The sequence below is a fragment of the Schistocerca piceifrons genome, chromosome 2 (genome assembly GCF_021461385.2).
Source record: "Schistocerca piceifrons isolate TAMUIC-IGC-003096 chromosome 2, iqSchPice1.1, whole genome shotgun sequence".
NCBI lineage: Eukaryota > Metazoa > Arthropoda > Insecta > Orthoptera > Acrididae > Schistocerca > Schistocerca piceifrons.
In genome coordinates, this window is record NC_060139.1 from 712,144,458 (window position 1) to 712,288,636 (window position 144,179).

Here is a 144,179-nt window from a genome sequence, read left to right on the forward strand (position 1 = left end):
GACTAGTTAGGAAGAATCAATGTACAAAGAGGGAGGCGGAGGAGATTAGTGTTTAACGTCCAATCAGTGATGAGGTCATTACAGATGGAGCACAAGCTCGGATTAGGGAAGGATGGACAAGGAAATCAGCCATGCCCTTTCAACGGAACCATCTCAGCATTTGCCTCATTCGATTTAGAGAAATCACAGAAAACTAAAATCAGAATGGCCACATATGGGTTTAAGCCGTTGTCGTCCGAAATGCGAGTCCGTTGTGCTAACCACTGCGGCACCTCACTTGTGATGCACAGAGAACTGCATATGAAAATACTAAGGAATGAAGAGACACACATTAAGTTCTCTGAAGTTACAAACACTGTTAAGTTGAAGTACTTAATAGACAGTTCAGACTGTGAGAGATGATGATATTATGAGAAGGATAGATTGCTACTCACCATATAGTGGAGATGTTGAATCACAGAGAGGCACAACAAGAAGATTGCTAAAACAAGTAAGCATTTGGCTAAAAGGCCTCCTTCTGAATAAGACAACACACAGACACACAATCACAGTAACATAACTCACACACACATGACCTTTGTCTCTGGCTGCCAAGGCTGGGTGATTGACTTTACATATCTGAGAACATCAATTTCACCAAAGTATACAGTCATTTGGCTTTCCCAGCAGTGGCTAAAATCTTGCTCTACAAGAAGCTCCCTTCCCTACAATGTACAGTCTCTGGAGTACTGCACTGTTATGGCACCAATCTTTCCTCAACCTGTATCTGAAAATAAACAACGACAGAAACTGTATCAGAAATATATGGAGTATAGTTGTATGCAGGAGCATATCATCACACCTGTCCACACAGCAGTCCAATTATAAAGGGCAAAGAGGCACAAACACTGTAAAGTACATACTTGACTGTACATGGAGGATTAATTATATTAATGTTTCACTTGCCAGGACAAAAAATAACTTTTTTCCAACATGATAAATCAAACTACAGGAAGTAGGAAAACCAACAGGTGCTTTACAAATCCGATATTTTTCTTTTCTTTTTGCATCTGTACAAGTTTATTATGAACAAAAGATAAAATATCACAGGCCATAACACGGGGAATAAACAGTGCATGTTTTTTAGAAACCACATAGAAGCATACAAAAGAATTATGTGCCATCCATACAATATTAAAAATTGAGGCTTCCAACACACAAAATTTAACATGTAGTAACTTTCTTAAAGTAACAACAATTGCAATGTGCTCTTACATAGCAGATTTAACAGTGAAATTGTCTATTCCTGAGATACAGAGCAAGAAAGAGATGTTCATAGCATGTTACTGACACTTCAAATGTATCTTTGTGCGGCATTGAAACCAGCATTGACAACAATAAATAATCTCAACCTCATGAAAATAAATAATTACTATAGTGAAGTTATGCATCCACACACATTCAAATAGAGAGATCATCACAAAGTATAACATGGCCAGTAAACCTACTGAATAATAATTTAACTGAAATTAACTAACAATATAAAACTGTCACAGTATTTCACACAGCAAGATGCTAAACAAATGCTGCTTATATTTGCTGTGCGAACAATAACATTCTCAGTACCTGACAACTGTATTTCTACAAAAACTGAATCACCAATGTATAACAAAACATAAAATTTTATATAAGTACTGTATTTTGTATCAAACATTTATGTCTCATCAACTACAAAGGCAACCTGAATAGAAATCATACTATGATGTAGAAGATGATGAAGGAGATAATGATGGTGAGGCTGATCTCGATGCCTTGTCAAACAACTGCTGGATACGCTGCACACACAACATTGATCCACTATGAGCCTCTTTACTCAGCTGCAACAGAAATTCCAAGAATACATAATATTCAGTAAGTTGGTTTACATAGCATATTATAGTAACACAACAAAATTTGAGGAAAATGTGCATCTTACAACAAATAAGACAAGTTTACTATTAACATTACTATGAGTTAGCACACCTTTCACCACTAATTTTAGATCATAATCAATAACAATAAATGACAACAACTTGTCCTGGTGCTTAAGCATCAGTATATGAAATCATCTTGAAAGATTCAGTTTGGTGTTAGCAGTTTACATATATTGAAATTACATAGACAGGTGAATCAACACTTACACTGAACTGATTTCAGAAGACAGAGTGTTTGACAAAACAAAACATTCACTGATATTACACCTCTCTCGCTATTTTCAACAAATGTAGAATTTCTCACATTGGAGGGCAAGTTCCCCCTGGCCTATTCATGGAATTCTGGTGAGAGGGGAGGGCGTATAACCATCTGTGCACAACTGATGTAATGGTCAGACTGGGGGGCTTTCTTCAGAGGTCCAAACATCTTAGTGCGAACACAAGGTGCAGTATAAGGCTGTGTATTGTCAAGTAAGAGTTGAACATTTGCAGCCTCTTTGTTTGGGCACTTCACATGTACAACATTAAGCAGGTCGACCATTGTCACACTTTGACAAAAGTGTACTAACAGCACAACTTTTCGTACCCCTCACGTCTCAAGTAATTTATTTGTTGATTGTGTCACTTAGAATTTCTTCAGAAGCAGAGAAAAAGAACTCTTCTACACTGTTGAGTTCTGGTTTGATTCAATTGTATAGTGGTACAGCCAGGAGAATCATTAGTCACTATTCTTTCAAAAAATTCAAGGCCAGTTGCTGTGAGACACCAGATCAGGCTCATCCAAGAAATGCGCCCGGCGGGCACGGCCGCGCCCCACGGGCACAAGGCAGTGTAGTTCAGCGCCCCGTCCGCGACCGTGTGTTGCTAGTGTCGGCATAGGAGTGAGAGAGACAGCTGTGGAGAGAGTGAGAAAGCTGCGGAGAGAGTGAGACTGCACAGCACTGCTCTGCGCTGCATTGGACTGTCCCACGGTCAGATCAAATGTAAATAAAATAACAGAAGGAGCGCACCTCTGTAAAAGAGGTCGATGAGTGGTAGCAAACCATTTACGGTTTAGGCAACAAATAGCGTTCGTGTGGCAGAATTACTGCGCAAAGCTTTAGAAAACAATATCCACAACAAGAATTGAAGAACAACTTAGTAGTTTTCTGACCCACAGGTTGATTCTATTACTACTGCACATGCACACTCATCATACGTACAATAGGCGTCTTCTGAAAAATATATCAGTTTCTTAAATGAACTAGAGTCATAAATAACCTATTTTAGAAATAATTTTATGTAAGGGAGTCTCATTCCTGCTGTTAGAAGTTACAAGTAAATTTTTTTTGTCATCCTTCATGCTACGGCTTTTTTAATCCCTTTTCAGAGTTTAGAAATCGGATCCTTAGTTTGCTGTTTTGTACGTAATAATTTTAACTGACAAAGTTTGAAAACTTATTAAAAAATTGAATTAAGGTTATAACACTCTTTAATTCTTACAGTCCACATTCTTAAAGAAGACAATTAATATTTTACAAGTTTTTCTTTTTCAAGGAAACGATTTTGTTTGGGTTTGGTACAATATTCCATGAGACTGCTAACCCCAAAGAATTAGTGAAATTTTTATCGCCAAGTAATAAACATTTCTTAGTTTTAGCAAGCTTTAAAAGAGAGAAAAAGCACTCACAAATATATGTGGAACCAAACATTGAGAGAACTTCGGCCACGTGCTTGTGCAAAAGAGGATATTTCTCTCATGGAAGACAGCTGTAAAAGTCATCAAAGTTTTACAGATAAGAAAGTGGTCCTTCAGGCGGATATCGTACTGCAGGTCAATCAGCTCTAGTTGAAGCACTTAGGAGATGTCCTCTGCCTGAAGGGAAAACGGGCGAACAAATATACCTAAGGCTGGTTGAAGCTCACTTATCTCCAAAAATCTGTTTTCAAACTGTTCTTGTAATTCAAAAATGATCTGAACATAATATGAAAAGTCCACATCTTCTTTAACACTGTCTAGTGGAGGAAAGTGTCCACAATTCTTCCAGCACAACTGTTTTTCCCACAAAATAAGTTTTTTAATGCTTGAATCGTCTGCACTAAATCAACAACAGGGTGATTTTCGCCTTGGAGTAAAATGTTCAAAGTATTTAAATGACCAATAAGGTCACTCAAAAAAGCCAAATTCGCCACACACTTAGGATCACAAAGTAATTCTTGTGTACGTCCTTTTATTTCCAAAAAGGTATTTACTTCACCCCTCAAGGAGAAAAACTCATGAAGCACCTTTCCTCTGCTCAGCCATCTTACTTCGGCGTGGTACGGGATGTCCGGGTATTCCGCTTCGATATCAGCCAGAAATTCTTTATACTGGTGATGTGTGAGTCCATGCGAGAGAAGATAATTAACCGTTTGAAGAACTGTGTCCATAACATTTTTTATGTTGACAATCTTCACATGAAGTGCCTCCTGGTGTATCAGACAATGGACTGCCGCGACTAAGGAACAGCCAACTTCCGCCATTTTTGACCTGACAAAACCCAGGAATCCAGTGCGTATCCCTCATAGCACAGGGGCTCCATCCATTGTTACACTGGTCAGGCGTTCCCATTTTAAAACCATTGACTCTAACATGTTTTCCACAGCTAGAAAAGTATCCAAACCCATGGTTGTGTCTTTTAATGGTATAATGTCAAGAAATTCTTCGGTGACATGCAGATTGTTCTCGACACCCCGAATGAATATGATGAGCTGAGAAATGTCCGCAACGTCTGCAGACTCGGCAAGAGCGATAGAAAATGAAGTTTGCCGTTCTCTCCATTACTTGCAGTGCCATATCTGAGGCCATATCTTCGACTTGGCGAGCAAACAGTTTGAGGCAAGAGAGCTATTTTTTCAAATTTTTCTGTGAGATCTGCTGGACAAATACAAGCCGCCGAGTCGACCAGGCAATCCTTGATGAGATTCCCAGCTGCAAAGAGTTTCCCTGCTTTCACAATTCTCATCGAGTATTTGTAACTTGTGCACAAACTTTGCCCACCTGTTTCCTGCTCTTATCATGGCAAAAAAAGAACATACAATTAATTTCGTACAATCCTCTTTTTAAACCACTTATCACTTTAACAATTAATTGTTTCATTCATTGAAACTCAAATAAGAAACTAACAAAAAAAGATTGATTTTAGGTGTGTGTTCCCCAGTTCCTCTGAAAAGGTCAGCGAAATGTGGTCGCAAAATAAATTTTTATTTATTGGAATATCTGCATTTTATTTAATTGAAAACATAGATCAAAATACAACATATGTTTTCCCATCCATAAAAATTGCATTTTAATTAACTGAAAACATAGATCGAACTACAACATATGTCTTTCCATCCATAAAAACACAAAAACAAAGAATGACTCTTAATGACACTTTGCTGCTGAGAGAGCGTTTGTGACGGCTTTTCAGAAAGTGGCAAAAAATAATGTACCTGAAACTTTTTCTTATATCTGTGCAACGCAATTTAATGCGACCCAAATATAAAAACTAACTGAAAAGAAATGTTCCTTGTTGCTGACAATCTGATATTCGATAACTGGCACATTGCTAAGTGACATATCAGATTATAAAATGTAGTTTTATTTATCATCTTTATTATTTATAAAGAGTCATACAATAGGAAACACTTACTTCACTGTAATGCTGCTTGAAATTTTCTTTCAGTTCTTCAAGCTTTGATTGGTGTTCCTCTTGCGACAAATTTTCGAACTGATCTTTGTGACAAGTATTAAACTGCCGTACAATCGAGTACCGTTTTAAATACATGAGGTTCCAATGACATTTGGCATGATTTTCGACAGCAGTACAAAGTAAATTAATTTCCCACTGGGGTTTAAATAGTGCGGACGCGCTGCTTCCCTTTCTTTTTGTTTGCTGCTGTTGACCATCCATCTCGATCCACTGTAGCCTTGCGTCTGTTGACTAACAGTTTTGTGTTGCTTTTGACCACTGCTGGCGCGGCGGTCTGTCATCCAAACAAAGTGCGTGTACAGCGGCATGGCGAGGCTCGGCGGGCCCCATGGCCAGCTGAGCGACACGGCTCGGCCACTGCGACAACATATGAATTCACCCGGGGCGCTGGCCATGGGCGATCGTGGGTGCTAGCACCCCAGGGGCACAGTTTGGGTGAGCCTGCACTAAATGATCAAGAGTTTTCACAATTCTCTGACCCTTCTGTCTGGTTCTTTGGACTCCAACCAGATGACATCGTTGACAGCCACTGGCATCTCTACATGTGCACAACCTGTCATTTTCAAGGTAAAAGTGCACCTAGTACGCACTGTGCAAGGGAATTTAAAACCTCAATTTGCAGACACACACACACACACACAAAGTGAATGTTGGCATCATAACACGACCAAAGATGACCGACATTAGAAGTAATAGATAGTGAAAATTAATAACAAACATATGAGATAGCGTTAACTCTGCCCCTCTGTGTTTTGGAGAGAGAGAGAGAGAGAGAGAGAGAGAGAGAGAGAGAGAGAGAACAGGATTTCCACACAGAATTTAAATAAAAACCTCAGTCTCTATTTACAAGGTAACCAGCTAATTTAATTTCAACTGCTACCTTAATAACACTATCCCAATAGCAGGAAGTGCATGCCAGAATCTCTGTGTTGTTATCCTATATATATTATAAACAAGAAAGTTTGTCACTACTCCATGCTGAAATAGCTGGATAGATTTGGTAGAAATCTGGTATGGAATGATGGAATTACCTTATACCCTGAATAAACACACAGACCACTTTTAAAAGTAGTGTAGTGTTGTTGTTGTTGTTGTGGTCTTCAGTCCTGAGACTGGTTTGATGCAGCTCTCCATGCTACTCTATCCTGTGCAAGCTTTTTCATCTCCCAGTACCTACTGCAACCTACATCCTTCTGAATCTGCTTAGTGTATTCATCTCTTGGTCTCCCTCTACGATTTTTACCCTCCACGCTGCCCTCCAATACTAAATTGGTGATCCCTTGATGCCTCAGAACATGTCCTGCCAACCGATCCCTTCTTCTGGTCAAGTTGTGCCACAAACTTCTCTTCTCCCCAATCCTATTCAATACTTCCTCATTAGTTATGTGATCTACCCATCTAATCTTCAGCATTCTTCTGTAGCACCACATTTCGAAAGCTTCTATTCTCTTCTTGTCCAAACTATTTATCGTCCATGTTTCACTTCCATACATGGCTACGCTCCATACGAATACTTTCAGAAATGACTTCCTCACACTTAAATCTATACTCGATGTTAACAAATTTCTCTTCTTCAGAAACGCTTTCCTTGCCATTGCCAGCCTACATTTTATATCCTCTCTACTTCGACCATCATCAGTTATTTTGTTCCCCAAATAGCAAAACTCCTTTACTACTTTAAGTGCCTCATTTCCTAATCTAATTCCCTCAGCATCACCCGACTTGATTAGACTACATTCCATTATCCTTGTTTTGCTTTTGTTGATGTTCATCTTATATCCTCCTTTCAAGACACTGTCCATTCCATTCAACTGCTCTTCCAAGTCCTTTGCTGTCTCTGACAGAATTACAATGTCATCGGCGAACCTCAAAGTTTTTATTTCTTCTCCATGAATTTTAATACCTACTCCGAATTTTTCTTTTGTTTCCTTTACTGCTTGCTCAATATACAGATTGAACAACATCGGGGAGAGGCTACAACCCTGTCTTACTCCCTTCCCAACCACTGCTTCCCTTTCATGTCCCTCGACTCTTATAACTGCCATCTGGTTTCTGTACAAATTGTAAATAGCCTTTCGCTCCCTGTATTTTACCCCTGCCACCTTTAGAATTTGAAAGAGAGTATTCCAGTCAACATTGTCAAAAGCTTTCTCTAAGTCTACAAATGCTAGAAACGTAGGTTTGCCTTTCCTTAATCTTTCTTCTAAGATAAGTCGTAAGGTCAGTATTGCCTCACGTGTTCCAGTGTTTCTACGGAATCCAAACTGATCTTCCCCGAGGTTGGCTTCTACTAGTTTTTCCATTCGTCTGTAAAGAATTCGTGTTAGTATTTTGCAGCTGTGACTTATTAAGCTGATAGTTCGGTAATTTTCACATCTGTCAACACCTGCTTTCTTTGGGATTGGAATTATTATATTCTTCTTGAAGTCTGAGGGTATTTCGCCTGTTTCATACATCTTGCTCACCAGATGGTAGAGTTTTGTCAGGACTGGCTCTCCCACGGCCGTCAGTAGTTCCAATGGAATATTGTCTACTCCGGGGGCCTTGTTTCGACTCAGGTCTTTCAGTGCTCTGTCAAACTCTTCACGCAGTATCATATCTCCCATTTCATCTTCATCTACATCCTCTTCCATTTCCATAATATTGTCCTCAAGTACATCGCCCTTGTATAAACCCTCTATATACTCCTTCCACCTTTCTGCTTTCCCTTCTTTGCTTAGAACTGGGTTTCCATCTGAGCTCTTGATATTCATACAAGTCGTTCTCTTATCTCCAAAGGTCTCTTTAATTTTCCTGTAGGCGGTATCTATCTTACCCCTAGTGAGATAGGCCTCTACATCCTTACATTTGTCCTCTAGCCATCCCTGCTTAGCCATTTTGCACTTCCTGTCGATCTCATTTTTGAGACGTTTGTATTCCTTTTTGCCTGTTTCACTTACTGCATTTTTATATTTTCTCCTTTCATCAATTAAATTCAATATTTCTTCTGTTACCCAAGGATTTCTACTAGCCCTAGTCTTTTTACCTACTTGATCCTCTGCTGCCTTCACTACTTCATCCCTCAAAGCTACCCATTCTTCTTCTACTGTATTTATTTCCCCCATTCCTGTCAATTGCTCCCTTATGCTCTCCCTGAATCTCTGTACAACCTCTGGTTCTTTTAGTTTATCCAGGTCCCATCTCCTTAAATTCCCACCTTTTTGCAGTTTCTTCAGTTTTAATCTACAGGTCATAACCAATAGATTGTGGTCAGAGTCCACATCTGCCCCTGGAAATGTCTTACAATTTAAAACCTGGTTCCTAAATCTCTGTCTTACCATTATATAATCTATCTGATACCTTTTAGTATCTCCAGGGTTCTTCCATGTATACAACCTTCTTTCATGATTCTTAAACCAAGTGTTAGTTATGATTATGTTGTGCTCTGTGCAAAATTCGACCAGGCGGCTTCCTCTTTCATTTCTGTCCCCCAATCCATATTCACCTACTATGTTTCCTTCTCTCCCTTTTCCTACTGACGAATTCCAGTCACCCATGACTATTAAATTTTCGTCTCCCTTCACTACCTGAATAATTTCTTTTATTTCATCATACATTTCTTCAATTTCTTCGTCATCTGCAGAGCTAGGTGGCATATAAACTTGTACTACTGTAGTAGGCATGGGCTTCGTATCTATCTTGGCCACAATAATGCGTTCACTATGCTGTTTGTAGTAGCTTACCCGCATTCCTATTTTCCTATTCATTATTAAATCTACTCCTGCATTACCCCTATTTGATTTTGTGTTTATAACCCTGTAGTCACCTGACCAGAAGTCTTGTTCCTCCTGCCACCGAACTTCACTAATTCCCACTATATCTAACTTCAACCTATCCATTTCCCTTTTTAAATTTTCTAACCTACCTGCCCGATTAAGGGATCTGACATTCCACGCTCCGATCCGTAGAACGCCAGTTTTCTTTCTCCTGATAACGACATCCTCTTGAGTAGTCCCCGCCCGGAGATCCGAATGGGGGACTATTTTACCTCCGGAATATTTTACCCAAGAGGACGCCATCATCATGTAATCATACAGTAAAGCTGCATGCCCTCGGGAAAAATTACGGCTGTAGTTTCCCCTTGCTTTCAGCCGTTCGCAGTACCAGCACAGCAAGGCCGTTTTGGTTATTGTTACAAGGCCAGATCAGTCAATCATCCAGACTGTTGCCCTTGCAACTACTGAAAAGGCTGCTGCCCCTCTTCAGGAACCACACGTTTGTCTGGCCTCTCAACAGATACCCCTCCGTTGTGGTTGCACCTACGGTATGGCTATCTGTATCGCTGAGGCACGCAAGCCTCCCCACCAACGGCAAGGTCCATGGTTCATGGGGAGGGAGTAGTGTAGTATAAGATATTTATTGATTTGAAGAATATAATGTAAAATGTGGAACAACAATTACTCTTAGAAAGAGATATTTACTGTTTACCTTTCAATCTGTTATTGCATTTTTGAAAATCTTTTATTATTATTATTATTATTATCATTATTTACCACCATCTAAGACAGGGATCCTTTTATATTCTCTAAAGGGTGATCTTTGTTTTGGGGGGAAGAGACCAAACAGCGAGGTCATTGGTCTCATTGGATTAGGTAAGGATGGGGAAGGAAGTCAGCCATGCCCTTTCAAAGGAACCATCCCGGCATTTGCCTGGAGCGATTTAGGGAAATCACGGAAAACCAAAATCAGGATGGCCGGACGCGGGATTGAACTGTCAGCCTCCTGAGTCCAGTGTGCCAACCACTGCGCCACCTCACTCGGTTGCCCTACGACAGCCTATGGGACTACCCTAATTTTAATGACTAAAATCAAATAAGAAACATGTAACAAACCAAATACAAAAATTTAAAAATACTCGAATGTGTCTATTGTACCACCTACCTTACCAGCAAATATCAGTATTGATTCAATCAATGGCAGAAGGTTAACACAGTGAAATGGAAAAGTATGCACACTTGAAAAGGGCAACTTGTGGACATGCTGCATCATTTTTGGTTTACCTGCAGGATATAGTCCTGTAGCAAAAACCACAGTGATCACATTATCAATATCTTTCCCACGAGTTGTTCCCCTCCACTTTGTATTAATCACTTCATTGAAATTCCACATTTGCTCATTGATAAAAAAATAAAGGAAGTACGCATCAGAATACACCAGCTTCCATATGACTAAGTACTGTATGTGTTAACAGAGTTTTCCAAGTAAATGTTGAGCTTTTTGCCAAGTAATACCTCCCATTTGACTCTTATCAATCTACTGGTCATAACTGTTTGTTACATGAAACTGTTTCTTATGCGGATTTTATTTCTGTAGTCTTCAGATCCATTAAGCTTCAATGCTTCAAACATCAGCTGTACACAAATGCATAGTTTTACAGATAAATGACACTGATGGGTGATACAACAGACATCTCCATGTTTTGGAAGCATTTTTACTCAGCATTAGCCATTCAAATTGGGGGTACTTCCCTTGTAAGTGACTGGCAATTCAAAATGAATTACAAGTAAGTCATTTAAGCACATCTTAAACAAAACAGACCAATGTGTTATATGATGAACACACTTTTTTTTTTACCCGGTAGTAACACTATAAACATTGTAATCATTGGTTTAAAATAGTCATATAAATGCATCCATGTAGTCTTTCTCAGATAAATACATTTGCTGTTACTGCTTCATTCGTGTATCAGGTTATAATCATCTTACCTATTTCTCAGTGTTTCATTTGTGGCCACTACTTTTAATTTTTCTTTTCTTTTATTTTTTTATGGCTTTCATAGTCCTAAATGCGTACGTCCAGATAACTTCCTTAGCCATGCACACTTTCTTTTCTCATTGGACTGAATACAATACATTTCATGTAGTTTACGTCTGTGTTGATATACCATATCACACATTACACTTTTTATGTGCACTGTAATGGGCAATCCTTTAAAAATAAATTACTTTTTGTTGAAATAGGGTTATGCTAGCTACTTCAAGTATTTACAGCATTTTAGGATTACTTACAACACAAAGCAATTTACTCCTGGTAATAACAGTTTCTTATTACTTTCTTATTATTCTAAACACATAATCTTACTACCAACATTCATCTTACATACCGGTGAAAAATTCAGGAATCCATGAGGAAGTCCAGGTAGGACATCCAGGGTGACAGGAACATCAAGGTTACGCAGTTTCCGTGCAAACATTACACAATCATCCAGACAGGGATCCATTTCTACTGACTAAAATATAAAATGCAGACTTTAAACATTGAATAGAAACACTAATTTTTAGCAAGCTAATTTCCACTATGAATAACACTGAGCTCATAATGTAGAAAGCTGTATTAGTGTTTGTTATAGACTGGTTACTTTTTGTAAGACTAGATAAGTATGTCAGATTAATGCAAAAATAAAAAACAACCATGCAGTATATTCAGTGATACATTGTCCAATGACAAATCATGACCGAAAAATTCTCCGTTTAATAATTAGAGATTTTTTTTTCAAAAAAAACAAAAAGACAGACAAAGAAATTAGCTATTGGAACCAGTGGGTTCACCATGCATGAAGCACTTCATTTTCTTAGATGATAAACAAAGGATTTCGTCACAGTCTTGTTTAAAGAAACACTCTAGCATTGGAACAGAATAACTTATGAAAAGAGTGGAAAACTCTAATCAGAACATATCAGAGCTGGCAACATTGCTGTGGAACAGATATCGTAACAAAATCCAAGTGTTGGTTAATCAACATACTTAAGTCACAGTTGCTTGGTTTCTCTTATTTCAGTACACAAAATAGGATAATATGACTGAACTTCATTTATTTCCATGAACCATTCTGTACAATGGTACTGAACAAGTTTACATGATGAGTGAAAAAATTACAAATTTCAAAAATTGATAACTACAAGCCCATATCAGTAAAATGACTGATTTTTTCAAAAACAGCCTCTAAAATACACGCATCTAAAAAACCATTGATATACATACATAATTACCAATGATTAAAATCACTACATTTCCTGAAAGATGTTTCATATATCTGCAGAGTTACATATGAAACAAGTTTTTGATTCAAGTTATTCTTTAAGACCATATGGACAAGTTTCAATTAAGTCATTTTAATTTATTTTTGAATATCTTTATATAATTTGGCACAGTGTTGTACAGGAAGCATCCAGCTTTTACATGCTCTTTGTCAGTTAATTTGAGCTCGTTGCCTTCAACATGATAATCATTTTTATTTCTTGTGTTACAGTTATGGATATCCCTGTTTAATGAAGCAATATAGTTACTGTTTACTTAAATAATTGTTTCATATATGTGCAGTGACTCTAAATCATATTACAAAATGTCTCAAATGTTAAGTGTCAGAATTAAACTGAATATTTTGCAATATAGAATTAGTGGCCAGATATGAATATTTCAGGAAGTATGAGGTCTTTAATGAGAAATTAGTCTGAGGTTTGTTTTTTAAACTGCTTCTGATTCATAACAAATATCAGCCTTCTGCCTCAACATTTGGGGCTATACTTTGAAAAGCAATGTACAACTGTTTGTGATTTGTCCATGACTGAACTGATCACTGTTAACATTTCATTAATGGTGATTGCAGATGGGGCATTAATCATTACAGCAACTTTTAAGGCATGCACTCAATATACGTTGCAGCAAGATGTAGTGCTTGGAAAGCTGGATGAAAATTGTGGTCTCTCATTATTGTTTAGCAATGCAAGTTTATAGTCACAAACTGTAAAATTTGTTTGGGTATTCTAATTATGTTCAGCAACAACAAATGCAATACTATCAGATTTCTGATTTGCCATATGCACATTTATTTTCTCCAAGAGACACAACTGAGTTATGATCAGTCTCTAACAACAGGCATTACTTTACATATTATTTCACTAGCAGATCACTTAATAACTGTCCTGTCAGCTCTTAACCCAAATATCATCAACCAACCATGTAAAGCACCCTCATCTCTCACCACTATAAACAAAAGTAATACTCACTTGTAGCTCATTTGCACAATATGTTACTGTTGTCTATACTTGGTTCATTTCCACATAACATAACTTTATAACCCATTGAATTCACCCTCTACGCGTTACTAGTGAGAGTCCACCAAAAGGTCAATTCATTTAGTGACAGTGAACCTAATTGTCCTCCAAATCATGAGCCTAATTGTCCTTCAAATCAGTCACCAAAAATAACACATCATCATCTTTTGCACATACATGCCCCATTATTCACAGTAGAAAAGTTAGTAAGACACTAGTATCATGCAGGTTGTAATAAACTCTGCTCTACAAAGTGAGCTGCTGACTTCCACTTACGCAAATGTCACAGAACTGTTAACATAATCAGAACTGGGACTGCACTTTCAGCAAGATGTTAACTCGAAGTCTGATAGGGGTGAAATTTCACATGCTCTTTTACAAAGAGGTTTTAATAGTGTATTAAATAGACACAGCATCTCAATCAGGGATGTGAAGACACAAACTGGTTGACTACCTTGCATGGACTTTTGAACACAATGGTGTTGATCATACAAATTCTGGTGGCAAACAGAAGATCTTTTCTTGGGGCTGGTACTAGATAATGGCATAATATTATTTTGTAATCTTGATAGATAATTATAAAACTGCAGGATAAAAATACAGTGGAGTAAATAATCTATAAATTCCAATAATAATTTGATTTGACTAAAACCTACCTGGATAGAAAAGTACAAAAGCTCACAGTACTATTTAGACTGGCACACTACTTACAAGTAAAGTTGCCATGTTTTAATATTTAATTTATGCAATTTTTTAATTAAAGGCTTAACTGAATAATGAAGATTTATCTGGTTAGGAAAAATTAGAGCTACAAAACTATAATATGAAATCATGGAATTAAACAAGTAAGACTGTTCAATGGCAAAAGTAACTTTGGGTGTGTTTAATCTGTATCTTTTACGTAAATAAGTGTTCAGAAAACAAACACATTACTAGAAAGAATGGTCTCAAGGCTTCCTCATTAGTTGTGACAGTAATCCTCCAACCACTGATTAGCTCACTCTGATTTCACCATTACACCTTTTAACAATTTGTTATCAATTTTCTTTAGTTAATAAAGTTTTCAACACTACTAAATATACCACTATCATCATGGTAAATTCTGGCACAAGATACGAAATTGCATGAAGTACTATGTAAATAAAAAATTTATCATTATGAGTATGTACATTTCATATACCATACTTGTAGAAGTACAGTTAGCTGAAAGAAAGGGAAAAAATGCTGTCAAAAGGAGCAGAGCAATACCGAAGGGAATAGTTCCAACTTGCCGTGTTTCATATCCAACATGTATCTCCCTAAGTGCTACAAATTTATTGCTCCAGATAGAAACTCACATGAAATTGGGTTATTCAAGCCACAGATATGGGTGAGGTTCTTTACAAATAATTATTTGTACAGAAGAATTTAAAAAGATGGTGTTCGATTGTAAACAATATCCATCAACTTTGCCATGAAAGTACTCTACAAAAAGTACCGTGAGGTGGAGGTGGAGCAACAATTAGACCACTATTATAAACAATGTGTGTGAACAATGGTGTCAAATAATTCAACCTAAAGTTCAATTCTATCAATGAATTACCCAGTTCAGTACTGGTGCCACAGCACCAAACTTCCTACAATTTGTAGCTTTCACAGATGAGGCCTCTTTAAACTATGATTCTGTTTTTAACTGCCACAGTTATGTCAAAATCCAGATGCTACACATCTTAGATCACTACCAATAATTTTCTTTCAATTTGTGGGCTGGAATTGTACAAAATCAGTTAATGACAACCTTATGAAGGTCTGCAAGTAACTGACTGCTGTATTTGTAAAATGATTTTTATTTTCTGGTACAATCACAATTAAATTTTCAGATAATTAATTCAATATTTGTTGGTAGAATTCTATCTCTTGTTGTCCATGAGAGAATGTGGTTTTCACAAGACACTGTACCATCTCACTTCAATAGTATTATACAAATTGTTGAATTGGAAAGTGAGATACTCTTCCAACTGTCTGCAAGGTTCCTGGATCTCCCGCGATTTCTTTTCCTATGAGATTATACAACACTGTTGGTGTACAAAACCCCAGTAGAAACTGTAGACTAATTAATTAATAGGTTCCTTGCTACCAATCTCTTTGTGCAACAGTGCAGCAAAATTCAGTGAGCTGTTCTGAGCTTAAATTGTTGCTATAAAGAGTAAGTAATTTATGTCAGTGAGAAACTCATCCATTTCCAACCATTAGCTCATCATCTCAACGTTTAAGACCCTGCACTGCCTTTGCGATTTTAACTTTAAACGTTTCGGACACCTTTTACATCAACGGAACAAAATAAGCATTATTACTTCACTGGAAAAAAAACACACACTTCTTCCTTTAAATACACTTTGCCTTTCCAACATGCCCTCAGGAATACTTCCACATTTTTGTGTTCTTAGAAAGCACTTGAAAATTTAATTTTGCATTTTTCCCTTCTGGTGCTGTTTATTATTTCCCAAAGAAACAATAATGCCCAAAAAATTAGCAGTTTCCACAACACTATACATTAACTTACATTAAATCTTAATAATTAGAGGTGCCAGAGAAATGTGTATGCACAATAGTTTAATCCTGTAACTCCCTCGCTTCTCAGAAATAGTAATTCTTGCAGCAAGTAGATGGAGGCATTATTTTTCTTGTGAATCTGGGAGCCTACCATAGGAGCAAAACATTACACATACATGTGCAATTATTATTAAGCATTTGCCTTGCAGAATTGTAAATATACACCGTTTATAAAAAGGTGATACAATTGTGCTGTTAAAAGCTTTCCCACTGTACAAATGTAGCTGATTCTTTGTGGTATTGTGTTCTTTGGTGTGTCTGAAGCTTCACAGTATTTCAATGGAGCACGTGCTTGTCACCTTCAGAATATACTCAATGCTAACATTGGGATCCACTTCTGATTACCACATTCCTGTCAGATGCAGAGGATAATCCTACAAGGGAGTGTCCATTGCTTTGCACCTTCAGAGTAAGTGCACCCAGTAACCTGCTTCATTGTCTTTCAATGGAGCACAGTGATACTCAGGAGCTATTGTTCTCGGCTTCTGCTTAGCACTGGCACACTACATTTTCCTGCGAGGAGTTTGTTACCAACATCATTGGTTGTATATTACGAACAAGTTTCTCACTGAAATATTGTGAAGTTTCTTTCACATCATTTGATGCAACATCAGAAAGTTTTTGCAGTACAAGGCTTTTTTTTCTTTTGTTTACTTACACTGGTGATTCATCTTTCTCAAAATCAAAACACTTATGACCTGGCTCCCGTTGCAGGATAATCAAAGATCTATGTTTTGTCCCCCAAACAAACAAACAAAAATGCATATATCACCTTCATATGAACCTCTGTTACCTGAATTAGCAGTGCTGAACCACTCATATTTTTAATGTGGGATTAAATGAATTTTTTTTTTGTGGGATGTAAAGATTCATTTACGTTTGCTTATATTACGCTCAAATATATGTTAGGTGTTATTTATATTATACATATGGTATTTAAGTAAGTACTATTTTTGTATTAGATGCCAGTGTATTTTAAAACAATTTTAATTTTATTTTAAACTATATACTTTAAACCACTTTTCAACATAATAATTCCATTCTCATCAAAATCTGTCACCCAAATTGTCAACCATTATTGAACAGATGTTTTCATGCTGTCATAATTTGACTAACCATCTAGCAGTTGCACACCTGTTGCCACTCCCTCTCTATCCAAGTCCAAGGACACACTTGGTGCTATATGGTGATCATGTCATTCCAAGTCGTATACCATATTTACTCGAATCTAAGCCGCACCTGAAAAATGAGACTCGAAATAAAGCGAAAAAAAAATTCCCGAATCTAAGCCGCACGTGAAATTTGAGACTCAAAATTCAAGCAGAGAGAAAAGTTTTAGGCCGCACCTCCAAATCGAAACAAAGTTGGTCCATTGTAATATGAGACACAATTTAGGTCGAATGAATGACGATACAGCTACAGTAGTTTGGTTCGAGTCGTAAGCTTAGCAGTTGAGCTTTACCAGGTAGCCATTGCTATGCGTCAGGCACTCCATCCGTATTTATACGAGTACCCTTCCTTTTTCACGTGCTTCGTCTGGTTTGAATCAATTGCTTATTTTGCTTTGATCTGATAAGTGCCGTTTTCTTTATTATAGGTGTTTACGTCACTCTAAGCTGAAAATGCATTACTGTACTGTGTCATGCATTGTTTGTCACATTCTGACAGTGCGTGTTTACGGCCTGTCGCCGCTCGCGGCATGGCTTGCTTATGTGCGCGCTACCGCCGCTTACAATAAAAAAAAAAAGAGGGATCGTCTTATTAGGGAAACAATGGCAAGAGACTGCTATTTGTTGTTACTTACACTGCTGCTTTCTTTGATAATGATCAACAAGAACCAAATAATAGACTGCGTATGATAGAACATGTTCTGAACGAGAGTTAGACGAAAATTTTTCTCCATTTGAAAATCTTTGCGGCCACTGATTACCACAATCCTGTCAGATGCAGAGGATAATCCTACAAGGGAGTGTCCGTTGCTTTGCACCTTCAGAGTAAGTGCACCCAGTAACCTGCTTTCTGACTGTATCACTATTAGGCATAAGAATAATACGAATATAAACATGACACGATACGTATATTCTTCCGCGTTTGCTGTTGTCTCACTCTAGTTTCGTAGTTTATTAGGCAGACAGGATTTAAATGAGATAGCAGCAAACACGAAAGAATACATGGCAAAATGTTTATATTCACATTATTCTTATGGTGAAGCGAATACTGCATGTGATTCACATTTCAACAGGTTCCTATTAGCAACCAGCTCTTCTCACAGGTAGGAAAAAATTCAGAATGTAGAGTTGGCCATATTGACAAACATCCCAAACAGTCTTGCCAGTCGGATTTTCATAGTACACTGAAATTCAGCTACATTCGAAGATAACAATACGGAATTTGTATTTACTTCGTTGGATAATGTATGAAAATGCAGTGGTCGAAACTCGAGGTGGAGAAAAAAAGCTAGTCTTGCACGTTTCTTTTTATCTATTTATTTATTTACTGACGCAGAGGTTTTGGTGCCAGTATTTATCTTTGTGCCTAAAAAGCATGCCTGTGTAGCGCTACATATATTCGACAGCACAAGTTAGTTGTGGCGGTACCTACCAACATTTTTCAGAACTTCCGCTTGATTTGCGCCCGATTCTAAGCCGCGCGGTTTCTTGGATTACAAAAAACCGGAAGAAAAGTGCGGCTTAGATTCGAGTAAATACGGTAATAGTTGCAGGGAAGTCCTGGCAGAATATAAATACTTTAGGATTAAAGGAGATCACTCTCGGAAAACTAGAATATAAGTCATCAAGAAGCACACACAAAAGAAGGAAAACTTGCTAGCTTTCAGAGTAATCCTTTTTCAACCTTGAAATAGATTTACTCAGAAAGCTAGCAAGTTTTATTTCTTTCAATAACAACAACTCAATCTTCTGCTTTTTGGTGAATGGTCTCCTTCAATCCTAAACTATCTACTGGCCGTATATAATGATCTTGCATTAGTTGAGCTACATGTAGGTAGACATTGCCATGCTAAAGAAGCCCTTTGTTGAGCTTGACACAACTTTTTGTATTGCTCAGTGCAATGAATTAAGGTCTCACTAGTGGATTGTTTTATTCTCAGGGGAAAAAATCCATACTAGAACCTCAAGCCCATATGTTAACACAATGGATGTGATTTTTCTGGATGAAATTGTTTGCCTGAATGGCATTTTCTTTAATGATGTTCAATGCCTCCATTCTACAGATTCTTGAGCTTCTGCATTAACTTTCTACACCAAGTCTTCAGTGGTGACCGATGATCAACAACATTGCACAACTTGATTGTGAACACTAATATGACCATCTTTAAATGCTCTAACCTTTATTCGTAACATTCTGTAGCTCAAAGTGTTTTTTCTCTATAATCTTCCCTTGTCTGCTGATGAATTTTGACCAATTTCATATTTTTGGATGTGTGAAACTAATCATTTCAGAATGGTTTTCAAATAAGTGCTGTTTTAAATAAGTAAAGAAAAACATATTCATAGTTGAATGTTTTGCTGCGGCTTGTATGTGTAAATCGCTGACTGCAATGGCCATATTTACAAATTGCACTTAACTTTTAAAAAAGCATGCCTTGTATTTCTGCAATGGAGAAAACACCTTTCATAGTTCATTTTAGGCATCAGTGTTCTCATGCCTTGCTGCAGTGTAAAACTGATCAGGGTGATTAACCTCTTAAAGATGCATGCCTCTGCATGGATCCACTACACAAATTTTAACCTGTGGTTTGTACCAAGACTACGGTGCTCAAAATAGTGCACTGTCACCATAGTAACTAAAAAAAAAACCACAGCTTAAAATTTGTATAGTGGTATAGTGGATCCATGCAGAGGCATGCATCTTTAAGAGGTGAATCACCCTGGTCAGTTTTACACTGATACAAGGCATGAGAACACTGATGCCTGAAACAAATTTATATATATATAGGATTCTATTGTTTGTATTTTATGCAGGATTTCCCAATATAAATCTTACTTTTGGAAATTTTAATATACTGACAGTTTTTCTACATTCTGAAAGTTACATGCTTTTCTGTAACAGTAAATGAATGATGTTGAAGCTTAGCCACTCACCATAATACCAACTGGAGGGAACTTTTGTAGGGTAGAGTCACTTGTTAAGTATGGTGACAGCAGAGGATCAGGAGGAACAGTAAAACACAATTCCGCTGACGGACTTCGCTGCATCATGGAATCCAGAGACATGTTTATAGGGGTCACATCAGCTGGAGATCTTGAATGGTTGGTGGTCCTGCACAAACAAGAACTATTTACTATTATATGCAAATAACTGGGTAAAGTGTGGTACCCTTTGCAGGAATCAGCACAACCTATGGAACAACGTAAAATGCATCAGCATACAGTACACGGGCAATAATAAATAATAATAATAAGAAGAAGAAGAAGAAGAAGAAGAAACCAGCACAGAATAAGCTACAGAACAGGTCCAGCTTGTATCTGTATACATAAAAAGAAACAGTACAGCAAGAAAGAACAACACTATCAACATAAAATTGCCACTTAAACATCAGACAAAAACTTACAATCCATTCCCTTAAGTAACATGCAATTACACACGCGCACGCGCGCTCACGCACACACGCGCACACACGCATGCGCGCGCGAGAAACTGTTAATAAGCCTATAAAACAATTAAAAATGTCAATGTTGCACAATTAATCACAGTAAGCATTACACATGCAACAGTTGCTTGCCAAAAGCTGTGAAAAACAATCACTCACCTCTGTTATACAGTTAGTCATTTATTTTATTATATTTATGGAAAGACCTGAAATAGCATTATTATTATTTCTTTCCTTTCACAGACGTTATGTCTGGTTAAAAATCGAAAGTGACGCGGACCTTGATCAAGCATGACTTCCTGTTAACTGTACGGTATATGTTACATTGCATTTAGGAACTTTCGGGTATCTGAACATGTATCAATAATTACAGATTTCTGTAGTTGTATATATACGTTTGGATGTAGCTGTATTGCATTGATGTACTGGTGGATATTGTGTGGTATGACTCCTGTAGTTGATAGTATAATTGGTATAATGTCAACTTTATCCTGATGCCACATGCCCTCAACCAGTTGGATGTATTTTTCAATTTTTTCTCCTGTTTTTTTCTGTATATTTGTTGTATTGGGTATGGATATTTCAATTAGTTGTGTTAATTTCTTCTTTTTATTGGTGAGTATGATGTCATGTTTGTTATGTGGTGGTGTTTTATCTGTTATAATGGCTCTGTTCTAGTATAATTTGTATTCATCATTCTCCAGTACATTTCATGGTGCGTACTTGTATGTGGGAACATGTTGTTTTATTAGTTTATGTTGTATGGCAAGTTGTTGATGTATTATTTTTGCTACATTGTCATGTCTTCTGGTGTAGTCTGTATTTGCTAGTATTGTATCATATCATCATCATCATCATTACTATTTCTATCACCATCACCACCATTTCTTACAAATCTATCCTTTTTAAATGATGATTTATATACCAGTTTAAAAATCAGTAATAACACAATTAAACAAAATTCCTACACTGTTATAAGTATCAATGACTGGTTATTTATAATGAATAACATTAAATATTCTCATTTACATTGCTGTTATTTTATGGTGAATACAGACAACAGTTACATTCAAGTGAAAACTATTACATGAATTGAGTGATACTAGCTACTGGTACTAAAATAATTGCTACAAAGGGCAATGAAAAGGCATTTCATCCAAATTAAGACCCAATTGTACCTGTTCTGTGACAGACAGTGTCCTGTCATTGTCTGCTGTTGTTGTTGTTGTTGATTCTGATGCTGCTGCATTATAGGCTGTTCAGATATGGCAACAGCTTCACCACCCAAATAACGCTCCAAGAACTCAGACACGTATCTGGAACTGGCGAGGAATAACCGACTCCCTCACTACTGCTTAGTGCCAGACATCTCAGGTGATAAAAAAATTACCAAATGATAAACACTCATGGTCCCAGTTAGTATGGAATTTACATTTCAGCCTTCATACCTAAACATCTGTTAGCATAAACAATGCTGTGACATTTATTTGCAAGTTAACTCTAATGCGGTATGTTGATGCGAACAAATATCTTACTGAAAAAGGGCAAGAGATAAAGTGATATTAAACATTCACTGTATCAGTGAGGAATGATGCAATATAAGCTAGAAATAAAAGCAAGCGAATTACAATACAAATGGATATTATAAATGACCAATATAAATAAAAAAAAGGATCAGTGTTTTGAAATGGCCATTATGAGGCTGGCTTTGAAATAACAGTATGATGCTAACTGTCACAGGCCACAACTGGTTAGCACTCCACTGTTGTTTTGGCTGTCCTAGATTCTGGTAGGCACAACAAGGGTTGAAGCCAATTAGATCTCTATCTCATAGCTAAATTTGTGACACTAATTTCTTCTCTTCATTATTTATACTTTCTAGGATCAAAAACCAAAATAATCTTTTGTACATTGCAGAATATTCATGCAAACAGCCTCTCTGCAGATTCAAACTGTGTGCAAGACTCAAAATTGGACCTCTACCATTTGGGGACAAGTGCTCTACTGACTGAGCTACCCATGTGTGACTCATGACCCATTCTCACAGCTTGACTTCCACACTGTGGAGTGAAAATATCATTCTGGAGTCTCTCTGCATCTTATCCAGACTAGTGTTTGAATCAGTTTTCACTTCTGTAGAATAGTAACTGTACTACATTTACTTTAAACCATTTAAATAATTTTGGTCTTATTCTGTATTCCAAATTTCAATGTACAAAGCATCCTTTTTTCAGTTTTATGTAAGGTGTGATGTTTCTGGTCACATGATCACACTGATCACAATATTTTGAATGATTGAATGGAGAGAGTAAATTATGTTGCATAAGGTTTTCATTACGAGTTCGTGAGTATATGACAGGATGTAGTTGCTGCAGCAAACATTCTTACACGGGTGAGCACAGCTGCCAGTTTGAGAAATAACACTTAATGTGGCAAGCAGAAATCATGATCAAGGGTAGTAGTCTAGACATGAGAATGGAAGATTGGTGTCTTAATACCATCTATCAAGAACCTGAAGCTTACATTCCAAACTACTGAACTATTTTAATTAGATATTAATTAAAATGGGCAACACAGATCAGCAAATAAAACAAATGCCTATAAATGGTTGATATTGATGTAATTTGTGTATAAATTAAACAACACTTTTAACAAACAGCCCAAATTAGGTCACCGTATGAGGTGAGGTGAATGGTTCCCAAATCATTACCTTGCTGATTCCCACTGTGCCAACAGTCAGTTGGTACTCAAACTAGTAGGACATGAAGAGTGAGAGACCGTATGAGAGTAGAGAGGTGAGGTCACTGCAAAGAATATGAAACAAGATGCTATTTGCCAAGAAAATTTTAGTTAACTTTCGCATGATGTGTCAGTGCTAAGTAAAATATAGAAAGAACTGCTGAAGTATAGTGCAGAATGAAACAAGGAAATATGCATTATGAGACAAGCAGAAATGAAACTTATTCAAAGACAATAATTAAAAAAAAAAAATCACTGGAATTCACGATGGTCCCCTGGAAATCACAAAAGGTGGGACATGGTTCTTAACAGAGCATGTGATCACCAAGGATGACAATGCATGCTCTGCAATGTGTTCCAATGCTGGCCACATGGTTGGTACGGAATAGTTGTGGTAGGGCATTGCATTCCTCCACCAGCACAGTTGACAACTGTTGGATGCTCATAGGTGCATGTGGACATGCTTCAATACATTTAAGTCAGGTGAATGTGCAGGGTAGGCCCAACAAAGAATATCCTCACATTCCAAGATCTACTCCACCTGGACAGTTAACTGCAGTCACAAATGTCCTGCATAAAAATGATCTCAGGGCTGAATGCACCATCGAAAAGATGTACATGGAGAAAGAGTACAGTGTGACAATAATGTTGACTGGTGAGCGTATCGTGTTTGAAGATCTGGGGGGTCAGGAAGCCATGCAATACTGTTACTCCACACACAATAACACCTGCACTACCAAACCAATCACATACAACAGTGTTCCTAGGTACATTACATTTTCCCACCTCTCGCCATATTAAGATAATCAAGCACCATAAAACATTATCAATTTGGTGGTCCAAGTGTTATGGCATAGGAAGGCATAATGTTGCATTGACATACTGACCTCTAAATCTTTGAACATGGTACACTCACCAGTCAATATTATTGTGACACTGTATTTCTCCATGTGCATCTTTCCAAGGGTGCATTTGGCCATGAACTCATTTTTACGGATGACAATGTGTAACTGCACTGAACATTGCAAGTGGAGCAGGACTTCCAACAAGAGAATACTTGGTAAATGGCCTGACCTGCTTGTTCTGACAAATCCCATGAAGCACAGGTGAAATGCATTGGGCATTTTAAATACTAATGCTCTCCACAAGTCAGTTACAGAGCAAACAATGTCACTCGCAGCATTTCACCTATCTCTCATGAGGCAAATTTTAGAAAAATGTGCAATAGAATAGAGAAAAGCTGGCAGAGGAAAGCACTCCTATAATGAGAATCCCCTACCATTTACAGGGACACATTTTTCAGATGTTATTGTGAGTAAATATTCCAATAAACATTTTCTAATGCGCAGATGTGCAGTTTCCGCAAAACAGGAAGTGTGCCAGGATACCAGAGACTAATGCAAAACTTGCAATGCACCATTATGTGTTGTATCCGGTTTCAAGACTTATCACACAAGCAGTTATTAATAACCACTTTAACTAAAACTGCTAGTTCAAATTATTTAACACTTCTGGATAAATTATTTAAAAAAGAAAGAGAAAAGAAATACAAAAATGTAAAAAACAGGCAATATAAAAAGCGGTTTTTAACTGTTTGTGCCAGTCCAAAGCCCAGATCAAAAAGAAGCGTGGAAAATATATAAAATGAATGTAAGAAGTATTCAGACAGTTCCTTCACATGAAGTAGTCTGCTGGCTAATGAACTAACTTGGTGTTTCAGATGCTACCCATCTATCCACGGCTGATGTAAATACACAGGATACATTTCACAAGTAAATGAAAAACTATACATATTCATCACTTTACTATGTGGTGAAATTATTCCAATGTGGCAGAAATAATTATATTCAGGCACCCCGATTTTTGGCCTAAGGACACAAGGAAAAATGGCAAATATATACTGAGTATTTAAAAAAGTATTTGAACAGTTAAGTTTCCCCACTATGGTGCATCTTTCCAAATGAAGTATGCTGGCACCAAACAGACTTTGTGCTTAAGTTGATGCTATATCTACACTGCAGAACAGAATTGAAGAATTACTTTTTCAAAACCTCATAACTGTCTCCCATTGCAGCGCAGAAGTTTTAAATTTGGCTCACGGTGTCTACAACCTTCCTTTGTAATGGTGCAAAAGTACGGTGACCCTTGGTGGCACTCTTAGGCTCAATAACCCTTCAAACAAGAAGGTTCGACACATGCGGGGAGGGGGAAAAAACAGAGCTCAGAAGTTCATGTGAGGTGTAGTAGCATGTGTTAATAATGTCACATTGGCACCAAATTTCATCACTATTCTGACCAAAGCCACAGTAGATGTGTCACACAACGGGAAAATTGTCACATCCCATCTTACCCATATTTCACCCCTTCTTTTGACTCTTCTGTGATAGAGTTCAGAACGGCGGCAATCATAGTTGAAATCACACAGTTTTCTTATGGGTGGCCAAGGAAAAGATTTGAGGTACACCACGACTAAGAACTGGCATGAATAGGCCTCAGTGGGTGACAAAGTGCGTCAATCAGACTGCCCCTTTCCAGGGGGCATTTTTGGTTTAAAACAACAGTTCTTGGTACAATGAGTGCCAGTACAACTTTCTCAACAACCTTTGACACTGCTGGACACACCTGGGAATTTCAACTCGTCTCTAGTGAGATTATTGGGCTCTAACCCCACTGAACATGATTGAACCACTTTTAGGAGCAGCACGACTGCAATTTTTGTTCTCGTATACAGGTTGTAGTAACTATGGATTGTCCTAAAACCATATGATGAAATTTGAACATGATAATAACCAGCAAAGCATGCTTATGCTTTTTCAGTCTTCCGGTTTCAAGCTCTCCTGTGGCATGATTACAGAGCGGGTGCGACATTGGCACATGCATGAATACAATGGCAAATGTCCCTCAAGACCCCTCAGTTCGGCAGTACCCTCAGTGGCACCCACCCACATTTATTGAGAATTTTTAACCTATGAAGTAGCCTTATGTACCTGCATGCAGACAACTAGGAACAGAGGGGTGTCAAGTGGTCGCCTGCTTGCAGGTGCCTAGGGCTACTTCGCAGGTTTTCTCTGTGAAGAAACATTTTTACAATTCTCAGTAAATGTGGGTAGGTGTCACCAAGAGTACTGCTGAGGTGGGAGTGTTATTAGATGGGCATTTTGCCACTGTATTCATGCATGTGTCAATGACGCACCCTTCAATGATCACAATGCAGGAGGGCACAAACCTGGAGGGCTGAAAAGTATATGCACCATTTCAAAATGTGTGTGAATCAACACCTCAGTGAAAGGGGTTGTTTCATTGACTCTCTTTATACCTCCCTTTGAAGCTTTTTGTGACAGTTCTGAGTGGTGGTATGTCTGAGATGTTTTTCCAAGCTACCCATAAGGAAACAGTGTGATTTCAGTACTGGGTGCCACTATTCTGACCTTCATAGCAGAAATGTCAAAACAAGGGGCGAAATGTTGGTAAGAAGATGTATAATGACCTTCCCATCAAGTGATATGTCTACGGTGGTGGTAGGCAGAATTGTGATGCAATTTGGTGCCAATGTGACATCATCAGCCCATCTTACACATCACCTGAACCTCACAGCTCTGATCTTTTTTCCTCTCATGTCAAAACTTTGCTGTTTAAAGCGTTGTCGAACCCAAGGCTGATGTCACAGGATGCCACATTTTTGCACCATTACAGACACCCTTTGAGTACCTTTGAGTCAAACTTCAAACTTCTGTGTCACAAAGGAAAACAATTATGGGTTTTCAAAAAAGTTATTCTTTAGTTCAGTTGCACAGTGAATTTTGCACGTGATGTAATTACATAGCATACATTATGCCAGTAAAAGAAAAATTGTACATTTTCATCTGCTTATGACATGCTAAAATTATTAGCATGCTAACTCAGACAATTTTATTTGGGTATAGCGATTTTTGGCTGTGAAAGTTGTCTAGGGATGTGTGAAAGGATTGAAAATAAGTAATGCACATTGGAAAAAGAATTCAAGAGCTTCAAGGTTTCGAGTTTAAAGTTACTCCTAGATGAAATAGTGTGCTGGCAAAAAATGGACCAGATTCTTCATATGAAGCAGTATCTGTCCCAAGCATGAAATAAATACACAGCACACATAGTATAAGCTAATTAAAAATTATGAAGATTCATCTCTTTATGATGTGATCAATTTTTTCTGACATAAAGGAAAGATTTTGTATTCTAGCACATTCATTTCTAGCACATTTAATTTTGTGTATATACTCTAAACATATCCAGATGCATCAAAATGTTTTTTTCAGCAAGCACTTAATTTCCCTTGTGAATTGTCTGTGAATAATTTATTGTGCTAGCATGCACCAAGAGCAAAGACAAAATGGAGAATGGAGGGAGTGAATGCACAGATTCTACAGCTTTTTGTTGCAAGCTACCTGTGAAATATTAGGCACAGCAGCAGGAGGTTGGCACTGGTAATACAGCAGGGAGGAAGCAATCATGGATACAAAGGGTCCCGGCACAGACTGTTGGCTTAGTCCATAAAAACACTGCACACTTCAAGGCCTATGTCAAGCACATCTGTAGGAGCAAAAGGGTTATGAACCATGCCCTACCTTATATTGTGTTCATGAGATCACCATGAATCATGTTGACTTCAGTTTAATTATTGGCTACAAATGAAAGTGTCATTCTGTTCATCCCATACAGTTATAATCTATACTATACTGTAACAATTCTCTCTATGTTTGGACAAAGTTTCATTGAGCTATGTTACTTGGCAGCAACATACCACATGAAAGTCACATTCACTCTTAAGTTTTGGACACCAGTGGTGTTGTATTAATCTATTTGACCAAATGCCACTTTGTTGAAGAGAAGGAACACTAAAATCTGATTCATAATTCAGAAGCTTGTTTAAGAAGTGTTTTATTGAAGCAAAACATTAGGAGTTGTTGGAGATGCTGCTGCAATGGGCAGTTAAAAGATAAATTTTTCAACCCTTCATGCTTGGGCATAAAATGATCTGCTGCCAAAACCCAGTTGTTCACCCTTTGCATATGAACGTGTGCTTATGCTAAGTCTGGTCCACAATGATGAGTAAGAGGAGTATTGGAAGACATCTTCAACATTTTGTCGTAGATGTTAACAGCACCCCAAAAATTGTTTCACATTGTCAAGCTGGGTGTAACAAATGATAATTAATTGAAACCTTCAGCTGCCGACAGGTGGTGTTGATACCTCGATGGGGACAGTTGAAAATGTGCCACCTGACCGGGACTCAAACCCAGGATCTCCTGCTTACATGGCAGGCACACTATCCATCTGAGCCACCGAGGACACAGACGAATAGGGCGACTGCAGGGACTTATCCCTTGCGCGCTTCCCATGTATCGATTGTGGACAGTTGGGAATGTGGGTCTCATGGGAAGCGTGCAAGGGATAAGTCCCTGCAGTCGGCCTATTCATCTGTGTCCTCGGCGGCTTAAATGGATAGAGCATTTGCCATATAAGCAGGAGATCCCAGGTTCGAGTCCCTGTCGGGACACTCATTTTTAACTGTCCCCATTGAGGTATATGGACAACACCTGTCGGCAGCTGAGGGTTTCAATTAATTATCATTTATTCTAGAGTAGCTGCACGGTCATCAATGGTATCTGTTCTTTCGAGAACAGTTACCATCTTCAAATATAGGTGTAACAACATTGTGTGCTATGTTTATTTTGGATATTTTGTTCCAGTCATTAGGTATAGCATAACTTTCAGAGATAACTAATCTACTCAAAACTTTCAGACTACAGAAAAAGGTTATTTAAGCGTTTGTGGGAATAAAAAACAAAACACTGCAAACCTTTATTTGAAAAGCTAAATCTAATGTCCATTCCTAGCATATATAAACTCATTTTCACAAAAATAACCATACAACTTTTTGAGAGCAATTGCTTCTTGTGCCAATATGAGATCAGACAGAGGACGCTACACGTTACCTATCCACAGACAAATTATATGAAAAATATTCGCATTGTATGGGCACAAAATTTATGAAGTGAGGGGAGGGAGAAACAGGGTGAGAGAATGCCCACATGGAGAGGTAGGCAGATGGAGGAAGAGTTGTGGGAGAAGGCAATACATAATCTGGACAGGAAAGGAATGGTGCAGAGAGAAGAAAGATGGGAAAAGGTAAGGTTAGGTAAGGTAAGGTCGTGGGTAATAGGTAAGCAGAGGATTCGACCAGAGGAACTGCAAGAAAACAGTTCAGAGAAACTTGTACTGGGAGGGTGTACCCAAATGGCCCATTAATGAAGTAGTTGAAGTCATGTGAGTAGACAGTTTGTTACTTGTCATGCTCAGGCATGAGGTGTTTTTCCGTGCGTGTGCGCGTGTGTGTGTGTGTGTGTGTGTGTGTGTGTGTGTGTGTGTGTGTGTGTGTGCGCGCGCGCGCCTCCTTTATGATGAGGCAGACTTTGAATGAAAGCTCAGTGTCTAACAGTTTTTGCTGTGCACATCTGCAACGGAACATGTCATCTTTACAGGGAGGAGCAATCTATCATTTTCATAATATTGTTGATATATAACATGAAACAATATAAAATTGGGGATGGAATGTAACAATATTATGGAAAGGGTAGTTGCTACTCACCATATAGCCCCACCCTCCCCCTGCCCTCTGTCTACCCTCTCTTCACTACTTCTCTGTACACTCCCACAAGCAGCACTTTCCTGACCCCACACTTACCTTGCTATCGTTCCCCCTTGCTGCTCCGCTCCACCTTCCTCTTTACCTCCACCACCCAGTTGCCTCTCCCATCATGCACTGCTGCTTGCAGTCTGGCTTCAACTGGCAGAGACTGTGGTCATGTTTGTGCAAGTTGCATTTGCGCATGCGTGTCTGTGTGTCTTGTCTATTTTTGATGAAGCCTTGTTGGCTGAAAGCCCACTTTCTGTCAGTCTTTTTGTTGTGCCTATCTGTGACTCACCATCTACACTATATGGTGAATAGAAACTATCCTTTTCATAACACTGATATATTACAAAGCTACTTTCACATATGGCCCTGTCTTTTATTGAGTAAGAAATTCTTTTGAGTGGACTGTGGTAGGAGGTGGTTGGTAGGTGTATAGGGATAGATTGGGTGGGCACCAAAAAGGGAATCTGTTTGTGGATGAGCTGGACGGGATATTGTTTGTCAATCAAATCTCTGGTAAGGTTCTTGGTATAATTCAGCAACTTCTGCTACCCACTGCAGATGCACTGTTTACAGGTGGTGTGTAGTAAGGAAGATACTTTCACATGAAACAAGTGACAGCTATCAAGTTGGAGATACTGTTGGTGGTTGGTATGCTTGATGCGAACAAATATTTATGGAGCCATGTGAGATGAGTATCGACGTCTAGGAAGGTGGCTTGTTAACTTGAGGAAGAGCAGGTGAAACAGATTTGGGAGTAGACATTGACAAAAGAGCAAAGGTTGTCCCTGCCATGGGACTATATCATGAAAATGTCATCATGAATCTGAACTAGACAGGGTTTCAGGTACTGAGTTGGTAAGAAGGACTCCTCCTCCTCCTCCTCCTTCTCCTCCAGATGGCCCATAAATAAGTTGACTTAAGATGGTGCAAGGAGTATAGATGGCAGTATAACAAGTTGTTTATAAATTTGACTTTTGAAAGTTAAATTAATGGGGGGAACTGGGAGAATTTTAGGAAAGTGTGGTTCATCTGTAAAGGAGACAGCATATAGGACACTAGTGTAACCCATTCTTGAGTACTCCTCGAGTGTTTGGGATCTGCACCAATTTGGATTAATGGAAGACATCGAACAAATTTGGAGGGGGACAGCTAGATTTGTTACCAGTAGGTCTGAACAACACTCAAATATAATGGAGCTGCTTCAGGAAGGGAAGGGACCTTCTTTTTGATTACGCTATTGAGAAAATTCAGAGAACTGGCATTTGAAGCTGATGGTAGAATGATTCTACTGTTACCAACATAGATTTCACATAAGCAATATGGAGATGAGAGAAATTAGGGCTTGTATGGAGACATACAGACAGATGCTTTCCCCCTCATTCTATTTACAAGTGGAATAGCAAATGAAGTGACAGGTATTGAGACAGGATACCCTCTGCCATGCTTCAAACAGGGGCTTGCAGAGTATATATGTAGATGTAGATGGTGGTAACGGGACAGGAGTCTGGTGGTAAAAGGACAGGAACTGTGGAAATGCAGTGAATAAACTGAGCTGTGTGTTGAATGTCAGATGGGAGGTAACAGACAATAGTTTGGAGTGTCAGTGGGAGCACTGTACCCAGCCACAACAGGATAACCAGTAGGGACACCTGGGGGGAGGGGGGGGGGAGGGGGGGGGGAGCAGGGGGGGGGGGGAGGTGGTGGATGGGAGGTTCTGGTGTAGAGTAAAAGGTAGAAGTGGGTGAGGGGGTAGCTGGTCTGAAGAGGGATATGGACTCAAGTGTCATGTTTAGGGATAGATCTAAGGTTCAAATGGCTCTGAGCACTATGGGACTTAACATCTGAGGTCATCTGTCCCCTAGAACTTAGAACTATTTAAACTTAACTAACCTAAGGACATCACACATATCCATGCCCGAAGCAGGATTTGAACTTGCAACCATAGCAGTCGCACGGTTCCAGACTAAAGCACCTAGAACCGCTCGGTCACAGTGGCTGGCTAGATCTAAGGCCTCATGGAGCTGCAGGAGGTCATGTTGGACTGCAGAGATGGGATTATGGTTATAAGGTTTGTATGCGAAGGTGTCAGAGTTGGTAGAGACCCTCAGCCACATAGTCACAACAATTTATGACCATTGTAACCTGAAAACCGATCTAGACCTTACCATCATTCCCACAGATAAAGACTCCACCACAAATAGTTGGTTGTTCTGTAGAAGTGATGTTGAATTCACTAGGGAGGGATTTAGGAAAGGAAAGTGAGGCCAGGTTAGAAATGAAGAATTCCTAAAAGGTCACCTGAGGATGATTTGTTGGACAGGGAGGAGGATCATGGTTGGAAGGAGGTTAGAACTGTTTTAAACAAGGTTCTATCATGGGGTTCTGGTTGGCTATTGTCAGTGGGGTGCACTGTGAAGAAATGTTTCCATAGCAGAATATGAGTGAAGAAAACAAGGTCCTTTAAAAGTCCAATATGGCTGAATTTAGGTTTTGGGCTAAAAGTGGGGTCTTTATAAAGTACTGATACTTCTGCAGGGTCAGAGATTTGGCAGAAAGATTGATAACAGTGTTATAAGATTGTTATTTCTAAATGCACTATCATTCCTTTACTCACCTTAACACTGATTACTAGCCTTGATATTCATTAGTAAATAAGGAACCTTGACTTCTAACAATGAATGAAATGTCCACATGAGGATGTTTGTTGTTAGCAAAATATTAATTTATTCTACTGACGATGCAGATCATTCCCTTTCAACCACATTTCAGTATTTGAATTAACATGTACACTATATGAGGGGTGTTCGATAAGTAATGCAACACAATTTTTTTCCTGAGTCAGTTTCAGTTAATAAAATGTGAAATTTGTTGTGGGATATCTTGGCATATTCCCACTTCAGCCCCCTGTAGTTTCATGAAGTTCCAATAGCTGGCAGTGCTATACATAGCCTTCAAAATGGCTTCTTTAACAGAGATGTGTTCCAAGCAGAGATCTGTCATTGAGTTTCTTTTGGCAGAAAATCAGAGCACTGCAGACACTCTTAGGTGCTTGCAGAATGTTAATGGAGACCTGGCAGTGAATGAAAGCATGGTGAGTCGGTGGGCAAGGTGTCTCATTGCAGCAAGGTTGTGCAACCCTATCTGACCCCCGTGTTTCAGGCGGCCACATGCAGCTGTGACTCCTGCAATGTGGGAACATACAGATACTTTCATGTGATGTGATAAGCAGATAACAATCAAACACCTTGCTGCACAATTGGACATCTCTGTTGGTAGTGCTGACACACTCACCCATCAGTTGGGGTACTAAAAGCTGTTTGCCCCGCTAGGTTCCTCACAGCCTAATAGAAGACTATACAAAGCAACGAAGGACCATCTGTGTAGAACGGCTTGCACATTACAAGGCTGATCATGACAATTTCTTGTTGAATATCATTAAAACGGAATCATCACTTTGAACCAGAAATAAAAGAGCACTCCATGGAGTGGCGTCACACCATCTGTCCTCTGAAGAAAAAGTTCAAAGCCACACCCTCAGCTAGTAAAGTCTTTAGGGACTCTGAAAGGGTTATTCTGTTTGGTGTCCTCCCTCATTGTGCATCAGCCAACTCTGAAGTATATTGTGCTACACTGAGGAAATTGATAAATGACTTCAGTGTATTTGTCACCACAAAAATGCAAATGAACTTCTGCTTATGACAACACAAGGCCTCACAAGTCAGCACGCCAAAGAGGAGCTCACAAAACTTTGTTGGCCTGTTTTTCCTCATCCACCCTACAGCTCATATCTCGCACCTTCAGACTTCCATCTGTCTGGCTCAATGAAGGATGCACTATGGAGGAAGCAGTAAATGGGTGATGGGGGAGGTTATTGATAAATCAAGATGTTGGCTCTGACATTGATCAGTAGAGTGGTAACACGTGTGCCTACAGGCCCTCCCAGTAAGGTGGCACAAGGCCGTCACATTGAACAGAGATTTTGTTGAAAAATAAATTTTTGTTGCCAGAAGAGTGGGGAATGATATGTTATATTGGAATCCTGATTAAAATCAACTAGCTTTCAGCAAAAAATGTGTTGCATTACTTATTGGTTGCTTGTGTATACATCAGCATCTTCCCTGTTTGGCTGTGGTAATTTTTTCTGTTCACCAAAAATTCTGAAATGTGTTTCCATTCCCAATCACAACTCCGGATATAGCATCTTTCACAGTACTTTAATTGACCCAAATCAATTTTCTGATTTATTTTACATAAAACGGAATTGAAAATAAAACAATGGAAAAACCAGGATGGAATGTAACAATATTATGAAAAGGATAGCTGCTACTCACCATATAGTGGAGATGCTGAGCTGCAACTCAGCATCTCTGCTATGTAGGGCATTGAAAATAAATTATTTGTCAATGCAGGAAGCATACTCAAAGCAGCAGCAAAAGTAGTAACATTCGGCATGAAAAAGCAATCTGACCAACTCTCTCTCTCTCTCTCTCTCTCTCTCTCTCTCTCTCTCTCTCTCTCTCTCTCACACACACACACACACACACACACACACACACACACACAACAACAACAGCAACAGCAACACACAAAGTTGTATTTAAGTGTTTACAGTTTTTTTTGTAACAAACAGGGATATTGTGTGTGGGCAAACACACATTAAACAATGAATGCAATTGGCTGTGGAATTTATCACATTCAGTTTCTTATTTAGCATAACTGTATACCCAAGAAATGAGTCGCTGAATATCTACAGATGTATGCAGACATTATTACCACAGTTACGGGAGGGAAACAGAAGTAAGTCATCCATTGACTGCTGAAAGCAAATGAAATTACATTGATCTGAGTTAAAAACAGGCAAATCATGTGTACAGAAAAGTCTTAAAATAGAGATATAAAAATATAGGCAATTCAAAAAGGAGTGCAAATTCAAAATATATCTACAAATGTGCCAGTGAAATAAAAAGACAAGTAGTGAGACGTTAAAAAACTTCAACAGAAAAAAAACCGTAATATCTGACGCAACTGTTATGATGTTACATCTTTTCTAGGGATTTTTCTTTTTCCAAGAGAGACATTAGACATTATTTACAATGAAAGAGAGAGGTGTGTAGATGGGGGGGGGGGGCAAGAGGCTACATCTACTATGGCATGTTACTTCAGTCAGTTCACAGTTCCAGTTCTACCAGTTTTATTTGCAGGTGTTAGAATAGTATGTACACTTTCTGAAATCTGACATACTTATTATATCACACCATCTTACTGCCTTAAAACTAATTTAAAAATCAAATCCATACAATGCTTTGCAAAAAGAAAAGTCATTCACTGTACACTATAAGCACTGGATTGCAGATGGATACACAAACAAGGAGTAGAATACTGTGGCTACAGCTGATGTACTGCTTCAGAATTTCACAATATGGTGTGTGTGCCTTCACATATCACTGTTCGCCTTAAAACTTCTAATATTGATTACATCAAATACTGTTCTGAATACTGCTGAGTAACAAAATGTATATATTATCACTGCAATAAAGCAACTTAACAATTTTATTCAATATTTGCCTTCATATAGTAGCCACTGCAACTAATCAGTGTCCTGCTAGGAGGGTTGCATGACAAAACTATGCTCTTGGATACTGCAAGAATAGTTAAGTGTTTTCTCAAATGTGAGAGTGTTGCTAAATGGCTTATACAAATGCCGACAGTGAAATCTGTTCTTTTTAGATGTACAAAGCCAGTTATCATAACTAGATTTCACTTCTAATAGTAATGGATATTAGAAGATGTTTAAAATGTAGTGCAACTATGTACAACAGGTTTTAAAATCCAAACATGTTAACAAAAGCAAGTTGTCAGGCATCGTGGCATGCATCTACTGACCCGAACAAAATGTTTTCAACTTTGAGAAATCAGTGAGGCATAGCTGTCCTTAACTCTATTATCAGTGTAAACAGCACATTATGTAACAAGTTGCAAAGGCAGTATATGCCATTGCCTTCCTTTAACCTCTGAACTGACTTACCCAGCCAGGTATAAGGGGCCTACAGTTTAATATTGACTCATCCCCCCCCCCCTCTTTCTTTTCAAAAATGTAAATGATAGTGACTAGAGATGAAAGAGGAACTAAATAACACAGCCCCCCCCTCCCCCCTCCCCACACATTTGGGATTTATTCTCTAGGCCAATGGAAAGCATAAACTGAAAAACCAAGTTAAAAGTAAGTATGTAAAATATTTTAATTCCATTGTATTCTTACATAAACTCTAGTAAAAATCACGGCATGCCCCAAGAAAGTTACTCATATTACAATAGGTTGAAATTATTTCAATCTAGTAATTAGTGGTACCTGCTAAGTAGATAAGAACCACTACAAATCTAAAACAGAGTACACAAATCTAAGGACAAAAGTATGGGCTCCACATACTTATCAAAGCAGAAATGCCATTAAGCGTGATACTAATTTCCAGTTAATAGCAAGGGAAATAAGATACTGATATTTAACAATGACTGACGGGCAGAACAGGAGCACAGGCATGACTAGATGTTCCAGCCAATTACTTGGGTGATTTTAATTTTATGTTTAACACTGGTTAGCATTTCTTTTGTACATAAGATGTTTTCAGAGTTGATACCTTCAATAAATTACCATAAAAATTCTGGAACCCATAAAGATACCATTCTGTGTCTCCATGTCTTGTCTCAATATTTAATTAAATAAGTCTCAAACCAAAAAATATCAAATAATATGAAGTTGATGTATAAGTTTGTAGAGGTTTTGATTTACCTGCTGGTATTCTGATTGCTACAGATTTATTTACCAATTGTCTTTATTTATTTGTAGTTAATTGTTGCTGTTTGAGTTTACTTGTCATTTTGTCATTTGCAGATAGTGAGTGCACCTGTGGATGTTAGAAAATGGAATGCTGAGTGGAGGAATCAGAACATTTCCAACATACTCTTCAATAGAGGGGTGACAGCAGTGGAGGTAGACAGAAACAGTTGTGCCATGTATAGGTATAACGCCATTGGATAGAGCATGGCAAGGAAATGATTTTCTGATAGTAAGGGGGATTGTTTTGATATTAGTGACTTTCCATGAGCAGGAGAATCTTCGGGATTTTATGAAATGTTTAAATGCATTAATCCACAATGATTCATGTCAGTGTACTTGAGAACTGGCAAATGTGATGTACTGTGATCATTCCACCACCATGAGAAATTTTCATGCAATTGGGAGGTTTATAATTCAGGTGTTTGCGTACCACTGTTCAAAAAAAAAATTTATATATATATATATATATATATATATATATATATATATATATATATATATATATGTTTGTGTTTGTTTGTGTGTCTATCGACCTGCCAGCGCTTTTGTTCGGTAAGTCACCTCATCTTTGTTTTTATATATATATATACACACACACACACATCAGCAGGTGGTCATACATGCATCTCTGTCTGCTTGTCATCAATTGGATCATGAACAACACTGACCGTTCCTATCCTGTATCATTACTGGTGACAAGAAATGGTGTCTTTCTGCTGACATAAGGTAAAGAAAGGAATAGTTGAGCCCAAATAAAGCAGCAACTCCCCATACAAAGACCTGCATACATCCACAGAATATAATGTTATGCATCTGGAGGAACAGTGACTGAGTGGTGTACTACAAGTTGCTTCCCAGAGGTGTAACCACCTGACCTTTATTGTAAACAACTAAGATATTCTGTAGACCCAATCCAGGAACAACAACCAAGAAGACTGCATGAAGTGATGCTACTCCATGATAACACCCACCCACATTCTGGTGGACTGACAAAAGACACTGTACAGGAGCTGTGTTGGGACATCCCTCTGCACCCACCATTTACACTTTTTCTGCTCTCTGTCGAACAACCTTCAATATATTTCCTTTCTGGATGAAAACACACTATAAACATGAGGTGATGAGTTCTTTGCCTCAAAACCATGTGATTTCTACAGTCTCAGAATCGAAAAGATATCTAGTGTTAGCAGACTGTAGTAAAGAAAAGTCTGTTGTGTTTATTAAACTTACGGAAAACTGTTACAAATTTATGTACCAACCCAATAAGTATGGCAACTTCAGACTTTCATATTTTGACAACAAAAGGCTGAAGAGGAAAAGCTTCAAATTTAGTGTCACTGTTCCTCAAATGCTAGTGATATTAGTTTCTAATAGGCCCTCATGGCATTGTGAAAGATGACGTAGTACTTAAATACAGCTCTCATTTCAGGTTTGCATTAATAATTACATATGTAGAGAGTACTCTTCCCCACGAGGTACTGTCAATTCAAACAGTCAAAGCCATCTCTTAGTTGCACACCATTAAAAGATAACATGACAGTCTAAAACAAATAAAGAGAATTTAACAATCACATACCTTTCATTTGCATTATTTTGTTGTTGTTGTGGAGGGGATGGTAGGGGTGGTGATGGTAAATGCTGCTGCTGCTGCTGCTGCTGCTGCTGCTGGCCCTGCTGTTCACACTCTGGCTGTAATGAAGTGAGTGACCCTGCAGTGAGTGTGTCAGTGTCATTTCCCGACAGAGAAGCCGCAGACTCGCGAGCAGCATGATCAGTTGCATCATCGCACATTGACTCCGTGTCACCCAAATCTGACTCCATAGCACCAGATTCTGCATCGGCTCGACCGCATGTATATGCTGTCAGCCAGAGAAAAGAGTTAATGCACGAAGTATGACAAAACTGCAAGTATAATCCATAAAAGTACTGTAAAAACAGTGATTATGTAAAATTCTGCAATGATGATCCTTGACTGTCCCCTATCACTTGAACTATTTACAGCAGAAATTACTATATAAAAGATTTTGTGGCTGGTTTAACTGACTGCATCATCATCACTATCACACCATAAGCATTTAGCACATAAACATATATGGGCATTCTGGTTAAATTCTAAATGAGTATCCTACTGCAATTTAATATAGTTTTAATGTAATGTAATGTCATATGATGATACAAACTAATACAATCCAAGCTCTGCTTGAAGTAATAAGTACTATGTATCATCAATGAAACGAATCTGTTTCAAGAGAACAGGTAAGCACCCATTCCCAATGACTCTTCATGCATTTACCAGTAAGCACCTAAGGATTCCAATTTATTTACATTCTTTATTCTTCAATGATCTTGGAAATTTTAGGAAACCATAGAAAGTTTATAGCCAATGACATAATTAAATCCCATAGCATACACTGAAGTTAATACTCACAGATCAGGGTTCATTGGTTCCAAGTCCTGGTAACCATGTACCCAATGAAGTTTTAAGACTTGTATCAGTGAAGTGCAGTCATTTATTAAAAGAACCAGTCTGCACCTTTGAATTGAACAAAACTCTCCGAGTCACACAAAATGCTGAAGGCTTATTGCATCATAAAGCACACTTACTTATTTTCAACCTGAGTTGTCAGAGAGATACAACTGCCTCATGTTCACATAATTTTGGAGGAATACTGACAAATCATGTCATCACTCTATGCACTTAATTATTACCATGTGTGTACCAAGTCACAGACTCATGAGCAGCCATACTGTCTACCAATTCTTGTTCACGGGTATGAATGACCACATTGTTCTGTACCTTTAGACATAATAAAAAGATTTATTTTTATGTTTATTTAATTGTCCTTTACTTATGTCTTACCTTCCTTTTTTAATTTATTTGCTGCATTTTTGCCGGTGAACTACAAATTCAGGAAATGAGGAGAAATGTGTATAATGATTAGGATTTGGTGAATATTTAACTGTTATGACAGCTTAATAAGGCAAAAATAATGACATCAATATCTTTTGGCATACAATAAGCGACTATTGCATCTGATTCACAACCGCTACTGTTTTACATCCACTGGAAGCACTGAAATGAAACAGCAGTGACACTTGAGCCTGTGTTCAGTGGAATTTGATTGTAAATAAAAAAAAAGTGTGCTGTGCATGATCTATGGAAGCCAATGAGTTGGCAGACTACTAAACATATTTTTGTGTGCTAAAATAAATAGTCAATTTTGTGTGTTTTGCTCTCACTTATCATGGACTATTAATAAAGATGTGTTGTAGGACAGGAAAAGGAAGAGAAGGAAATGTAGCAGGTGAATATGGATTGGGGCTAAGAAATGAAAGAGGAAGCCGCCTGGTAGAATTTTGCACAGAGCATAACTTAATCATAGCTAACACTTGGTGCAAGAATCATGAAAGAAGGTTGGATACATGGAAGAACCATAGAGATACTAAAAGGTTTCGTATAGATTATACAATGGTAAGAGAGAGATTTAGGAATCAGATTTTAAATTGCAAGACATTTCCTGGGGGAGATGTGGATTCTGACCACAATCTACTGGTTATGAACTGTAGATTAAAACTGAAGAACTGCAAAAAGGTGGGAATTTAAGGAGATGGGACCTGGATAAACTGAAAGAACCAGAGGTTGTACAGAGTTTCAGGGAGACCATAAGGGAACAATTGACAGGAATGGGGGAAAGAAATACAGTAGAAGAAGAATGGGTAGCTTTGAGGAATGAAGTAGTGAAGGCAGCAGAGGATCAAGTAGGTAAAAAGACGAGCGCTAGTAGAAATCCTTGGGTAACAGAAGAGATACTGAATTTAATTGATGAAAGGAGAAAATACAAAAATGCAGTAAGTGAAGCAGGCAAAAAGGAATACAAATGTCTCAAAAATGAGATCGACAGGAAGTGCAAAATGGCTAAGCAGGGGCAGTTGTAAGAGTCTAGGGGTATGAAAGGGAAGCAGTGGTTGGGAAGGGAGTGAGACAGGGTTGTAGCCTCTCCCCGATGTTATTCAATCTGTATATTGAGCAAGCAATAAAGGAAACAAAAGAAAAGTTCGGAGTAGGAATTAAAATACATGGAGAAGAAATAAAAATTTTGACGTTCGCCGATGACACTGTAATTCTGTCAGAGACAGCAAAGGACTTGGAAGAGCAGTTGAACGGAATGGACAGTGTCTAGAAAGGAGGGTATAAGATGAACACCAACAAAAGCAGAACGAGGATAATGGAATGTAGTCGAATTAAGTCAGGTCATGCTGAGGGAATTAGATTAGGAAATGAGAGTCTTAAAGTAGTAAATGAGTTTTGCTATTTGGGGAGCAAAATAACTGATGATGGTCGAAGTAGAGAGGATATAAAAGGTAGACTGGCAATGGAAAGGAAAGCGTTTCTGAAGAAGAAAAATTTGTTAACATCGAGTATAGATTTAAGTGTCAGGAAGTTGTTTCTGAAAGTATTTGTGTGGAGTGTAGCCATGTATGGAAGTGAAACATGGACAATAAATAGTTTGGACAAGAAGAGAATAGAAGCTTTCGAAATGTGGTGCTACAGAAGAATGCTGAAGATTAGATGGGTAGATCGCATAACTAATGAGGAGGTATTGAATAGAATTGGGGAGAAGAGGAGCTTGTGGCACAACTCGACTAGAAGAAGGGATCGGTTGGTAGGACATGTTCTGAGACATCGAGGGATCATCAATTTAGTATTGGAGGGCAGCGTGGAGGGTAAAAATCGAAGAGGGAGACCAAGAGATGAATACACTAAGCAGATTCAGAAGGATGTAGGCTGCAGTAGGTACTGGGAGATGAAGAAGCTTGCACAGGATAGAGTAGCATGGAGAGCTGCATCAAACCAGTCTCAGGACTGAAGACCGCAATAACAACAACTTTGTCATAGACAATTGCATCCTCTGTGAACAGCCTTAAGAGCTTCTGACACTGCCCACTAGCTCATTTATATACATTGTAAACAGTAATGGACCTATCACACTTCCATGAGATACTCTGGAAATTACCTTTACATCAATCAATTTTGTTCTGTGAAGAGCGGCGAGTTATATCTGTAAGGATGATTTGAATCCACTAGTAAATCGGGTCTGATACTCAGTAAGCTGATATTTTATTCACTAAAGGCAGTGTGACAGTGTCAGATGCTTTCCTGGAGTCATGGAAGATGACGTCAACCTGAGTGCCATTGTCCACAGCACTATGGATCTCATGGAGAAACAAAGTGAGCCGAGTTTCGCAAGATCTCTGTCTGCGAATCTGTGTTGATTTCTGATACGAGCCTCACTGGTGCACTCCTGTCATTGTGAGAAGCTTCACTGACTACACACTATTAATGTCCCAGACAGCAAAAGCAAAGAATATCATCACTGATCTGCTGAGAAGTGTTTAAGGTATGGGGTGTACTTCACCAAATCCTGGAGTTGTGGCCAAATGCATTAGACCAGGCTGTTCCAACACTGCCTCATAGCACACTGCTACTGTGGGCACCCCTCGGTTCATCTGTGGACAAGCATGTAGTGCAGACTACTCTCCAGGTAAATCTATTGAACACATTCTGCAAATGCATTAGTCACTTGGTCACCCCAGCCAGTGGGTTCTCTGCCAGGGCAGTATGATGGTGTAGGCTATAGCCTGGCTGAATGCTTGCCTATGCCCCAGCCATTTATCCACCTATGCCTGTAGGTACATGGCTGCCTGCAGGTAGGTACACAATCTGGAATAGCCTACAACAGGCTCCACCACTGCAGCAGAGACTGGCAGCCTGCATTCTTGAGCAATGTGGTGGACAAATGTCATATGTGATGGTTTGTGACACCATTGGATGCAACGTGCATCTACATTTGCCTACGATGCCAATGTCAAGAGTAACAAAATCACTCATATTATCAAGAAACCCGTCTGAGGTATAAAGTTCATTTCAGCCATATTTATCATTACTGACTGGTTATTCACAAGAAAATATTTGTCCTCATTTTTCTCTCTGACTGGAACTATTCTCGACAGTTTAATGTGTCCCTATAGCCAGTGTGAACACTAAAAAGCACTCTCTCTCAATTTTGTGAGAAAACATATTTTCTTAACTACATATTTATCAATCTCACCCTCTTTATGATATATGAAAAAAGTTGCATTAGTTGTGCAAGCTTGAAATTTTTATGCTGTTCTACTGCTTTCTCCTGTTCTACTTTTTTTTTTTCCTCCTTTCTTTCTTTTGGTAAGGCCTTGTCTTGTTGAGTGTAGCTCTGAGAAATAGACAAGCCATATATTAGAATATATTCTGAAATGGTTTACAGTTAAAATGTTCAAAGATGAAAGAATGGTATTTCAGTTCTGACTAACTATGACTGCTGATGTGTCAACTAATACAACATTCATGTTTTTAATGCAACTTTTTTCTTCAAACTATTGCAAACTCCTTCACAAGCACAAACATATTTACCCATTTATAGGACCAAGTGTGTGTGTGTGTGTGTGTGTGTGTGTGTGTGTGTGTGTGTGTGTGTGTGTGTGTGTACATATATATTAGGCTCACCTTTGAGGCAACGCATCATGAACCCAAATGGCAGCAGCGGATCGAAAAGGCAGAGAAGGCGCGATGGAGATGGCACAAAAGATAACAGTACAGGTACGTAAGCCAGGAAGAGACCTGACGGTGGAGGAATACCAAGTTCCAAGCATTTCAGAGTCACACCAAGGCACAAGTTTCCTCCTGCAGAATCACCTGGGACACAGAACACAAATTTTGCATCAGAAGTAGTGCATACAACTAACTTATAAAATTGTGAGATGAAGTTAATGTTTTTTCAGTTACTTTCTTCAGTATAACACAATGAACAGTTACCACAGACACTGTGCCTAAATGAGTTGGTATCTTGCCTAAGCTCTAAGCAAAGAAGTTAAATCTTTCATCATCATGAAATTCATTTTTAGAGTGATGAGTTTGAAATTTAAAAGTATGAACTTTTATAGTCAAATTAGATATAATAACAAAGCAGACTGAAATCAACTTTGAAGTATCATCATCTTTAAAATGATGCTGTGAGATGAAACATGTAACAAACACGATAGGCTGTAATTTTCATTTACTTACAAATATTTCAATTTCTCAGATCACAGCCACCACCGTGTCTAACACATATAATGTGAATAATTTAGGAGCAAAGGAGACTATATACCGAATAGCAGAATCTTTGAGTCATCAGCAGACACATGCAAATGAGAAAGAAGACCTGTTAGCTTTCAGAAGCAATCCTTCCTTGAGCTAGAGTAAAAATGCCTGCACAAACTTTTGTGCATGTCCTCTAGTTCGAAAATGGATAGATTCCAAAAGCTAGCATGTTTTCTTTCCCTTTTGTGTATGCCTGCTGGCAAATCTATGTTCCTTCTAACTGGGGAGTGGTCTCTTCTACTTCTAAATTATTTACACTCCAGAACTTTCCTAATGTTGTTGTTGTTGTTGTTGTTGTTGTTGTTGTTGTCTTCAGTCCTGAGACTGATTTGATGCAGCTCTCCATGCTAATCTATCTTGTGTAAGCTTCTTCATCTCCCAGTACCAACTGCAACCTACATCCTTCTGAATCTGCTTAGTGTATTCATCTCTTGGTCTCCCTCTACGATTTTTACCCTCCACGCTGCCCTCCAATGCTAAATTTGTGATCCCTTGATGCCTCAGAACATGTCCTACCAACCGGTCCCTTCTTCTAGTCAAGTTGTGCCACAAACTTCTCTTCTCCCCAATCCTACCCAATACCTCCTCATTAGTTACGTGATCTACCCACCTAATCTTCAACATTCTTCTGTAGCACCACATTTCGAAAGCTTCTATTCTCTTCTTGTCCAAACTATTTATTGTCCATGTTTCACTTCCATACATGGCTACACTCCACACAAATACTTTCAGAAACAACTTCCTGACACTTAAATCTATACTCGATGTTAACAAATTTCTCTTCTTCAGAAACGCTTTCCTTGCCATTGCCAGTCTATCTTTTATATCCTCTCTACTTTGACCATCATCAGTTATTTTGCTCCCCAAATAGCAGAACTCCTTTACTACTTTAAGTGTCTCATTTCCTAATCTAATTCCCTCAGCATCACCCGACTTAATTCGACTACATTCTATTATCCTTGTTTTGATTTTGTTGATGTTCGTCTTAAATCCTCCTTTCAAGACACTGTCCATTCCGTTCAACTGCTCTTCCAAGTCCTTTGCTGTCTCTGACAGAATTACAATGTCATCGGCGAACCTCAAAGTTTTTATTTCTTCTCCATGGATTTTAATACCTACTCCAAATTTTCCTTTTGTTTCCATTACTGCTTGCTCAATATACAGATTGAATAACATCGGGGAGAGGCTACAACCCTGTCTCACTCCCTTCACAACCGTTGCTTCCCTTTCATGTCCCTCGACTCTTATAACTGCCATCTGGTTTCTGTACAAATTATAAATAGCCTTTTGCTCCCTGTATTTTACCCCTGCCACCTTTAGAATTTGAAAGAGAGTATTCCAGTCAACATTGTCAAAAGCTTTCTCTAAGTCTACAAATGCTAGAAACGTAGGTTTGCCTTTCCTTAATCTTTCTTCTAAGATAAGTCGTAAGGTCAGTATTGCCTCACATGTTCCAACATTTCTACAGAATCCAAACTGATCTTCCCCAGGGTCGGCTTCTACCAGTTTTTCCATTCGTCTGTAAATAATTCGTGTTAGTATTTTGCAGTTGTGACTTATTAAACAGATAGTTCGGTAATTTTCACATCTGTCAACATCTGTTTTCTTTGGGATTGGAATTATTATATTCTTCTTGAAGTCTGAGGGTATTTCGCCTGTCTCGTACATCTTGCTCACCAGATGGTAGAGTTTTGTCAGGACTGGCTCTCCCAAGGCTGTCAGTAGTTCTAATGGAATGTTGTCTACTCCCGGGGCCTTGTTTTGACTCAGGTCTTTCAGTGCTCTGTCAGACTCTTCACGCAGTATTGTATCTCCCATTTCATCTTCATCTACATCCTCTTCCATTTCCAGAATATTGTCCTCAAGTACATCGCCCTTGTATAGACCCTCTATATACTCCTTCCACCTTTCTGCTTTCCCTTCTTTGCTTAGAACTGGGTTTCCATCTGAGCTCTTGATATTCATACAAGTGGTTCTGTTTTCTCCAAAGGTCTCTAATTTTCCTGTAGGCAGTATCTATCTTACCCCTAGTGATATAAGCTTCTACATCCTTACATTTGTCCTCTAGCCATGCCTGCTTAGCCATTTTGCACTTTGTCGATCTCATTTTTGAGACATTTGTATTCCAGTTACAGGAGTAACCTGTCCAAATCCAGCAACTTTCACATGTGACGTAGCATGTAAAACATTTGTATTCCTTTTTGTGTGCTTCATTTACTGCATTTTCCTAATATATACATACAATGTGAACATTCTTTTGAAATGTACAATGTAACATGCTGAACATATGTAATAACCAGTGTAGCTGAATTAATTTACATGACATTTAAATTTAGCTTACCTATGGAGTGATGACTCGCATTCTGTTGGAACTTAGAATCTATTCCTCACTGTTTTCATTTGCCTAGTTACGTATGTTGTTATTTATCCTCCACCTGTATTACATTCTCTGTGATGAATGTTCATGTTGTATTTGTTTTACTGCATACAGCATTAATAAGATATTTATTATACTGAAATATGGCTCATTGCCCAGCAATAATGGAATGTAATACAGTTTATTATATTATGTTCAGTTTTCATCGTTCAACACGGCACTCTGTTTATTGCATATTATTTCATTTCCTTGTTTCCTGTCATCCTTGTGTTCTAGTTTATTACCCCTCCTCCACATGCAGGTTGATTTCTTTTGCTCCTCTTTTACTGCTTCTACCTGATTTAAGCATATGAACCTCTACCTATTGCCACCAAAACCAAGCACCACTCTTCTTGTGTTTGTGAGTAATAATCCAATTTCAAAACTCCAATTTATTCATAAAAGCAAACTAATACCAAGGGTTGAATTGAAAAATACACACAAAATCTATAACCTATAAGTTTTAGCTATGCTATTGCAAATGCAGTGTGTGTACACCAACAGCAGCATGAAAAACATCTAGAGGATAGCAAAATTCATCGTAAACTTTACACACTGCATCTGCTTTTACACACATTACGATGGCTGTTATTCTGTTCCCCACTTTTTTCCCCTCATATATCCCGGAAGAAAAAAATCACAAGGGGGTCATGTTTGGCAATCCTGCAGGCCAAGAACACAGGGCAGTGTCTCAGGGTCCCATGCGCCCTATCCAGTGTTGAGACACTGTGTCACTGAGAAACTGATGTAGGGCGTCATGTCAGTGTGCTGGAACTCCAACATGCTGGAAAATGGAAGTCATTGGAGTTGTTTTGAAATTTTGAAAAAAGCCAATTCTGCGGCATTTGAAGATATCTCATTCCAGTCACTGCATTTTCCTCAGAAAAGAAGGGCCCGTACACTTTTTCACAAGAAGTGGCATAAACATCCTGTCTTTTCAATTTGGCAATACCAATGATGAATGTTTTTGTGTGCAGGCGGATCAATGTCAAAAGTACACTAGACCAAAATAACTGGCTCTCTCCTTGCAAACTGCAGCACACAAAACACCACCTGCTGAGCAGATGCCATCTTACTTCTTAATGACTGCAAACTGAGAAGATGCACTCACTGACATTTAATGGCATTTTCTGAAACTCTAGGCCATGCCCGTTGACACAACACACATTTTCTTGCCAACACGTCCCACATTTGTAATTATTACTGTTCAAGATCAGGGAGGGTTTTTTTCCCCAGCACTACTGCAACATAATTTAATAAACCAGTTTCACAACTTGTGCCTGAAAAAGACACTATATGATATAAGTTGTCATTTTGCTCTTTGTAATACTGAATTACACATCCGAATACAGGTTCCATTTTCTCAATGATAAAAAAAAGTTGATCTCTCTGCTCTTACTGATTTAAAACAATTATAATAAACTAAAATGTATGTATCACCTGCCATGATGATTCGTGCATCATCTGCTGCCCCTAGCATGCGGGCATGCGTCCGGGCCCAGCAGTACGCATACAATGCTTCTTCTAAGGCACGAGGAAATGGTGCATCAGGTGCAAGGGAATAGTCAACAGAAAGAAATGGCACATCCAATCGTGCAACCCACTCCCTCAAGTAACTTGCATGGGAGCGGGAACTCTGAGCCACAAACCCCCCGCCATGTAAATGCACAACCAGTTGTGAGCTGGGCTGGCTACCAGTTGCACCACTTCCAACCTGCAACAAAAGAGATTGTACTTCATGTGTAGAAATTCTCCACAACATATTGTCGAATACTACATCACCACTTTAAATAAAAATCAAAGGCGTACTAGAGGACTAATGAAAATATTGCGAGGTGCCATGCTCAACATACAATGACATTTTTAGTAGTATTTTCACGATTTCTTCTAATTTACATTCTACACCAGTCCCCATATTGATGACAGCATGGCCATTTATCTGCAAGTGTAGAATAGAAAATAAACAACACAAGAAATGTAAACGTAGGCTCCCGTGGCTGTTCTCACAGTCAATAAAATTCTTCTGGGTTTATGACAGCATTGTCAACTATAAAATTCCGTCATTTTGGTGACTATTGCAAGACGTCTTCCTCAGGGTGTATTGCTAATACACCCTGAGGAAGGCGCCTTACAATAGTCGCCAAAATGTCGATACTTTATAGTTGACAATTCGGTCACAAACCCAGAAGAATTTTACTGACCAACACAAAAAATGTCCGCCTACTGTTTGTTGAAACAGGAACATAATACTAATGATAGGCACACAATATATTGTAAATGTCCAATTTCTCTTTCTCAACCCATACCCACCCCTCTCCCACACACTCACTGACCACCCACGCAACACTGACAGATTGTAGCACAGAGAGAGAGATCCAGCCTGGATGTTTTGTGATTTCAGCAAGCAAGCAAGAAAGCAAGATTTGTAGGAGCAGGTTATTCCCGAAACAGGAAATATTGCTTTTTTTAAAAAAAAAAAAAAAAAAAAAAAAAAAAAAAAAAAAAAAAAAAAAAAAAAAAAAAAAAATGCTGAAAATTATTTTCCTCATATTATTTTCTTTTATGAACAGATACTGAACTAAAAATAAAACAGTTTTAATGATTATCCACTGACACCCCCTCACTTAGTAACTATCAGATAGCAGTTCAACTTTTCCCTCTTTATGGTGTCAATTTTCCAGTGACTTCTTTCTTCACTTATTCTTTTCAAGAATTCTTTAGATTTAATTTTATATGTCCAATCAATTTTTGAGATTATCCCACAGAAACAAATCCACAAATATATAATTTTTCTTTTCAAGTTTCATCACAATCCATTTTTCATGTTCATATGGTGCTGCACTATTAACATGTACTTTCAAAAATTATCATCGCACACTCTTTTAGGCCAGAAAATTTCTTTTGTACAATACTGCTTGCTCTGCCTGAGCTAGTGTCACTTACAGTAAGTAGCTTGCGTTCTTTTGTTCCACAGTTGAAAATCTTCCTTTAAACTTCTACCTGTTTTATAGTTCTGACTTCTAGGAATTTATTATTCTGCACCATCTATTTCCACGACTAAGTACACTGCTATCTTCACTCCCAGAAACACCAGAATCTCTTCAAATGTCTGAGAATACCACAGTGGATTCTGGTGAGGACTTTCAAGACACTGCAAACAGCAATGAGCATAGGACACTCACACCGGCTGAACTGAATGATACAAACTTTATCTTCCTACAGTTTTATCACAACAGCCAAGTTAATGGAAAAGGTAGTTTTGCCCCATAGATCCTCTTCTTGTGGTGCAAAAGGGAGAAATCAGATTCCATCCCACATTTTTCTACAGAACAGAATCTAGTTTACTGCAACAACATTCCTGAATTTCTGGATAAAAGTGTATGTGACCCCACCACCCTTATGGCTGCCTGAAACAGTAGCCAAAATCTGAATAGTTTATCACATCACGATGTTGCCAAACACCTAGAAGAATTTTACTGAAATGGACTGACCATAAAATCTTACACTCTCATATAACTTAGCCTTTGTTCTTTCAGTACTAAAACCCAGTGATCCCAGATGGATCATATGTTGTAATTTGAAAATTATCTCTGTTCCTCTTGGACAACAGGGATATTGCATGAAATATCCTAACTTTCTATGTGAAGTCCACAATGGAGCAACAAGAATATGGAAGGGAGAGATTGCTACTGACCACACAGAGGCGGCACTGCATTGCAGACAGGCACAATGAAAAAGAGTGCAAAAAATGTCCAGCTTTCAGACTACATGCTCCATCAGAAGTAGAAAAAAACACACACATGGCTACTGCCTTCTCCAGGTGCCAAGGCTCAACTGCAACTGCATCTGAGGTGAACAGCAATCTGGCCGGGAAATGTAGTCTGCACCAAAAATGTTCAAATGTGTGTGAAATCTTATGGGAGTTAACTGCTAAGGTCATCAGGCCCTAAGCTTACACACTACTTAACCTAAATTATCCTAAGGACAAACACACACACCCATGCCCGAGGGCATGACTCTAACCTCTGCCGGGACCAGCCGCACGATCCATGACTGCAGTGCCTTAGACCGCTCAGCTAATCCCGCGTGGCGTAGCCTGCACCCTATTGTTCCTGGTTACTGTGCCACTAGAGACAGAATCTCTGCTCTTTTGCACCAACAGCATCAGCCTATTATCAATAACCTACCTACCTACAAAAAACACACCAACCATTTGTTACAGCTCTCCACAGTCCCTGTTTCTTTACCACCAAGCATCCTGCTTATCACTGTCAATACCAACTCCCAACACACCAACATCCCCAATGCCCTTGGCCTTGCAGTTATTGAACATTATCTTTCCCAACATCCAACGGATTCTAAACCTACAACCTTCTTCCTGGTCACCACGACCAACTATATGCTCACATACAACTACTTCTTTTTTCAAAGAATCACCTACAAACAAATCCATAATATAGCAATAAGGACCCACATGGCACCATCCTATACTACCCATTAACGAGTCATCTAGAGGAATCCTTCCTAACCACCCAGAATTCCAAACCTATCATCTGGTTCAGGTTCACTGATGATGTCATAATGATCTGGACTGAGAGTGATGACACACTATCCACATTCCCACAGAACCTCTGTAGCTTCTCCCCATTTGCTTCACCTGGTCTTCCTCAGCCCAACAAGCCACCTTCCTCAAAATCAACCTGCACATTATGGATGGCTACATCAGTATCTCCAGCCACATCAAACCCACCAACCACCAACAATACTTCCACTTCAACAGCTGCCACTCGTTCCACATGAAGTCCCTTCCATACAGCCTAACCACACATGGTCAACGTACTTGTAATGAGAAGCAGTCTCTTTCCGAAGTGTCACACTGTGGCCTTTACAAACCAAAATTACCCATCCAACCTTGTCCAGAACTAATCTCCCATGACTTGTGTCACCTACCGTTCCCAAATAGCCACTGTCTGGCCTCTTGTGACTCTCTACCACCCAGGACTGCAGCAACTATCATTTTGTCCATCAGGATTTCAACTATGTCTGATTAGGTCCTGAAATGACGAATATACAACCCAGCACTCTCCCAGTGGTCATCTACGCAATATCCTTGTCCATCCCTACTCAACAACTCCTCCCAATCCATTGTCTCATGGCTCAAATTCCTCCAATAGACTGCAAGACCTGTCCCATACATCCTCCCATAACCATCTACTCCAGTTCTGTCACAAGTATCTCCTACCACATCATAGGCACAGACACCTGCGAAAGCAGTCATATGACCTACAAAAACTTATTCACAACTTCTGTGCCACATTCTATGAGGTCATGACTACTTACAAGCTGGCTGGCTGGCTGGCTGGCTGGCTGGCTGGCTGTACAAATGGCCACCACCTAACATTGGCCATGAGCCACTGAACTACCATGAGCCACTGAACTATTCAGCTGCTCAACATGCCACACAACATGATGTGCTTCACTTCAACATCTGCTTCACAGCCTGTGCCATCTGACTTGCACAACTGTAAATCTCCATGCAACATACCATGCCCCCCACCCCCACCACCCCCATTTGTCTCAACATTCATTAGCACCTATCTTCTACCTCTCAGTCCCCTTCCCTGCCCCCACTCCAGCCCTAAACATTCATGTATCCCACAACCACACCTGCATAGTCATTTCCCCTCCTCTCAGTTTCTCCTGTTCCCTTTGTGTTCTATCACCACCACCACCACCACCACCCAGTATAGCCTTTCGATGTGGTGTCTAGAACCACTATCCTGTCTCCACCATGTCCATGTACACTCTCACAGGCAGCACTAGCTTCTCCCCCTCCCTTCTCTCTCTCTCTCTCTCTCTCTCTCTCTCTCTCTCTCTCTCTCTTTCCCCCCACTCCCTCCAATGATGTTTATCCCATATCTCATCTACCTCGAGTAGGTGGCTGCTGATCTCAGATGAAGTTGTAGATGTAGTTAGGCCTTAGCATTCAGAGACGACAGTGGCCATGTTTGTGTCAGTTGTTTCTTCTTCTTTGATGGACATAGTACAAAAGCTGAATATTTCTATCATTCTTTTTCTTTGTGCCAATCTGCAACTCAGTGCCTCCCGTACATTGTGACTAGCAGTCTATCCTTTTTCCATATTATCATTGTTCCATCCTCAACTTCCCAATTTGCTTGTTTAGCTTTTATTCTCACAAACCTAAAATATAATGAGCCCAGATGGATAATATGTTACGATTTGATCATTATTTTCATTCTTCTCAAGTTTTCCTGTCTCTACTTCACATTAAGCTGGTATCAATCTTGTAGTCTGGGAAACATATGCCAGAAAAAAAGAGAATGTGATAACTGTATTTGGGAAGAATTTCCAGCACTATCAGAAATAAAAATGATTGATGCAAACATTCTGACACTTTTGAGCTGAAGTATTTCCAATAAAAGTAAAAACAGTTAAGAGCCACAGAATGCCAAAAATGGAGTTGTAAATAAATTTGTTGAAAACTGTAAGGGCCACAATATTCCGAGAGGATAAAGGGAAATGCATTAACCAAATTTTTAAAAAAATAGGTTCTTAAAAGAGCCGGAACATTTAGAAACTGACATTCCAACTACTCTCTCAGAAACCTTGAAGATGTCAGTGAGGAACAGGGGAAAAGGATGCATCAGGATGCCGAGGGAACGTAATGATGATGCTACATCAGATGAGATTCCAGCACGACTGAGAGTACAGAGTACAAGGGGACTAACAAATGAGAAAAAAAATGCATATCTTGAAAACTGTAGAATTAACATTGGGATTTATATGGCCAAGCAAGAAGAATACACAGTTTTAGTACATCATGCACTACTGATAGCACAGGCTATGTCAAGCAACGCTATCTCCTGACATATATTTGCAAACAACAGCAATTTGACCAGCCCTATCACTGCTGTAATCTGGCCTTGCAGACATCTAACATCAGCCACACAAGTATCATGCACTTTGTCTTTCACAATCATCCTCAGAGAGACGTTCACAAGGTACACAAATGCAAGTTTATGGTGTTATGAAGTGCAACTGCCGCTTAGTCTGTAACTAGATGATCCACGGAACTAGGAAGTTCGCCGAGCTGATCATGTAATGTGGCAATGATGGTGCCTATCTGCAAATGATACCCCTTTTGGTGTCAGGTGACATGTCTACAGAAAACTGAATAAGCAAAACTGCAAGGTTTTAGGAACAGAACACCCACATGCCATGGCTGACAATAGGGGTGACAGCTTAAAGGTGACAGGATGGTACTACCTTCTACAGACTGGCATCAATGGACCATTGTTATTTTATGAATTCACAGCAACTAGGAGATGCTGGAAAACTATGTTGTTCCACAACTGTCATACAGGTATCATTTTTTCCAATACAATGGTGAATGGCACCCCTTCCCCTACATCATCACATAATCCTTTCTCAGTGTGATACAACTGTATTCAGCTCACGTGGCTCACACTGCAAATCTACACCAATCATCCAGAACATTGTGACTACCTACCTAATAGCTGGTGTGTCCACCTTTGGCACAGATAGAAGTGCAGACGCATCATGGGATGGAAGTAATAAGGCCTCAGTAGGTCGTTTGAGGGTGTTGGCACCACATCTGCACACACGTCACCTAATTCCCATAAATTCCAGGGCGGGGAGGGATGAGCTCTGACACCACATTCAATCGCATACCAGATGTGTTTGATTAGGCTCACATATTGAGTGTTTGGGGACCAGCACATCAGTTGGAACTCACCACTGTGCTCCTCCAACCACTCCATCACATTTGTGGCCTTGTGACATGGCAGATTATCTTGCTGGAAAATGCCACTGCCATTGGGTAACATGATCGTTAAGAAGTAGTGTATGCGTCCTGCAATCAGTATATGATACTCCTTGGCAAAGATCACCTGGATCCATGGATGCCCACGAGAATGTTCCATAGAGCATAATGAAGCCACTGCCAACTTGTCTCCATCCCACAGTACATGTTAAGGAGCAGATCTCCCGAAACACGATGGATTCGCAACCCTCCCATCGACACAATGGAGAAGGTTCGGCTCTCTTCAGACCATGCAATGCTCTGCCACTGCATCAACGTCCAGTGCCAATGGTCACATTTCCATTTCACTCACAGTTGCTGATGCCATGGAGTGTTCAGCACACTCTGCATTAATACACATACACTTGTACTCTACCCAACATTAAAGTCTGATGTTAGCTCTACCACAGTTCGCCGCCTGGCCTATTTTACCAGTCTGCCCAGCCTATGATGTCCGACATCTATAATGAGGGGTGGCCACCCAATGCCACAGTGTCTGCATGTGGTTTCATCTTGGTTTCACAAGATGTTGAATATACTTACCACAGCACTCCTTGAAAACCCAACAAGATGTGCATTTACTGAAATGTTTATGCTGAGCCACTGGGCCTTACAGATGGAGTTGGGATGGGGCTGGGAAGTGGTTGCTAACCACCAACATCTTGGCATACTATACACAGCAGCAGTGTTGCAGGGTTAGCATCAGAATGTGTTAGATGTTGTGTATATGCACATAGAAGTGAGAGACGGGCAGATGGAGCAAATGGCCAAGCAGGCAGGCGGACAGCAGGCAGAGAGGGAGTGGAAGGAGGAAGCAAGCAGGAGGAAGGGGGCCGGTGGGGGGGAGGGGGCGGCAACCAGACTGGCTGAGAGGCAAGGAGGTAAAGGGGGCGGCACCCAGACTGGCAGTGAGGGAGGGGAGGGAGAGGTGGGCTGGGCAACCAGACTGGCCAGGACGGAGAGACAGGGTCAGGGTGGGGAGAACGGCAAACAGGAGGGGGGGGGGGGGGGGGCAGGAGACAGACAGGGAGGGCAGTAGGAAGTTGTGCAGTAATAGATGATTAAAAATTATGTAGTAAACGGAGTACAAGTGGGTACAAATTCTTAGATATCTGAAGATGTCTATGTTGTAAGATGCACATTTATAAAGTGCTCTTACTGTTCACTTTTGCTGAATGAATACTTTATTTACTTTAGTTCCATCACCACAGAATATAGTTCTGACAGACAATGTGGAGTGAAAGTATGCAAAATAAGTCAAAACCCTGTTCTTAAGACCAACACAATGAGTTACTCTTTTATGATAAATTTCCCAAAGATATCTTCATGGCCCACACAATCAAAGGCCTTAGCAAGTTCACAGCAGATATCAAAACAATGATTTTTATTGTTTAGTTTCACCAGGAATTCATTTATGAGATGACTGAAGTATACCTTTGTAGCCAGTCCTGTGCAACAACCAAATTGGAAAAAAAAGGGAAGAAAAGCAGATTACATTTTAACATCCCTTTCACAACAAGCTCATTAGAGACAGAACGCAAACTTGGATTGGGGAAGGATGGAGGATGGAAATCAACCATGCCTTTCAAGAGACACTATCCTGGTATTTGCCTCAAGAAATGTAAGGAAACCATGGAAAATGTTAATCTGAATGGCCAGATCTAAAATTGAACCCTCATCATCACAAATACTACTCTAGTGTCTTACCACTACATCTCATCACATTTTACAGCCAAACAGAGTCAGTTCATGAGATATGCAATGAAAACACTAAAGGAACTGAAACATGTGTGCATGTTTAAGTATTTCAAGAGGGTATCTCTTGAGTGATTTGGTGATTACTATAATAGCTTTAAGGCTGTCACATCCAGTCAGTATATAATTTTAATCCTGCCCTATGAACACCACCACACCCAAAAAAATTATTATTGTTTGGTAATATAATTATTTTTATAATCTCCTTGGGTTTTTATTTCTGAAATTAATAAAACAGCGGTAAAAAAGTATTGTCCAGTGAACATGAAATTCATCTGCATTTGACTATTTATAGGAACACATGTTCCTTGCTTTAGTGTTACTGAAATTGATGGACAATGATTTCCATGTGTAACTAGCTGACAACACAACTCCATTTGCCTCACTGTTTTCATTTGCTTGTTTAACTGTGCATGTACACTCCAAAATCTTCATCCATAACTAATTTACCAAGAAACTTATAAATATGTTACTACTACAGCTGTAATTAGATCAACGCCCATACTCTGCAAACCACTGAAGTGCACTGTGAAGTTTTCATCAATTATCACCCACCAGGACTAGCAACTATGAACAGTGTTTTGTCAATTTATATTTCCAATGTACATACTGTACTTGTTCTTAAAATGAAAGTAGTGTCAGAATGCTGAATGAAACATTTACTTGGGTAAATATGCATTATAAGCACATGGACAGGTAAACTTCAACAAAAAATTTTCATTAAAGGTATTTGGATCACGTAGCCATATCTAAAAGATATATCACAGAAATTATGAATGTTAAAATAGAAATGGGGAATTCAACTCAGACCATTATCTCTTATTATCTCTCTAAGATTAAAATAAAATTTCTCTCATCTAAAACAAAACAGGTGACCAAGAAAGTGACCAGATACACCACCACTTCAGCTAATATTACAAAAGAAAACACAGAAAAATTTAGAGAAGAAATTGAGACAAGTAAAGAAGGTGATCGGTGTGAACTCCAGATGCAAATGACTCAAGCAGCAGAGAAAACTTTAGGATTGGCCAAGAATAAAAAGAAGACATGGTGGAATGAGGAGTTTGAAGAAGCACTTAATACAAAGAGCTCAAAAATGGGGAAAATGGAGATGTTCAAAAAAAGAGGAAGACCATGAACAATTCAGACAACAAAGAAAAGAAACATCAAAAATAATACAGAAAATCAAAAGAAACTTTGAAAATTCTCAGCTTATTGAAATAGAAGAAAATTTCACCAAAAATAATACTAGAAATTTTTACCAAACTTTTAAACACATACTTAAAGGATATCAGCCACCAAGTATTTGTTTCAAAGATGAAAAATGGCAAAACGGGATTAAATAACAAAGAAAATTGTGAAATTTTAGCAAAATTTTTTGAAAAGTTGTTAAACTGTCCAGTTTCAACAAATAAATTAGAATTTCCACTGACATGTCAAAATCTAGAGGAAGATTTCCCACCAACAGAGTTAGAAATTCATGAAGCCATAAAAACACAATAAAGCAAGTGGTTAAGACTCCATTAAAGCAGAATGATTGAAGTGGTTACAGCCAAAAATGATAAAAGACCTACAACTGCTTCTTGAAAACATTTGGAAAACTGAAGAGATTTCACCTGAATGGAAAACAGCATTAATCCACCCACTACATAAAAAACTGAGACAAACAAAATGTCAATAATTACAGAGGAGTGTCACTTTTGCCATTGGCATACAAAATATTATCAAAAATTCTCCTGAATAGAGTGGTAGATACTTTAAACAAACAACTGGGAGAATATCAGGGTAGTTTTCAAAAGGGAAGATCCTGTGCAGAACAAATTTTTCACTTAAAGTCAATAATTCACCATAGAATGTTAACCAGCAAACCAATAATAGTGTCATTTATTGATTTCAAGAAAGCATTTGATTGTATAGACAGAGAAACGATAGATAAGGCCATTAGAGAATTTGGTGTTAAATCAAAATAAGCAAATATAATTCGTGAAACACTAACAGGTACAATATCTAAAGTCAAATTTATGGGAGATGTATCTTAGCCATTTGAAATAAAAACTAGTTTTAGGCAAAGTGATGGTTTATCACCTTTCATGTTTAACTGTGTTCTAGAAAAAAATTGTAAGGATCTGGAATTCAGAGCTAAATAAATCACAAAATTGAACCAATAACTCTGGGAAGGAAAACAAATGGAATCAAGGTAAACTGCTTGGCTTTTGCAGATGATTTTGCAATACTTTCAGAAAACCTGACAGAAGCAGTTATTTATATAAACCTTCTGGAAAAAATAGCAAACAAAACTGGTCTCAAAATTTCAGCTGAAAAACCGAAATTCATGACAGATATAAAAAATGCACCAAAATTCATAAAAACACAAACAGGTAAAATAGAGCTAGTGCATAAATTTAAATATCTTTGAGAGACTATACAACAGAATGAACCAGAAAAATCTGCAATACATGTAAGAATTAACAAAATGGAAAGAGCGCATGGTTCGACCAAAAATATTTCCAAGAAATGTTTATCTAGAAAAACAAAACTAAAACACTACACCACAATGGTACGACCAGAATGTTTATATGGATCTGAATGCCTAACGATGAACTGTAAGATGGACAGACTAGAGGTACTGGAAAGAAGGATTATTAGAAAAATAATGAGTGCAATAAAAACTGCAGATGGTTGGAAAACAAGAAGTAATGAGGAGATCTTCAAAAATATAGAGAAATATCTGAAGTAATGGCCAAACGAAGATTAACCTTTTTTGGACACATCTACTGAATGGATTGAAATAGACTAACAAAACAAATCTCCTCTATTTCTGGAAGAAGAAATCGACAATAGCATGGATTACAGAAGTAACGAAAGATCTAGAAAGAAACATCAAAAGAATCAGAAATAGCAGCAAGAAACCGTTTTACAAAGCAAGAAGAGGAACTGAAGTTGTTAAAATGATCCTAGTTGGTCAATACAATTGTAAAAAAATTAATGTAGTAATATAAGTACTGCTAGGACCTAGCAACAAGTATGAACATTACTCTTTTGAATTTACGCCACTACCTACTGTTCATATGACTGAGAACAGAAAGCGTGTATTTACTACCATTCAATTACAATCACATATCTAGAGGAGACTGCTGTTAAATCCTGTCAATTATTGCTAATTAAAAATGAGTAACTACTTATGGCTACCTCACCATGCCAGCTCGTTTCCGTGCCAGCAGAAGTCTGACTGGCAAAGGCCGTGGTCCAAAATGAGCTGTTGGAACAGGTACTGCAACACCACTCACATTCAAAGGTTCGGGTGGAAGCAGCATCACTTGATTAACTGCCATACTGGGCCCCACAACTCCTTGCATCCGTGCCATAATTTCTGAAGGATTATATAACACAAAAAATCCAGTAACAATATTCATTCAACAATTTTACAATGACAATCACAACAATCAATAGTGAACCTTCAGAAGCAGTTTACAAATGAGCATACATGCACTCAACTTCTGCATTATTTTCCCACCACAAAATTTCACTAATGAACTCTAAGCATGAAACAAAAAAATTTCAGAACTGATGTAAGCACACAGAGTAATTACTTAATATTTCCACTAGATTCCAAATATCTATCAGTCTCCTTCATATTACACAATTTCATTCAAGTAAGACCAACACCGAAAAAAAAATTAGATTCTTATATCTGGATCATACACTTGACAGTTCAAATGAGACCAGAAGCCAAAGTTAAAACTGGCTGCCAAGTAACACACTAGTCAATCACATTACACAAAACATTTAATTGTGATTGAAGGAGTAACACTTTCAATATTCATCATTAAGATGCACCAAATAGAAACATACAAGGAAACACGTACTGACTTATACCTAGTATAGCAGAGGTTGCAACAGCACTTTTAAATGGGAGGTGGTAGAGTCAAAGCCCAATCCACACTAACAAGTACCGCTACTCAGGTGAAATTAATGTAATGTGTACATAGATCAGTGGGTTTATTGAAAGGTTGAAACATGGTCAAGCACTTTGCTTGTGGTTCAAATTCCATTTTGGACAGCTTTAATACATCCTGTATGTGGATAATATAGAGTTTAAGTAGTGAAGAGATTGAAGTTATTATTAATATTTTTAGCTCTCAAAACAGGACTGCAAGTGGTTTCTTTAGTTTTAATATACAATTCAAAGAGTTTCAATGACTACCTGCAACCACGAGGAAGTAGCCTGAGACTGGCAAGAAGTTTACCATTTTCTGCAACCTTCACACAGTGAAAGTGAAGTTCCTAATATCATCTTGGGTCTGTCTGATATCGAGGCAGTTTTCTCAGAACATGCATTTTGTGACTTCCCATTAAAGTCACAAATGAGATGATAAATTTGACAGAATTCTGGATCTAATAATCCACACAAGCTGCCAACATTGTAGAATGCAGCAGTTTAGGAACAGAGGAATCCATTAACCATTTTATTAGGATATTCCATCTGCCATTAGCCTAGTGGTGAACTGAATGTAGCATGAATGTCCACTGCTCCAGGTAATTTCCTCACAATAGGTATGTTCAGAATGCACAACCAAAGGAAGTAAAATAGTAATTTTAATGCATTTTCAAATTCAAGACATCAATTCATCTAATAATACTTTCACAATAGTGCTCTTGGCTGGTTGTGCACCTCTGAACATTCTGCAACTCTACATTTAATATTCTCCAAGATCTCCATTGCCATCTTGGTGAACAGCTCTGCTATGGAAACTTGTTCTTTCCAGCATTACTTAGTAATTGTGTGGTAAGTGTTTGGTAACTGTCGTCAGTCAGAGATTTCCAGATATGACATTGAATTAACTGGCTAAATCCACTCGATATTCATTTGAAGCCTATGTTACAAGTGTTCTTATCTCTCTTATTATGAGCTATAAACTATGCCATCATAAGTTGATGCTTGTACTCATCCTGATTTAAAAGTAGACTGCGTAATCTGTCTTTCACATAAAAGAAATATGGTCACTTGTATAGGAGGGAAAGGATAGACTTCTGATTAACCATCACATCTGAGCAAGTTAGATTACAGTACAATGTGAAACAGTGTTTATTATCTTGTTTGAAATGTTAAGATTTACGAAGCTGATGCTGTTACATAATATATAGAGCAGAGTACAGACCTCAGTTTGATTTATAATTTATGTTCTAGTATTTTACTTCCACTTTTTTCTTCCTTTCTGTAAAGAGCATCCGAGAAGAACTTACTAGGAAGTTTAAACTAGTCATTATGCTATTTTTGTGACCTGGGGTTGACATATAAAATAAAAGAATTAAGAACAAGCACCTATATTTTCATACAGCTTCTCTCTTTTCCATTAATCCAGCCACAAATGGCTAGAATGACATGCAGTTACAAATTGAGGTGAAAATCTCTGAATTCCTATTGCTTCTGTTGATGCATCATCTAACTTAGGTTAGACTATTTCAATCCACAGTCATTTTTGTCAATCCACAGTCAGTCAAAGCAAGTTTCAGACCTGCAACCATCTCCATGTAATGTTTTGTTATTAATCTTTTATCTATAGAGATCTCAACCAAACGTTTCCCTAGTCATATACTATACAGTAGATCTTCCAATAATGACAACTCATTCTGTTGGCAGGAAAGTTTCTGTACCTGCTTAGAACAGATTAGGTTACATTGCACATTATTTTTGTGCATTATTTAATGTAGTATTTCTTCTTCATAGATTCTTAAATGTAGACTGGAAAACTGAAATGTTGCATTTCATCCACATTAGTGCTGCACAAAATCTAAAAACTGATTGACTAGTTCCCCTTATTTTTGCACAGTTACATGAACCAGGACAATGTAAGTACTCTTTTTAAGCACAAAGACACACAGAGTACACACTGGTCTGACATTACAAATCAGCACATCAGCACTAACTGCTAACTCCCATGTGTGTGTGTGTATATATATATATATCTAAAAACAAAGATGATGTGACTTACCAAACGAAAGCGCTGGCACGTCGATAGACACACAAACATACACACAAAATTCAAGCTTTCGCAACAAACTGTTGCCTCATCAGGAAAGAGGAAAGAGGGAAAATAAAACCCACATCCTTTCGTCTTTCCCTCTCCTTCCCTCTTTCCTGATGAGGCAACAGTTTGTTGCGAAAGCTTGAATTTTGTGTGTATGTTTGTGTGTCTATCGACGTGCCAGCGCTTTCGTTTGGTAAGTCACATCATCTTTGTTTTTTATTACAAATGATTGAAGCATTTTCACAGCTCTACAATAACTTTATTATTTGAGATATTTTCACAATGCTTTGCGCACACATACAAAAACTCAAAAAGTTTTTTTAGGCATTCACAAATGTTCGATACGTGCCCCTTTAGTGATTCGGCAGACATCAAGCCGATAATCAAGTTCCTCCCACACTCGGCGCAGCATGTCCCCATCAATGAGTTCGAAAGCATCGTTGATGCGAGCTCGCAGTTCTGGCACGTTTCTTGGTAGAGGTGGTTTAAACACTGAATCTTTCACATAACCCCACAGAAAGAAATCGCATGGGGTTAAGTCGGGAGAGTGTGGACGCCATGACATTAATTGCTGATCATGATCTCCACCACGACCGATCAATCGGTTTTCCAATCTCCTGTTTAAGAAATGCCGAACATCATGATGGAAGTGCGGTGGAGCACCATCCTGTTGAAAGATGAAGTCGGCGCTGTCGGTCTCCAGTTGTGGCATGAGGCAATTTTCCAGCATGTCCAGATACACGTGTCCTGTAACATTTTTTTCGCAGAAGAAAAAGGGGCCGTAAACTTTAAACTGTGAGCTTGCACAAAACACGTTAACTTTTGGTGAATTGCGAATTTGCTGCACAAATGCATGAGGATTCTCTACCGCCCAGATTCGCACATTGTGTCTGTTCACTTCACCATTAAGAACAAATGTTGCTTCATCACTGAAAACAAGTTTCGCACTGAACGCATCCTCTTCCATGAGCTGTTGCAACCGCGCCGAAAATTCAAAGCGTTTGACTTTGTCATCGGGTGTCAGGGCTTGTAGCAATTGTAAATGGTAAGGCTTCTGCTTTAGCCTTTTCCGTAAGATATAATTTGAAATGACCGAGTGTGGTAAAAGACCACTAGTAACAGACCATATAATAGTAAACAACTGAAAAGCAAAAATAGTGAAACAGCTTAAATATCTGGGAGAAATTATAGCAAAACTTGATCAAATAGCTGCTTGGCAGGAAAGTAGTAATAAAATGTTAAAGGCTCAGAAACTACCATGGTCTACATACAACAAAAAATGTCTGCCAATCAAATCGAAATATACACACTAGAAGGCTGTAGTTCAGCCTGGGGTACCATTTGCAATTGAAACTAGTTTTGAAGGCATCCAGAGAAATGTAATAAACAAAATTCTTTAATCAGACAGAAGAACAGCTAGAACATGTATAAATAAAAATTATCAAAAACAGATATAACAGAAAGTAGTGCCAAATGAAGAGGCGTACAAGGAACTAGAACCTACTACATTGTTATATGTAAGAAGCGTGTTTCTTCCTTTCGCCATATCATTAGTACACCAGAATCCATATTAACAACAAGAATCACAGAGAAACTCTGGAAACTGAAACAATATGTACGATGGACCAACGAAATTAGATAGGATATGGAAGAACTAGAAATAACCCTGGCCGATCTGCAAAACCAAACAGAAAATCTCAAGAAACAGAAAAATAAGATGACATTAAATCAAAAATAAACAAACAATGTGCAATGAAGAGTATTTACAGATGAAAAAGATCAGAATGAATGAAAAGATATTGGGAAGTCCAGAAGGAATGAAAGATAGTTATTGAAGACGATCAGTGAATGACTAACTAAAGTGGGGGAGCGAGGTAATTCAAGTAAAGTAAAATAAAATAATAGGGCATCAAAAAGAAACTGCACAGTTTAACAATGAAATAACAGGACTATTTGATGACTTTTTATATTTAGGGCAGTCAGACAAATACCGAATAGGCAGAAATAAAATAATTGCCATTAACAGAAAAACAAAAATGGCCTAGAATGCTTTTTGTAAACTAAGGAGTTTTGAAAACCAGTTTGTACATGTGTCTGAAATGGAAAGTTTACAATCAGAGTGTGTGGTCAGTTTTGAGCTATGGCAGTGAGAAGGATTTTTAATGCAAAAACCATAACAAAACAGTGTTTCCCAGCTAGAGATGAATTTATTTCCATTTTCTCTGCATGTCACCAGCACAATTATGGCTTTTGCAAACATCAGAGAGAGAGAGAGAGAGAGAGAGAGAGAGAGAGAGAGAGAAGAGAGAGAGGAGAGAGATTTATAAAATCACTGAGTGAGACAGGAAAACAAATGATTCACAGAACAGACTGGAATGGAGGGTATGATCAGGACTTAACAAAAATGAAACAAAGGTACGCAGAAGATTCCAAAACATAAGAAAAGACTGATATAATAACCTTTCGGTTTGTGGGTAGATGACACTAACATACAAAGGAGAAACATCGATTAAACCATACTGCATGTAAAAGCATGCAGGACACCTTCAATCAGGAAATGATTTGAAATGGCTGAGGAAACCTTCTCCAAATAATTTATTACACCTTACTTACAATGTGGCTCAAATTCTGGAGCACAGTACAAGACTTTCAACAAAACAACACTTCAGCAATTTGAGTGTGCAGCACAATACTTGTAATTTAAGTATCACTGAGTGTGAGACAGTTTGTGAAGTGCAAGGCAATGTCTTTGTCGATAAATGGAACAAAGAAGGTTATACTCTGACATTATTGGCACACTGTGCTGGTCCCAAGCAGCACAGAGCACTCAATCCACAATGACTTATCACATGTCATCATCTTATGCATAAGTTTGAGAGTATGGTGTTTAGGACAGGACATTCACTCTCAGTCTGATGATCAGGAACTTTATCTGGAACTACTTGTCACAAACTGTGAACATTCCCACATCCACAATCGTGGCCACAACAGTTCCTTCCATCACTAGAGCACAAAACAGCAATTCCTGGGTTTGGTATTTGCATACTTCCAAAAATTAGATACCTCAATGACACAGATACATAAAATGTAATGACTAACAGGTAAAATTAAAGTGTTTGATACACTCAAATACAGCAATGCTTCTTCCAATATTCCCTTATGAGACTCCCACTTATCAGTTTTAAGTGAAGCACTTTATAAAGTGCCAAATATTAAAACCATATAGAACAGATTTGTAGTAGATGTTTTGTGTTTTACGAATATTCATAGCAATTACACTGTTTGGTAAGAATTTTGTGTCTATAGAGACTTACAGATACTAGTGCCACCAGCATGAAACTGGGATCTGGACTGAAAAAATAAAATGACTAAATGGTACTGACATGTATAAAGAGGCAGATAAACCAATACTTTTACAACTTTGACATTGGCTTCACCACTAATTATATCTGTAAGAAACATTCTTATAATTCAATGTTTTGATAAGTGTTGGCACAATACTCGCAGAGGTTAGCTATCTTACCACATAAACGTGACACTTTTCCACTTTTATTTAGCTTCTGAATTTGCTTATGAGCAGTTATATTCCATTACATGGGCTAAAAGTTTATTTTATCTTACCTGTCTCAGCCAGCAACCAAAATGATTTACAAAAATCCACTGAGGCATGTTGTGAGATGTTAACAATTCTCCTGGCTCTCAATTCTGGGTCCACAGCAAATTTTCCACCTTCATGAGAAACATCATTATAACGATTTACATATAGAACATGCAAAAAAACATCATTAACAACAATGGATAGATTTGAGAATCTATCCATACTAATCAAGAGAAAAAAGAATCAATAATGTAAAAAGGAGAGACTTTACAGAGACCAGTTACCAAAAAACACAAGCATTGAGTCATCGACAGGCACACACAAGAAAGAAAGAAAACTTGCAAGCTATCAGAGTAATTCTTTCTCGAGCCAGAGTATAAATATACATAGAAAAAACACATGCCTATACCCCCACAAAGTGCCAGCTGGAAGCACAATGCCATTGCTGCAGTTCAGCAGCTGGACTAGGTCAGGGTGGGGGTTGTATTGTATAGGGTGGATAGAAGGAGAGAGAGAGACAGGAGGTAGGAGGAGGGGTTGGGAGGGATGGATAGCGGCCCAGAGGGAGGGAGCCAATCTGCTGGCCAGGAATGTGGGTGAAGGGGAGTGGTGGCAGGTGCATGAGCTTGGCATGTGATGCACGAGTGTCTGAACTGGTGTTGAGTAATGCACTCTGAAGGTGATGTGATGGTGTGGATCTGGAGGGGGTGGTTGGGCAGAGGAAGGGGAAACCATTGGATGGAGTGGGAATGGCATAGTGATGGACTACAATGTTGTGTAGGTTGGGTGGGCAACAAAACACCCATTTAGGAGGGGTGGGAAGGATCTTTGGTAGAATGTTCCTGATTTCAGGGCATGATGGGAGATGAAAACCTGATAAAGAACATGGTTCACTTGACACAGTCCACAGTGGAAATAGGTGACAAGAGGTATGCTTCTTTATAGCTGATTATTCGGGTGGTGGGGAGGATCGGGGGTGTGTGGACTCAGGAAATTTGTTTGCGGACTAGGTTTAGGAGTAGTGCTTGTCAGTGAAGACCTTCCTTAAACCTTCAGTATACTGGGCAAAGTGTTTATCTTCACTACAGATATGCCATCATTGGGTGGCCAGAATGAAGGGAAGGAGTTTGTGCAGAAGAGATGATAGTTGTTGAAATGCAGATACTGTAGGTGGTTAGTGGGTTTAATGTGGGCAGATAGTGGACAGAGCTACCAGAGAGGTGGAGATCAACATCCAGAAAGGTAGCATGTTGGGTTGAGGAGGATCAAGTGGGTGAGTAGGTGTTGAGGCTGTGAAAGAATGAGGATACGGTATCCTGCCCCTAAGTCCAGATCATCAAGGTACCATCAATGAACTTCAATCAGACAAGAAGTTAGTTTGTAGTTTGGAGTTTTGGGAGTCTACGAAGGTTTAATCCAAATGGGCGATAAACAGGTTGGCATCGAAGGGTGCCATTCAAGTGCCCTCGGCTGTGCCACAAATTTATTTGTATATCTTCAAAGTAGAAGTAGTTGTGTGTCAGGATGTAGATTAGAAGGTGTATGAGGAACAAGGCAGTGGATTGAGAGACTGAAGGACGTCAAGAGAGGTAGAGTTTGATAGCACCAAAGTCATGGGTATGAGGGACGATGGTGTATAGGGAGATGGCACCAACAGTAAAAGAGTTGGTGAAGAAAGTGGTTAGTACCTTTGATGTGGGAAGCTAGATTTTGGGCAAAAGATTGGAAGTGTTGGTCAACAAAAGCGGGAATTCTTTCGGGGTGGGGGGCACACAAAAGCCAGCTACAGTAGAACACCTGGGATTGATGGGTTTGTGGATTTCAGGGAGCATGTAGCAGGTGAATTTGTAGGCTGTAGTAGGGATGAGGAAGGGGATGGAATCAGGAAAGATGTTCTGGGAATGGCCTTATGATTTCGTATGGATTGGAGGTTATGTTTGACTTCTGGGATGAGGTCACTATGGCAGAGCTTGTAGGTGGAGAAGTCAGAAAACTGGCAAACAATTTCTGCCTGGTAGTCTCTGCAATTCATCACAACCACGGTGAAGCCTTTATCTGCAGAGAGAATGGTTAGGTCAAGATCTGTTTTGAGGTTGTGCACTGCTGCCCTTTCATCTGCAGAAAGGTTTGTGTTCTTAGGAGGGGACTTGGGGTAAAGAGGCCAAGCTGGAGGTAAGGAATTCCTGGTAGGTGGCCAGCGGGTGGTTAGGTGGAAGGGAGGTGGGGAGAGTCACAGTTTGATGGTGGTATGAACACGAAGTGGAAAGGTTCAATGTTGGGATTATGATGGCTTTGGTTGGAGGTATTGGAGGCAAAAAAAAGAGTTTCCACTGGTAGGGATCAGGAAAAGGAGAGTAGGTCTTTGAGAAGTCCAACATGGTTAAACCTGAATGTGAGGCTGGAAGTTAGGTCTTTGGACAGGAAAAAACTTCTGTGGGATTGCGGTTTGATAGGTGTTGACAAATAGTGGTGCCCTAAGGCTGAAGTGAGATGTCAACACTTTAAGGAAATGATGCCTGGAAGCTCTTCTAAGTGTGGAAAGGGTTTCAATTTTGGAGGTGTGGTGTATGTAGTAGGGATTACTCAGTAACAGTATCTTGTGGAGACAGCAGAGGTGGTTCTGGCATGCCTATACCTATGCAGTATTCCTGCAGTACCAGTTTTGTGAGAGATAGGGACTGGAAAAGAACAAAGTTGATAACTCAGTGGTAGAACTGGCAGCTGAGTATAACACTCTAAATTTCAATCGTTGTTTCACAACCAATGCTATCTGGAATCTTGTCTTTATCACCACGTTTTCTGAACTACATACATGTGAGCTAACCTTGCAACAAATTCTTCACTCCCATAATCATCCTGACCTCAATCTCTTGTGACCCTATGTCCCTACATCCTCCACCCAACAATATCCCCTTCCTCCCTCCAAACACCCTCTCCATATTCATGTCCCCATGTCACCTTCAGGATGTGCACTCCCCTCCTGCTCTGACAACTGTGCATTACATGCCTAGCCCAAACTTCTGCCATCCCTTCCTCCCGCATTACTGGGTGGAAAAATGGCTGCTTTCCTCTGAGCGGATAGTCATCCACCCCAACCCCCTTCCTGGCTCCTGCCTTTCTCCCCCTATATTCATCCACCTGACAACCCCTACCCTGACCTAGTTCACCTGCCAAGTGTGTGTGTCAAGGAAAGCTTTACTTTGAAAGGTAGCAAGTTTTCTTCCTTTGTGTGTGTGCCCCAGTCAACAGCTCTACCCTTCTACTTTTCGGTGGGTGGTCTCCCTTGCTGCTGAAGTATTTATATTTTATGAACCATATATACAATGTGTTTTACAATTCATGGTTAACACTTCTAAAGGTTGTAGAGGGGACTTAATACATCAACTTTTACATAGGAACTCATGTCCGGAAAAGTAATCCAACGATATTACAGAGTGTCAAAACTTATAGGCTCCGGCGCCTGTAAATGTATGTATATGCAGGGTGATTCTGTGATGTTACAATCTTTGAAGGGTGATGGAGAAGGATAAATGTATAAATTTGAGCGAAGGGTTCCTGTACCAGAAACACATGAGTTAAAAGTACTGGTACTGTTGTTGCTATGATTGTAGGCAACTTTCAGAGGTGACAGTATGGACCAAAACTAGGAAAAATGTCCAGTAAACATGGGCTCTAAAATGCATATAAGCACTAGTTCATCTTTGCTACTGTGAAACATCTCCTCTACTGAATGTTTTACTATTTGCCTTCGAGTATTGACAACTCATAGGTGTGTGCAACTTTCACCAATGAGCTGCTGTGGTATAAATTTTGACACAGACGTAACATGGATTCATGATGCACATTGTACAGATGGCCAGCTTCAAATGCAGTATATATTTGTAGCAAGGAATACAAAATAAAAGTAAGTCTGTTGTAGTACAATGCAAAGAGTAGAAAAAAAAGACATTCAAAACATTAGTAAATATTTGTGATTGTGTCTTACATTGCATAATGCCCTTTAATGTAAGTAAATTTACTGTGAGGCCTGATATGGTCAGGGTGGGAGAGATGGTGGTCTTAAAGCAGTTTATTAAAGAATTCTTTTTTTTAAGAAAAGACTGCAGTTTTCCTATCACAATTAAAGTTCGATAACTAGTTTTGGTTGCAATTTGCAATCATCTTCATGACTGCAATACATGTGGGGAACATAGCCTAAGAAAATTATGCACAATCAAGCAGAACACAAAAACACTGTACAACACCAAGCAACAATAATGGGGTTGGTTGGTTGGTTTGGGGGATTAAAAGGACCAGACTGCGACGGTCATCGGCCCCCAACAATAATGGGGAGTCAATTCTTCATGTAAAAGTGAACATTTGACACAGCCATTGAACAGTGTGGTATAAACTATGTTAATGCTTATCGGTAACATACCATTCAAAATATTGAAGGGCACTGAATAAGCATTGGGAAGCATCATTAGCTGTCTTCATGCAACAACAATAAGTCGTAAGTACCAAAACAATATCAGTATGTAGTTGAAAATGTCACCATGAACAAGCCAGACTGTAGATCTGTAGAAAGGATTGTAGACCAGAAATCTCAAAAAGTTTACATCCAAATGGATTTTGAAATATACAGGTAATAATGGCATAACATTAAGATTACAAGGCAGAGTTCTGTGTTATGTCCTGAACTGGCAACATGCCATTTATAGGAAGCAAATCCTATGTAACTTGCATTAATTCTTGAATAAAAACCAGGAAGTTTGTGCCTAAGTCCAACTAACTTTATAACCATAAAAGTAATAGGGGAGCAAAATTAAAAATTAAAAGACAGGGAAGCTGCCTTCTACAGTTAACTGGCAATGTGCCTAACATACAAATCATTTAAGAAAGTCGGTTGATAAAAACATCAAAGTACAGAGTAGTTAATCCATTACTTTTGTTGGTGCTACTCTGTATTTTGAGGTTTTTATCAATTGACTCTCGCACATGATCTATTTTTACATAAAGCACATCGCCAGCTAGCTATAGAAGGCAGCTTCTCTGTCTTGTAGTTTTTAACTTCATTCCCCAATTACTTTTATGGTTTTAAAATTAGATGGACTTAGGCACAAGTTTCCCAGATTTTATTCATGAATTAATGCTAGTTACATAGGATCTGCTTCCTACCAATGGCATGTCACCAGTTCACGACATACCACAGATCTCTGCCTTGTAATCTTAACTTTATGCCATTATTACCTTTACATTTTAAAATCCATTTGGATGTAGATAAAACTTCGAGATTTCTGGTATACAATTCTTTCTACAGCTCTACAGTCTGGCTTGCTCATGGTGATGTTTTCAACTAAATACTGATATTGTTTTGGTACTTATGAATGCACGTTGTTGCATGACAACAGCTAATGATGCTTCCCAATGCTTATTCACCACCCTTTGATATTTTGAATGGTATGTTACCTGATAAGCATTAACATAGTTTATACTACACGGTTCAATGGCTGTGTCAAATGTTCACTTTTACATAAAGAATTGACTCCCCATTATTTTTGCTCAGGTGTTGTAAGGTGATTTTATATTCTACTTGATTGCACATAATTTTCCTAGGCTATATTTTCTACGTGTTACAGATATGAAAATGGTTGCAGATTGCAAGTGAAACTAGTTATTGAACTTTAATTATGATAGTAAAACTATGGTCTAGGCATTAAAAGTATTTACTTAAGAAATATTTAGTAAACAACATTTACTGATATTGACATTGAATGATCTGCTCGCAAAGGCAGCACACCACCACTTCATCAGGCAATGAAAGTGATTTTACATTCTTGGACTTATACTATTTGGATTGGGGAGGAAGGCAGTAATCTAAAACAGGCAACATGAAGTGTTCTGAATGGTGTCAACTTAATGATTGGTACTTTGAGGCAGCAGCAAACTTATCTGTCCCTTACTATAGCTAATCTACTAGGGGACTCATAACATTCTAATTTATGTAGGTTAAGTATTAATCATGAGGTTGGTACATCTGTGGTACGAGGTGCCACCCCACAATGTCAGTTTGGTTGGTTGATTTAAAAGAAGGGGTGGGGGGTGGGGGGCAACTCAATAGCTGGGTCATCGATCCCTTATTCCGATTAAAATAATTCCACAAGGTTGGGAGTAAAATAATCGAGACATAAAAAACACAGCCGGAAGAAAGGAGAAAACCACAAGAATGACAGAAGGGCAACAAACACTAAATTGGACAAAATCAGACAAGAAAACCACAGAGAGATGTAAGAAACATGTAGAAGAGAGCAAAACAAGAGTGCAGATTACAATGGCTGGCTGACCATGAGAATAAAAAGGAGACGCCAGCCACTCTGCAACACACTAAAATCTCCACCCTAAAAGCACTAAGATGGAGGACACACAAGGACAACGGACATGCATTGAAACTTAGATCAAATGATAAAACCCACGCTCATGAATGAAACGTAAAACTAAAGCTGCTGTTGAGGCACTGTCATCCAACACCGAAGATAGGGTGCTGGGAAAGTTAAAAGTCCGCCACAGAGTGGCTAAAAGTGGGCAGTCCATCAAGAGGTGGACAACCGTCATTTGTGAACCACAGCAACACCAAGTTGGGTCCTCACGACGGAGGAGGTAACCATGCGTTAGCCAGGTATGGCCAATGCAGAGTCATCAAGGACATCTGATTCCCTGTGAGAGGCCCGCATGGAAGACTTCACCATATTCATAGTCTCCTTAATGACATGCAGTTTGATTTGCGTACTTTTATGCCATTCCGTCTCCGAAAGCCAAAAAACCCTGCAGCGTTAAGGCAGAACGCAAGTCAGTTTCGGAGATGCCCATCTCCAGAAGTGGTTTCCGCATAGCCTGTTTGGCCAGCCTGTCAGCAAGTGCATTACCTGGGATTCCGACATGTCCTGAGGTCCACACAAACACCATTGAAAGGCAGGACAGTTTCAGGGCATAGTTGGACTCCTGAACAGACGCTACCAAAGGATGGTGATGGTAGCACTCACCGATAGCTTGTAGGCTGCTCAAGGAGTCAGTACACAGGAAAAATGACTTGCCAGGGCATGAGTGGATGTGCTCAAGAGCACGAGATCTGGCCGCCATCTCTGCAGTGAAAACACCGCAGCCATCTGGCAAGGAGTGCTGCTCAATATGTCCTCCATGAACATACGCAAAGCATACGTGACTATCAGCCATTGAGCCATTGGTGTAAACTGCTTCATGGCCCTGGTACATGTCGAGAATCGAGAAGAAGTGACAGCAGAGACCCGCAGGGTTAACAGAGTCCTTAGGGCCATGCAAAAGGGCATCAAAAACCAGTCCCAAGAATTGATATGTCTCCAATACATTGAGTCTATCGCCATTAAGGCAAAGTTCTGGGTCCGGATGAACAGTACGACGCCGACAGAAGTGCATGACAAACTACTTTGTAGCTGAAAACTGGAAGCCTGGGGTGGGGGTGGGGTGGGGGGGGGGGTCTCCCTGTAGGTGACACTCAGCAACTCCAGTACTGGTGCAGCAGTACGAAATGCAGAAGTCATCTGCATACAGAGAAGGTGAGACAAAGTGTCCGACAGCTGCTGCTAGACTGTTAATGGCCACTAAAAACAGAGAGACACTCAATACAACCCAACCGCCGACATACCATACATTCCAGCAGCTTACAAACAACGTTGGTGAGGCTGATGGGCCAATAGCTATCCACAGCAAAAGGGTTTTTATCGGGTTTGAGCACTGGAATGATGGTGCTTCCCGCCATTGGGATGGAAAGATGCCATCACACCAGATCCAGTTGAAGATGACGAGGAGATGTCACTTGTAATCAGATGAGAGATGTTTATTCATCTGGCTGTGGATCCGATCAGGCCCAGGAGCTGAGTCGGGGAAATGTGAAAGGGCACTGAGGGCTCCAACTGTGTAAATGGGGCATTATAGGATTCACTGTGGCGTGTAGTGAATGAGAAGACGTTCCATTTCAATGCCGTTTGAGAGTTGAAAGGTTGGGGGGTAATTCTCCGACACAGAGGCCGAGCGCTGTGCGCTGGCTGGGCAGAAGATGCTGTTTTGATCAAGACTGACCAGGATCTCATTTTGGACAAGCCCTCCACTTCCTCAAACTTGTCCTCTAAATCTCCACAAAAAAACTGAGGCTTCATTGTCACGAAAGATTCCCCCATCAGCTCTCGAACATACAAGGTATCAGCGTGAATAAGATCCGCTGTCATCCTTAGCCTGACGTTCCTTCCATGGTGTGGCCAGGGAGGGGAATGATTTTTGAGCTCGTGAACGCTTAGAGACTGCTGGGGTTTCACCACCAGCAAAGACGATTGACTATGCTTCATCGCGTGTCACCCCCAGTGATACCACCCACTCCGACCAGGGCCCCTCCCCACAGGTGCCACCCAGCAGCAGCAAAGGCCACCTGGCAGGATGGCCATTGCCGGGAGTCCCAATGCCCCAGGGTGATGGGCATCTACTCCTTGGCATACACAGGGAGTTAACAGTGTAGGTATCAGAAGAGCGATCCCTGTGTGGTCAGGGGGCTACAACCAACAGTTCACAGGGCAGCCCCATCACAATGGACTGGCTACCGTGCTGGATATCAGGTGCAAAGTAGTCCACGGCCATCGCTGATTCAGAAAGCGACACTGCATAGTGAATGGTGGAAAACACACCCAGGAAGGTTTCCTTGCCTAAGAGATGGAGAATGGGTGGGACTGCAATGCGATGACAAGAAAGGGGGCTAAAGGTCTCAATGCACGATGGACACAATGCACCATGTAAGGCACCCTTCCCCAATTGGCTCGCTCTTTGGAAACATTTTGAAGAATGGAGGTCAAACCCTACAGGTGACCATCACATAAATGCTGAAACGCGTGAAACTCCTTTTAGTTGCCTCTTAAGATAGTCAGGAATACCTCGGGCCTATTCTTACCCCCAGACCTGCAGAGGATACAGAAATGCGCGACACATAACTTTGCAGCTGAAAACTGGAATCTATGGGCTAGAGCCCATGACTGTACCTTGTGAATGGCTCCCTGTAGGTGCCGCTCAACAACACCAGTACTGGATAAGCAGTACAAAATGCAGAAGTCACCTGCATACAGAGAAGGTGAGACCGACGGCCCTACAGCTGTTGCTAGACCATTAATAGCCACAAAAAAAATAGAGAAACACTCAATACGGAAAGTTGCGGAATGTCATTTTCCTGAATACGGGTGTAACTATAGGAGGCACAGACACCTGGACACGGAAAGGACAGAGCAACAGGAAGTTTTCTATAAAAATTGGGAGCAGGCCCTAGAGACCCCACTCATAAAATGTGGCAAGGATATGACGTAGCCAGTTCATGTCGTATGATTTTTGTAAGTCAAAAGAAGGCAATCAGATGATGGCATCTGTAAAAGGCTGTTTGGATGGCAGATTCAAAGGACACAAGATTATCAGTAGTAGAGCGACCCTGGTGGAAGCGGCTTTGACATGGAGCCAGTAGCCCATGTGACTCCAGGACCCGACCCAACCCAACTGCCGACACACCTTATGTTCCAGCAGCTTACAAAGAAAGTTGGTGAGGCTGGTGGGCTGGTAGTTATCCACGTCAAGCGGGTTTCGACCAGGTTTGAGCACCGAAATGATGGTGCTCTCCCACTATTGTGATGGAAAGATGCCATCACACCAGATCTGGTTGAAGATGACGAGGAGATGTCACTTGCAGTCAAATGAGAGATGTTTACTCATCCGACTGTGGATCCAGTCTGGCCCAGGAGCTGTCTCAGGGCAATGTGCAAGGGCGCTGAGGAGCTCCCACTCTGCAAATGAGGCGTTATAGGGTTCACTGTGACGTGTAATGAACGAGAGGACTTTCCCTTCCAGCCGCCGTTTGAGAGTGTGAAAGGCTGGGGGGGGGGGGGGGGGGAGGGGGTAATTCCCCAATCCAATGCAGAGGCTCGAGCATAATGCTCAGCAATGTGCTCAGTAGATAACACGCCACTGATGTTAATGCCAGGGACACCTGTTGCGGTATGGTACCCAAAGAGACACCTGGTCTTTGTCCAGACATGGGAAGCTGATGTATGGCACCCAATGGTCAACATTGACCTCTCCCAACACTGCTGTTTCCGCTGTTTTATAAGCTGGTGAATGTGGGCACGGAGCCACTTAAGGACTATTAGGTACTCTACGGTAGGGTGCCGCTTACGTCACTGTGGAGCTCACCAACACTCTTTAATTGCCTCAGTGACTTCCGGCAACCACCAAGGGATTGTCTTTCGCTGGGGACACCCTAAAGAAAGAGGGCTCGCATTTTCTGCTGCAGAAATGATTGCAGTAGGGACCTGCTAAACGAAAAAAATCGATGGCACCATGTGGGGGAGATTCAGTGGTGACAGCAGAGAGACAGAAAGATGGGGAAGTGGTCACTACCACACATGTTATAATGTGCTCTCCAGTAGATAGATGGGAGAAGGCCAGAACTGCAAACCAAGAGATCAATGGCCAAATATGTGCCACATGCCACACTGAAAATTGTGGGGGCACCTGTATTTAAGAGGCAGAGGTCGAGTTGCGACGGTAAATTTTCGACCTCCCTACTTCGGCCAGTAAGCACGGCACCCCCTCGTAAGGGGTTATGCGCGTTAAAATCTCCCAAAAGGAGGAAAGGTTTAGGGAGCTGATCAATCAGTGCAGTCAATATATTCAGGGGTACTGCACCATATGGAGGAAGATTTACATTGCAGACAGTTATTCCCTGTGTCGTCCTTATCCTGACAGCCACAGCTTGAAGAGGGGTTCAAAACGGCAAAGGTTCACTACGTACTGAGTTCAGGATATATATGCAAACTCCACCTGAAACTATTATATTCACTACGGTTCTTGTAATATACCCTGCAGCAGCGAAGGGCAGGGGTCTGCATTGCTGAGAACCAGGTTTCCTGGAGGGCAATGCAGAAAGCAGGTGTAAAGCTTAACAGTTGCCATAACTCAGCCAGATGGCGGAAAAGACACCGCAATTCCTCTGGAGGATTACGTAATCATGAGACTGGGAAGGCATGAAACACTCAAGGTGGCAGTCTATACCTCCACAGGGTCACCTGCTGCCACCAAATGAGTATCTGTGCGATTGACATCCATTGTGTCTGAAGGCCCAGCGAGATCTAGGTCCTCAGCGGACACCAGAATCTCCACCTAATTCTCAGGCACAGAGCTTGTAGATATTGGTGGTGCGGGTGCCACTGCAGTGCCTTGGTTCATGGGGGGCTCTCGCTGCTCCTTAGTTTTGTCCGGATGGAAGGACTTCACTGATTCTGTCTCAGGGACTGAGGAGGACCATGAAGCCCTACAACCAGCCACCAGTGGTTGCTTAAGACACAGGCAAGTGTCAGCTTTGCCACTGGTAGGAACCTGGGAAGGGAATGACCCAACAGAGCCCTTCCTGGCAAGAGGAGATGAAGAAGACATACGCTTCTCCGGCTGAGAAGTGGGGACTGACGCCCCCGATGGGGGGGGGGGGGGGGGGGGGAGAAAGGGGAGAGGGGAGGTGCTGCTCCTGACGTAGGTTATGCAAGAGCAACAGAGAGGGAATTGCCCCTTACCAGTAAGGGTGGGCAGGTGGAGTCTGATGGCTCTGAGAGCCAACTGTATGCAGCGGAAGAGAAGATGGTAGAACCACTGTCATAGCGGAGGCGTGGGTTGACGTCCTATGCACAGCATGTAGCCTCTCATATTTTCTCTTAGCCTCAATGTAGGTCAGTTGGTCCAGGGTCTCGTATGCCATTATTTTTCTTTCTTTCTGGAGAATCCTGCATTCTGGTGAGCAAGGTAAATGGTGCTCTCCGCAGTTGACACAGATGGGAGATGGGACACAGGGAGTATTGGGATGTGATTGGTGTCCACAATCCCAACAGGTGACACTGGAAGTACAGCAAGAAGACATATGGCCGAACTTCCAGCACTTAAAGCACCACATTACAGGAGGGATGTATGGCTTTACGTCACAGTGATAGACCATCACCTCGACCTTCTCGGGTAATGTGTCACCCTCGAAGGCCAAGATGACGACACCAGTAGCAACCTGATACTCACTCGGACCCTAGTGGACATGCCAGATAAAACAGACACCTTGTTGCTCTGAACTGGTGCAGAGCTCATCATCAGACTGCAAAAGAAGGTCCTTGTGAAATATGATACCCTGGACTGTATTTAAGCTCTTGCTGGCAACAGAAACATCCCCCGCCTTGTCACAGGTGATTAGTGCCCCTGACTGGGCAGAGGATGCTGTTTTGATAAAGACTGACCCTGGTCACATTTTGCACAAGCCCTCCACCTCCCCAAATTTGTCCTCTAATTCCTCCACAAAAAACTGAGGTTTCATTGACAAGAAAGATTCCCCATCAACTCTCGTTCATACAAGGTACCGGGCTGAATAAGTTTTGCTGCCATCCTTAGCCTGGCATTCCTCCCATGGTCTGGCCAGGGGGTGACGTACTACGCTTCATGGCGTGTCATCCACCCTGATGCCACCCAGCTGCAGCAAAGGCCACCTGGCAGGATGTCCATTCCCAGGAGTCCCGATACCCCAGGGTGACTGGCATCTACTCCTTGGCATACGTGGGGAGTTAACAGTGCAGGCATCAGCAGAGTGATCCCTATGTGGTCAGGGGGCTACAACCAGCAGGGTACAAGGTGGCCCACCACAATGGACTGGCTACCGTCCCGGATATCAGGCACAAACAAGCTCAGTGGTCCATTATCGTTGACAGTGCAGAAAGCGATACTGCACAGAGGATGGAGGAAGAAGCACCCAGGAGGGTGACCTCGTCCAACAGCTGGAGAATGAGCTGAAGTGCAGATCCACATCGACGAAGGATGCGAGAGGTCTCAGTGCATGATGGACACTATGCACCATGTAAGGCACCCTTCCCCAATTGGCTCGTTCTTCGAGAAAATTTTGAAAAATGGAGAGGTCAAACCCTACAGGGGACCATCACATAAAGGTCAAAACAAGTGAGACTCCTTTTAGTCGCCTCTTACAACAGGCAGGAATACCTCAAGCCTATTCTAACTAGAGATGGGGAAACTCAATCCTTGGGCACTAGTTCACTGGGGATCGCTCTTTTCTGGAAACTGTTCATTTTTACATGTTCACCGTTCATTTGTGCATGGTATATGGGTCTTATTAAAAACTGAAAATCAGTAGTGTATGCAACTGAAGATGGAAGGCGTGGAGTGGGTTCACTTGCCTCTCCCCTGCAGTACAAAATTTTTATTCATTACAGAATTCTCACGCACTTTACGTAATTTTCATGATTCTGCAAAACCTTTTGTTTAGCCAACTGTAGCATTATGTAGCTGATCACAGTGAAATAATATAACGTGACGCACGAAGAACTGGTATCTAATAAAGACTGCTCGCCAATTACCCACGATTTTTTGACCTCTACGAGCAGGATAGATAAACATGTAATAATTAGGTGGTAAGGAAATAACAAAAAAGATAACGCAAACAACAACTTTGAAACAACAGATGACGATCGGTGGGCGACAATGAGCAGTCTAGTACTCGGGGCCAATTTTTCGTGGGCCACCCTGTACCACTGAAATAATATAGTAGGAGTTATCATGGAGCACGGGCTTCATTCAATTGTAATTTGGTCTGCCTTCCATAAAAATGAACATGCTGTTTTAACTCAGATCAAAAACGACGGAAGATGGCCACTCTTGTGTGCCGTGCTCACTTGCTTTGCATGTGTAATAACAAAAAACCTGCCTTTCTACAAGTATGTCTTCTGCTGTTTACCAAAGTAGTGAAGTAAGCTGACATGCCCTTTTGTTACCTGAAGAGATGTACGTATCACATACCAATAATTTTTATACAATTTATGTAATTATAAAACACTTTTTAATTACCGGTCATGGACACTGAATAGAATATGAAAAGAACCAGAAGTCCTGAGTTCATAAAAAGGTTTGCAACAAATCTAGAATGGGCGCATGCATCGAACGAAACTAGCAACTCGATACTGAACTAACTATGAGCAGTCGGCAGTGGAAGTGTGAGTGGCCATGCGAAGAAGGACGAGTCCAGCCAAGGGAGACTGAGACTAAGACCGAGACTGAGACAGCTGGGAATAGGACCAAGATTGGAACGAGACCGGACGATGTGCCGTTGCAGGAACGAGACTGGCCATTTCCCATTCCTGGGAACTATAAGTAGAAAGCCGCGACCAAATTGAACTATGAATGACTGTTACTTAGAATTTGTTCCTCGCTCCTTCCGTTCATCTTGGTGAACCGTTCCTTCGGACCTGTTAGTTCGCGAACAACCCATCTTTAATTCTAACCCCCGGACCCACACGGGGGGGTCACACTGTCAGTATTGGCTCTTGAGCAAAAAAGTTTGATGACCACTGCCTTAGACCGTTTTGATCTCCAGGAAAAAATGCTACTACATTAAACACACCTTTACTCCAAACCAGATTATATAATGCATTACAGATGAATTTATTCTGCAAAAGGAGGGAAAATAAACTCAAAATTATATTGTTACATCCTGGGTAGAATATAAATAATGAAAGACATGATGGTCACAGTATATTGATAATTTTTACTTACGGACCGTCAGACGGTCCATAAGTAAAAATTATCAATATACTGTGATATTACATGCAACTGAGGAAGACAGGACTACAAAAGTTGAAGATGATGTTATCACTTTCCATAGAGACAAGGCACTTAGTAGTGTACATACAAAATCATAAGAAGAAGAGTGCTGAACTTCCAGGCAATGACATCCTTTAGAGTTAAGGAAAAATGAAATATCATGTAGACTTGATAACTCTTCCTCATGGACACTTACATTCACATTCCATTATATTACTTTTCATTTATGCATGCCAAGTAATAAAAATTTCACATTTTATTGTGATATACAATATGCAATATTAATTTTTAAATGGACAGTGGCTCACAGCATACAATACAGAGCCAAGGCTAGTATTCTGAGAAATAATGTTGAACAAAAGGAGTGGAAAATTAGAGTTTAACATGACTAGGTCATCAGATATGGCACACTTTCCTAGATTTCTACTGTCATACAAAGTATGATATCTGCTCAGAAAGTTGTTTCTTATATTTACCATTTTGTCAATTTTTTTAAAGAAATGTGTTTTACAGTATTCACTGTCCAAAAGCAAGTCAGAGGTACTAAACAGTAATTTACTAGTATACAAATTCAAGAAAATGAAACATCTTTCATTAAACAGAAAAACAAAGTTCCTTTCTAGAAAAGAAATTGCTGCGCGTGTTTAATTATCCTCATGGGTTCAATGCCCACTGTTCCACAGTGGGCATTAATTAGTTTTATCAGACTGCTCAAAAGCAAACAAGCAGATAAGAAACATGGCAGAAAGCCAAGAGGTGAGAGTAACACCAGACTTTGGCCAGCACAAAATAGATTGACCATGACTAAGAAGACTTAACAAAAGCACTACATAAATTGTTAATATAGCTCATTAACCAAATTTCACGAAGTTGCTATTCCTCCGAATAACTTGCCCCAAACTCAATATTCTCCATTACAGAATTCTGCAGAACATGTACACTTAGTTTCCAAAACTTCATTTGTATTTTGCAAGTTTACTCACCTGTCCACAATGAACTAGCAGCCTTAAACCATGAACCATCATTCCCATAATAAATTTCACTGAAGGATGCCATACAAATTGAGATGAACTTCAGACAGGAACGCATGGACTCACAGAACTGCAATGTAATACACGTTTTGTAATATTTATCAACAGCTAAATAATCATGAAACATTTGTTAGTTATCAGTACTTTTATTAGGATTATCATACACTGAATACTCTAAGAAAGGTCACTTTGGAGAAGAGTATTTCTTCGGTTATGAACTCTTAGTGAGGATCAGGATGTCTGGTTTTACCTCAGACACACACAATCTGAAAACATCAAAGACAAAAATCATGAACTAGACAAAGCAAAATAGCTGCATCTACACTTATCATAACAAGAATCACATTAATAACCTGTAATCATCTTTGTACCCCTCTCTATCAGTTCTTTACAACTTACACACTCATAGAAGCTTTCTAAAATTTCTGTGTGTCTTCCCTTCACTGTTTCTCAATTCTGTTGTAGCCAAACTTCCTAGTCACTGGACTAGACACTTATCTTTTCTGTGAAGATACATACTTTACCTCTTTCCTCATTCTTGTAGGTTTAATTTTAACAATCAATGAAATTATGACATTAGCCTGTAGATGATGTAGACTTCCTCACAGTATTGTGTATGGGATAGTACTCAGGTTGAGCTGAAATAACATATTTTGATTAAATGAAGCTGACAACAATAAACCAGTGTCAACTTGGCAAAACCAAAAATTTCCACAATGCATAAATTAATATCTCTTCCAAAGCAATGTTCATTCTAAGATTACTGACATGTGCAATTTGTACTAAACATCTTTCATGTTAACACAACCAAGCAATAATTTTGCACACATTCAGAAGAAAAGATGGAAACCCAACATACAATGACTTAAATTTTTCTTATTCATTTTAGAAGAGGAAAAACTGAGATATACAAATTCTGAAAAAGACCACAGAGTGCATAATGAAAAAACAAATACAAATCTGTAAACAACAAACAACTTGATTAAACCTTTGAGTTATAAGCATAGTCAGGACATCATGTTGCAACAATCTGATGAATTTACTATTAGTCATCTTTAGGTAAAGACTTATCCTGAAGAGGACAAGTAGGAAACTCATCGAAACATTGCAACAACATGATGCCATGACTCAGATGATAACTCGAAAAGATTTCATAAATGAAATTTCCCAAGAAAGCCTGCATTCCCATATGATAAACTAAAGAGGAGGACATCAAACAGGCCACTCTTAGCAGGAGTGGCACCACAGGACATTTTAATTTCTACTGTCTACACTGTTACAAATAAATTCATAAAACTTTGTCAGCATGACCAGAAAAGAAAGGATTCAGGATTCACATTGTTAGGAGTGGAAACATAACAATTTTTTTTTACTTGTGAAATTCCATTATTTTTTCACTTACTACTGGCTGCATTTGTTGCTGTAGGTACACTTTTCATGAAAAGTAAGAGATTCTTTGATGAATTTTCCACAGCATACAAGCCATACTTACAGGTGTACGAAACTCTAGAATTTTCCAAATCTTTTAAAAACTGTAGTAAAAATTGAGATAATTAACTATAAAATTTGAGTTTTCTCTAAACATAAAGTTTAAAATGTAACAGCTAATTCATTTTTTCATAAACTAAATAAATTCTAGGGTTTCATACACCTGTAAGTATAGTTTGTAAGCAGTGCAAACTTCATCGAAGAATCTTTCTTACTTATGAAGAATAGTGAACCTATAGCAACAAATGCAGCCAATAGTAAATGAAAACATGATGAAATTTCACATGTAAAAAAATTATTTTATTACATTTTTGAACTTCCACCACTATGTGTGTGAATCCTGAGTCCTTCCTCGTCAGGCTGACAAATTTTTATGAATTTATTTATAAAAGTAAAGACAGCGGAAATTAAAATGTCCTGTAGTGCCTCTCCTGCTCGAAGTTGACCTGTTTGATGTCCTACCCCCCCTTAAGGGGGGATGTAATAGATTTTGGCCCAAAAAATCGACTTTCCAAAAATATTATTTTATGTTAACAGAATCTTCCATCAGTTCTTGGTAGAACAACATTATAATAAATGAAAAGCACCAGTTTGCTTTTGTTCTACAATATTACTTTTATTGTTAACCGGTTTTCAGTTTACAAAGCCATCTTCAGACATTTACAGAGTATTATCACCAAAGAAGTTAAATGTTTGCAAATGACATTGGAAGAGAAGTAACACATCTAGACTGAAATATAAACATACAGTAAGTAATATCTTTGCAATGAAAAAGTAAAAGTTGAACAGTACATAAATAACAATGGAGAAGACAGGAAAAGCTTTAGCACAAAATAGGAATAGCATGCCTACATAACAGTTTCTATTAATAAACGAAACTAATAAAATAAAATAAAATTAGTACTAGACAAGGCTACATCAGGAGGTATGAAACATGGAGAGTGATACACAAACCAATTAAAGGAAGAGACAATTATCAACATAACTACAGCATACATAAGGAACTTAGGCAATATCAATAAGGTAAACCAAAATAAATAAATGCAGGAAAATTGAGGTGTTTGAGGGAACCTACAGTTTGAGAGTGTGGTGGTACTGCATTTTAACAATAACATTATAATCAAAGCAGTGGCTATGTAACAGTTTTCATTAAATACATGAGCAAAGTAAAATATGAACAGTATTTGATGAGATAACTACAAGGGGTTGTTAAACATGGACAGTAATACAAGTACCAGTTAAAAGAAAGCCTTAACTATTGAAACTACAGTCTATGTGGAATACAAAGACAACAAAACAAAAGAACTTAATGAATACAGGAAAATTGGAATATGTAGGAAGAGAGAGTGTGGGATGTAACTGGTACTTTTATTACTGTCCATGTTTAACACCCCTTGTAGTTGTCTCATCAAATACTGTTCATATTTTACTTTGCTCATTTATTTAATGAGAACTGTTACACATCCACTACTTTGATTATAATGTTAATGTTAAAATGCAGTACCACCACACTCTCAAACTGTAGGTTCCCTCAAACACCTGCATTTATTTATTTCTGTTTATCTTATTGATGTTCCTTATGTATTCTGTAGTTACATTGATAATTGTCCCTTCTTTTAATTGGTTTGTGTATCACTCTCCATGTTTCATACCTCCGGATGTAGCCTTGTCTAGTACTAATTTTATTTTATTTTATTAGTTTTGTTTATTAATAGAAACTGTTATGTAGGCATGCTATTCCTTTTTTGTGCTAAAAGTTTTCCTGTCTACTCCATTGCTATTTATGTACTGTTAAATTTTTATTTTTTCATTGCAAAGATGTTACTTACTGTATGTTTCGACTTCAGTCTAGATGTGTTACTTCTATTCCAATGTTGTTTGCAAAAATTTAACTTCCTTGGTGATAATACTCAGTAAATGTCTGAAGATGGCTTTGTAAACCGAAAACCGGTTAACAATAAAAGTAATATTGTAGAACAAAAGCAAACTGGTGCTTTTCATTTATTAAATATTATTTTCTTGATCTACACTGTTTAATCTATATTGTGTGTGAATTTCATCATGAAAGCAGCTTCAGAAATGCCTTTAAATAGTTAAACTGATTATCTCTGCACTGGTGGCCACACTCACCTTTTCCAACATTTGGGAAACTGCTTGCGTCTGCGGAATTTTTGTCGGTATGAAGCCTGTTTTCTTTCGATATCTTTGGCTGACATCTCTATCTTTGGCTGAAAACTTTCTTGCATGTGGTTTATTTACAGTTTGACAATACTAACCATACATTAGTAGGTGGAAGGTTTTATTTGCAAACCTTTACATGGAAGTCAAGATTTACGCATAATGGGTGGTGGAAAAACTATGTTTAGGCTCTGGAGGTTTCATGGAAATCAGTTTACCAACAGAAAAGAGGAAGCAGCTCGACATGAAGAACAAAAGCTCTAAGCTACATCATCGAAACTTGGGACAGGAGAATTGTACAGGTGCGTGAATGATGTTGATATGGATTCCACTGGATTCAGACTTACTGATTTAGAGCTTCTCTTCCAGGCTATGAAGTTTTCATGTTAATGTGTTAGCTGTAAAAATACAGAATGCATGATTGTTGTTGAAGAAAGAAGAATGGGAATAGCTTGTGATTTTAAATTAATTTGTAATTTGTGTGGCTATGATTTTAATTTTCCTCCTCCAAAAAAACTGACACTGGTAGCAATGAAAGCAATTTTAGGTTAGCACATGCTCTTAGATACCTTGGACATGGCAGGTTCAAATGGCTCTGAGCACTATGGGACTCAACTGCTGAGGTCATTAGTCCCCTAGAACTTAGAACTAGTTAAACCTAACTAACCTAAGGACATCACAAACATCCATCCCCGAGGCAGGATTCGAACTCGCGACCGTAGCGGTCTTGCGGTTCCAGACTGCAGCGCCTTTAACCGCACGGCCACTTCGGCCGGCGACATGGCAGGGAAGGGGGTAATTGTATGGTTTTCTGAACAAGCCTCCACCTTGTGCAAGGTATGAAAAAATAAATAAAGAAACGTCTGATGCTGTATGCGATACTGCCAAACTTTCTGTGAAGAAAGCAGTGGAGGAATTGGTGGAAATAAAGCAAAAAAGAAATAGGTCCTGGGGTAGATATTCATGACAGTGAATCTCCTACAAATGTTACTGACATTTGTGTCTCTGTAGATGGGACCTGGATGAAAAGCGGACATGTCTCTGTATGGAGTAGCATCTGTTATTGGTACTGACTCAGGTAAAGTTTTAGATGTGAAAATTATGTCTGAATACTACCACCAGTGTGCAACAAGGAAAATGTCCAACAATGAAGACAGTGAGAAATTGTGGCAAGAAAAGCATGCACTAGCATGCTCTAAAAATTATAATGGCTCAAGTGGGGGGATAGAGGCTACTGCAGTTGTGAGGATGTTCTCCAGATCTGAGGACCAATATGGTGTTAGACATACTAAATACCTTGGTGATGGGGACTCTTCATTCAAAGCTGTAACAGATAAAAATCCGCACAATACAACAATAGAAAAGTTGGAATGTGTTGACCACATCCAACAGAGGCTTGGTGGTAGGCTTCGTTGCTTGCTGAAAGAGAAGAAAGATGAAGTACTTGAGGATGGAAAACCACTAGGAGGAAAAGACAGGCTTACTCAAAGAAATTGATTCTCTTCAGTTATTTTATGGGAGAGTTATTAGGAAAAACACATTCAATTTAGAGGCAATGATGCGTGCAGTGGGCAAATTTTTTCCCACAAACTATCCACTGAACAAACACCAATGTACAATCTGTGTCTGAAAGACGATCGGCGTAAGTTCAACAACAGAAATGATATATATTCACATGAACACTCATTACCAGAACCTGTTATGCATGCGATTAAGCCCACATTCAGGTGTCTTGAAATCCCTGATTTACTGAGGAAGTGTCTTCACGGAAAGACACAAAATGCAAATGAAAGCCTCAATAGCTTAATTTTGATTAGATGCTCAAAAAGGACAGTCTGTGGACTTTAAGTACTCAAAATAGGTGTCTATGATGCAGTTTTATAACAGAACAGCAGAAATAATAGAGTGCTGAAGAAAGATGGTATAGATCCTAGTGTGTTTACGACAAAAGCATTTAACACCATTGATGAGAGCAGGGTCAAGAAAGCCACCAGGTCAATGTCTTACTTGCAAATACAGGCCAGGCAGATTCGAAGAGGAGAGAAGAGAAACCTGGAGGATGAGGAGTATCAGTATGGAGGATTTTAAAATTGAGGTAAGCTTATTACTTGAAGTATGAGAAGAAAATCTTTGAACCTAATTTTCTCTGTTTTACATTTTTTACATTATTAGAAGCCTTTTCTCAAAAAGTATATGCACTAATGCTATGAAATTTTCAGGAACTGTTTGCAACATGTTGCTCTCTCCCTGGAACTACAATTACATTCTGATTTTTACATGATTGTATGTAGAAAAAAAGTTAATTTTGGATGTGCAAAATTAAAAACTCTGTTAATGATACAATTTGTACCATTAATTAATAACTGTAGTTCAGTGGTCTTATAACCTTCTCATGACAATACAATAAAATTTTCAGATTAATTGCATGATTAGAATTTGAGTGACACACACACACACACACACACACACACACACACACACACACACACACACGAGGGAGGACTCGAACCTCTGCCGGGACCAGCCGCACAGTCCATGACTGCAGCGCCTTACACCGCTCGGCTAATCCCATGCGGCAAAGACAACAAAAAATTCAGATTTCTGGCAACATATTAATCCTGCATGTTTTATTATATTTTTCCATTAAAAACAGCTCTTTTGCTTCACACATGCAAATTTTAGATTTGTACACTAATAAATATGGCTGTAATGATTTTTTAAAATAAATGTTTACATTTTCCATTACATCCCCCCTTAAGTCTCTTCACAAATTCTCCTATTTTTTTGTACACAAGGAAACAAATCTTTAGGTTGCAACAAGAATGATAAATTTACCTACTGATAGCAGATGTCATCTTTGACACCTGCTTTTTTATTCAAAAAGTAAGAAATCTGAACATTTTTGTGACAGATTCATCTCTACAATAGCCCAAGGTCTAGGTAAGATTGAAGATGCCTGTTTGGCTGAGAGTTGGCAAGCCAGAAAATGTGATGTCATGAGAATAATTGTTGTTGTGGTGCATCTGCTACACATACTGGATTCTGATGAATCATTTATGTCCACCATTTAAATGAGTTTCTTGGTGAAAAATGACAGGCAGTATCTAAGACATTAACACAACAACAACACAACAGTTCTCTTATGATAAACTCTGAAAATACGAATGGGCAAGCAAACTACCATAAATCAATAAAATGCATTTCCGTCAGGCAACTGAAGATAGAAGCAAAGTAACTATGTAAGTAGGTAAAAATTAAGGGATTAGGGGGAGATTAAATAAATTTAAGTGATAAGAAGCACTTCTTAATTTCAGAAATCCATCAACCTTTAAAGATCCACAAGCAAAATAAAACATTTAATGTAGTGAAAGAAAGGTTAGGAAGAATTTTTAAGATCTTCAGGGAAGAAGGCAGAGAAGATTTACAAGCATAAACATGAAACTTAGCATTCCATTTCAGCAATCTTCCTAATTAGCACAGAAATAAAGCATTATGGTGAAAAAAATCAACAGTTTTAGTATCAGAGTTACCTGCAGCCCAAGACAGTACCCATAGAAGCAATACATGTTGACATTTTCTGCTTGCCTCAATAGTTCTTCTGGTGAATGTTTGTCAGCCGGGAAGAGCTCTCCAGGGGGTGACCATGATAGGAGGGTATGTATATGTCTGGCAACAGTTCCAAGTGATGCCAGCACTTGCCCACATGATTCTACCTTGCTAACAATGACAAAAAAATTACATAAATGAAATGGTTGATCGTCGAATCGTGTAATTGTGTGTGTGCTTAACACAATGGAGAACAAATCAAGAGATGCCAAGTACAAACACTTAATGTAAAAATCATGTGAATGTAGTTAAATTCCTGAAAATATATGAGAAATATGTGCCAATTTTGATAAATTTGTGTAATATAGAAAATTACAATAATGAGAGAGCATGGGAAGCAACTACTTTATACTGTGATAAGCTAAAAATTGTGATAAACTACTGCTACTGCAGAAAGCAAGTCGCAAAAGGTGTGAAGTGTATAAAATGTAAAGTGGTACACCATTAGTTGTGCTTAAGCTAGCCCAAGCCAAAAAATTCGCTATGTCAAAATTCTATGAGGAAGAATTAAGTAAAAATGACTGGAAGGGCCAGGTAAACAAACTAATTATTTCGGACATTTTTACAAGATAAGACTGCTTGTTTTACCATGCGTATATGCAGAAATAAAGAAAGCAAATAATTTATGCTGGAACTCTACCAAGGCTTCCCCATGCACACTTCCTCGCAGTGGATGATATGGCCAGAGAAGATTATACAAGACATGGCTTGCACTTAAACTGAACGGGAAAGTATTTCACAAGTAAAAAAATTGCATATTTAATAAACAGTTACTATTCGGTGTCCAAGTATACAGATACAAAGACTTGACTACAGCTCTTCATTGAATGTCTCCCTTCCCTGCACAGAAGAGCAGACAGACTATTCGCTGGTGCCAAAAGTAAACACAGAAGGATCAGTAGCTACAGCAACAACCAATCAAGGACAGCCATTGAGACAAAAACTGGGTCTATTGGCAGCAGCAACCCACACAGTGGAGGTTCCTGAGACCTGCAGCAGCAGCATTCAGTCAGTGTAAGTGACAGAGACCTAGGAGGCTTGCTACATTGATGATCCTTTATGGTGTTTTGTCAGCAGAGTAAGATCCCAGGAACATACGCAACTGAAAGCACTTATCTCAGTTACCAGTGCAAAGATATTGCCAGGTATTTAGACACAATACAAAGAGGTTAGCCAGTTTTACTGACACAACTTGAAAAGAATCAATCCAATGTAACAGCAGCATGAGGAGCTAGTGAAATGCTTAGTGCATCATAGGAAATGGAATTATTAAAATTAAAGACAACTGAATAATTCACCACAATGTTCAGCATGTAAACAAAGCAGATGAGTTTAGAGGTAACATTGCAGAAATATAAGCCAAACATTCTAGAAGTCACAGAACATGGGCTAAAAGAAAATCAGATGGAGGTCTACAACTTTAAAAATTATTTTTGTAGAACATTGCGTAAAGGTCGAGGTTTTGCCATTTTCTCCAGCTGCAAATCAACTAACGTCATGTCATCCAAAATAGCATAAAATATGCTAGAGTAGTGATATTTGAAGCTACAGCAGTGGAAATTAAAACTGCAGGGAAACTGTAATGTATCTTACCACCATAGTGAACACCACATGGTACAATGAAAACATTGCAATGGAATTTGAGGGTAATGCTATGTCCAGTCAAATCAGACATCATGAGTATGAAACAGTGGACAGAAATCAGACATACAAGAGTAGGGGGAGTAGTATAATGGCTTAAATATCAGAATTACTAACTGTCACACATGGTGTGTCCCAAGGCTCCATGCTCATACCAATTCTGTTTATACTCTACATAAAGGATCTCTCACAATATATAAAACAAAATTACTATGTATGCTGATGACACTTCAATTATACATGCAGCTAAGATAGAGGAGGTGCCTTGAAAGGAAGCACTCCAAACCAAGTACACTGAAATGTGTAAGAGGAACAATGATCAATTAAAGAAGTAACCAGAACCAAAATTTTAGAAACTGTTTTAGATACGCATTTGACATGGAGGGGTGGGAGCATACAGATGTACTACGTAACAAGATAAACACACACATTTTCCTCACATGCAGAACAGCAAATGTTCTAGATGATGAAGTTCTCAGGACAAGGTGTTCCCACATCTGTCCTACTCCATTCATATATGACAATGATGATGATGATGATTGGTTTGGGGGGCGTTCAACTGCAGACATCAGTGCCCATACAAAGTCCCAATTTTTATACAGACCAATTTTTTTACACAGTCCAGTCTAGTCACAGTCACAAATGATGATGAATGATGAGAACAACACAAACACCCAGTCCGCGGGCAGAGAAAATCCCCAACCCAGCTGAGAATCGAACCTGGGGGCCCATGATCCAGAGGTAGCAACTCCAGCCACTAGGCCATGAGCTGCAGAGACAATTCATACATGGGGATGTGCACAAGATAGTTAATAATACTTTAAGTGTAGAAAAAAAGCAGAGAGATTTATAGCATAAATACCACCCAGACAAACTTTTAGACAAGCTTTTGTACACTATAACATGACAGTGTACTCACTATATATGTACATACATCAGAATATTATGGCAATGAGGGTTAACTTACAGTTGTCAAACTCGATAGCTAAAATATAGCAAATAGATGCCGTAGAAAACTGCATATAAGAGGTGGTGGAGCAATCTATATTAACCAGTCTCTCAGTTGCTCCATTAATAGGTCGGATCTAGGGAAATACGGAAGCGTCCGATCCAACCCGTCTGCTTTGACCCATGATGTCACAAATATGGGGGAAACAAACACAAACACACACACTTTCCACAAGAAGCCTAATGACACTAACGGGACAAGCGCAGGAAATGGGGTGTTTTGGGTGAGGGCAAACTAAATATAAACAAATTTAGACGCCTTGCGTAGCTACAACGTGTAAGTGAAGACAGCCATGCATGAATACCCACCCACCTCCCCAGGGGTCGTAACCCCTGCAACCCATAGAAGATAAAGATGCTTCAGTAGCTGATCAGTGTTTTTTGTCTTTTTTACAAAAAAATCTCACGGGATAGAACGAACAGATCAGAAAGATAAATATAATAAACTAAAACAGAAATTCGAGGAAACAGATAATTAAAATAAGTAATAAGTGTTTTTAAATTTAAAAAAAAAAATCTCACGAGATAGAGCGAACAGATCAGAAAAGTAAATAAAATAAGATAAAACAGAACTGGAGACAGCCACACTCAAACTAAACTCCGCGCCGTCATGACGTCACACACAACACCCTTACGTCACGGGTCAAAGCCGACGCGTTGCATCGGACGCTTCTGTCGACCCGGATCTAGAGTACTTGAGTGACTAACAGAATTTTTAAGTACTGGTATAGTTATTGATAGTCTTAAATTAGTAATAATATCCCCGTACTGGCCACCTATGGGTATCACCACTGCATTTCTAGAAAACTGGACATGCTGTTAGACGTCCGCCCGTCTGCTTTGACCCATGACGTCACAAATATGGTGGAAATGACCATAAACCACGATTCCAATATGGCGCATATAAAGTCGTTACGTACACATTATAAAGACGAAAATACATCGAAAAACAAACACATACATGTTCCACAAAAAGCCTAATGACACTAACTGGAAAATTGTGGGAAACTGGGGGTTTTTTGGTGGGGACAAACTAAATATAAACAAATTTAGACACCCACCCCCATGCCACAAAAAAAAAAAAGAAAAAAAGAAAATCACAAAACTCCCCAAATTCCAACGAACACAATATCACCTGGAATCAGACACTTCCCTTGACCTATATAGCTCAACAGCAGCTCTCGATCCCATAAATTGGGATTGAACACTTCCCTTGACCAATATAGCTCAAAAACATCTCCCGATACCACACACACACACACACACACACACACACACACACACACACACACACACCAATGAAAAAATAACTGTGTTTCCCATCATTTCCCGCAGACGCGCGCTATTAATTTTATCCTTCATATCTATTCCTGAACAAAAACAACAACCGATTAATTTACTAAAATTGCCACACAACCTACAGCGAACAACACTAAATTAACCTTCACACAAAACCACTACATCATTAACTCACTGAAACAAATTGCACTACAAAGACAGCCAACACTCAAACAATTCTGTATAACGAGCAAGACCAAACTGAGCCCATTACACCACACAAACGAAAGCCCTAAACATACCACCAGAGGGCACAACAAACCACAACACGACGACATCTACAAACACGCCGCAAACACAAACCAAACTCTGCGCCGTCGTGACGTCACACACAACAACACCCTTACGTTACGGGTCTAAGCCGATGCATGGGATCGGACACTTCTGTCGACCCGTTGTAATCACCAGACCTGTCACAAATGATAAAATTTTCAGGTTTTGTAAATCCCTTGTTGACAGGGACTAGTTTGGTCAAAGTTACAGTGACACATATTACAGTTTATATAATGATTTGTCAGCAAAGCTAATATTTGAAAGGTCTTTTAAAGCAGTTTTGACAATTTAATAACAACATTCCCATACAGAAATGAAAAACAACTGACAAAGGCTTCAAAAGCAAGGACACAAATAAACAAAACCCATGGCATACTGAAGAACTAACAAATCAGAAAAACTAAGTTATCCTGTTGTACAGTGTATGTAAAAGCCAGAAAACTGACGATTGTGGAGGTCAAACAAAGAACACAGTTTCAGCCGTGTTGAGAATTCCACTAGTAAATGGAAAGGCACATGGAAACTAATAAACAGTGTTGTAAAAAATGAAAGAAACAAGACAATTAACATATCTCCTCAAAAATTCAATGACTATGTTATTAAATCAGTTGAGGAATGGAATGCTATTGTCAAACCTGATACTAGTTCACCATAAATTCTTTTAAAAATGTTTGTACACCACTGGCTAATACAAGTACATCTGTCTTCTCAGAAGTCTCACCCTAAGAATAGTAAAACAGCTAAAACCATCAGACAGTGTAGATATATATGACATATCTTGCAACATATTAAAGAAAGTAATAGAGTGTATTACCTTGGGGTGGTCATGTGCAATATATTAGTAGTAAGCTGTCAAGAGTAATCTATATGTGAAGGTGACTTATGGATTGCATACTCAAAAAGTATGTCAGAACAGCCTAATTTCTCTCTTCCAAAGCATACTAACAAACAGTACTATTTTATGGGGGAATGGGGAACTCTAGCTGTGAGCACAAATCTTAATAGTGCAGAAGAAAGCGATAAGAGTAGTTACTGGTTCTTCTTATAAGGCACACTGAAAACGATCATGACTGTAATAAACTTAGACATATACTACGCTTTAATTTACACAAAAAAAGTTATTACCAAAAACAAAACATAGAGAAAATGTTCACTCTTAGAATACAAGCATTTATACTCCATACCATAGTGTCCAAATCACTGAACAGCTATGAACTCATGTGGCACAAATTATTTAATATGATGCCACAATCTGCACAAGAATTATCTGAACAAGCATTCAAACAAATACTGTATGACTGGTTAGTTACCCCATCCATTCTACGAAGTAAATTAATATTTCAACTGTTATATAGTACTGTGAACTTGTAACAAGCCTGTTGTTTCTTTAAAATTATCAATTGTATTGTGTTACATGTGTGCTATTGTCTATTGCTGTAATCGCTGAATGGCAATAAAATAATGCAACAACAGGAAAGGAAAATTATTACACAAGCCAGCAAAATATCAAACAGACAAGAGTGTCCCTGATGTAGCATGCAAAAGGCTTTAACAAGGTACCGAAATCAATTAGGGGAGTAACGGATCAAATATATTTAAAAATTGTTTAAAAGTGTGTCCTACAGAGAGATGTATATACAGCATGAATGAGCATTTAATATCAAATTAAATATTAGCTGTTATTTTGTAAAAAGAAACTGTGCAATAACCTCACATGTGCCTGTAAAATATAATCCACTCCTTTTTCCATTGCTGTTTATTTATTGTAATATAAAACTGTATGATGCACCCTACACTCTCAGCTAGAAAGTGTCACTAGCGTCAAAGGCAAATAAATAAATAAAGAGTGTGTGCGTGTGTGTGTGTGTGTGTGTGTGTGTGTGTGTGTGTGTGTGTGTGTGTGTGTGTGTCATTAATACATTTAGGCTCAGGACGATTGTATGTAGTACAAAATAATTTAACATGGAAGAGGTTTAATTCATAGGCTAGCTACTAACTGAAAAACCTGAAAGCTGTACCACACATCGACACAAAGTGCAGTCAATAAAATTACAAGTTTGTAACAAAAGTAGTATGTGACAGTGGAATTGGGATGTAGATCTGAAACCCAGGATGTTAAATATCATGTACCCCTAAGATGTATTTGGTTCACTTCTGTTCAACCTATTTAGAAACAAAGAGACAGCAAGCAATGCGGATCAAAAAATACTGTATGGTGGTGACATGACTTTTGTAAATGTAGAAGAAAATCTGAAAACTGGAAACAAGCACATTTTTGTCAAATAGAAGTACAGTGGCTCATACACAATGATTTTATTGGAGCTCAAAACAATAATGTCCATATTGTTCATGAAGAGAGAAAAAGAAGGTCAAATACATATATTTATAAATTAAGCAAGATTGGGAGAAGATACCTCAATAAAGCTTTTGGGAGTTACAGTTGACAGTAAGCTCCAATGCAGAGAACATATAGAATGTCTGCTGCAAAACAAAGTATTGTAACATTTATTATGGAACACCTCGCACAGCACGCTAACAAATTCTGTGTACTATCTACAACATGCCATTTGAACTATACTTACAAAATGGAATTAGGTCTATTGTTTGAAATACCAGCAGCAATAATATAAAATTTTTTTTCATTAAAAGAAAATCATGGTCTTCTTGAATATAAAACAAATAGACTTGTGCAAAACTGCCTAAAGCTACTGACAGTTCCAGGCACATACATAGAAAGTAATAACTTCACTAATCAGATCACTAGAAAAAATTTAGATGTTCATCCATATGACAAGAAATGAAAGCCAACTGAGAAGTATACCACACAGACAATTGCTGAAGGAGGTCACCAATACTCAAGTGTACAACTCAATAGTCTTCCTTCTACATCTACATACATACTGCACAAGTCATCGTAGGTTACGTGGCAGACGGTACCTCACACCACTACTAGTTACTTCCCTTCATGCTCCACTCACAAATACTGTGTGGGAAAATTGCTATCTATATGCTCAGTACAAGCCCAAATTTGTCTAATCTTTGCGGCCCTTTTGTGAAATGTACATTGGCAGCAGTAGAACTGTTATGCAGTCCACTCTAAATTTTCTCAATAGTGTTCCTTGGAAAGATCATCATCATCCCTTCAGGGAGTCTCATTTTGAGTTCCTAATGCATCTCCGTAATTCTTACATGCTGACTGAACCCATCGGTAAGAAATCTAGCAGTCCCACCTCTTAACTTCTTTGACACCTTTCATTAATCCCACCTGGTGAGATCCCAAACAATCAAGTAACACTAAAGAATAGGTTGCACTGGAGTTCTAAACACCATCTCCATTACAGATGACCCAAAATTTCCCCAATAAACCAATGTCGATCATTTGTCTTCCCTACTAAAACATTCCAGAAGCTTCTAAAGGGTTATTTAATAGAAAATTAATTTTATAGTGTGGAAGAATGTATGTTTAAGGAATGCTGTTATTAGTTTATGTATGTACTGTGATCACTTTAATATATTATTGTGTGTAGTAAGTATTAATCTAGGGAAAAATGTGTGCGACATTGTCATTGCAATATGATGTTTTATATTGTTTTTTGTAGGATGAATATTTTAACACATTTTGTTTTACGTTGGCTTAACCCATATTACAAGTTAATGCACTATACACAAACTAGGTTAAAAAAACAAAAAGTGCCAATCAATCAACTACGCCGCAAGTATAAATATGGAATTTTAAGAGACATAACAGAACTAAACGATCATTACAAAAAGAAAAATATTTTTAGCGACGTGTTTTTTCCCACACAATCTCTCTCTCTCTCTCTCTTTCTCCCTCCCCCCCTTTCTCCACAGCAAGAAAAGTTAAGTGACATTACTACTCTCCTTCATACAAATTTTGTTCTACATCTTTATCTTTAACATAATCTGAGACTCACCGGACGTAGGCACTCTTCCGAAAGAGAATAGAGTCACGAGATGAGCAAATCTCTTTATTTAGTTTCATACAGTGGGTAACACAGGAGTCAACCATCACCACGAAACTGCGATATCCGTTACCAGGTGTCCGCACATCCAAGTCATACTGAGGAGCCACTTTCCTTACTTTTTCCACTAATGGGCCGACAACTTCAACGTGATCCATGACGGCAAGGAAACCAGCATACAGGCGTTGTCCACTTTCAGTATCATCATGCTGGAAAAACGCTGCATTGTTCTTGCAGAGATCGCTGAGGGCTTGATACATCACATTTGCAGAAGACTCAAGACATTCCGTTTCAGTTTTCGTTGATGACATTTCTTTCTATGATTCTACTTTACATAATTATCACTCTTCAATGGTGACTTAACAGGCACTTCCTACTCTTAATAAAATGGACGGAATTCTACGCTAGGCTCTATCATTGGGACCGAGCAACACCACAACACTCCTACATCTCACGTCACTAGTCACTACTGTCAAACTTCAGATAAACATGTGTATACGGGACAGATGTACTCTGCAAACATCTTACATGGCACAGATATTACAATAATAATACCAAAGGCAATCATAACACAAATAAGCATCGGTAAAACGAATTGTAGACAATATAAAATGAAATAAATTATAAATAATTGTTGTTAACAGAAAATCAAACTTTTGCGATTTATTTTAAGTTACCTGGAACTGTAATTTTTATTCTATGACGTGATAATTGTTTCCATCTAGAAATTACTTTTAAATATAGTTCTGGATGGAACTAAGCAGTTTCTTTGTAATCTGGCGAAGAAATAGATAGGTGTATGTTTAAGGAAGTTTGGGAAGGTCCATGGAGTGAGCTCGAATAGCCTAAGTGATAAGGCGACTGCTAGAGATAAGTGGGAAATTTGCTTTCTAATCACGGTCCGGTACAAATATTCACAAGTCGCTTTACTATATCTATTACAGTTACATTCAATTTCAGGAATAACTTTCAATATCTCATGTTTCAAAACAAAGACGTAAGATATTATTATGAGGCTCTCAATTTTGACTCGTAAATCACACTTGCCAGTCTGTTTTACGGTTCGGCTTTCTTTAAAAAGTTTGGAAGTATGTATCAGTATCTTAACATACAGTATTATGATTAAGAACACAGTTTATGCAATTATTGATCTTAAGTTTGCCTAGAAACAAATTACAATCCAGTTACAAAATACGAGGTGTGATTGGAGAGTTTTAAGAATGGGTCCGCTACTGCTTTCTGGTTTGGCGGGCAGGTACACGGAGGGTAGGGAGCGAGTCATTGCCTTGTCCTTGAACGCCCTCTGACAGGAAACTGCGTTTCCTTTATAGTTTATTCAGTTCGTTGTGGCAGCTGGTTGAGTGCGGGTCTGTTAGGGCTTGTTTGCCGGATTCTGTCTCCGTGAAAGTGGACGTAAAAACGGAGCAACGAATTTGCGTGAAATTTTGTTTTAAAACCGGGAAATCAGCTTCTGAGACTTACGAACTATTCAAAACAGCTTTTGGAGATAACTGTATGAGCCAGTCAAATGTTTTTGTCTGGTTCACAGATTTAAAAATGGCCGCGAATCATTTGAATTTGAACCACGGTTCCGTCGTCCTTCCATCTCAAAAACGAATGAAAATTTTGTGAAAGTTCGCGACTTAGTGCGCTCCGATCGTACACTTACAATCGGGGAGATGGCCACTGAACTTAATTTAAGTTTTTATTCAGTTCAGTCAATTTTTACTAAAGAGTGACATGCGTCGAGTGTCCACAGAATTCATTCCAAAGGTGTTGTAAAGTGACCAGAGACAATACCGACTTGAAGTGTGTCAAGAACTGATTAATCGGACTAAAAATGACCCAGATTTGTTAGACAGGGTAATTACAGTTGACGAATTGTAGGTATTTGGATATGATCCTGAAACCAAAGTGCAGTCTTCGCAGTGGGAGGACTCCAAGTTCACCACGGCCAATAATAGCACGTCAGAGTCGGTCGAAGGTGAAGACAATGTTGGTGACTTTTTTCGATTCTACTGGTATTGTACATCATGAATTTACCCCTGGAGGACAGACAATTAACCAGGAATATTACAAATGTGTCCTTGAGCGTTTGCGCCAAAAGATGCGAAAGAAAAGAACTGCATTCTGTCAGAGACAGCAAAGGACTTGGGAGAGCAGTTGAACGGAGTGGACAGTGTCTTGAAAGGAGGTTATAAGATGAACATCAACAAAAGCAAAACGAGGAAAATGGAATGTAGTCGAATTAAATTGGGGGTGCTGAGAGAATTAGATTAGGAAATGAGACACTTAAAGCAGTAAAGGAGTTTTGCTATTTGGGGAGCAAAATAACTGATGATGGTCGAAGTAGAGAAGATATAAAATGTAGACTGGCAATGGCAAGGAAAGCGTTTCTGAAGAAGAGAAATTTGTTAACATCGAGTACAGATTTAAGTGTCAAGAAGTCGTTTCTGAATGTATTTGTATGGAGTGTAGCCATGTATGGAAGTGAAACGTGGACGATAAATAGTTTAGACAAGAAGAGAATAGAAGCTTTCGAAATGTGGTGCTACAGAAGAATGCTGAAGATTAGATGGGTAGATCACATAACTAATGAGGAGGTATTGAATAGAATTGGGGAGAAGAGGTTTTTGTGGCACAACTTGACTAGAAGAAGGGACCAGTTGGTAGGACATGATCTGAGGCATCAAGGGATCAGAAATTTAGCATTGGAGGGCAGTGTGGAGGATAAAAATCGTAGAGGGAGACCAAGAGATGAATACACTAAGCAGATTCAGAAGGATGTAGGTTGCAGTAAGTACCGGGAGCTGAAGAAGCTTGCACAGGATAGAGTAGCATGCAGAGCTGCATCAAACCAGTCTCAGGACTGAAGACCACAACAACAACAACAAGAAGCAACATGACAGTGTTCAAAGAAACAATACCAGCCAGTCGAAGGCAATAACCAACTCATCACCAGCAGCCTGTCCTACATCATCACTAATAAAAAGCAACAAGGGTGGAAGAGCTGATACTCACAGTGACAATTTTTTATGGGATCAGCACAACAAGATACATGGCTAGTCTTCAGTCAATTTCTAAGTAGTGAGTGCACAAACATAGCCTAAAAGAGGGATCCCATCAGTAAATCAAGTACCAATCCTTATGTATTTAGAGACATTAATTTAACCCCTAAACAGTGTAACTTAAAATCTGTCATGAATGATAAATTACGTATATTCCACAAAAATATCAGGAGCCTTAGAGAGAAAGAGTAGTTTTTGGCTCTCAGCATAAATGAAAATTACTCAGTAGCCCAAGCCCATTTATTGTGTTTTACACAGCACCATGCAAAGTCTGCCATGTAGATGCCTCAGTTGAAGGATTATGTCCTAGCTGATAGTTACTTAGAGCAAATAGAGAGAAAGGTCGCGCTGCTATGTATGTAAAAGTGGGTATAGCTCATATATCACTTAACTTAAATACATATTGTGAAAATTTTCATTTTTGGTTTGACTGACCATAGTGGGCACTCACTTATTCTTAATAACCTACATCTACATCAATACTCCGCAAGCCACCTGGCGGTGTGTGGTGGAGGGCACTTTACCTGCCACGGTCATTACCTGCTTTTTCTGTTCCGGTCGCGTATGGTTCGCGGGAAGAACGACTATCTGAAAGCCACAATACACGCTCTAATCTCTCTACTTTTACATTCGTGATCTCGGGAGGTATAAGTAGGGGGAAGCAATATATTCGATACCTCATCCAGCAACGCACCCTTTCGAAACCTGGCGAGCAAGCTACACCGCGATGCAGAGCGCCTCTCTTGCAGAGTCTGCCACTTGAGTTTGCTAAACATCTCCGTAACGCTATTACGGTTACCAAATAACCCTGTGACGAAACGCTCCGCTCTTCTTTGGATCTTCTCTATCTCCTCCGTCAACCCGATCTGGTCCGGATCCCACACTGATGAGCAATACATAAGTATAGGGTGAACGAGTGTTTTGTAAGCCACCTCCTTTGTTGATGGACTACATTTTCTAAGGACTCTCCCAATGAATCTCAACCTGGCACCTGCCTTACCAACAATTAATTTTATATGATCATTTCACTTCAAATCGTTCCGCACGCATACTCCCAGATATTTTACAGAAGTAACTGCTACCAGTGTTTGTTCCGCTATCATATAATCATACAATAAAGGATCCTTCTTTCTATGTATTCGCAATACATTACATTTGTCTATGTTAAGGGTTAGTTGCCACTCCCTGCACCAAGTGCCTATCCGCTGCAGATCTTCCGCATTTCGCTACAATTTTCTAATGCTGCAACTTCTCTGTATACTACAGCATCATCCGCGAAAAGCCGCATGGAACTTCCGACACTATTTACTATCTCATTTATATATATTGTGAAAAGCAATGGTCCCATAACATTCCCCTGTGGCACGCCAGAGGTTACTTTAACGTCTGTAGACGTCTCCCCATTGATAACAACATGCTGTGTTCTGTTTGCTAAAAACTCTTCAATCCAGCCACACAGGTGGTCTGATATTCCGTAGGCTCTTACTTTGTTTATCAGGCGACAGTGCGGAACTGTATCGAACGCCTTCCGGAAGTCAAGAAAAATAGCATCTACCTGGGAGCCTATATCTAATATTTTCTGGGTCTCATGAACAAATAACGCGAGTTGGGTCTCACACGATCGCTGTTACCGGAATCCATGTTGATTCCTACAGAGTAGATTCTGGGTTTCCAAAAACGACATGATTCACGAGCAAAAAACATGTTCTAAAATTGTACAACAGATCGACGTCAGATATATAGGTCTATAGTTTTGCTCATCTGCTCGACGACCCTTCTTGAATACTGGGACTACCTGTGTTCTTTTCCAATCATTTGGAACCTTCCATTCCTCTAGAGACTTGCGGTTCACGGCTTTTAGAAGGGGGGCAAGTTCTTTAGCATACTCTGTGTAGAATCGAATTGGTATCCCGTCAGGTCCAGTGGACTTTCCTCTGTTGAGTGATTTCAGTTGCTTTTCTATTCCTTGGACACTTATTTCGATATCAGCCATTTTTTCGTTTGTGTGAGGATTTAGATAAGGAACTGCAGTGCAGTCTTCCTCTGTGAAACAGCTTTGGAAAAAGGTGTTTAGTATTTCAGCTTCCCGGAGTGTCTGGATATGCTGTTTCGAGCCACTTACTGATTTAACGTAAGACCAGAACTTCCTAGGATTTTCTGTCAAGTCGGTACATAGAATTTTACTTTCGAATTCACTGAACGCTTCACGCATAGCCCTCCTTACGCTAACTTTGACATCGTTTAGCTTCTGTTTGTCTGAGAGGTTTTGGCTGCGTTTACACTTGGAGTGAAGCTCTCTTTGCTTTCGCAGTAGTTTCCTAACTTTGTTGTTGAACCACGGTGGGTTTCTCCCGTCCCTCACAGTTTTACTCGGCACGTACCTGTCTAAAACGCATTTTACGATTGCCTTGAACTTTTTCCATAAAAACTCAACATTGTCAGTGTCGGAACAGAAATTTTCGTTTTGATCTGTTAGGTAGTCTGAAATTTGCCTTCTATTACTCTTGCTAAACAGATAAACCTTCCTTCCTTTTTTTATATTCCTATTAACTTCCATATTCAGGGATGCTGTAACGGCCTTGTCATCACTGATCCCCTGTTTTGCACTTACAGAGTTGAAAAGTTCGGGTCTGTTTGTTATCAGAAGGTCCTAGATGTTATCTCCACGAGTCGGTTCTCTGTTTAATTGCTCGAGGTAATTTTCGGATAGTGCATTCAGTATAATGTCATTCGATGCTCTGTCCCTACCTGAGCATTAAATGTAAACCAGTTTTTAGGTCTTTCAGAACAGTCAATGTGGGTACATTAGAAAATTTTAAATGGAGCCCAGTATATAAAGAAAGAAATGTTAATATTAAATTCAATATATTCACAGATGAATTCATGTCTCTTTTTGAAGCAATATCACAAAAAACTGTAAAAATGAATCCCCAGGCTTGCAAAATGAAACCCTGGATTACAGAAGGGTCAAAAATTTCATGCAAGACAAAAAGAGAGTTATATACATCACAAAGATGTACTGATGAGCCTGCTATAAAAGATTAAAACAGATCATACTATAAAATACTGAAATGAGTTATAAAGAGCTTTAAAACATTACATATTAAATCTGAAATAGACAACTCAAACAATAAAATAAAAGCCAACTGCAGTGCTATTAAAAGCGAACTGGTGTTAAAAAAAGATGATAGTGTTTCTAACATAGAAACAAGACATTGTGGTAATTTTATTAAACGTACTGATCTACATCCACATGGATACTCTGCAAATCACATTTAAGTGCCTGGCAGAGGGTTCATTGAACCACCTTCAAAATTCTCTATTATTCCGATCTTGTATAGCATGCAGAAAGATTGAACATGTATATCTTTCTGTACAAGCTCCGACTTCCCTAATTTTATCGTGGTGATCGTTCCTCCCTACGTAGGTTGGTGCCAACAAAAGATTTTCGCTTTTGGAGGATAAAGTTAACGATTGGTATCTCATGAGAAGATTCCATCACAATGAAAAACGCCTTTCTTTTAATGATGTCCAGCCCAAATCCTGTATCATTTATGTGACACTCTTTCTCATATTTCGCGATAATACAAAATGTGCTGCCTTTCTTTGAACTTTTTCGATGTACTCTGCCAGTCCTATCTGGTAAGGAAACCACACTGCGCAGCAGTATTCTAAAAGAGGATGTACAAGTGTAGTGTAGGTAGTCTGCTTAGTTGGTCTGTTACATTTTCTAAGTGTCCTGCCAACAAAACGCAGTCTTTGATTAAACTTCCCCACAACATTTTCTATGTGTTCCTTCCAATTTAAGTTGTTCATAATTGTAATACCAAGGTATTTAGCTGAACTTTACGGCTTTTAGATTAGACTGATTTATCATGTAACACAAGTTTAACGAGTTCGTTTTGTCACTCATGTGGATGACCTCACATTTTTCGTTATTTAGGTTCAACTGCTAATTTTCTCACCATTCAGATATCTTTTCTAAATCGTTTTGCTGTTTGTTTTGATCTTCTGTTGACTTTATTAGTCCATAAATTACAGCGTCATCTGCAAACAACCCAAGACGGCTGCTCAGATTGTCTCCCAAATCGATTATATAGATAAGAAACAGCAAAGGGACTGTAACAATACCTTGGGGACGCCAGAAATCAATTCTGTTTTACTTGATGACTCTCTGTCAATTACTGCGAACTGTGACCTCTCTGACAGGAAATCACAAATCCAGTCATATTAGCATTCAGCACTTGATGCGTATAAAGAGTTAGTTGTATTTCACAGGAACAATGTTTTCTAAACCCATGTTGACTGTGTGTCAATAGACCACGTCCTTTGAGGTAATTCATAATGTTTGAACACAATATATGTTCCAAAATACTGCTGCATATCAACGTTAACGATATGGTCATGTAATTTAGTGGATTACTCCTACTAGCTTCCTTGAATATTGGTGTGACCTGTGCAACTTTCCAGTCTTTGGGTATGGATCTTTCGTCGAGCGAACAGTTGTATATGATTGTTAAGTATGGAGCTAATGCACCAGCATACTCTGAAAGGAATCTAATTGGTATACAGTCTGGACCAGAAAACTTTCTTTTATTAAGTGAAAGTTGCTTCACTACTCCGAGGATATTTATTTCTATATTTCTCATGTTGGCAACTGTTCTCGATTCGAATTCTGGAATATTTACTTCGTCTTCTTTTGTGAAGCCATTTCGGAAGGCTGTGTTTAGTAACTCTGCTTTGGCAGCACTGTCTTCGATAGTATCTCCATTGCTATCATGCAGAGAAGACTTTGATTGTTTCTTGCCACTAACATACTTCACATACAACCAGAATCTCTTTGGATTTTCTGCTAAGTTTCGAGACAAAGTTTCGTTGTGGAAACTGTTATAAGCATCTCGCATGGAAGTCCACACTAAATTTCGAGCTTCTGTTAAAGATCGCCATTCTTAGGGATTCGGCATGGTTGTTTTGTTGATTCTGCAACAGTGTTCTAACCCGTTTTGTGTACCAAGGAGGTTCAGCTCCATCGTTTGTTAATTTAATTGGTATAAATCTCTCAATTGCTGCTGATACAATTTCTTTGAACTTAAGCCACATCTGGTCTACACTTATATTATTAATTTGGAGTGAGTGGAGATTGTCTCTCAGGAAGGCATCAAGTGAATATTTATCTGCTTTTTTGATTAGGTATATTTTTCGCTTTTTATTCAAGAATTTGGAGATTACAATATGCAGTCTCGCTACAAAAAGCTGCAAGTGTCCTTAATGAGCACTTTCTAACAGCTTCTGAGAAAACTGGTTGTAAGTTGTCGGTCTATGAGGCTATGGACCTCCTGAAAGAATCTGGATTGTACAAAATAAATCAAATGCACAAAGCCCCAGTTACTGTCAATGGGTTGAAAAGGATCATCATTGAAATGCAAACCATAATTCATCTTGTCTTTTTAATATGTCCTCTTAGATACTTAACCATTCTCATAATGCCATTTCTGTAATAGTTTGCCATATATTTAATGAATCCCTTCAACCAGGTATCGTCCCAGACAGAATAAAGTATCCAAATGTGAAACCACACTTCAAGAAATGGGATAAAACTGATCATTCTAACTAATGCCCAATTTCCCTTTTAACAAGTTTCTCCAAAGCTCTAGGGAAAATTACACATAAGAGAATTACGGAACACCTGAACATCCACAAGTCTCTTATCCACTGTAAGTCTGGATTCCAAGTAGCCTGTCATTTGATGATGCTATATTTGCATTTACCAATAATGCTCTAAAAGCACTCAACAACAGATTAGCAACAGCTGGTATATTTTGTGATTTAACTGAGGCCTTCAACTGTGTGAACCATGAAATCCTGTTTTCATAAACTGTCTATTATGGTTTAAGTGGCACAGTGGGAATGTGGCTTCAATCATACCTAACTGATAGAAAATAGTGAGTATCGTTTTATCATGGATATGGCACAATAGCCTCATCTGGTTGGGGAACTCAAAGTACAGGAGTGCCACAAGGTTCTGCACTGGACCTCTTGCTCTTTTTTATTTTTATTAATGACCTTCCACACTGTACAAATGCTACTACCAAATTTCCTCTCTTTGCAGATGATACATCTCTTTTAGTTGAAAAAACACACGACAGCGACATTGCAACATCTGCCAACTGTGTGTTCAATGATCACTACAAATGGTTCATCTGCAATGGCCTGACTTGAATTTAAAAAAACAGTACATTCATTTCCATGGGTCTCAGAAAGTGCAGGAGGATACAAATCTAAGCTTTAATGATCAAGATGTATATCAAGTATATTCTTCCAAATTTTTTGTCTCCACATCGACAATAAATTAAATTTGCTGTGCAATATTCTGGACTTGAGAAAAAGACTTAGTTCAGAAACTTATGCTCTACATATTATAACAGCACCTGCAAATGCTGATGCAGTTAAGGCTGTTTACTTGGGCTATTTTCATTCATTGTTGTCATAAAGCATAATGTTTGGCCAAATCAACGAATGGCAAATAAAGTATTTGTCACTCAGAAAAGAGAAGTCTGAATACTAAGTGGAGTGAGTAGAAATGATTCATGAACAAATCTTTTTAAAACACACAATATATTAACAGTGACCTCACACTATATACTGTAGCTTATGTCCTTTTTAGTTACGAGCCTATCCATGCATAAAACCAACAGTGAGTTTCATGACTATGACACAAGATCAAAACATGACTTGCATGTGGATAGAAAAACTAAGGTCTTGTACAAAAAGGTGTATGCTACTCAAGCAAAAAGGTGTTTAATGCTCTTCCTATAGACATAAAAAATCTTACTACTGTAATACCACAATTTAAAAGTAAATTAAAATTATGTCTTCTGAATCACTCTTTTTACTCTCTTGATGAGTTCTTTGATGTAAACACTTCTACATTGTAAGTCAGATATGGCACATTGACTTGTACTGTTGGCTGTTACCATTTTGTAACTGATCATGATGACCTATGTCAGAATAACAATGTACTTGACTTCTAGAAAAGTTGTAACTTCATATGGAATAACTGTAATTTATTATTGTATTGTTTTATACCTCTGTTTTACTTTAGAAAGTGCCTAAGCTTGTAAATGATGACATATTTTGTTCCTTTACCCATATTGCAATTTGTATCTATTAGCATCTATAAGTAGGCTGCTGTTCTCATATATAATTGTGACTCATTCCACAACCATACAAATCCCTTGTATACTGGAGCTACAAAACACGAATAAGTAAATAAATAACATGACTATCATAAAATGACATTATATACTTATGATTAAATTGTACTTTACTACTTATTAATTGTATAAATCGCTTGAATGCAGTAACACAGCATCTTCACAATCAATAGCTCTATGCTGTATATTTTACAATGTTTTTCTTCTACTTTTATACAGAAAAACAAATCAATACGTAGCAAACAGCTACAGCTATGAGCACCAAACCATATACAACATTATAACATTAATGGATAGAAAGAGCAAAGTTAAAGCACAAACCAATATGTTTTACTAAGGGAACATTCTGTATAACAAACTTCCGAAAGAGATCAGAACATAAAGGGCCAGTCTAAATTCACAACATATCCTAAAGTATATTTACTAAAACAATTTTTACTTGATTAAAAAGTTCATGCAATGAAAATTATTACAAACACATAATCAGACAGACCAATAACAAAGTAGACAAAGAGGATGAAGTATGTTTGTAAACAACAAAATATGTGCACAGTATGTAGATTATATGATGCAATTAAAAACCAATGGGTTTTGTCAGAGGAGTCATGTAATTAATTTCTGCTGTGTGAATCAATTTCCCTTCTGTTACTGTATATTTTCTTACATACATCAATCATAAATTGCATATATATGTCCACATCATGAATTTTATTGTGTATCTTGATTTCCCCATTATTCATATCTTACATACCGCTTCTACAAATATTGCATATATATATATTCACAGGTATTTTCTCTTGTGTTTTGGCAGATATTTGCAATTTCGTTTTTGCTGGAAAGCATAGCTGTAACCAGCCGAAACAAATACTGCTCATCATGTCTCTCATGCAATGTCCAGTGTCAATGGAAAGTGTCATTTTGTTTTCTGTTAAAAACAAGGTGATTTTTAAAGCAGAATTTTACATGTGTGTTTAGCAGACTGGTCCCAAATTATATTTGTATGATATTTCTTTTATTTATATGTATTAACAGGGACTGAAAAATGTGAAGAATCACTAGTATTCCAGCAGCGACTGAGAAGTCATGCTGCATGGCGTTAGCAGTAATTGTGCGCCAGGACGATGCGGAGTACTGGCCATTCTTCATGTATTACTGTCGCTGTTAGTACATATCAATAAAACGGATATTGCTCTAGACTCATTTGGGACTGTTCTACTGAATGCTCATGTAAATTTCCGCTTTCTAGATCGGTTTCCTTGTAATGGGAACCAAACCAATGTTTTCCATCGACACTGAGCATCACACGAAAGATGTGATGAGCAGTATTTGTTTGGGTTGACTCCAGATGCACATTTCAAAAACGAAATTGCAAATATCTGTCGAAACACAAGAGGAAATGCGCCTGACGGCTCTTGTGAGAGACAACCAATACACAAATATACTGACAAGAAAAGTGAAGCATCCAGAAGACGACATCGGATGTCAGTGTGAGTTTGTATGTGTACACACCATCAAAGGATATATTTGATTAGAGTTGCAATTCTTTTTAACAGGCAGAATGGCCACTAGAGAGCATTGCTGTTGTTCATGTTTAGTGCAGTTAGAAGACATGGCAAGTTGTATAAGAGGCATGAGCATGGTCAGATATTGACTGATCACTGTGAAGAACATGGAGATGCTATGTACTAGTTTGAAATAGCATTAACAGCCCCTGACAGAGTTTGAAAGTGGCCAAAAAGTGGGTCCCCATTTTGTTGGCCAGTCCATACATACACATTTTGAGGGCATTCAGATGTGACATTGGTCCAATGCCTGCATAGGAATATGAGGTCACACATACTCGCAGTCAAGGTTCTAGTACTTCACATCTGACTACCACAAGGGAGGATCGCCATATTGTGCATCAAGCACATCATAACCATTTCCATCTGTGTTTTTACATCTGACAACTAGTAATGGATACCCTGAAACTTTCTAAGGCGTCCTGCACCATTGATCAGAGACTAGCAACAGCCAGACTACAGGATTACTATCCACTGTACAGGTTTCCTACGACACAAATCACAATGGTCCTTACTGGAGAGGTGCCATGACTTGTAATTATGGACAGCCGATGAATGGCATCGAACTGTGTTCAGCAATGAATTGCACTTCTGCACTGCCCTGAAGAATCCCCATCAACCAGAATGATGATGACCTTGGGAGAGATCCCATTCTTTCAATTTCTGGAGGGGCACAGAAGTGTCACTTCTGGCATTATGGTGTGGGGAGCCATTGTGTATGACTTTAGGTCACGAATGATGGTGATTGAGGTAACTCTGACTGCGCAGCAATACTTCATGGACATGTGTTATCTCTCCTGGGACAGTATCATGATGTCATTTTTCATCAGGACAATGCTCATACACACCTGTGGCATACCTCTATGAAATGTCTGTGCGATGTTCAATTGTATGCCCCTAATAGAAAATGTGAGGGACCAGCTCAGATGTCAACTCCATCCCAACACTCCCATTCTGAATATCAAGGATCAGTTACATCAGTTTTTGGTCAGCCTGTCTCAGGAGGGGGGTACAACGACTTCGTGAGACCAGTCCCACATGAATCAGTGCATGCTTCCAGGTGAAACAGGGTGCAATGTCATACTGATAAAGGGAATTTAGATACTTCCATATAGCGGATGAAGGATGTTATTCCTAATTCGTATCTTGACTGCTGTATTTTCCAAATCCTTCTTGTGGGACAATGTCCAGTCCAATAGAAACGTTAGATATTTCGGGTGCTGATTCTGATGAAGTAGTCTGCCACCAAAATGGACCTGGAACCGCCTATTCGCCGCTCTATTGCAGAAGTGGAAGCAAGTAGTCTCTGTTTTTGTCGGGTTTGTTTCAGTCTCTATTTCCGAAAGTGTGTTTCACTATCGTCAGGTCAGATGTTAGATGGCTACTACGTCTTCAAAATTTCGCTATCCCATCTAGCACCCAGTCATCGACATATCGTATCTTACGAGATCTAGTTTCAGCCATTCTGGAAATGTGCAGATTAAACAGCAGTGGACAAATCCCTGATGTTGTCTATCACTTAGAGCCTTTGGAGAGGTTATCCTCTTGCCCAGTCTGACCTGAAATGACTTGCCAGGAAAAAGTTGGACTGTTCTTTTTGCATAAGACAATTTGAATCAGTTTATAGAGAAGACCACATGTCTGTACTGTATAGTAAACAAGTGAGAAACCTATAAATTCAGTTGCTGTTTTTAAATTTTTATGAAATCCTGCTTCTTTGTAGGTCATAAGTGACATTATCTGGTCCATATAGGTTCTTTCCATGTGAAAGCCAGCTTGTTCAATCGGAATTTTCTCAAATATTACAGTTGAGATTCTTTTGTAGATGACCGTTTCAATAAACTCGTATATTAAACTAAGAACGGCTCTTGGACGACTGCTTATCAACCCATTGCTTCGTTTTCCTGGCATAATAATAGCAACGACACTAATTTTTTTCATTCCATTCACAGTTCTCCCTTTCATCATGATAGCAGTAAAGACATCTGCTAGCCATTTTTTGGTGTCTTTATCACAGTTCAATAAGAATTGTGATGAATTCCATCCCACTGTGGTGCCATTCCTGCTTTAAAATGTTGGAGTGCCCTTGACACTAAATGGTTGGGAAAATTCAGTATGGTCATGGCTTGAGGTCTTCAAAGCTGTGAGTTCATGTTTGAGATAGGTGGTTTGTGCATAGTCTCATGGTGTTACTGAAGTACTCATGATGTGGTTCGAAATCCTGTCTGGGTGCAGGGCCCTTTAACATCTCACATTCTTAGGACTTCCACCTAACTTCTTTAAAAGTGGCCAACTCTCTCAGGTAGATATTTTGAAGTCCAGGTTCAACACTGGATTCCAGGCTGTCTTCAGATTTCCTGCACATGAAAGCACATGATCAGCGACATTACCAGGATGGGACTACTAGGACATTGTTCTAGGGCCCCCGAGCATAAGGGCCCCTTTTACCTGAAAGAAATAAACCAAAAAATAGATACAGAAAAATTAAAATTTATAGTAAAAAGTAGCTAAATCAGTAAAATAGATCACTCAAGTGGAGTGTTCCTCCATTTAAAACAATCAAAGTTGTTTTTCATAGTATTTCAGAGGTAAATATATGTCAATTATCTTTTTTAAATAGGTCAAAAATTGATCTACATTTGTAGTCAAACATCAATGAATTAGATCAACAGAAGGAAAGAGACTAGATGTGAGCAAATACATGGCCAAGACTATGACAGAATGGAAGACCAAAAAAAATATTTGTGAAATACAAAGATCCTCAAAACACACTTGGCATGAATTAAAACTATAATACATTCTGTACCATAAACATAGGCTACTTGCTTTGAAAAGTGTTGCCCAAAAATTTTAATGTGTGTAAATGGATTAAATACTCCTCACCTGTGAACTACATGTAGAACCATGGTATCATAGAATAAGCATCTAGGGATTTTGATGATTACAGGATTGAATCACATTACAGACTAACCACTAAAATTCTAAACAAAATTATCATAGAATTGAAATTTATGTATCTTCAGAGAAGCAAGGAAGATTATGGTTTAAACTCCCATCAACAATGAGGTCATTAGAGACAGAACACAAGCTCATATTGGGGAAAGACAGGGAATGAAATATACAGTACCCTTTCAAGGGGTAAAATCTGGATTCATTTTAAGCAATTTAGAGAAAAAAACCTAAATCTGACTAGTTGAATGGGGATTTGAGCTTCTGCCCTCCTAAATACCAGTCCAGTATGTTACCAATTGCTGTATTTTCATGAAAAAATAAATTCCTTCAGCAACAACAAAAAATTATTTTGAAGACAGTGAAAAGTGAGGCCAGAGAAGGAAACTTGGAAAGGAAGAAATCTTTGAAAGTTAATAATTATTTGATCAAAGATAGTCTCAGAACTGTGGACGCTTCCAGTTGATTCTTTTTCAATGTAAGTAGTGGATGATTTAAGGCCTAGCTCTTCATTAGTGAATAGGTTACAGTTCTCAATAATATCATCACAGAACATATTTAGTGCCTTTCAACTTCTGCTGTTTACGAATAATAGTCAACATCTGCAGCTTTGTTAAATATAGCAGGTAATTTTCGATAACAGAATTTCCCTACCTAGTGGTGTTAGAAATAGTGGTTGAAATAGCGTGGTAAACTGCTTATTGTGTCTGATTGCAGACGATATTGCTCACGAAATTGTCAGTGATAGATCGCTTGGGTGGGTACTGATTGTACATGAAAAGGTTTACTGTTTGCCCAAATGTGCACTAGTACATTCAGCATTACATACCTCAGCAAACATGTCAACTGCACATGTTCAGGTAAGTCATAAGCAGATGAACTACACAAGAGCGATTTTTTTCCAAATAAGAAATACTTGCACTGAACTATTGATAGCACTGTTGTAGTTGGTTACTTTCTCTGACTATAAACAAAATAACACAGATATAGGTAAATGGTTCCACTAAGTGTTTGGGTTGTTTTGCTCCCTCTTGAAGATGTTGGGGGTGCTTTCATTGAAGATTTAATACGCATTAAACCTTAAAATGAGAATGTTACATGCGTTGTAGATTTTTGACAAAGATCTTCATAGAGTATGAATTTTCACCCGAAATTTGGGCTTTCAGTACTATAAGTTATAGAAAGAACAACCAATGTTTTGAGAAATTTCATAGGGTTTTTATCTTAATTTTCAGAGTGCACATCCATATATATAATTTTGTTGCTGCTATCATTCAACCTCAGACAACCACTTACATTTAAATGAATGAGACAGAGAGACCCTATAGATGTAACAATAAATGTGAAAAACATTCTTAGCACTCATAGAGAGTCCCAAAGTCTCTGAGAATATGAAGTAAAATGCTGTAGTGCCAACTTTACTTGTATTTTCCCCCATACGCAGTTGACTTTACTCAAAAATTGACCACTACATGCAGTTCACTTGCTTCTAAAAGTGACCTTTCATGCAGTTGACCACTCCAAAATCAGGTAAAACTTTGGGTCTGGGTGCAACTGGGATCACCTGCATCGCAGGGGCACTTAATGAGCTCGTCGGCGATGGAACTAATTGTTGTGTCACAATGGAATAAGCAACTGCTGCTAGCTGCTACAAATTACTTATCATACAAATGAAACGACTTGAAGCATTTATGACTCTAGTGTCACGTACACTGCACATAGGATAGCAAAAAATTGACACTGACAGAAATTAAAATGTTAGTATCTCGAATAAGTTCAGCAACCTCTAACAGTTCAGTGCCAAGAAGACAAGAAACCTAGAAAGCACATTTTCTGTTCTGGTATTGAGGATATGAACTGCACTGGCATGATGAGAAAGCTGAACTACCTGGTTTACTTATACATAAGCGGAAACAACAATTTCAAATCGTATTTTGTTCCATTAATAACAAACCTATAATAATCTTTCTGTCAAAATACAGATTAATGCGTGAAATCCGTCTATAATGCTGTAGAATTTCTTATGATATGTGCATGGGAAATGTGTTTCTTAAGACACCATGGAAATAATGCTCGACTTGTTGAACATTATCATTATAGGAGAAGATAGAGATCACTTGGCATGGAAACTTCAAAGGAGTAATGTATAATTTGCAGTACCCCGATTTTCCTGTAATTAAAAGCTTATAAAAAATCAAATTTTACAAAAGCAATCTCCCTGACACAACCATGATAAACAGTCTGGACTATCAGCTGAAAAATAAAATTACTCTGAATATCTTCATATTCATTAAACATATCCTCTCTGGCTTCCGGCGGCTATCTGATTTGGTGAAGACTGCCAGTCTCGCTAGCGGGATGAAAGCAGAGCTCACCATCTGCAGCATCGTCGACAGGACTGACTGCGGACCTTTGGTACAGAGCCGAGTTGAGGGTCTGAATCAGAGGCTGAGACGGTTCTGCGACCGTGTGGGCTGCAGATTCTTCGACTTGCGCCATAGGGTGGTGGGGTTTCGGGTTCCGCTGGATAGATCAGGAGTCCACTACACGCAACAAGCGGCTACACGGGTAGCAGGGGTTGTGTGGCGTGGGCTGGGCGGTTTTTTAGGTTAGATGGCCTTGGGCAAGTACAGAAAGGGCAACAGCCTCAGCGGGTGCGGGGCAAAGTCAGGACATGCGGGGACCAAGCAGCAATCGGTATTGTAATTGTCAACTGTCGAAGCTGCGTTGGTAAAGTACCGGAACTTCAAGCGCTGATAGAAAGCACCGAAGCTGAAATCGTTATAGGTACAGAAAGCTGGCTTAAGCCAGAGATAAATTCTGCCGAAATTTTTACAAAGGTACAGACGGTGTTTAGAAAGGATAGATTGCATGCAACCGGTGGTGGAGTGTTCGTCGCTGTTAGTAGTAGTTTATCCTGTAGTGAAGTAGAAGTAGATAGTTCCTGTGAATTATTATGGGTGGAGGTTACACTAAACAACCGAACTAGGTTAATAATTGGCTCCTTTTACCGACCTCCCGACTCAGCAGCATTAGTGGCAGAACAACTGAGAGAAAATTAGGAATACATTTCACATAAATTTTCTCAGCATGTTATAGTCTTAGGTGGAGATTTCAATTTACCAGATATAGACTGGGACACTCAGATGTTTAGGACGGGTGGTAGGACAGAGCATCGAGTGACATTATACTGAGTGCACTATCCGAAAATTACCTCGAGCAATTAAACAGAGAACGGACTCGTGGAAATAACATCTTGGACCTACTGATAACAAACAGACCCGAACTTTTCGACTCTGTATGTACAGAACAGGGAATCAGTGATCATAAGGCCGTTGCAGCATCCCTGAATATGGAAGTTAATAGGAATATAAAAAAAGGGAGGAAGGTTTATCTGTTTAGCAAGAGTAATAGAAGGCAAATTTCAGACTACCTAACAGATCAAAACGAAAATTTCTGTTCCGACACTGACAATGTTGAGTGTTTATGGAAAAAGTTCAAGGCAATCGTAAAATGCGTTTTAGACAGGTACGTGCCGAGTAAAACTTTGAGGGACGGGAAAAACCCACCGTGGTACAACAACAAAGTTAGGAAAATACTGCGAAAGCAAAGAGAGTTCCACTCCAAGTTTAAACGCAGCCAAAACCTCTCAGACAAACAGAAGCTAAACGATTTCAAAGTTAGCGTAAGGAGGGCTATGCGTGAAGCGTTCATTGAATTCGAAAGTAAAATTCTATGTACCGACTTGACAGAAAATCCTAGGAAGTTCTGGTCTTACGTTAAATCAGTAAGTGGCTCGAAACAGCATATCCAGACACTACGGGATGATGATGGCATTGAAACAGAGGATGACTCGCGTAAAGCTGAAATACTAAACACCTTTTTCCAAAGCTGTTTCACAGAGGAAGACCGCACTGCAGTTCCTTCTCTAAATCCTCGCACAAACGAAAAAATGGCTGACATCGAAATAAGTGTCCAAGGAATAGAAAAGCAACTGGAATCACTCAATAGAGGAAAGTCCACTGGACCTGACGGGATACCAATTCGATTCTACACAGAGTATGCGAAAGAACTTGCCCCCCTTCTAACAGCCGTGTACCGCAAGTCTCTAGAGGAACGGAGGGTTCCAAACGATTGGAAAAGAGCGCAAATAGTCCCAGTCTTCAAGAAGGGTCGTCGAGCAGATGCGCAAAACTATAGACCTATATCTCTTACGTCGATCTCTTGTAGAATTTTAGAACATGTTTTTTGCTCGCGTATCATGTCATTTCTGGAAACCCAGAATCTACTATGTAGGAATCAACATGGATTCCGGAAACAGCGATCGTGTGAGACCCAACTCGCCTTATTTGTTCATGAGACCCAGAAAATATTAGATACAGGCTCCCAGGTAGATGCTATTTTTCTTGACTTCCGGAAGGCGTTCGATACAGTTCTGCACTGTCGCCTGATAAACAAAGTAAGAGCCTACGGAATATCAGACCAGCTGTGTGGCTGGATTGAAGAGTTTTTAGCAAACAGAACACAGCATGTTGTTATCAATGGAGAGACGTCTACAGACGTTAAAGTAACCTCTGGCGTGCCACAGGGGAGTGTTATGGGACCATTGCTTTTCACAATATATGTAAATGACTTAGTAGATAGTGTCGGAAGTTCCATGCGGCTTTTCGCGGATGATGCTGTAGTATACAGAGAAGTTGCAGCATTAGAAAATTGTAGCGAAATGCAGGAAGATCTGCAGCGGATAGGCACTTGGTGCAGGGAGTGGCAACTGACCCTTAACATAGACAAATGTAATGCATTGCGAATACATAGAAAGAAGGATCCTTTGTTGTATGATTATATGATAGCGGAACAAACACTGGTAGCAGTTACTTCTGTAAAATATCTGGGTGTATGCGTGCGGAACGATTTGAAGTGGAATGATCATATAAAATTAATTGTTGGTAAGGCGGGTACCAGGTTGAGATTCATTGGGAGAGTGCTTAGAAAATGTAGTCCATCAACAAAGGAGGTGGCTTACAAAACACTCATTCGACCTATACTTGAGTATTGCTCATCAGTGTGGGATCCGTACCAGATCGGTCTGACGGAGGAGATAGAGAAGATCCAAAGAAGAGCGGAGCGTTTCGTCACAGGGTTATTTGGTAACCGTGATAGCGTTACGGAGATGTTTAATAAACTCAAGTGGCAGACTCTGCAAGAGAGGCGCTCTGCATCGCGGTGTAGCTTGCTCGCCAGGTTTCGAAAGGGTGCGTTTCTGGATGAGGTATCGAATATATTGCTTCCCCCTACTTATACCTCCCGAGGAGATCACGAATGTAAAATTAGAGAGATTAGAGCACGCACGGAGGCTTTCAGACAGTCGTTTTTCCCGCGAACCATACGCGACTGGAACAGGAAAGGGAGGTAATGACAGTGGCACGTAAAGTGCCCTCCGCCACACACCGTTGGGTGGCTTGCGGAGTATCAATGTAGATGTAGATGTAGATGTAGATGTAGATGCCTGTGAGAATTCATGTCATTTGCCCAAAGTCAAATGCAATTGAATGGACGATTGTGTTTTGAGTGCTACCAATTGGCTAAACAAAGACATTTAAAATAGTGGGTGGATTCACCTAAAGAAGATTCGATATGTTGGAATACCAGTAGGACTGCTGCACATGTAGATTACCGTTCCTCCATTGCTTGCCCTCAGCATGCCTGTGGTTTCAGATCCATAGTTTGATGTAATCATCAGGGTTCCAGAGATTTAGTGGAAGCCCCACAATTGAAATAAATATTAAGCATGAGTAATGGCAAACTGGAAATGAATTCCAAGAGTGATGTCATAGCTAAGTTCATTGTGCTTAAGATTCTTTCGCAGTCTGATGCGCTGTATCAATGCAAACAAAAAATGGTTCCAGGTTTTCAGGAATGTTCTCTCCACTGTTGTCTATATAATCTCTGAAACCGTCTATTGCATTTGAATAAGAAAGAACAAACACAGTCGTATATTTCCTTAAATTTTCTTCCCTTCTAGCCATAGGCCTGTGTTTTGAATGCTACCAGTTGGCTAAACAAAGACGTTTATTGATGATTTATCCATTGAGGCAAATGGGTTTACCTTTTTACTGTCATTGCTGCACCATGATCTTCATGCACTTCACAGTTTGCTTAAGATTGTGGTAATGGGGCAGAAACATTTATGTTGCTTGGCGTTTGAATCACCTCAGACGGATGCTAAGCGAAGACATGAGCCCCAGAGACTCTTGTATGGTTGACAACCATGTCATGCACAATGTTGCAGGACCAATTTTTACTGTCCAAAGTATCGATCTCTTTCATGATGGATCTGAATTCTTCACTGTCAATCGAAATTAGCGTTTACTTCAAATTGTCGATAAGGTTCTGATAGAACTATTTCCTATTAATATGGGTAGTCATTCTGCTTGATTCTCTTCTGAGAACCAGTCAAACGTCTTTGAAGTACCTTTCAGGAATAGCTTTCTCTGTTTCCTTCATGCAAGTAAGTGGCGTTTCCTTCACTTGTTCAATAGCCCTTACTAACTTCATAATTTCTCTGTATGATGAGGGAATATTAACACTGTCGTTTCAGAGGTACTGTGATAATGTTTTTTGCAGTACCTTGAACTTTTGTCTTACAATTGATTTTCTAGTCATATCATCTGAACTTCTATTGGAATGAGCATTCGGTGCCTGGTAGGACTTCCATACTGTTTCCACTGCTCTAAAGCCTGAGGCCACCAAACACACTGAGAATGCCTTAGATATCTTCTTAAGTCCTGCACCTAAGTCTTGTGTAAGAGCTGACAGTTCATGCTGATTCTTTGGAGACTGGTGATACAGTGCCTACTGCTTGTCAAAAAAATGATAATGTGAGTCACACCAGGAACCTCTTCGTTTGTATCAACAACCCCTAATTCAGTTCGATGGCACTAGTTATGCCATTTGAATAGTTTGTTGTACTTGTTCTTAAATCCTCCTAAAGCAACTGAATTCCTACCTATCATTACACTAGCATCATCAGTGCATGCTGAAACGTAACAGTCCATTGAAACCGATTTAAAAACACGTATTTTTCGAACATAAACAGTAATTTCTGATGCAGGGGTGTAGGTAAACATGTACTTGTGGAATGGATACAAAGAAGCCAGTTACTATATTATAAATGTATTGAAGGGTGTAGGTCCTGTAATTGGTAGGAACATTCCCCAAACCATGAACCTTTTTTAATTAATAAAAATAGTAAGAGGATTGTTAACACCACATATCTGAGCAATTACACACGGTTAAGTTATTATATGCTTGAAAATTCTTACTCTATAACAGCTATTGTCGTTGTTGAAATGTGTCATTCGTTTTAAAATGAGAGCTCTAATTGTAATTTTGTTAAAGAGCCCTTTTTTAACAATACCCAGGACGAGGATTGTTTGGAATCATATATATATATATATATATATATATATATATAGGAGCAGCCATGTTAGCAGGAGAGGTCACTGTATGTGATGAGTTTGTGAACGTAACATGTATGTCTTTTCTGATTTAAAATAAGGTTATCTGAAACAAAAAATTGTAAGTATTGCATATTTTGACTTAAGAGTCAAGTACAGTAGACAACATATACCGCAGGACATTTTTCAGTGGCGGATCAAGAGATTGAGGATGAGTACACCCAGTTATAATTTATAACAATATAAATTAACAATAGCTTTCTTCATGATAGGAACTTTTCAATGCTCCAATAAAATTGTCACTCAAATAACTTGAAGAAAAACAATGCTTCAAGATACATTTTAGAATTTCTGCTTCTAACATTTCGGCATTTGTTCTTTTAAGTTCAATAATATCCAAGAATAAGGTATTTACTTAAACATTACAGATTTCAGACCCTAAATACACTATTAATACTGATTGTGAAGCAACAGATGTAGACTCATCAATGAGTACAGAGACCTTAGAATGTTTTGATATTATGGATGGACATAGCTTGTTGCTCAAAGTGTATGCAATGCAGTCTATTATGTTGGCACAACTGAGTTTACTGTGAAGTGCTGAACTTGCAAATCCTCAAGCTTGTGAAAGTCTAAATAATATTTGTTATTTTTGCTACAAAATATGTTACACAAAACACTTTCCTTGTACTTACAAAAATGTCTTTCTGCTGTCCAACTACAAAATTTTGTGGAACATTTCTTGTCTTTCTTTTCGTTATCTGCATACACAGCATCTCCATTTTTTATGTAGTTAAATAGGCTTCAGAATTACTATGTTTATGAATTTTTTTCTAATCATGTTAAATGAGCTTCTTGACTTCCGTAAACTGGACCCACCAAAATACTACTCCATTCTTTAGAAATGTACACTCCCCATCAGTCACTCACTCCAATATTCTGCACATTTTTACATACTGAACAACCCAACTTGGTTTCTCTACACAGTAACCACTTACATTTCGTTTTAAATTCTCTCCATGTACTGTCGTTCAACAAACGGGATAATCAGATATGTTTTGAAAATGCAAATAAGAGTTACTCCACATGATTGGCTGTTATCTTCAGCAATACCTTTTCCAGTGCTACTATTCATATATGAAGTAGATTGACCATTATCAGCTTCACGTTTTTTTGAACCACATGGACCACCTTCTTAGGTGAAACCTCAGAACTATATTTACTGAAATAATCTGCTATACTGCATTTGATACTGAAAAATTACCCCTTTACTTACTAGCGCAGTTTATACACTTTTCGCTTAAAATGTAATATGCCAGGTTTTAAAGTGGCAATGTAAGACATAGAACCAAAGGAGTTAACAGAACTGTTCACTATAACGTGTATAACTTCACTGAAAAGAAAACTGTAGGTGCAAACAGAAGGTCCAATGACTCAAAATAATAAATTGGTCTACTGTAATAATGACATAGCAGAGGGTCATGTCAAGAGCCGACATTCGATATTGTGGTTGAGTCTGTGAGGATTGCAATATCAGCATAAGATAGCAAGAAATGTTTTTTATTTCACTTATATCTTATCTAACACATTAGGTTTCAGATAGGTGTCAGGTTTTGTTGTATTATTAAAGGATACAACATTAGCATGCCAAAGAAGAGAATTAAATGTTTTCAGACATTATTATCTTGTCACATGATGTGAGCAGTTAAAGGCAAGTCGACAGGCCGCACGCCACACGCCACACAGCACCGCTCAAACTGGTGCAGAATGGCGCAGGGCAGCCCAGAACTGCCAAGAATGAAGCAGAGCGTTTTTAGGTGCCCAGCAATGCTCCAGTGTGTGTCCATGATTGTGTCAATAATAATAGAAAACGAGAAATGCCCTCCACACAGAGCGCACATTTCCTTTGATGCTCCGACACTAAACGGAACTTTTCATTGTTGTGCAGAGGGACACGGTTTCATGTCCACGCCGAACCTTCCTGAACAATTGCAGAAAATAAATACTTAAAAAAAAGTAGCTTTGAAAAAGAACATTCAGCTTTTGTAACAGCTGTGTGTTCCATTAGATATATCAAGATTGTTGTGCCTATGCCCTAGTTACACGTCATATTTGTTAAGTCTAGTATAACAGACATACTTTTTTTATATTTGTACTTTAAATGAAGCCCTCATTAACATCAACTGTAAATAGAAAAAACTTGTCATTAAAATAAATGGTACATTCTTAATATCTTTGGCACAAGTGGTAGATATGAGAAAAGATTGTATTGCTAGGTTAGACTGGGGCAATGCCGACACCTGGGGCAGTATCGATACGACAGGTTTTAGTTGTATTTTGATAGCAGACGACACCACAACTAGCGCTCAGTGTGTTTCTGTCTTCTACACATGGCAGTAGTTTTGTGGTATATTATCTCAAAATTTCATAGTTTTCAGTGTAAAGAAGGACTTCTGAACAAGTTAAGGTAATACTCCAATCATTTGTGTCACTAAAATACAACATATACAGCTAGATATTACATATTTTAACGAACATTTTGCTATAGTAGTTGTAACATTGCAAAGTGTGTAGTAGTCTGTAGGTTCAGGGATCCGCCATCTTGTCTCTCCGGGGTAATGCCAAAATCCCACTACGGGCCATATCAACAGGGTGTTGGTATTTCCCCATCTGTCCTAATATTTTATAGAGAATTGTTAACACCAAAAACTTTTTTTTTTGTATTCCAGATGGTGATATCGAGAAAACGGACAACTGAGAGGGGTAAATGGGATGAGCAAACTCTTAAAGGGGCATTGGAGCTAGTTGAAAGTGGTAGATCAGTAAAGAGCGTCGCCGCAGAATTATGAATTCCCAGAATCATGCCACATGATCGCTTAAAAGCAAAATCAGCAGTTAAACCAGCGTTGGGAAGAAAAGCTTATTTTACACCCGAACAGGAAGTTATTCTAGCTGACCATATGAAGCAATTGTCAAACCAGCCTATATGCATACGACGCTGCAGAAAACTTAAATATTAAGCACAGCTTTAACAAAGGAACAAAAATGGCAGGCGAGGACTGGGCGGCCGGTTTCCGCAAAAGGAACCCAACCTTAAGCCTAAGGCAGCCTTCTGCAACAAGCCTTAACCGAATTCTGGCTTTTAATAAATCTGAAGTTGTTTTATTCTTTCCAAATTTGGACAAAGCATATCAAAAAATCAATTTAAAGCAACAAGAGAATTCAATATGGATGAAACTGGGATATCAACAGTTCAAAAGCCAGGAAAGGTTTTAGCCCCTAAAGGCCAACTTCAGGTAGGCTCTGCGATGAGTTGGGAATGAGGGAGGAATATTACGGTGGTCTACACTGTAAGTGCTTCTGGGATTTACATCCCACTCATGTTCATCTCTCCCCGGAAGCGGATGTCTCCTCAGTTGGAAAAAGGAGGGCCAGCTGGGTCCATATATAGATGTTCACATAACGGATGGTCAAACAAAGATCTTTTCAATGATTCGCTTAAGAACTTCAAAGAGAACGCCAAACCAACCAAGGAAGCCCCCGTGTTATGGACAACCATGGAAGTCACATCTCTCTAGATAGCTATGAGTTTTGTAGAGCTAATTATATTCACGAGGTTTCTATACCACCACATACATCACACAAATTGCAGCCCTTAGATTTGGCTTTTTATGGTCCTCTCAAGAAGGCATTCAACATTCAGTGTGACAGGTGATTAAGGGCTAATCGCTACAAGAAGACATCAATTTATGATACTGCTTCGATCTTGAATGAAGCTTACATGAATGTCGCAATCATGGAGAAGTGTGTATCAGGATATGGTGCAGCAGGGATCTTCATGTACAAAACAGAAGAGTTCAATGATTTGGATTTTATCTCTGAGGACAGAATCCAAAATCGTCATCATTAACCCAGAAAATGTTGACGAACCAACGAATGGCGATGGTGTTCACGATGGGAATAATGGAGTCACTGAGGAGCCTGCAAACACAAATCAGGCAAAGGCTGAAAATTCACAGCGTTCCTGGAAAGCCACCAACTTGAATTTGACTGGACCTTATGCTAATTCAGTAGCTTGCTCCTCAAGGTCGGATCCTGGAACAACACCTTCTCCAAAAACCTCTCAGGATACAACTCACTTCAGAGAAGCCTTAGAAGCTTTATCGCCTATGCAACAACAGCAAAAACAACCTCACGATGGTGTCAAACAAAAACTTGACAGGAAGCAACATTCCATTATTATGACGTCCACACCCATGAAAACTGTATTGGAGGAAGCACAGAAGAAAAAAGTCATTAAAGATATGAAAGCTAAGTGCAAACTAGAAAAGGTAACTGATGACCCAAAGATTGTTCCAAAACTTAAACTTAAGCTTTTGAAGAAGTCAGGTCAAGTCGAGGGTAAGCCCAAAATAAAATCAAGCACTACCAAATGCAAGCCACATCCAAAGGCAAAAAAAGAAGAAAAGGTGCAGCAGACAGATTTCTTTTGAAGAAACATCTTCTGAAGAAGAAATAGGTGGGTCAACGTTACGCAACGACGATGAAATGGACGATGGAATAGATTTCTTTTCCATAGACAGTGAAATGTGTTTAGTCTGTGGGGAATGTGGCATTAAAACTGAACTGTGGTATCGGTGTGTATTTTGTGGGAAGTGGGCATACACAGACTGTACCAGCTATGATTCTTCTGAAAACTACATTTGTGACTTTTGCTCAACTTCTTAAAATGATTTGTTTTCTTTTCAGACTTATTTGTCATATTTCTTTATCTATATTCATGACATACTATTATAAGTATTATATATAACTTTGTAACAACATACATTTTATTGATATACATTCATGTTATTATTTCTCACTAATGTCAGCATTACCCCAAAGAGGTGTCGAAATTACCCCAGCGACTGGGGATGTACTGACATATAGTAGACATTGCTATATACGCATTTTTCACTTTATAAATGTAATTAGTTTAACAAAACTATATTTTTAATGAAAACAGAAATCCCCAATTAAACTTTAGGTACCTCAATAAAAAAACGTAACTAAATCAGTAAAAATTTAAAAATTAAAAATGTCTTAAGGTGTCGGCAGGTGTCGGCATTGCCCTATTCTACCCTACACATATGTCTATAACCCACTTCTTTTCTTAAAATCAGACATAGGTGCTGACAGGTGTGAAAATTACCGTACTATCAATTTACTAAGTCACATCTGCAAAATACTAACACGAATTCTTCACAGGCTAATTGAAAAACTGGTGGAAGCCGACCTTGGGAAAGATCAGTTTGGATTCCATAGAAATGTAGGAACACAAGAGGCAATACTGACTCTACGACTTACCTTAGAAGAAAAATTAAGGAAAAGCAAACCTAAGTTTATAGCATTTGTAGACTTAGAGAAACTTGTAGACAATGTTGACTGGAAAAGGATCTTTCAAATTCTGAAGGCAGCAGGGGTGAAATAAAGAGAGCGAAGCTCTTTTTTACAATTGGTACAGACACGAGAAGGCAGTTACAAGAGTTGAGGGGCACGAAAGGGAAGAAATGGTTGAGAAGAAAGTGAGACAGGGTTGTAGCCTATCCCCGATGTTATTCAACCTATACACTGAAAAAGCAGTAAAGGAAACCAAAGAAAATTTTGGATACGAATTAAAATTCAGGGAGAAGAAATGAAAACCTTCAGGTTTGCCAGTGGCATTATAATATTGTCATAGACGGGAAAGGACTTGAAAGAGCAGTTGAACAGAATGGACAGTGTATTGAAAGGAGGCTATAAGATGAACAACAACAAAAGCAAGACGAGGATAGTGGAATGTAGCCAAATTAAATCAGGTGATGCTGAGGGAAATAGATTAGGAAATGAGACACTTGAAGTAGTAAATGAGTTTTGCTATTTGGGGAGCAAAATAACTGATGATGGTCGAAGTAGAGAGGATATAAAATGTAGACTGGCAATGGCAAGGAAAGCGTTTCTGAAGAAGAGAAATTTGTTAATATGGAGTATAGATTTAAGTGTCAGACAGTCTTTTCTGGAAGTACTTGTACGGAGTGTAGCCATGCTTGGATATGAAACAAGGACGATAATCAGTTAGGACAAGAAGAGAATAGAAGCTTTTGAAATGTGGTGCTGCAGAAAAATGCTAAAGATTAGATGGGTAGATCATGTAACAAATGGGGAGGTACGGAATGGAATTGAGAAGAAGAGGAACTTGTGGCACAACTTGACTGGAAGAAGGGATCAGTTAATAGGACACGTTCTGAGGCATCAAGGGATCAACAATTTAGTACTAGAACGAAGCGTGGAGGGTAAAAATCGTAGAGGGAGACTAAGAGATGAATGCACTAAGCAGATTCAGAAGTATGTAGGTTGCAGTAGGTTCTGGGAGAGGAAGAAGCTTGCACAGGATAGAGTAGCATGGAGAGCTGCATCAAACCAGTCTCAGGACTGAAGACCACAACAACAACAACACAGTTGCAAATAAACTATATCAGTCATTGGGTAGAAAAGTGTTACTTAAGTCTTGCTAAAGCCCATGATGGTCTCTCGTCCGCATAAATCTAGCCAAAGTGCCTCTATACTGTTTTTATTCAGTTGTTAGACTATTTGCACACGACGCGCCATCTTTCACAGATGGTCGAAGTTGAATCATGTAATTTCTCGAAAGCTCCCCTGATCAGTGGCGGATTTACATATAGGCCCACTAGGCACGGGCCTAGGGGCGGCACCTTAAGGGGGGCGGCATTATTTGCTCTGTACTCATTTTAAACTTTTACGTTTTAAAATAGCTGTGCTTACAAACGACAAAATTTTTTAATACTGTTAAACAACTTGCTAGTTTAAGTAAGCCTTAAGAACGAAATTCAGCAATACAGGTTTGGAAATATACATAGTTCACTTGGTGACTGAATGGAATTTAAGATTGGGTTTCTGTCATCTTCACGATAGTTCAAAATATTTTGAAGTAAGCTGCCAGGACGGCAATCTACAATACAATGTTTGTAACGTTATTATTCCGAGAATGTTGTCGGCTTCTACTTAACCCTACCATATGTTCCCCGTAAAAATACCGGGACCCCTGAAAAGCTGTGATAAAATAATCAGCAGTTTCAGAATACTGTAACACGTGTGGGCCTCAGTGTGTAAAACCTGATTTTACTTAAATTTCTTGTAGAAATTACCGGTAACTATCAGGTCAACCCTCCATTACTGTAATTAATGTGGTCTGCAATATCTGAGCTTTGATTTAATGACACCTGTTTAACAAAACATATTGATCCTGGGAATGTTTTACATTTTTAAACACATGTTTATACCAAAAGAGCATAGGCAGAATATCTAATAATGTGTGAAATACACCTCACAACAGTTTAAAAATCTTATTTATTTATTTACTTAGTTACTTTTTTGGGCAAAATAGAAGAAGAAACCAACTTTCGTTTGTTTCATTTATTGTGCTGCAGCCTGCTCGACATCAAAGTTCCCACTCTGTGCAATTGAACAGTACGTGGCTTTGCAAATTTTATATTAAACGTCTTAACTAAGCCGTTTTTCTTCGCGGAAAAGTTATTTTTATTTTATGTTTGAACAAAAAGTGCATTTGCATGTAGACATAATAGCAGTGTTCTCACAAATGATAACACACCACATCAACTGTCAACAAGACCACTTAAACTTTGTAGTCTGTCTTCTCTGTCCACAGAAACCGCGAAAATGTTATAAGTGGTATAAGTGTCGATCCAGCACACCTCACTGCAATAAATTGCAAAAATTAATTGCCTTTTTAAATTAGAAAGACAGTGTCAAGAATATTCAGAACATTTTTAACTCAGGTAAAATTCTGGCGAGGTGGGAAATAGAAGCCAAGAACGGAGTCAAATGGCTCTAAGCACTTTGGGACTTACCATCTCGGGTCATGTCCCCTAGACTTAGAACTAATTAAATCTAACCGAAGTCCATCACCCACATCCATGCCCGAGGCAGGACTCGAACCTGCGACCGTAGCAGCAGAGCGGTTCCGGACTGAATCGCCTAGAACCGCTCGGTCACAACGCCAGAGCGGCCGGCCCGAAAAAGGGACTGTCGCTCCCTTTACGAGACGAATTCCAGCTGGCAGGTGTGCTTCTACCGCTCACTGACTACCGTTCACTGACAACAGAGAAACAGGTGACAATGAAATTAAATTATTCTGCATTGTCGTTCTTTCATAGCGCAGTTACGTCGAGTAATCCGAGTTTGTCAGTTAATTGCTCCATGTGTAAAGGACAAATCTTTGTGCTCGTGTGCTGTGTTTAAAGTAAAAATCACTGTGCTCATGTGCGGTGTAGTACGACTGGAACTGGATACAGTCTTTCTTTCTTTCATTCTACAAATTTTTCCTTTTCTTTTGACTGTTGGTTGACAATTTTGTAAGTCCCTTAACATGAATAACAATGAAAAAAGGAAACGTGCAAAATTAAGTGGGCCGGATTTCGGAAATTATCGAAGTGAAGGCGAGAACGAGAAGCCAATGTTCTAAAAACGCTAGGCTGAGTATATACATTTTTCGCAAAAAAATTTTGCTGGTTCGACTTCTAGTTGAAGTTGTACGGACGATATTTCTGGCATTGCAGCTGTAAAAGAAGTAAATACAGACAAAACAAAATTTAAAAATGAAGAAAAGCAGATTGTTCCTGATTTTCGATTTTCACGAAAAACTAAGTGTCGAGTCAGACACTACAAAAAAGGAAATAATCTCGTTAGCGATGATCCTGCAGAATGGTGTGTCAATGAATCAACAATCGACATTCTCTTAAACGAGGCATTTTTAATCAAAATTTTACTGGTGATTTTTCTAATTCAAGAAGATCAATAGGCGATAAAATCAGTTATTTGAACAAAAATGTATTTTACCATAAATTTTTAAATGGTGAATCATCTTTGCATGATTTTCTAGTATAGTCCTGTAGCACCGGTGCTGTGTTTGGTGCACCATGTAAATTGTTCTGAGGTAAGCCCGCAATTGATCTGATATGACATATATAAATTTATTACTCTACATTTGTGGGTCATCCATGTTAAACGGTGTATCCCAGTCGTCTTATCGTTGTCCAAGATCACAACACTGTTCCCGTGGGACCCAGTGCTTCCATTTCGACTTGTTTTTCCTGTATTTTTCTTGCTCTCACTCACTCGTTCACATGTACAAGAACTTTCCTGTGGTAAGCAGACATGTAAGTACTCTCTCATTCTCCCTCAATTCTCCGGTATTTTGTCGTATCTCCCCCAATTTATATGTATTTTTCGTCAATTTTCGTAATTTTTCGCTGTTTTCTGAATCATTTTTTCCACATTTTTTTGATATGTGTATGCTCATATTGCTATTATATAAAAGTCTGGTTTGAATTTTTACGTGTAACACTGCATCAACCTATTACAAAAATTCCTGTGAATTTCACTCTTTCTAATGATCATGCATTTCAGATGGGACGAGCATGAAAGTAATCGAATTAGATAGTTGAAAATATAGTAAACATTGTTTCGCAGTTATATGAGAATCTGCAACTGCAGCATGCGAAGGATATGGCGGGAACTCGAAGTCTGGAAACAGTTCAGTGTCTCACACCAAAGCATCAGAGTATGTGTCTGCAGACTCGTGTAGTGGTGCAGTTAATGGAAACTCAAAGTCTGGAAACAGTTCTTCATGTTGATTTGATTCCCACACCACCTTGCAGGGAGCTGCAACAGGGACATGAACTGGGTAAGAAGCTAATTTCTCCTACTGCTGCCTTGATTTTCCATAAGTATATGCTTGTATTGATGTTTGAGCTGAGGGATCGACGTAATTCTGTTGTAATCCCACACAACGTAATTACTCTATTATATGTGCAGGATTCCGAGGCTGGACCTCTACGTCCTCTCCCCCCTCAATCACAGACAATCGAAAGAGAATGAAAGAGTACTTAAACAAGTCTAATTGAAAGCACTGGGACCCAGGAAAACAGTGTTGTGATCATGGACAATGATAAGACGACTGGGTCAGACTGTTTAACGTGGATGACCTACAAATGTAGAGCAATAAATTTATATATGTCATATTACAAGCCCTGGTGCGACCACAAAGTTAACTGTAACGACCAACTTACGGATTTTTATAAAGTGTCTGTACATATGATTACAATAATCTTTTACGTCCTTCTTAGGTAAAGTGTATTGTATTACCAGGTTTGGGGTTGTAATACACAATTACTGAATGGATCATTTGTTTGATCCTGTGCAAGTCTGCATAAGTGTTTAAAACTCTAAAAAAACATTATTTACAATGTGCTTCTCTGTACTCTCCACCAATCACAACTATGTTGTCCTGCTAACAATTACCTTGTTGAGCAGTTGTTGCAAGGTTTTTTTAACAACATTCTGCAGTATGTCTACTGAGGTAGTAGGGATACCTACAAGTTGACTGCTGCCTTGGATGATTTTCTAGTAAGTTGTTCAGGGTGTCAGAGGGCTATCTACCTCCAATCGTTAACAGCAAACCTCTACATACAATAACCAATGGAGGACTTCCAACGCAGGTCTGACGAATCAAGTTCACCAAACCGATGGAAAACCTATTTTGGCACCATCCTTTAGACGAACGAAGGTGCGTGCAAAGTACACCATTTCCCAGTCTCATTTTGGACATGAATCGAACTACCGGTTTCATAGCTACTTTGATTCTACATCACTGCCAGGGCTTTGCGAGGTACTGCAGACCCTGGGTTTATATCTGCTTCACAGTTGTTGTGCATGTGCGTGTGTGTTTGTGTGTGTGTGTGTGTGTGTGTGTGTGTGTGTGTGTGTGTGGTGTGGAAGAGACGGTTATTGCAGGGAGTTAGTGCAGTGTGTCCACCAAACCAATGGAAAACCTATTTCAGTACCCTCATATAGATGAATGAAGATGCACGCGAACTACATCATTTCCTGGATATATTGTGGACATGAATCGATTCATCAGTTCCATAACTCCTTTGATTCTAAGTCACTGACATAGGTTAGTGAGGTACTGAAAACTCTGTGTGTGCATTTGCTTGACAGTTGCCCTCTTCACAGAGTTAGTGGCTTTTAGTGTGTAGCTTCACATGTCAAATACCGCTGCTAAGCGCTTGTCTGTTTCCTCATAAGATGCATTTTCCGTTGCTGGCGGTCATTTTACAGGTATGCTGCGAGCATAGCATAATTTCTGAGTCGTAATAGGGCACTATACACCTCCACAAAGTTATGTGATGCGTATATCACAAAGAATCTATGTTTTTCTTTGGCGTAGAAGTAGTTTTATCATCTTAAAGTTTATCACTGCAGTGAGTGGGATAGAAAACTTGCAGGGTGGGTGCATGTCAGATGTTGGACGTATATGTCTTGCATTAGAGCATTAAGTGTGTCGCATTCTGCATGACTAATATTTCGGAAACCACATGGCTTTAACATTGTTGCGTGTCTAAGTGTAGAACCATGTAGCCTTAGGAGTGCCTGTGTTTATATTTTACGATTATTACTTCTTACAATACCTTCATGGTACTGACTTCAGACACTAGAACAATACATGAGAACTGCTAGCACAGTTGATTTACGTAAAACATTTCAAACTCATCCGTTTGGAACTCCATAGTGTATAAACCACACGTTTCTTCTTATACACCTGTTGTTATCACCATAACACTCTCGTATCTACTATATACCGATAAGGAGTGCTAACCTCCTTGATATGCACACATCTGAAGAAGTCTTGTGCACTTGGATGGATGCCATGAGTAAGATTGCTGGCCGGCCGAAGTGGCCGTGCGGTTAAAGGCGCTGCAGTCTGGAACCGCAAGACCGCTACGGTCGCAGGTTAGAATCCTGCCTCGGGCATGGATGTTTGTGATGTCCTTAGGTTAGTTAGCTTTAACTAGTTCTAAGTTCTAGGGGACTAATGACCTCAGCAGTTGAGTCCCATAGTGCTCAGAGCCATTTGAACCATTTTTTTTAAGATTGCTGGAGAAAAGTCTTCACTGAACAGAATATATGGATTCAGCTTGCTCTCTTCATTCGAGACATATGGAATGTAGTGAGTATAATACCCTTCTACACACATCAAAAAAAGTTTTGCATCATCTCGGTTCCGAGAGTTTTGGAACCTGTACAGAAAATTGGAATAGAGATCAACATAAACATCATTTCCGCCCATTTTATTGCCCATGAAACACACACATTGCATGTTGTACCACCATAAGCGAGACCTTCAGAGGTGGTGATCCAGATTTCTGTACACACTGGTACCTCTAATACCCAGTAGCATGTCCTCTTGCATTGATGCATGCCTATATTCGTCATGGCATACTACCCACAAGTTCATCAAGGCATTGTTTGTCGAGATTGTTCCACTCTTCAATGTCTATTCGGCGTAGATCACCAAGAGTGGCCGCCCGATATGGGCGAGCGGTTCTAGGCGCTTCCGTCCAGAGCTGCGTTGCTGCTACTGTCGCAGGTTCGAATCCTGCCTCGGGCATGGATATGTGTGACGTCCTTAGGTTAGTTAGGTTTAAGTAGTTCTAGGTCTAGGGGACTGATGACCTCAGATGTTAAGTCCCATAGTGCTTACAGCCATTTGACCCTAAAGCTGGGTTTACACTAGCAAATCGCTTGCAGAAGTTATTGCTGCAAGTTATTGCTAGGCGCTTGCAGCTGTGTTTACACAGCAGCGCAAGAATTGAGCAAGATTCTTCCGCAAGTTCTTTGGCAAGAAACTTGCGTCAACAACTTGCTGATACTGTTCACATAAGCTTTCAGTACCACTACGAGTGTCAGCCGAAGTGTAAAATGACAAGTAGGCGGGTGAGATATGCTGCAGCTCTTGTAATTGTAATGCAAAACGTGAAAAAGAAAAAGAGAAGTATTTGGGTTAGAGAGTAGATAATGAGAAGATCGCAAAATGATGCCTGTAATAACCTTTTGCTAGAACTTAGTATCGAGAGCATGCATACTTTTGAATACTTTTGCAGAATGTCCTCAAATGATCTGGAGTATTTATTGATGTTAACAGCGCCCGTCATATCAAAACGAGACACAAACTTCGGTACTGCTAGTTCAGAAAAGGTACGTTTGCTAGTCACCTTGTGATTTATAGCTACCAAAAATGGTTCAAATGGCTCTGAACACTATGGGACTTAACATCTTAGGTCATCAGTCCCCTAGAACTCAGAACTAATTAAACCTAACTAACCTAAGGACATCACACACATCCATGCCCGAGGCAGGATTCGAACCTGCGACCGTAGCAGTCCCGCGGGTCCGGGCTGCGGCGCCTAGAACCGCACGGCCACCGCGGCCGGCTATAGCTACCGGTGAGCTACGAATAAAATAGGCATTTAATTTATTTGTGTGAAACATACAACCAAAAAAAGTTTGAATTTTGAAATCTTTTCTTTGTACGAGGCTCATACAAGTCCCTAATGTACTTGTTTCATATTCCCGTCAGCACGATTTCTCTGATCGTACCCAATGTATGTAGAGCCATTTTTAACTTCTTGAAAAGGGAAAATTATTTGAAGGTATGTAAAAACACAACAATGAAATTAAATTTTTATTGAAATAAACTGCATTTTACAGAATGATATGCTTATAAAAATGTTTTTTTTCTAATGCTCATAAAATGAGAAGTGACAAGCTAAGTAAATAGAACATGTAATAATTACACATCGTTTTTTTCTAGGCTCCTAAAACAACAAGCGAGTGGATGCAAGTGGCAAAGGGGTTGTGTCTTCAAGTTATGCTACTTTCTATGTACTTCTTTTATAGATGAGTCAAATATCGACGAGATTTCATTTAATGCGCTCATCTTCTTCACTCTATCCTTAAAGTCTCGGTTACGCACGTTCCGTATTTCGGAGTATCCCTCCACGGCTTCAATAAAATGTTCTGTATCGTGCTTCATCCATTCCCGTTTCTCCTCTATTTCTGAATTTTTTTTTGCATATGATACGCAAGATGGTTGCATAAAATTAAGTCACCACATTAAGTAAAATGTTAAATATGAGTGTTAGGCAGGCGACATACTTACTATAACTTGTGCTTCCTACTTGCAGGAAATAGAAATAAATCCTAAAAGCTGCGAGTTACTTGCAGATACTTCTTGCGTGGTGTTCACACTGGAAGCGGAAAACATGCAGCAAGTCACTTCCGCAATAAATTGCTACGGTCGCAAGTCGACTAGGCGATATGTTTACACTCCAAATCGCGCGGCAAGTTCCTCCGCGCAAGTAAATTGCTGCAAGAACTTGCTAGTGTAAACCGAGCATAAGAGTGTTTGGTGGGTCACGTCTTCCATAAACAGCCATTTTCAATCTATCCCTGGCATGTTCGACACCGTTCATGTCTGGATAACATGCTGGTCACTATAGTCGAGCAATGTCGTTATCCTGAAGGAAGTCATTCACAAGATGTGCACGATGGGGGTGCGAATTGGCCTCCATGAAGACGAATGCCTCGCCAATATGCTGCCGGTGTGGTTGCACTATCGGTTGGAGGATGGTATTCACGTATCGTACAGCCATTACGGCGCCTTCCATGATCACCAGCGGCGTACGTCGGTCGCACATGATGCCAGCCCAAAACAGCAGGGAACCTCCACCATGCTGCACTCTCTGGACAGTGTGTCTAAGGCGTTCAGCCTGACCGTGTTGCCTCCAAACACGTCTCCGACGATTGTCTGGTTTAAGGCATATGCGACACTCATCAGTAAAGAGAACGTGATGCCAATCATGTGCGGTCCACTCGGCATGTTGTTGAGCCCAACTGTACTGCGCTGCATGGCGTCGTGGTTGCAAAGATGGACCTCGCCATGGACGTCAGGAGTGAAGTTGCACTTCATGCAGCCTATTGCGCACAGTTTGGGTCGTAACACGACGTCTTGTGAGTGCACGAAAAGTATTATTCAACATGGTGGTGGTGCTGTCAGGGTTCCTCCGAGCCACAATCCGTAGGTAGCGGTCATCCACTGCAGTGGTAGCCCTTGGGCGGCCTGAGCGAGGCACGTCATCGACAGTTCCTCTCTTTCTGTATCTCTTCCATGTCCGAATAACATCGCTTTGGTTCATTCCGAGATGCCTGGACACTTCCCTTGTTGAGAGACCTTCCTAGCAGAAAGTAACAATCGAACCGCGGTATTGACCGTCTAGGAATGGTTGAACTACAGACAACACGTGACGTGTACCTCCTTCCTGGTGGAATGACTGGAACTGATCGGCTATCGGACACTCTCCATCTAATAGGCGCTGCTCATGCATGGTTGTTTACATTTTTGGGCGGGTTTAGTCACATCTCTGAACAGTCAGAGGGACTGGTCTGTGATACAATATCCACAGTCAACGTCTATCTTCAGGAGTTCTGGAACCGGGGTGAAGCAAAACTTTTTTGATATATGTACTTCTGGTGAGTTGCAAATTAAATCGGCGACGTGGCTGAAATATGGGGAATCAATGCTCTTTGTCTCTTCGAGATGGGACACCCAGACTTCTGCTATCCCATCACTGTGGAAGATGAGTTTAAATGTAGAGGTAGTCACCTTCGGACAGCTGTTTGGAAACGCTCCACGGTGCCGCAGATTCTTCCATTTTCCATATGTTGCAAAGTCCTTCACATTTTTGTCAATAGGAAACACCGCCTCTGGCTTCTATTTGACCCATCCTGTGTGTTGTGGGAGCATTGGTTACACCATGTGATGTCCAACTTTCTGTCAGAGCCAATGGATCGAAATGTGTTTACGTCGGATTAGCGCCTGACACAGACCTCAAAGTCAAATATGGCTGTGTACACAGCTGCAGCTGTACACTGCTTCGATGTGTTACAGAAAAAGTAATGTATCAAACAAAAATACAAGAACTCTCACCGTGTGACTGATAGCCGATATGGTGTTGCTCCAGTACAGGCGACAAAACTTTACACAGGTCCGTGGAACTGACTTCGATCACTAGTCGCCTGCTGCCGTGGACCAATACGCGTATATTTCATAGGATCACCGTATATGGTCGATGTCAACACGTACACGATATTTGCTTCCGATATATCGGGAGAGAGAGGTGCAGTAAAATCTTATTGTGTTCTCTGCCAGGTGATAGCAAAGTCTTTATAGGCTGGTTGGTTGATTCGCGGGAGGGGACCAAACAGCGAGGTCATTGGTCCCATCAGATTAGTGAAGGATGGGGAAGGAAGTCAGCCATGTCCTTTCACAGGGTTCATTCCGGCATTTACCTGAAGTGATTTAGCGAAATCACAGGGAAACCTATGTCAAAATGGCCAAACACGGGTTTGAGCCGTCGTCCTCCTGAATGCAAATGCAGCGTGCTAACCGCCACGCTACCTCACTCAGTGAAGTTAGCTCATAGTTTTACTCCGTTGAATGATACAAAAATAACGAGCAGAGGGAGAGAGAGAGAGAGAGAGAGAGAGACTGTGCTGTCAACGAAGACTCGAACTGTCGTGTTTCTAGCATACTGTAGGAACACGATGAAAGACACTAGGTCATGTACAGGGGGGTATTTACAGATAGTCATGAATCGTAGGTGTTAGGCTTCTGACTTTCTTTGTGCTGTCCATGTATACTCTGCATGGTTGTGAATTTCCTCCTGCAAATTAGTGTGCTATTTCTCTCGTTCTGATAGACCTCTGCCTCGTGAGTGGCGGGTGGAGGACTAGATAGCCTTCTAACTAATGGAACAGTGCTGTAGGAACGTGATGGGATTTCGAGAGAATTATCAGAGGTCTTTAACTTGGCGGATGACATCCCTTACTCTCGTACTCAAGTAGATTCAAATGCTATATATCGAAGACTGGAGGATTCGTGTGAATGCGTTAGGTAAGCGATACTCTGATGAAAGGAGAATATTGAGAGCATAGCTCTATACTGTTACTTCTAAGTATTGTGGATAAACATATTACAGCCTCTCACGTATATCTCAGGAAGTGATTGCAGTGAGAAAATTAGGGGCTAATAGAAAGGTTTCTATAGAGGGACAATCAGCAGTAGAAGTTTCATTTTTGTTTTCTCGATGAATAAGAAACAGCATAGTTACGTGAGTTTTGCGTGCCTATAAATGGACGGACTGACATCTAAATAAGCAGACTAGTTTCACATCTGCATCTACACTTCTGGAAATGGAAAAAAGAACACATTGACACCGGTGTGTCAGACCCACCATACTTGCTCCGGACACTGCGAGAGGGCTGTACAAGCAATGATCACACGCACGGCACAGCGGACACACCAGGAACCGCGGTGTTGGCCGTCGAATGGCGCTAGCTGCGCAGCATTTGTGCACCGCCGCCGTCAGTGTCAGCCAGTTTGCCGTGGCATACGGAGCTCCATCGCAGTCTTTAACACTGGTAGCATGCCGCGACAGCGTGGACGTGAACCGTATGTGCAGTTGACGGACTTTGAGCGAGGGCGTATAGTGGGCATGCGGGAGGCCGGGTGGACGTACCGCCGAATTGCTCAACACATGGGGCGTGAGGTCTCCACAGTACATCGATGTTGTCGCCAGTGGTCGGCGGAAGGTGCACGTGCCCGTCGACCTGGGACCGGACCGCAGCGACGCGCGGATGCACGCCAAGACCGTAGGATCCTACGCAGTGCCGTAGGGGACCGCACCGCCACTTCCCAGCAAATTAGGGACACTGTTGCTCCTGGGGTATCGGCGAGGACCATTCGCAACCGTCTCCATGAAGCTGGGCTACGGTCCCGCACACCGTTAGGCCGTCTTCCGCTCACGCCCCAACATCGTGCAGCCCGCCTCCAGTGATGTCGCGACAGGCGTGAATGGAGGGACGAATGGAGACGTGTCGTCTTCAGCGATGAGAGTCGCTTCTGCCTTGGTGCCAATGATGGTCGTATGCGTGTTTGGCGCCGTGCAGGTGAGCGCCACAATCAGGACTGCATACGACCGAGGCACACAGGGCCAACACCCGGCATCATGGTGTGGGGAGCGATCTCCTACACTGGCCGTACACCACTGGTGATCGTCGAGGGGACACTGAATAGTGCACGGTACATCCAAACCGTCATCGAACCCATCGTTCTACCATTCCTAGACCGGCAAGGGAACTTGCTGTTCCAACAGGACAATGCACGTCCGCATGTATCCCGTGCCACCCAACGTGCTCTAGAAGGTGTAAGTCAACCACCCTGGCCAGCAAGATCTCCGGATCTGTCCCCCATTGAGCATGTTTGGGACTGGATGAAGCGTCGTCTCACGCGGTCTGCACGTCCAGCACGAACGCTGGTCCAACTGAGGCGCCAGGTGGAAATGGCATGGCAAGCCGTTCCACAGGACTACATCCAGCATCTCTACGATCGTCTCCATGGGAGAATAGCAGCCTGCATTGCTGCGAAAGGTGGATATACACTGTACTAGTGCCGACATTGTGCATGCTCTGTTGCCTGTGTCTATGTGCCTGTGGTTCTGTCAGTGTGATCATGTGATGTATCTGACCCCAGGAATGTGTCAATAAAGTTTTCCCTTCCTGGGACAATGAATTCACGGTGTTCTTATTTCAATTTCCAGGAGTGTATATTCATGTGTCGCAAGCGATCGTATGGCGCGTGGTGAAGGGTACCGTGTACCACTATTAGTCATTTCCATTCCTATTCCGCTATCAAATAAAGTGACGGAGAAAAAAGCTATCCGTATGCCTCCGTATGTGCGCTAATTTTTCGTGTCTTATCTTCGTGGTCCATCCGCGAAATGTATGTTGGCGGCAGTAGAATCCTTCTGCAGTCAGCTTCAAACGTCGGTTCTCAATAGTGTTCCTCGAAGAGAACACCGCATTCCCTCCAGGGATTCCCATTTGGGTTCCTTAAGCACCCGCCCTCTAATTTGGCGGGAGCCAATAGGAATACTTTTATAGGGATGTATTCTGACGGAACCTAGATCTGCAGACATGTACACATCTGGGATGTGGCGCTTAGTAGACAGGTATTTTGCTATTGCTCACGTGGTCAGCACATCTAAGAATATGTTTTGGTTTGCGGGAGGTATGAGGGGGAGCGTACTGTTCAACATCCTGGTATTTACCCCAGCGACAGTCAAGCGCCCGCTCCTTCTGAGAAGGATAGGACAAATGTTGTGAGTCTGGAATCATTAACAGCTGTCCGGCAATGCGAGCGCTGGGTTGTCGGACGGGAGCACTACAGCCTTGGCGCTAGGGCAGAGGTTCGAACCCGGTGGTGGCGGTGGCAGCTGTTCAAATGCGACCCAGTGGCAGGGCAGGGATGTGGGCGGAGGCATCGCGTTGGTGGAGAAGAGAGTGAAACGTGCTCCTGCACCCATAGACCGACATCTCTCAGCAGGATTAGTTATGGAGCACTACAGGGTGTAAATTTTAAGTTGACAGACCAGAATAGCTCGAAAAATGAGCTTCGCGCGAGAAAATGTGTAGACTCCAAAGTTGATTATTTTCGAAGGGGACATCTGCTGGTGATAAAATTAGCCCGCCACCCCAGCCCCCTGGGGGTGAGGCGGGAGGTAACTTTAAAATTTCAAATGGAAACCCCCATTTTTTATTGCATAATCAGATTTTACATAAAAAACTACGTATATTTTGTCTTAAACATTTGTTTTGATTCTTGGTAGTTGGCGCTGTAATTTAAGAAAATCCATGTTCTCATTTTTGCATGGAAAATGGTTACGGATAAATAAAAAAGTTCTTATTTACTTCATATATTTTGAATCGCTAAAACTAAAACTCTCACTCTCACCCGATAGGGTGGGGTTTGAGAGACAGGAAAAAATTAATATTTGGAAAAAATTAATATTTGGTTCAACATTTGTAAAACTCCTATTCCTCTCTCTCAAACCCCAAACCTATGGGGAGAGAGGAAGAGTTTTAGTTTTAGCAAATCAAAATTTACGAAGTAAGTAAGTATTTTTATTTATTCGTAACCATTTTCCACGCAAAAATGAGAACATAGATTTTCTTGAATTACAGCGCCAACTACCAAGAATTAAAACAAATGTTTAAGGTAAAATGTACATAGTTTTTTATGTAGAATCTGATTCTGGAATAAAAACTGGGGTTCCCATTTGAAATTTTAAAGTTGCCTCCCGCCCCGTCCCCAGGGGGCTGGAGTGGTGGGCTAATTTTAGCACCAGAAGATGTCCCCATCGAAAATAATCAACTTTGGATTGAACACATTTTTTCGTGTGAAGCTTATTTTTCGAGTTATTCTGGTTTGTCAACTTATAATTTACACCCTGTATACCAGAATTCTAAGTGACTTACCTACACCAGCACGACAAGGCAACCTAGAAACAGAATGCAATTAGCATTCGATGTCTTCAGTTATTTGATGGTGGTTGCCACCGATTTTGGTACTGGAGGAAGTGACTACCTATCCTGCGGGGAGCCTCCAGAGACATCACAGAAGCGTCTCTAACGGTTACCTGGCAGGTGTAACCCGACGGAAAGAAAAAATTACTTACTAAGCAAAGGGATTCTGGTGTTCAGTTTAATTAATTTGTCAATTTATTTGATATTAGTGACGTGTCACCTGGGGTGGAAGCAATGGCGAGAATCGTTTTCCCATTGCGGCGAGATCTTTTAACGGAGTTTCAGTCGCCATCTACACAGGGAGATTCGTAATAAAATCAGCTGTATTACCGAATTTATAAAGTGATACATATTATGAACCTGGTATTTACAAGTACTCTGTGCTGCTACCTTGAGAGACTTCGTAAGTGATGAGGCACTTGGTTACTTTAAGAGATTTCGATGGTGAGGAGGCATCCTGTGACAGAGATAGAGAATGCTCTTAGCACACCGCCATGAGCCAAAACTGAGCTTAATATTCTAGTCCCGTGATGCAGGCCGTGGCAGATATTAAGCTGATAACAACAGATTTTTCTACCTGATGAGAGAATACTTGGAGGAAATATAGCATATGCCAGGTATACAATAAACTCGGTAGATGGCTATGGAGTGGACTGATGCTGACTAATTAGTTTTCTTTTTCGCCCTGAAATGTCATGTTCAAGTAAGATAATGAACGCTACATTCGTAAAAAAATACATACGATGTATTTCTCGTGTTCCTGTTGGCTAGGATGCGACTTGCAACTCGTAAATAGGCATTGTTACCCATCCTTATGTTCCTCCCAGCAGCTATTCGCTTGTAGATCGGCAGGAAGCTAATCCCCTGCTCTTCAGTGATAGCTTGCTTTCCTATTATTATTACCCATTCTTCACATATAGGACTACTGGCTATACTGGCAATAGCAACTTTATAGTGCTAGACCAACAGCGATATCCTCCCTACATTCAGCAGTTATTAACGTACCTGGATAGAGCTACTGTCAATCAACTACCCCTTCCCAGCTGCCATGCTTCACGGCAAGAGTAAAAGCGTTGGATTTGCCCACCGATTTTTGATATCTCACAAATAGAGGCAGGAGAGTTAGACTGCACCAGTATTCTGGGTTAGCCATCTTGAAATGTGATGTTATAGTTAGACTGTGTCAGTGTTCCAAAGATGATATGCAAACTGACTTTCTATAAATAACAAATATATTATTAATAATTATTATTATGTCCTCTGCAATACTATGTACCTAACGTTCGAATTTATCACGAAATTTTGAATTCCCTGCCAGTCAGGGATTTCCCAGAGGGGTGATGAGGGAAGGGGACACTTGCCAGCTGGGGAAAACACATGACATCATCAGGATGTGGGAGTAAGTAATCCATCAATTTAATTTATTTGTATAATTAATTTTTATATCAATTTGGTATAAACTGTCCTTGTACCACCATCATCCCACTAGTAAGAATGAGATGGATGCAGATAGCTGGCATGGGTATCATAGCGAATGGAGCAGAGGGCTGTCACAGTGGGGCATGTGTGAAGCAGCCATGAGTAGACCCACTGACCCAGGAGTTTATCTGTCAACAGGAATAGGCCTGGGCTGGCAGCTCTTGGTGATCATCAGTTACCTTGGACAAAACCTTCAAAATGTAGCATGCTCTATTTTCTGTTTATTCAGATGTTTGCATTGGTCACATAGTGTTTGCTTCATCGCTTCCTTATGTGGCGTTCGTTGTCTCTGCTCCACCATGGATTGACTCGCATGTCAAGTTTCATTCCCTCTTCCCTGGTTCAGCTCTCCAGGCTTGTAAATAATAGGTCAAAGCCGGTTCTGGGCCTTCTTTAGCGCGGGTTTCTTACATTTAGAAGCAAACTAGATTGATTTGTGACCCCCTCCCACCTTTCCTCAACCGATTGTTATGCTAATAGATTCTGACTCCTTGGGGGATGATTTATAGCCCCTTGGGGAAAATCTGTTCTTCTAAGGAAACCTCCACCCTTCCTCCTCCTCCTCATTTCCACCTCTTGGGGAAATCCCATTGGTGATACAAGTACACTTTTGATGTCAAATTAATTGACTAATTAATTAAATTGATTAGTTAATATCACCTGTCCCTTCTGATAAATCCCCCATCTCTCCCCCACCCAGAAAAAAACTGGCAGGGAAATCGCTGATTCTGTGCAGATCCGTTGATGTGGAAGGTGGAAGTATTACCCTGTCCTGCAACTACATGTCCTAATTACATAATTACACTGTCGCAAATTGAAGGTGTTTTAGTGTTGCAAAATTTTCGTGTGGGTGCTCACCTTAACATGCAGCGATTGACAGAGCTAGAGTAGAGCTCCACCAACAGAGCACATCCCACCCTCAGCCCTCACCCCATCCAGCCGACATCTCCCAGAAAAAACTGGCAGGAAAAAGACTCAATCTGTGCTCGAGAAGGAGGATATCACGACACGAAATTCAAATCAGTGTCAATAATATATTGCTGCATATTCCATAGCTAATACGTAAGGGGGAGACAGGACTCTCCCATTTGGGTGGTACTCATGTAAGCACGTAACATTCCCACTTCCCATGATGTAATTGAAGTATTCTGAACTTCGAACTCTTCTACAAGAAACAAACAAGCATGTAGTTCCTCCTCTATATTTAATATCACAATGAATTCAACTCAAATGGTCTTAATTGGCCATAAAAAAACAAGTAACTAACTTTGTAACTCTTCCTAACAGGGAAATAAGTTCACAACGAAACCAGGTATTTGGAACAACTAGAGTAAGGCTTTCACTGTCAGAGTTCATTCTCTATTAGTTGACTGTCAAATGTTAAATCCTCGCTCTCCTTGAGTGGGGCACATTGGAAAAGATTAATACTTAAGTTACAGTCTGTATGAGTTCACAGTTTCTATAGTCTTGTCGAGTGAGTCTGACAGAATACCAACAGGTCCACTAGCTGGTTCTGAGGCCGCTTGGCGTCGACGGCAGAAAGCGGTCGGCGGCGCTGGATCCGGAGCACACTTCCTCTCTTGGCTGGCTGCGTCATCACTACCGCGATCGTCGTGGACGAAGTCCTAAATACGCACACGGCGGAGGCACACTTCCTCCTCATTGACTGCCTGTGACATTGGCGGATGCAGCAAAAGGTTCGTGGTTTGAGCGACCTCTTTTGCTGATTTACACGCTCTCTGTACTGTTGTCGGTGTACTCGAAGTCCCTCTTCGGGTCGCGCTGCAAGTGACGGAGTCAGAACGCCGTGTAGTCGCAGGGTCTGAGCTGGCAACCAACCTCACGGTGGTGTGTTGCCATATGGCATCGGAACTTGACGGCTTTTGCGACACGCCAGTAATAGCTGTAAGCCTCGAGAAATGGAATGAAATGCAGTATAGGAAACACCGTTTGGGGTCTCTTGTGCGTGTGTTTGTGTGTGTGTGCGTGTGTGTGTGTCTACCATCTGGTCGCCGCCATGAAGGTCAAAAACCACCCAACATCTTGATTACATATCATGATACTAAATACCACCGATCCCGGACTGGATATCGGCCCACTTTGATCTCGCAGCCCCCAACAAACATTAATTGGCGGCATTCGTTGATTGGAAAATTCCAGACTCGCTCCCTGTCTCTGTTTCTCTCAAGAGACTACTTTCTGTTTGAGTGTGTGAAGCAACGCCTCGAAACAAACAGACGGAGGTTTTCATCTCTCCTCAGAATACTGTGTTCCTATCGGCTAATAATGAACACAGAGGGAGAGCATACGCAATGTCGATATCAAACATAGAGGGAGATAATCCATTTGCACTACCTTATCAAATTAATTCTTTAACTATTTCCACGATTAAAATAGGCTTAAAACACTCACCACCACCTTACAATGATCCTTCTTCATAATAAAAACTTATCTTCAACGTCTGAGTAACACATGCCAACATTATGCAAATCAAGTAATTACATTTCCTCCAAAAATTGATCATAGTGCTAAATATATCTGAGGTCTTCTAAGCACCAACGTTTGGGAACGTAAGTATCCTCCTCCACCGCAACTTTACCACTAAATGTATCATGTGAAAAAATACAATCGATCCGAAACACTCGCGATCGCGAAGAGCGCGCCGTTCGCCGACTGTCGGGAGCCGTCTGTCGCCGGCAGGGACATGGATCGCATCGTCTTGCAGGCGTCATACATTTATCGGCTATGCTGGCAGCAGCAACTAGACTCTAGCGACAGCGAAACACGGGAAGTGACGTAGTTCACAGAAGTTACCACATCAAGTTGATGGCGTTGCGAGTATTATCTTTGAAGACGAAATTTTTGGCGGGCAGAAAGATCTGTGTTTG

At 39.6% G+C, this 144,179-nt stretch overlaps 1 protein-coding gene across 2 annotated transcripts; it reads right to left on the reverse strand.

Moving 5' to 3' along the window:
• Positions 1 to 1,058: 1,058 nt before the first annotated feature.
• On the reverse strand, positions 1,059 to 97,734 carry LOC124777265 (hormone-sensitive lipase). Of its 2 annotated transcripts, XM_047252595.1 has the most exons (12): positions 97,193 to 97,734; positions 88,922 to 89,108; positions 81,678 to 81,795; positions 66,048 to 66,155; positions 59,592 to 59,767; positions 48,240 to 48,513; positions 43,748 to 43,936; positions 38,783 to 39,065; positions 22,141 to 22,284; positions 20,454 to 20,631; positions 11,808 to 11,933; positions 1,060 to 1,856 (listed from the first exon to the last, which is right to left on the reverse strand). In XM_047252595.1, exons 1-12 carry the CDS (start codon positions 97,549 to 97,551, stop codon positions 1,737 to 1,739), a joined length of 2,262 nt encoding a protein of 753 aa, XP_047108551.1. In that variant the 5' UTR covers positions 97,552 to 97,734; the 3' UTR covers positions 1,060 to 1,736. The 2 variants fall into 2 exon arrangements, with proteins under 2 accessions (XP_047108552.1, XP_047108551.1); XM_047252596.1 differs by lacking the exon at positions 22,141 to 22,284 and having other exon boundaries at positions 1,059 to 1,856.
• Positions 97,735 to 144,179: the final 46,445 nt, after the last annotated feature.

Excerpts from the sequence above, each read along its gene's own strand:
- LOC124777265 (XM_047252595.1), bottom strand. The coding sequence starts at position 97,551 with ATGTCATCAACGAAAACTGAAACGGAATGTCTTGAGTCTTCTGCAAAT. Across the intron at positions 81,796-88,921 it reads GGTACTGTCTTGGGCTGCAG|TTCTGTGAGTCCATGCGTTC; the intron begins GTAACTCTGATA and ends ATTACATTGCAG. Across the intron at positions 22,285-38,782 it reads CAAAATAATGCAAATGAAAG|TTCCAGATACGTGTCTGAGT; the intron begins GTATGTGATTGT and ends ATTCCTCGCCAG.